Source organism: Haemaphysalis longicornis, unplaced genomic scaffold (genome assembly GCF_048455015.1).
Source record: "Haemaphysalis longicornis isolate Haplotype H1 unplaced genomic scaffold, Haemaphysalis longicornis Haplotype H1 scaffold_26, whole genome shotgun sequence".
NCBI classification, from domain to species: domain Eukaryota; kingdom Metazoa; phylum Arthropoda; class Arachnida; order Ixodida; family Ixodidae; genus Haemaphysalis; species Haemaphysalis longicornis.
This window is the reverse complement of record NW_027526319.1, coordinates 1,619,348-1,731,311: the sequence shown is the minus strand read 5'-3', so window position 1 is coordinate 1,731,311 and position 111,964 is coordinate 1,619,348. Positions and strand designations below refer to the sequence as shown.

The 111,964-nt window shown below is 46.0% G+C and overlaps 2 protein-coding genes, 1 long non-coding RNA gene and 1 pseudogene across 4 annotated transcripts in view; 2 read left to right on the top strand and 2 right to left on the bottom strand.

Moving 5' to 3' along the window:
* The first annotated feature begins 33,224 nt into the window (after positions 1 to 33,224).
* On the top strand, positions 33,225 to 70,739 carry LOC144172786 (uncharacterized). Of its 2 annotated transcripts, none has more exons than XM_077701390.1 (5): positions 33,225 to 33,915; positions 47,203 to 48,112; positions 50,217 to 51,488; positions 67,861 to 68,082; positions 70,148 to 70,739. In XM_077701390.1, the coding sequence occupies exons 2-5, from the start codon at positions 47,501 to 47,503 to the stop codon at positions 70,346 to 70,348; spliced, it is 2,307 nt and encodes a 768-aa protein (XP_077557516.1). In that variant the 5' UTR covers positions 33,225 to 33,915; positions 47,203 to 47,500; the 3' UTR covers positions 70,349 to 70,739. The 2 variants fall into 2 exon arrangements, with proteins under 2 accessions (XP_077557516.1, XP_077557517.1); XM_077701391.1 differs by lacking the exon at positions 33,225 to 33,915 and adding an exon at positions 39,578 to 39,594.
* An 11,376-nt stretch (positions 70,740 to 82,115) lies between these two features.
* On the bottom strand, positions 82,116 to 85,102 carry LOC144172754 (uncharacterized). Its single transcript, XR_013323092.1, has 3 exons — positions 84,992 to 85,102; positions 84,827 to 84,883; positions 82,116 to 82,785 (listed from the first exon to the last, which is right to left on the bottom strand). It is a non-coding gene; the product is annotated as an uncharacterized LOC144172754 (long non-coding RNA).
* Positions 85,103 to 91,882: 6,780 nt separating this feature from the next.
* On the bottom strand, positions 91,883 to 93,391 carry LOC144172826 (uncharacterized; annotated as a pseudogene).
* Positions 93,392 to 111,334: 17,943 nt separating this feature from the next.
* Positions 111,335 to 111,964, top strand: part of LOC144172825 (putative G-protein coupled receptor Mth-like 3) — a 22,425-nt gene continuing 21,795 nt past the window's right edge. Inside the window, exon 1 of the mRNA XM_077701452.1 lies at positions 111,335 to 111,964. This exon is cut by the window's right edge and continues 378 nt beyond it. Within this exon, the coding sequence (XP_077557578.1) occupies positions 111,416 to 111,964 (549 nt within the window). The 5' untranslated portion in view covers positions 111,335 to 111,415.

The following is a 111,964-nucleotide window of genomic DNA, read 5'->3' as shown; positions in this document are numbered from 1 at the left end:
CAGCTAAATCAAAGCTTAACCAAGTGAAATCAAGACTTTACCATGCTACTACAAGCTTTCTCTTTGCGCAAATATATGGTTGGCTGAGCCAGAGACCTTCAATACCGTTCTGGTTCCGCCAATTCTGCGTCACTCTATCGGAGAGCTTGATATGCTGCCAAGAACGGCCGCTACGCGGCGCCGGCTGTCGTTAGGAGGCCAAAAGCCCTAGTATTTAAGGATAGCACAGACGGTGTTAACTTCAGGGCTGTCGAGGCGACGAAAAGGCATTATAATGCTGGTGGACGAAAAGCAGAGATGGGACGAAAAGCAGAGATGGCCTGGGACAGCTGCCCCCTGTAACAGAAAAAATAAGTATTTTGTGCCTCATAAGCATTTTTTGCTTACCCTAAAGCAGCGCTAGTATTCAACGAAGGGGTTAAATCTTGGGTTATTAGTTTCTTCCGGTAAGATGACATATAATCACCCCTGTACAAAGGCATACCTCTAGCAATCATTATCATCATCATCACGCTTTCGCTGCAGGCGGTTCCGCCGCAGCAGCGGCAACGGCGGCAGCACGAAGGCACTGTGTATAGGAGCCTGCGTATGGCTTACACCGCAACAAAGTTTTTATCACCCGTGTCACGCGAACTTCATATATCAGCGCACCGTGTACGAGGTCGACGACATAAAACTTGGGATCAACTCTGCCTAAGGCACGCGGTACGACGGGCTGCAACTCCGGTTACAGAAGCACAATGTTTTCCGCCTAGCGCGGAGCTTCGACAGAAGTGTAAAAGTGTATTCCGCCTCTGGAAGCTGGTAGTTTTAGCTTTGGCTGTAAGGATATGCGTGTTTGTGAAAAGCATTTCTATGCTGCGGACATTACCAAAATTTATGAGCGCATCGTGAACGGTGGGCGTTCTATCCCTACAACGAGAGAGCGAGGCTCAGGACCGGTGACAATATCAGGATTTTTCGAGGCTACCCGGCGTACCTCTTAAAGCCGAAACTGCGCTCCCGGATGGTGATTTAAAGGCAACCTACGAAGAAACGCCGCGAATCCTCGCCTGAGTGCGCAGTACTAGAAGGCCACAATGTGAACACAGGTTTGACAGGAGAAACTAGTGGCAGTCAGCTCTTGCGCCGAATTGGTCACGGCCTTACTTTTTTTTTTCTATAAGTTCAATTTCTTTATTTTCCCAGAGGTTCCTGAGAAGCTTCCTGGGCTAAAAGCTGTTTTACACAGCTTGACAGGGCCCGGGAAGCCATTACAAGACAGCAACGGTGGAGCAGTACGTACAGAAAAAAAATAAAAAAAAGATATACGAACGATGTAAGAATGAATACCAGAGAGAAATATAGGGTGTAAAACTTCATAGCTAACGGAATTAACTTCGATGCAGGATTAAATACACACCTATTGTACGAGAAACACAGTTAACCACATAGTTAATTAAATAAACACTCTTCAAACTGCTACTAAATATCTAAATGACACACAAAATATATCATAACATTAAACATATCAAACAAGCTATACACGTGCGTAGAGCAACATCAATTTACATGCTTACAAAACGTTGTCGCATATCTTTGAATGTTAAGAAAGTGTAACTGTTTAATATAAACGGCAGAATATGATGGAGCATCTGAAATTCGTAATTGGTTCGAAACCGGGGTACAAACCACTCATCTGTGCTTCGTGTAGCAACACATTTGATATTGGGCGTCAAAGAGCCAGTTTCTGCCAGAAAACATTTGTGCGTACTGGATGAAAAACAAAACATGCGCAGTATTCGGAAGTTGTACATGTGTTCAATTTTAACAATATTATACAAGGGAAACAAGGTACGTGTTGAGGACAGATAACCAACGTCAGCAACGTTACTTCAATCGTATGAACCTGTGTTGTGGCGGCTGGCGGCACTAAGGTGCTTCTGAACAGAGTTATTGGACTGCGTACAGATGCAGTAGCCAGCGGTAGCGGACACGCAGACCAGGCTCGTCAAACAGAAGAGGCAGTGTCTTCGGTTTCTGAGCTGGACGCGTTGAGGGCCAGCTTTACAGTACAATGCAACGACTAAACCGGTGTAAAACGCAGCTTGTTAAGATGAGATTGCGAGCAAACATAAATGTAAGACGGGGAAATCCTGAACAAGCTATCCATTCGTGAAGCGATTCATATATATATATATATATATATATATATATATATATATATATATATATATATATATATATATATATATATATATATATATATATATATATAGTATAAGTAAAGAGTCGGATACACAGCAAGAACAATAACAAACAATGTTTACTTACGTAGCGGCAATGGGACTTGCCTTCATCAGAGTAAAGTTACATGATTATGGTAACTATATTGAATATATTTTCCATAGGAGCTCCTACTGCTATTCTTGTTCAAAGAACTGTTATCACTGTATGGTGGGCTAACAAATCATTTTGCCCAGATTTTGCCTCAACACATGCACCTATTGTGATGCTCCCATTTATAGTATGCGCCTGTGAACGAAAGGTATACCACTAGCATGAAAAATTTAGTTGGAGGCGATAATTGGAAACGCCCGAGTGTTCGAGATTTCGGACGCGTTAAACATACCCAGGTGGTGAAAATAAAAAAAAGCACTTCACTACTTCGCGGTAAACCCCACAACAATCAATCAATCAAGCATTGAAAATTTGAAAATCATTGCATGCTTGAAACCTTTAACCTCTTCAACCCCCGCTCCCTCCCGCGAAGAAAAAGGCCTGGTGTGGTATCTCAAAAGCGACGCAGCCGCTTCAATTGGCAGCGGGTGAGTTTCTCTTGTCGTGCGCCCGGTGCAAATCCGCCAGTGCGGTGGCCCGCACTTTGAATTGTCCGTTCGAGAACGTACTTACGTTCGAATTAAGGGACCTTTCAATACATAAACCTCATTAAGCTTGGCCGGACCAAATTTTACAGTTGGAATTCCCCCTAAATTCCGATTATTGAAGCTTGACATTTTGAGCTTTCACGGTACTAAGACAACGAGGCTGTTTTGTATTCTTCTGAGAGGTGATTCGATTAACCGGCGCGATCGGAATTGGAGCGAATTTGCCGGCTGCTGAGTAGTGCAGAGTGCAAATTTTACTACAGTATCTATATATAAATTGGCGTGATTATTGGACATCTCGGGAGCAGGGCCGCTTTGCTAAAAGAGTGTTTCGGTAATAATGTATTATGTAGGTATTACCATGATTTCTCCTCTACTGCAGTATCATACTTCTGGACAGAGTAAACACTCTGGAGCCCCTTACTACAGCGCTCCTCATTGCCCCGGTGTATCTTCGGAGTTAAACATTTGTAGCCAAAAAAAGTCGGGTATTCCTATGCGCAAGTTTTAAGGCACAAAACTGAAGAAACGGTGTTGCAGATTGCAGCATTAACAGAAGGTATTGGGGCTAATGAGCTAATGACCAAAGTAAACTTGATTCTGATACTTGTCCTGAAGTAACTGCTTTCATTCGTTGTGCTGAGGGCACATGAACTTCAAGGCACATGGATACAAGTGCAGAAAGACGACAAAAGTACATTGGTACTTAAAGAGCTTATTTACAGCCCTACAGCTGAATATTATCATCCCAGGCGTTCCGATGCCCTTAGCTGTCAGGTTAAGAAGTGGCTGTCCGTGACTAACGGGGCACTGCACTAGTTCCCTAATTCGCAAGAAACTGGACTCCCATTTTTAACTGTATCAATTCCTTTGAAAGGATGTCCGTGGTGGAGGTCGGAGCCTTACAGCGAGGCTTGCTTAGATAAGCTAATGCCGTCGTACCTTAAGAGTGCTTTTTTGATGGCGGAAAGAATAGGGGAAGCCAATGCTCGCACGAAGTTAGGATTTCCAGAGCAACAAAACGGAGTGAAAGGAAGAGGCGGCAAGAACCGAACACTATCCTTTGGGCACAACGCACTAAAAACACCAAGCTTTGCTGAAGTTCACAAGTACCTAATGCTCGTCGGCGGTGATGGAACAGTTGGAAATTGTAGCATATTCGGTCTCCTTGGAGAGTTTCATCTTTGAGCGTTACCGTACCGTTTTCGTAGTCCCGGGACCTGACTGGGCATATGTGCACTCCTTCCGGTAGGGTGGCGTAGTTTTGGTTGACGGGTGGCTTGCCTCAACGTGACCTCCCGCACATGATCGGTCAGGTCTCGGTAACACGGAAACAGTGCGGCAACGCGCTAAGCTAAAGCTCTCTATTACCGGTGCTTTTGTACTGCACTACACTGCGTGGTAATCTTCACTGCATGCCAAATTTTCGCGCAGAAAGGTGGTTTAATTTTTCGCCGCTGTAATAGAAAAAAGCTCACGCATCTCCACGATGTGAATCATGAATAGTGGGTGAATCGAGGGGGTCATTCTTACCGTAAATCACCCGTGACGTTGGCCATTCGCGCACGTGAATGAGTGACAATGCGTGTGTACAGTATATACAATTCCAATCCAATCCAATACAATACAATTCAATTTAATCCAATCCATTTCAATTCAATGCAATTCATTTAAATCGAATGCAATCCAACCCAACTCCATCCAATGCTCCTCGCGTATGCGTAGCACGGCTCTCCAGGAGCCGCACCAAACGGCTCAACCTCTCTCTCTCTCTCCATCTCTCTCTCTCCATTTCTCTCTCCATCTTTCTCTCTCTCTCTCTCCATCTCTTTCTCTCCATCTCTCTCTCCCTCTCTCTCTCTCTCCAACCTTTTGGGAACCTTTTATTTTGTTCTTGTTAACCTTTTCTGCACGCGAGGCGGATGCTCTACCTCTACGCCATCGCTGCATCTGTGGTTCGAGGTTCGAATCCCATGGTTCGAATTCGAACAAGGACCGTGGTTCGAATCCCGGTGCCGGGCAATTCCCACCGAATAAAAAAAAAATCCGCGTATTTATGGAATTGAACAAAGGGGCTTGGGGTGCGGCCTGACCGCGGCGACCATTGCCGGTAATGCACTCCCTCACCAGAGCAGGATTGGCCACCCTGGTGTAGTAACGACCACAACCTCCCATGAATACGCCAATTAACCCTCGGCCCTCAGTCCCCAGCAGCTGCGAAGCAACTGACCATGGCGGCGGTCAGACCTGCGACGCAGCAGAGGGTGCTAAGAATCCCTGGATCCGGACAGGCCGCCAATAGAATCTGAACCTGGCAACGTTTAACGCGCGAACCTTATCTAGCGAAGCGAGTCTAGAGGTGTTGTTCGAGGAATTAGAGTGCATCAAATGGGATGTAATAGGGCTTAGCGAGGTTAGGATGGCAGGCGAAGCAATTACGGTGCTGAAAAAAGGACACGTCCTATGTTACCGGGGTCTAGAGGACAGAAGAGAACTGGGAGTGGGATTTCTAGTCAATAAAAACATAGCTGGCCACATAGAAGAATACTATAGCATTAACGAAAGGGCAGCAGGTCTTGTAATTAGGCTCAATAAGAGGCACAAGCTCAAGGTGGTGCAGGGCTACGCGCCCACATCCAGCCACGACGACCAAGTAGTGGAACGCTTCTATGAAGATGTGGAATCGGCAATGGCTAAAGTAAAAACACATCATACCGTAGTTATGGGGACTTCAATGCTAAAGTAGGCAAGAATCAGGCTGGAGACAAGGTAGTTGGGAACTATGGTCTGGGCTGTAGAAATAGCAGGGGGACCTACTAGTTGAGTTTGCAGAACGGAATAACCTACGCATAATGAATACCTTATTCTGTAAACGGGAGAGTCGAAAGTGGACCTGGAGGAGCCCGAATGGGGAGCACAAAAATGAAATATACTTCATATTATGCGATAACGCTGGCGTCGTGCATGATGTGGAAGTGCCCGGAAGGGTGAGGTGTAGTGACCACCGTATGGTAAGATGTCGAATTAAGCTAGATTTGAGGAGGGACCGCAACAAGCTAGTACGAAAGAAGCCGATAAACGAGCTAACAGTAAGACGTAAAGTAGGAGAATTCAGGATCGCGCTGCAGAACCGAAATTCCGCCTTTAACGAGGAAGCCGAGCTTACGACACAGGAAGCCAGCGACAACCTTACACGCATTATCACGGAGTGTGCCGTAGAAGTTGGGGGCACTATGGCTAGACAGGATACTGGTAAATTTTCACACGAGACGAAAGATATACTAATCAGGAAACGGCAAACCATGGGAATCTCTACCAAAGCTGACAGAATAGAACCAGCCGAGCTCTCGAAGTTAATCAATAAGTGTAAGACAGCTGACATACGGAAGTATAATATGGAGAGGATCGAATACGCTGTAAAGAACGGAGGTAGCCTGAAAGCAGTGAAGAGACGTCTTGGCCTGGGGAAAAATCAGACGTATGCACTTAAGGATAAGCAAGGCAATGTCATCACAAATAGGGATAAAATAGTCACAGTGGCCGAGGCGTTCTATAGGGATCTTTACAGTAGCCGGGACATACAGGATAATGCCGAACGAGACAGTAGTTCAGAGGAGATTGACATCCCTCCAGTAGTGACCGAAGAAGTAAGGAAGGCTTTGAAAGAAATGAAAGGGGGCAAAGCACCTGGTGAGGATCAGATAACAGCAGACCTCTTAAAGAATGGCGGAGAAATTGTACTTGAAAAACTGGCAAACCTGTATACACAATACCCAATGACCGCAAGTGTACCGGAATATTGGAAGAACGCGAACACCATCCTAATCCATAAGAAAGTCGACATGAAGCACTTGAAAAATTACAGGCCGATCAGCTTACTGTCAGTCGTCTACAAGGTACTTACCAAGGTAATCGCTAACAGAATATCTGCAACCTTAGATTTCAGTCAACCTAAAGAACAAGCAGGGTTCCGTAAAGGTTATTCAACAATGGACCATATTCACACGATCAATCAGGTGAAAGAGAAGTGCGCTGAGTATACTGAACCCCTATATATAGCCTTCATAGACTATGAGAATGCATATGACTTGGTCGAAACCCTAGCAGTCATTCAGGCATTACGGAACCAGGGGGTAGATGAGCATTATGTAAGAATAATAGAGGATATTTACAATGGGTCCACAGCGACCGTCATCCTGCATAAAAAGAGCGGTGAAATACCTATAAGGAAGGGTGTCATACAAGGAGACGCAATCTCTCCAATGTTATTCACAGCATGTTTACAGGAAGTATTCAGAACTTTGTATTGGGAACAGGTGGGAGTAAGGGTTAATGGAGAATACCTCAGTAACCCCAGATTTGCTGATGACGTTGCCTTGCTAAGTAACTCGGGGAACGAATTGCAAAGCATGCTTTCCGCACTGGACGAACAGAGTAGAACCGTGGGCCTGAAAATTAATATGCAGAAAACTAAAGTTATGATCAATAACCTCGGGACAGCACAGCGGTTTGAGATAGGTGGCGAGGCAGTGGAAGTGGTGAGCGAATATATATACTTAGGCAAAGTTGTGACCCCATATCCCAACCATGAGGCAGAGATAATTAGAAGGATAATAATGGGGTGGGGTGAATATGGCAGACATTCTCAGATAATGAATGGCAGCCTACCATTGTCGCTGAAGAAGACAGTGTATGACAGCTGCATCTTACCGGTACTCACCTACGGGGCAGAAACCTGGAAGCTCACTAAGAGGGTTCAACTTAAATTGAGAACGACTCAGCGTACAATGGAACGGAAAATGATAGGTGCAACATTAAGGGACAAGAAGAGAGCGGAGTGGGTCAGGGAATAAACACGTGTTAAGGACATATTAGTAGAGATTAAGAAAAAGAAATGGACATGGGCAGTGCAATGAAATGAGCCGGATCACGTAAACCGAAGGGAACGCTCTTCGGGCGGATGAGTAAAAGACATTATATTTACAGACTTGACAGCACAGAGGGTTTAAGCAATTACAAAAGGGAATTCACGAAGCGTTATGGAGAAACTTAGCTAATACAAAAATTGGGCCCGTCTCCCCGCGAGGGGGACTCGAGTAAATGCGTCGCATATGGGGTGGGTGTATTGCGTTAACGTTTAGTGTTTTGGGAGTTGGTGGTAGTGAATTCGTTGTATCAGCAGCTTCTTGACGTAGTTTGAATGAGTCAAGGATATAAGGCGCGTTCGTAGCCTTCCATTCTGTGTCGTCTTTGTGGCGCAGTGGGTAGAGCACCATGTACATTGCGTTCCGCCCGCAGGGTCGTGGGATCGAAACCAGGCGCCGATAAGTATTATTTTTTTATATAGTGTAGGGGGAGGGGTGCGGACCTGTTGTTGAGAGCGAGGAGGGTAGCGTGATGCGGGAGATGAGGAGTGGGGGAGAGGGCGCACCTGCACGCTGAGCTGTTGCGGACGGACGGCGGACCCTGCATGTGAGTTAAAGAAATGCTCTGCATTTAAAACAGCCCAAGCGTCCCGCTCCAGCGCCCGCAACTACGAAGTAAGCGACCGTCCCCGCGTAAACGTCTCGAGGGCAGGAAACCCTCACAGTCAGTTTTACGGGACGCGGGTGCCGACGTCGCCCTCATAGCGGTGTTCGCGTCGTTGGGGTTGCCACCCCAGGTTCCGAAGCCAGAAGACTCTCAGCCGGGTCCGCTGACGGGCTTGCTCCCGCCTCGCGCCCGGTCACGCGCCGTTCGGAACGCCGGAGCCCGGTCGACGGTGACCCGTGCTGGCGACGATGTTCCGGTGCTTGGCGGCGACGCCCGGAACCGTAGCGGAGACCGGCGACGGCCTTGCCTCACTGTGGCACGTAGGCCGGACGTCTTGCCATGAGGTCGCACAGAGCCGTGCCCCGTTCCGTCCGCCTTGTTCCATGGCTGGGGTCTCGCTCCCTGCGCCCGTGCCTCGTTCACCTCTTCTTCTTCCAACTCATCAGCAGGCGCTTGGCCTTGAGCTTCGGCTTGTTCGCGTAGAATGTGGCGTCATTCCCCTTCGCGGGTATGTTCCATAACAGGCAGGGCATGTAATGCGAAGGCATGATAACCGCTGGTCATTAAGGGTAACAGAGTGGATCCCTAGAGAAGGCAAGCGTTGCAGGGGGCGGCAGAAAGTTAGATGGGCAGATGAGATCAAGAAGCTTGCGGGGATAAATTGGTCACATTTGGCACAGGACCGAGGTAATTGGGGAATAATGGGAGAGGCCTTTGCTCTGCAGTGGGCGTAGATAGTCTGATGATGATGATGATGAACCTTTTTTGAACCTTTTGTACTCAGATGTTTCGATTTACACGGTGCTGTGCCGTGTGCATGGTCACCGGACGCCGGGCGGACAAACCTCAGCCCTAAGGTGCTTCGCCCCTAAATTTTTTCAGAGAACTTCCGTCACTTTGCGTGCTTTATTTTGACGAGATTGTGACTTCTTTGGCGATACTTATGCGGCCGGTGAAGACCTATATCGTGCTTGCGTGCGTTACTCTGGTCGTGTTACAATGGTACCCTCACGTAGATATTATGTATTATCGTTCCGGTCGTTTTGCACTTTTGGATGCGCTGTACGCCGCTTACGCCGCGATATTGCCGGCGTACTTGTGCGCTGGACCGCGTTTAAACGACGAATTAATTGGCACTACACTAGACGTCGAGGAACACCTTCGTTCAGAAGTAATGTCGTCTCAAGACACCGGACAGCTGAGATGAAATTAAGGCAGACTGTCCGATTCCCTTGGTGCACTGTAGAGCCACGAGCGATGCACGCTGATGGGGTCACGAGGGACATTAAACGGACACTAAAAGCTGAATGAAATTTAGTTTTAATTGAAACATCATTCATTTCGTAGTTCTCGACTTTTCTTCGACGAGCTGTGATGCATTATTTTGTGACAAGTAAATAGAGCTGGCATTTTTCTTTCGCTCTCCCTTTGATTTTTTTCGTGACGGAGCTCTCGCGACACAGAGTTATCACCACCACAGAGCGGCACTGCGTGATGTGCTCATCGCACCTGATACGCCTTCCTTTTCTGCTATGTTTTTGTGGCTTTTTCGGAGATGCTATCGAAAAGCAGGGTGTCGAACCGGATATTTTTCGGGTTCGGTTCGGGTTCGGGTTCAAGCCTTTCGGGTTCGGTTCGGGTTCAGTTCCAGAGCACCATTCCGTTCCGGTTCGAACCGGTTCGAACCCGTTCGAACCGGTTCAAACGGGTTCGAAGAAAAAAAAAGCAGGCGTGTTTTTTTCTGTTAATATTTTGTGCTCGTTTGTCGTTTCCTTATCAAATCGGCATAACAACAAATTCATAGTGAAGGTTTCTTTGTCCAAATATTTTGTCTTCGCCAAACTAAAGCGACCCTGTAACACGTTTTTCAACTTTTGTCTAAATCTTGAGTGCTTGCAGAAAGTAGTCAACCAACGCATTATATTATGGGGTCGCAATGTGCCTCAGCCAAAAATTACTGTTCTCTCCTCGTCAGATAACATAGAAACTTGCTCAAAATATTTTTCTCTCCTTCCCGGTCTTCGCGTTCTTCGACCGCTGAATGACGTCATTACAGCGGTGTAGCGGCTGTTTGCCGGCTTTCCTTAAGTTGCAGAATAGAACGCATTTGATACCCATCAAAAAAAGCCACAAAAGCGAAGCAGAAACGGAAGGTGTATCCGCAGCGACGAGCAAATCACGCACTGTTGCTCTGTGCTGGCAATAGCTATAGTTTTCGCAGTGCTTCCAGATGCGAAGAAGATTGAAAGCGTTTTCGGAAGTGTTTATTTATTTATTTACTGCTTTTTATTTGTTTATTTACTTATTTACTTATTTATATTATTTATTTATTTATTTGCTTGTTTATTTATTTATTTATTTACTGTTGGGTTTAATGCGCCGACGCAACGCCGACGACAAGGCGCGCCCTAGTGGAGGGCTCCGGATTAATTTTCACCACCTGGGGATCTTTACGTGCGACGAAATTTCGGACACACGGCCGTTTTCGCTTTTCGCTTCCATCAGAAAAGCGGCCGCCGCGACCGGGAATCTAAACCGGGTCTGTGTGCTCATTAGCGCTACGCCTTAGCCACTGAGCCACCGCGGCGAGTTTATCTAAAGTGTTGAAGAGCTCCTTTAACTGTACCCGCAAAATGTTTTCTATGGTAGTGTGACGAGTATGTGGCGCCGACTGCCAAGCGTGGCAGGTGGCATTTAGAAAAATTTCCTACTGCTCATCTTTTATTTGCTAACAGAGCTGTTAGAAAGAAAGAATGGCTATAAAGACTCATTGGACGGCAGGTATAGGACGACATTGGATAGAGAACCACCGGAGATAGGAACTTGCTAGTGGCTCTTCAGCGACTGTTGACAGCGATTGGGCTCTAGGAAAGATGATAGCCAAGTGAAGTCAGAAGCAGCAGTAATGATCACTTGTAGAGACAGAGAGAGAGAAAATGAAGTTTAATTCAGTCGAGGCAATGTTTAAGAGAGGCGTCCTCATTCGAGGGGGCCGAATCGATAGCCGTTTCCATCAAGAGCAACTGATCTTCCAGGCCGCAGCTGGCCATGGCTGTCTCCCAATTCTCTATGGAAACGTGAAGGTTGGATGGATCTACGGCACACTTGTCGCAGCCGCCTACTATGTGTATGAGGTTCCCAGACTCTCCACAGAAGCAACGCATTGGAGAGAGTTGTGTCCCGTCAAAGAGGTGAAGTCTGGTGTTGTGTGGGAAGGTGTATGCCCACAGGATGCGGAGTAATGTTTCCTGGTTAATCGGTAGCGATTTGTGCGGGCAGGAGTACGTTCTATGGAAGAGGCCAGAGTGCTGAGTAACTTCTTGGTCTGTGACTGCAGGATGCATGCACTCGGGCCGGGCTTCATCAGCGCCGGCTAAGCGAGTCAAATCTCGAACCACGAGGTTGGTGATCTTGTTTGCCGTGGATGCCAGTATGAGCTGGCGCCCATACAATCGCGACTGGTCTCGTTGGTCGTCTCTGATTGATCATCGGAAGTGTTGTAACATGCAATCGACCGTTGGCAAAGTTGGGCCACGCCTGCTAAGGGTATGTTATGAGAGCTTTGACGCCGCTTTGGCTAAGCGCACGTGCTATCGCCGCTTCCTCAGCTTAGAGGGGGCTGTGTGCGGCGGTTGAGATGCTACACCTGTGGGAGGCTGCAGAACGGTAACACAAAGAGAAGGTATTGAAGAATGCTATTGGGTGGCTCTTGCATCAAACCAGTTGATCGTCCCTCCCCTTTTTTCTTGCAGTTTAGTTTCTTTCCAACTGTCTCCCCTCATATATACACACGTTTTGAAACTCGGATGAATGTACAATATGCATTAGGCAATTAGTTATTAACTTTAGTCCGAGATGTCAATTTTAATATAGCAACAACATAATAGCGCAATACGGGCATAAAGAAAGACCTTTTATAGCATTCAGGCGGTCTTCACATAACTTTGCGGCTACTTTGTGCCTGACGAAATTTCCTGATTGGTCGAGAAGGAGAACGCTGCAAAATTTCCAAATGCCAAGGACCCCAAAGATATCACGTTTGGTCCGACCGTCGAATCCGCCTTAACTGACCCGCTAATTCTTTTAATCAAAATTAATCAGCACACCAGTCCCAATAATTCACATTAGCTCATTCACTCACCTAACTAATTTCAACTTCAACTTCATCTTTATTGAGCATTTCGTACATAGAAATGCGAGGACAAACACAAAAGGCTGCAAAACTGCAGCTTGACGAGGTGTTTGCACCTTACGGTTGGCGTGGCAGAGCAGAAACAGGAGTTTAAAGCATACGCACAGGAAATAATAATAAGAAAATAAATCTCGCCTTAACATGTCGATATTACATACAAACATAAAAGAAAGCATTAAAACGCACTATAGCTCACAGTTTGTAAAAGAGATACTTATTAAATGATATACATACACACATATAGGCACTCATATGTACATACATACATATAAAGGTTACAATACAAAACAGGGTACACAGGTACATAAAAAGAGAAACATTGGATATGTACGGAACCTGTGTATACACAAAAAAAGCAAAAGACAAAACTTGAAGAAAAAGTCATGTTATATACAGGTATGCATACACTCATCAAAATCTGCACTACAGAAGTATCCACACAAATAAATACACACAATATTGGCAAAAATCAGTGTACGGTACTTTTTAGATTCTAAAGTTTGCAGGGAATGAAGACAATGCCAATAAAACGCTTGAAAAATAATACAAGTAATTTTGGCTAAACCAAGGTTGCCACGAGAGACAACGCTTAATAGATTGTCAGTTAAAAATGTTCTATGTTCAGCAGTAAACGTCTCCTTAAGTCTCACTTATAAATTGTATTTATAGCTATGCCACTCTCGGCTAGGCTATTTAAAAGGCGGGCAGTTCGGGATTGCAACCTATCATTGCCATAATTCGTTCTTGAAAACGGCGCGAACCATGTACTCCTTCCCCTAATTTCGTACGGTACGTCCAACGGTTTTCTTAAACTACATAGACTTAGATATGCTGCACCGTTGTGTTGCAAGCTATTTTTATACTTTGTTAGAAGATTAAAGTTGTAGATACATTGGACAGGAAGCAAATTATACTGCAGAAATAGTTCGTTGGTGTGAGAGTCATATGGTACAGTTGCGATATGTCGAATGGCCTTTTTCTGAAATAAATGCAGCTTATTATTATTTTTTGCGGAACTGGTTAACCATATGAGGCTGCAGTAATTGATGTGAGCTGTGAATATAGCATGATAAAGAATAAGTTTAATATTTGATGGAACCACAGGCCGTAACCTACAAAGCGCCCCCCACGCTCGAGATAAATTAGTGCAGACGTGATCGACATGGGCATGTCATTTTAAATGGTCAATAAAAACAATGCCTAATGTTTTATTTCACTAACTATACAAATCGTTTCAGATCCGATGTACAAACTGAGGTTTCTGCCAACAGGTCTTTGAGCTGGTGAAAATAACACCGCTTTAGTTTTCGTAGTATTTATTTTTAACGAGTTCACTTTAGTCCATTTGTGAAGCTTTTGGAGGGTTATATTTGCTAAATGCAAAAGCTGAGTAGTATCACACGATTGAAAGAAAATGCTGGTATCATCTGCGTAAATAATAAAATGTGCAATGTCAGTAATTTTTACGATATCATTCTGATAAATATTGATCAGGATTCGCCCTAGAAGACTGCCTTGCGGAACTCCAGCCCTTACTTCCTGTGAAGAAGAGTTGTGTTTCTTTATTGCTACGACCTGTTGCCGGTTACTTAAATAAGATTGCAAAAGAGTAAAGCCCCCGGAACCCATAATGTTGTAATTTTTAAAGCAATGTTAAATGACTAATTCTATCAAATCCTTTGAAAAAGTCTATAAATATACCTAAAGTTACCTTCTTTTCTTCAAATCCCTGGATTATTAATTCTTTTTGCGTTAGTAAAGCTAATTCGTTGACATATGTTTACGAAAACCGAACTGTTTTGATAATATAATAGAGTGTTTGTCACAGAAGGACACAAAGTGTTTCGCGATTACTTTTTCTAGCCCTTTTAAAATAACTGGAAATACAGAAACCGGTCTATAATTGAAAAAAAATATTTTGTCCCTGGATTTAAACAGTAGCGTAGCCTTAGCTTGCGGCATCTTTTTTGGAAAAACGCCAGTAGTAAGGCACAAGTAATATATATGGCTAAGCGGCGATACAAGAAGGTCCAGTACAAACTTAATAGGCCGAATCTGAAGCCCATCGATGTCTAAGGCCTTGCTATTTTTTAGTGACAAGAAAATCTACCATATTTCCTGAGGCGTTACCGGAGAAAAAAAGGCTGTGTGGAGGTTAGAATCCTTTAGGAAGCTCATAGCGCTTCCATTGTGGGAGCATTGCACAAGATTCGTTAAATAGTGATTAAACTTGGTTGCCAGTTCTTGACCCTTGAGTGGTTTATTATCTACTGTCAATTCAAAGTCGTCGTTACGGGGGGTAAGTGGGTGCAAAAGTTTATTCAATTCCCTCCACATGACATCACGCCGGGAGGAAGCCTCAGAAAACACATGTTCGAAGAACATTTTTTTAGTATAGCGCAAGAACTTTGTCACAAAGTTTCGGTACTTTTTAAAGGCTACAAAATCGTCCCGGTTCTTTGTTTTTACAAACTTATGCTACAATAAATCTTTTTTTACGGATCATCTTCAGACATTCGTCTGTAATCCATGGTTTCCTTATATTCTTATTTTTCTTGACCATCTTAAGAGGAAAAGACTTTTTATATGCATCTTTAATGATTCTAGAAAAGTATCGTAGGCATCATCTGCAGTGGTGCACAGAAGTAAAGGGTTCCACCAAATAGAGGGAATTTTCTGACGAAAAGTAGTCAAAGTATTCTCATTAATATCGTGAAAAGCGAAAGATTCGGGGCATTGCTTACATCTTAGTATTTCTGTGTGCATTGAGAACATATATATAGCTAAATGGTCACCTATATGTACACCAATCACACCGGGCATGGTACTGCTACTTGTATCACTGGTTATAAATACATCAATAAGACTTTGGGAAAGACGGCCAATACGAGTCGGTTCTTTGATCACACGTTCATGCAGCCGAAATAACCCAAAAAGAGCTCTAGATCACGCGAATGTGCGCTTGCCTGTAATAGGTTAATGTTAAAGTCTCCAACAATAGTTATTTGTAAACCATAAGACGAAACAAAATTGAGAAGGTCTTCTAAAAATGCGAAACAATTTTCGAGTTGTCCATCAGGGGGCGGTACACAACAACAAAAATAGCATTTTTACGATGCACCGTTAAAGCTTCATAACCTGTCGTAACTGTCGAAAATTCGTTCATTATACTACAATAAAGCTGTGTAGACACGAGCTGTAACACACCCACACCTCGCGGTGGGACCTATTTAGAAAGAACGTGTTGAAGCCCGAAAGGCGCAGCACTTCTGTGTCACTCGTATACCAGGTTTCCGTTATCATGACCACGTCGAACTTGAAACTTTCAAAGCTGCGTTTTCTTTTCTTGTAGTTTCACATTCTTTTTTCATTTCCTCGTAGCTTTTGTTGAAGAATTCGCAGCTTTTTTTGCATTTCTACATTTTCTTTCCTAGTGGTTTCATATTCTTTTTTAATTTCCTCGTAGCTTTTCTGCATTTCCCTTACTTCTTTTCGAAATTCACGCTTAATATCACCGATCTCGCGTCTTGCGAGCAATGTCAGTTTTCATGAGCAAAGCAATGCGGGATCATACACAAGGGCACACAATAGCAATGACACTGGGTGGTTAGCAGCAGAGGCAACAGAAAAGTCACTGAGTAAGCGAACAAAGATTACTGCAGAATATTCAAACCTGTGAAATAGGAAGGCGACTATCAGGCGACCGTTCTGTTCGCTTCCTCCCCTGCCAAGTGATGCTGAGGTGGGCGGAGCGTTTTTTTAAAGGATTCACTTCGTGATGAAAACCACACGTGGTCCAGGAAACGGGGGATGTGGCCAGGCGATGTGGCGAGGGGGTGTGGCGAGTCTACCCGCTAACCCGCACTAATCGACTTCAATCCATTCACCTCATAAGTGTAAGGTTAAGCAGATTCGAGATAATATAAAAATGCTATCAAATATACTTTAAAAGTGGAAATTAGGATTCCCCATTTTTTTAAATCTCATGTTCTCTTAGAGCAGTAACCAAAGGACACAACGGCACTGTATACAAGAAAAAGTTACGTTAATTTTGAGAACTTCGAGTGTTTATGTCTCAGTGCTGTTTGTATATAACTGCCCATTCAAACTATAAGTTGAAAGATATGGATCTATTGTTGATGGTGTACCTGAAGGCCTTCACAAGCGGACAGGGATGCATGCGAATTAACAAGACATTAAAAATTACGCCCACCTCCCCTCGCGGGAACCCTGGTGTGATGCGACGCTGAGGGGGTTCAACCGCAAGCGGAGAGCAACCATCGACCGAAAGGTCGCCGGAGAGCGGCACACCGGTTATATTCTAGGCACTATATATGCGCAGCGCGCCCGAAGGAGAGGAAACCGCGGAGAGAGAGAGTACTGCCCATGCGCAGCACCGCGCGCAGCGCCGCCCACCGGCGGAGTGAGAGCGCGCTGGGCCGCACACGCTCTCACCTGGGCACGCGCCGGTGCCAGTGGGTCTGCCGCGGCTATGACGCAACACAATCCAACACAATCCACTTTAATCCAATCCAATCCAAACCAAGCCAAGCCAAGCCAAGCCATTCTAATCCAATCGAATCCAATCCAATGCCCCTCGCGAGAGAGTGTTCGCTGTCGGAGAGGAGAGCGGGAGAGTGGCAGCGGACAACGGACGCACGCAGGAAGGACAGGGCCGCCGACAAGAGATGCTCTGAGCGTCGCATCTAAAACTTTACGCGATTTCAAAAACCATGTAGAGAAACCATGAAGAATGTTCCATGATATGTTGCCTCGTAATATGCGTTATAACTTAAGTTATTCTAAACGTAAAAGATAATTGGGAGAGATGGGCAGTGCCTAACGCAAACTGATAGTATATACGGACAACTTTACATTAAATTGAGGGAAATAATTAGAAGAGAACATGATGGGCCTTGGGAACTGCAGACTACGCAAAATATTTCATGGTTCTGTCTGGGGAGTGGCAAAATATCTTCAGACGCAAGGTAGGGTACCGAACTGGAAAACTAGAAGTCACATTTTTGAAGCCTCGGAACCGGTTCGGAACGGTTCCTTCGATTCGTTCCGGTTCGGGTTCAGTTCCAAAATGGCGGAAAAAATACGGTTCCGGTTCAGTTCCGGCTCCGGGCAAAAATTCGGGTTCGGTTCCGGTTTTCGGTTCGGTTCCGGTTCCGGTTCGACACCCTGTCGAAAAGCGTTCATTGCTGCAAGTGAAGGAAAACCTCCCAACATCCGCAACATGGCCTTAGTGACGCAAAGACAGAAGCATTTTTTGAGCGAGTTACAAGTTATCTGGTAGGCATAGAGCAGTAATTTCTGGCTGAAGTACATTGTGACCCCGTAATCTAAGTACTGGGAGTGGTGGGTGACTACCTTCTAACAAACATTTAGGATTTCAAGAAAAGTTGAAAAAGGTGTTGCAGGGTCGCTTTACCCACCTGGAGTGCATCTTACTTCTTTTGCATTTTCCTGCGTGGATATAGCTTACAGAAACTCGCGCGTTCATCGACGTATAGTATTTACTTGGCTAATTGCGCACCAATCTTTTTCGAAAATAAAACCGAACATTATGGCTGGCTGAACCGCGAAGGAAGCAGCACGTCCCACAATGTATAAATGGTGCATTCAGTGTATTTCAAATCCAGACAGCTTGCGGAAAGCACTAATTTTATGTGATCAACCACTTCTTCATCACCATCACCTGCCTGCCCAGGTCCACTGCAGGAGAAAAACCAGCATTCGCTTCGGCCCTGCACTGCTCGAGTCCACAGTTAATAACCGAAGTTCCATATTTCACCCATCCATAGCGTTATAGGCCTTCCCCTTCTGCTATACCCATCTCTTGGCATCCACTCTGTTAACCCGATTGTCCACCGGTTGCCCGGTCGACTCACGCCATGGCCAGCCCAAGTCCATTTCTTTTTCGTTACTAGAACTATGGTATCGTTACTTCTAGTTTGTTCTTTGATCCAGGTAGCACGTTTACTGTACCTGAGTGCTGTACCTAACATTAATCGTTCCGTGGACCGTTGACCCGACCTACGTTTGATTTTTAGTTCCCTAGTAAGGCGCTATCTCAGCTCCGGCCGTATGCCAACACCGGCAGCATGCATGCACTGGGTGTAGATGTTTCTTTTGAGTGACAGAGATAGCTTACTTTTCCTTATTTGGGAGTGCTTGCTGAGTTATCCCCAACTCATACCTGTTCTGCGCCGGATTGTTTTCTGGTGGTTAGGGTCAGCACTAACAATGTGTCCGAGGTAGTTGTGCTCTTCCGCTTCTGACCTCCTCGTACGCCCAACACCCACAGGCGATCACCCGCCACTCTGTGTACCACTATCACGCCATGCCGAAAAGCAGCAAACCGTGATCGATGGCTAGGTTCTTGATCCGCTCAACGCAAGAATAATCACGCCCTCTTCCAGCCCTTGGGCTGCTCCCGCCGTTCTCTTGCATAAAGTACGGAACACTGCTACGTTGTGTTGACTACTGGGAGCTTAATAAGCTCACCATAGCGGACTCCTATCCCTTGCCTCAAATCGACGACGCTCTGGACATGGTGCGCAGTTCTAAGTATTTTTCATTACTGGACATACGCGCCGGGTACTCGAAAATTGCCGTTTCAGAAGAAGAGAAATGCAACTTAGAAACAGTCATTTTTGAGGAAAACATTTATGGATGCTTCTCCAAGGAGCTCTTACCGTTCGCAACCTTTGTGACGTCACAAAACGTAGTACCCAAAAGGTACAGCGCGTCGACACCTGTTGTGACGTTTCTGGCATTTTTGCCTTATTAAAGAACTGGTAGTTGGGAGACTTGTTGATTGAAATTCTGAGCCCCGTAATCTGTCCATAAAGGCAAACTTCTTCTACCGTTTTGTGTCCCATTAACGTGGAGAATTGAGGACCACGTGACGCAGAAGAGCCGCCCTTGGCGGAGTTGACAGAAGCTGTAGCAGTTATATAACATTTATTGGGAAAAACTTGGGCGGGTGACAGCGCGTAGGTCCTACGTACTTACCCTCCCAGTTCCCCACACCTCAGTGTTCGCTCTGCCACCACCATGCCACTCTCTGTCACTCCCTTTGTGAATTTCTATTCAGCCACTTCCCCCCTTGACCTTCCTTACATCTCTGAGAGCAGGCCCAGCGCAGCTGAGACAAGAGAGCCCAAGAAACTCTGATTGCATGGGACTTCGCAATGTTCAATGCCGAATGGGCCACAGCCACCCTCCGTGAATACGAGTTACTTTCGTATTCACGACGTTCACACGAATAAACTGGAACTTCTCCCACTCCATCAGCTGTCGCCCAGACAGAACCCCCAAATCACGCTCGCTGTTTAATTCAAGTTTACTCGATCAACAAATCTTCAGGAATTGTGTCGAGAGCCTTACTGTTCAGCAGGACAACAAATATCACGCAGCACATAGAAGCAGAGACATGCACTTCCTATTTCAACCATGGCGCCTTACACCCAAACACATCAATATCAGCGATCGATTTAATTACCTGCGCAGACGCCCAATGTTCTTGAAATACCCCGACTCTGACGCTGGCGCCAGCTACCCATGATAAGAAAAAAACCCATTCTTGAAACCCATTCTTGAAAACGTCTAACAAGTTCTTTGCAGTAGAAACGCGCAACTACCTTAGTATGGGAACCACTAACTGGCACATTCAGATAAGAAAGTATAGGTCAGTCGAGAGTCATTTAATACTATGGGAAACACGAACACTACAACAAGGATTGGCGTTATTTAAAAAACGAAGCAAATAACAACGAAAAAAACGATGCTGCTGCTTCTTCTTGGTCGCCTCCGTAGGATTCGTGTAGGAGCTGTAAAAACGGGCCTCCTATGGAGCGCGATAAACTTAATAGGCTCCATTATCGATGCCAGCAGCCGTAATTGGTCGCCCTCACGCAAAACAGTACTCTTGACTCGTACCGCGGCAGGCAGCGCTGACGTAGCTATGTGTTTAATGAACTGTTGGCCTACGTTGCCCAAGTTGAGCTCAAAGCGTGTGCACAGCTTAGGTGTCTATTAGTGTTCGTTTCGCAGCCCCATCAACTTACGTGGGCCGCGTGCTGCTTTCGAGTACCAGCCCCTAGAAATACTACCCAAAGGGGCACCGACTTGTCCTTCTCGCAGTTTCTCATTGCCTCTTTTTCGGCTGGCAACAAGTTCTTCGAACGTGCGAGGACACAGAAACCCTTTTGACGCGGGAACATCGGCCCACAGAAAAGATATCGACACAATGAGAAAACTGTCCTCACTTTATATATTAGCGGCACTATCGCTAATCAACCTCTCAGCAACGAAATCACCAAATGTCCTTCAGTGCGTCCTGAATGAGTCCTTGTTCCAGCACCCCCTCAGCATCATCGGAAAGGCTGTCCAACTTTACATAGTGGCTTCGAGTGCGTGTCTTCAAGAGAGCCCCGCTCCGATGAAGCGGTTTCTTTCCCACGCATCCATTCCACCGAGGGCCTTCTTCACCCAACTCTCAGCGGTTCGCGGTCACCCTTATACCTGCGATGGGACAGGATGGATGTCACTGAAGTTTTCAGATGAGCCGTGCATCCGGAGTGTTATTCTGGTGGTTTGCGACCGACCGCCTTGGGAAAAACATCTTCGACGCCCGCCGAAGTTCCTCACATATCTTCTACTCGACACAGGAACGGGGAGCATTGCGGCACGCCTGACCAACGACTCAGTTTTCCGGGAATACTCTCATGAGGTAAACTTTTTTGAGGTGGGCTGCGCGGAAAGTAACCCTTTGTTTTCGCTAAATTCGGAACCCCTGTTCGGAACCCCTGTTTGGAAATTTTCGGAACCCCCGTCGTACCTGTCACAGCGCGTGCCTTTGCGTCCGCAGTTACCGGGCTCAGAAGGCCTTGGAGGGGTAGTGCTCACTATTCGCTGTGTCCACTACACCACGTGTCGCCAACCGGGTTTTGAGTTATTTGTCAAACTTCTCCGTTCAAAGAATGCCACAGTACATGTTCATCGCGACCAGTCTTTTGTCCTCTCTTATCACCAGATCAGGAACTTTCAAAGGTCTCTCGGCCCTGGCTCAATAATTTACAATCCAGCCCAAGAAATATCGCAGTCCACGGCCATAGGAATGCTGTACCCGCATCTAACAGTTGTGCGCTTTCTGGAGTCTCAAGAAATGAAGATATTTGTTAAGAAACCTAGGCGCTTCCCCAAATCCGCAGTTCTTGTTCTGCCCCTTCAGTGGCCAGTATGGGTAGTGTTGGCATGTACTTACCTATTCTTCCTGGCACTGTTCCGTGCACAAATTTTCTTTCGGTCGACCAGACGTTCTGAGAGAGGCAACGGCCTTGGATTCGTGCTCGTTTCCTCGATGCTTCAGCAGAGCGCGAGGGTCACGTTCAGGGGAAGAAACCGGTCCGTTCGGAAAGCAGGGTTTGGATTGTGGCTCATCCTCGCCCTCGTCGTATCAAGCGCTTTCAAGGGATCATTGACGAGTCTGCTGAAAAATATTCCTCTCACAGAAACACTACACCGATTTGTGGGCGGTGACAATGGGGCTTACGTGGGCTACAACGCCGCCTCCCTTGAATGCACCCACAACTACCGTCTCGTTCCCAGCCAGTCACCAGTGGCATTCCCCGCTGGCGACAATTATGGAGTGTGCTTTCTTCAACGGTTGACGTTTAGGTCCACCTCGAAAACATACATAATTGCGAATAGTTTTTATAAGGAATTACTCGACATCGCTTCTCAGGAATTAGACAAACTCGGTTATACGTGGGTCGACGGAGACGTCGGAACTGGCCTCGCAGGTCCCGTTGTTCCTTACGCCTCCCCGTATAAGCATGCCCTAGCGGCACTCCTGCAAAAGAGCTTGGAAGCTGGCCTGTTTCAAAGAGCGCGCCACTTGGACCACTTTAAGGCCGTGTACAAGCGCGGTCAAACTCTGCTTGTGAATTTGCCTCCGGACGATAGAAGGCTTATTCTGAGCGACCTTGAGCCATACTTCACCGCTTTGATTGTAGGCTTGATAGCGTCGCTCGTTGCTGTACTTGCGGAGTGTCTGACCTATCATTGTCGCTGCTCTTTGGGGGTTAAGAACGTATGTTGCACCGTTGCGAGAGCTAGGATGCGAACATAGCCGAGCGTTGTTTTTTGTTGACTGAGATTGCTTTACAGCCCATGACCTATGCGCAAGCCATCACGAAATACCGTAGTGTGGCGCTTGAACGTGGAGTTCGTCCTGTCTAGCGTAGCTCCATTAGTTTGGGCGAAGCGGCTACAAAAACCTACTCTGCATAGAGCCTTGTAGAACGTCAGATAATTCAATTTGGCAGGCTTATATATCCATGTGGGAGATAACTGACTCACAAAAAATGAGGAACACTGAACAATGAGTATGGCTACGTGCAACTAGCACAGGTATTGTGCAGTTTGCTGGAATCCTTCGCCATAATTATTAAGCAACTGTTTCGGTGAATTGCACTCTTGCACTTTCTTGTTTTATTACCGTTACCCACCCCATTTACCTGATTATGAGCTTGAAGTGTGTAAGAAATCGCACAAGTGTTGGCGAATAAACGTGTGTGGTTGCTACCCGATCAGCACGTGCGTTTGTGTTTTTCTTCTTGTGTCTTATCCTACGTGCGGTACTTCTAATCCCTAGGAAGTGTGAATTAAAAGACGACATCTTTTCTGCAGCTCAGAGACCCTTCCGAATTCTTCCAGGTATCCAACGCTCACAAATGTGCGCGGTCGTCTTACGTTACAAAATTGATCACGGCCTGATCTACTTCCACATTGCAAAGAGTGCATAAATGTTCGGAATATTTCCCGCACGGGGCACCTTGGGAAATCTTGGTGACGGTGAGTAGAGGAACCGCGGAACCGGAACTTTTAAACCTACGCAGTGTCCAGCCGTGCCGACGTGTTTATTGGTAAAGGGTAGATTCCCTATTTTGGTGGACGTCAGAGATGTGCTAAAGCTTCATTGACGGCCTCCTTCTATGTGTTTACCACGCAACAAACTGCAGGACCTTTCAGAGGACAACTCTAATTTTATAAGACTCTATACCTATCTTCCTTTTCATAAAGCCACGTTGTATGTGTAAAACCGGGCCCCACAGACGCAACCAAACATGTGGATCAAAAGGGCTGCACAGATGATTTCCAACCCTTTGCCGAACACGAACTTCGAAAACTCGTACAGCTTCCCCTACTTCCTGATAATAAATAATTTTAAAAATAGTCACATGCAAGAACAAATCACTATTTATATTGTAAAAGTTTATGGAAGGCGTTTTTGAGAGGGCTGCAATGAAAACGAAGTGACCCCAGAAGAAATGTCGGTTGTGGCTACAACGAATATACAATCAAATACTTGTTTTACATAAACTAAGATTTATAGCCCTCAAATCACACTTTCACCTCTTCGGATCACGCTTGAGACATCTCCCAATCTCAACTGTTAAACGAAACCCAGAACTGCATCCTCAAAGAAATGTGTGGATGAGGTGTCTCAACAGTTCCCCTTTTCCAGAAAAGATTAAAGAGGATCACGGTTTAGTGAGAAGGCTAGGAAGTCGAAACATATTGTGGCGATGAACGCCAGTAAGGAGAGTAAAAGCGTTTATTAACAGGGCTAACCTGTGCCGCGAAACACTGGCGATCCAGAGCTCGAGGAAGTGAGCTTGGGCTTCTTTCTCCTCTGTCCATCAGTGAGCACATACCCATTACAAGAAACAGCCCCGTTAGCCGGTCGGGGATTGTACCCACAATAATAAAGTCGCGGCATTGCTCCCCCTCCTTGTTGGCATCGGGCCGATGCCAGGGAAGCAAAACGAAAAAGACGCACGTAGATGTTTAGTGATGGGCGAGTGTTTGGGCCCGTAAGCTCCCATAGCATCATGCTTCGGGTTAACAAGACCGGGAGTACTACGGCTTGATGCGCACCACATGGACTTCTGGGTCGGAGCTCCGTCGTGAAGAACGGGCTGTTGTGTCCTCGGGTACGACCTGGTTGTTAACGTCTGACAGACGGCGAAGAACACGATAAGCCCCAAAGTATCGCCGAAGCAGCTTCTCCGAAAGTCCTCGGCGGCGAATCGGCGTCCACACCCACACAAGGTCGCCTGGTCGATACTGGACGTTACGGCGTCCCTTGTTGTATATCCCGGCGTCGATTTCTTGTTGATGTATGCGGACGCGTGCTAGCTGGCGTGCTTCCTCCGCCCATTGGGTAAAAGCCTCGGCATCAGTGCTGGTCACGTCGCTTGCATCGACAACATCACTAACGTTTGACTGATTGGGTGCACCAGAATCCTTCACTTAAGATTTCTATGGGTGCTGGGGGTTTCAGTGAGTCCAGTAGTTTCGATTTTTGGAGGAAACAACAATGCGCTGAATCTAAAGCATTATACACATCTATTCTGAAGCTCTGAGAGGACTATGTAGTGCACCAAGAAGGAGCTTTAGCAAATATCGGTACGTGAATATTTCAAACTTTGAGATGTTGAAGAGAACAATATATTTTACTCAGCTTGCTGTCGAGCAGTACTTCCAAAACGTTGGAGATTCTTCAGAGTCTCCCGAAGTTGCCGAAGGAAAATGTAGTTCGAATAATCAAATACGGGGTTCATACGATTTATCCGTGGAGGCGAAAAATGCCATGCTGGAGGCAAATGTAAAGTATTTGCTTTGCAGTTGGTTGCGACAAGCTGCCCTTCGGAGATATCGCACTTTAAGCGTTATGATATACAACAATTCTTCAAAAAATGAACGTAGACTGGGTAGAGATGTCACGAGAGAGGGCGAACTTTAAACAAACTTTGTGAAGAAGAAATCACAGATTTATACCGCCCACTCTCTCTCATACACACTCGTCCAAAAAGCAACGAAGAAACACCTGCTCCCCTTTTCCGTTACTACACTCTTAGGGCACGTGCCACTGCGATTGTGGTTTCACGATGAACCGTTGTCTTGCCCAAGGAAGTGTATCTCCTTTTCCGTAAGTGCGAGGGCGAGAGTGCTTACACAGGAGTCCCCATTTGGGTTTCCACTGTCGGGATTGCAAATGTACCCCCTGTTCGATAATTGTTATAGTATAGCGACGAACAGGAACCAGACGACCCGCGAGATTATTCAGGCCAGTGAAATAGCGCGTGCTGGGGACTGCTGTGTAAGCACTCCCTCCCTCGACCTTACGGGAAAGGAGATACACTTCCTTGGGCAAGACAACGGTTTATCGTGAAACCGCAATCGCAGTGGCACGTGCCCTAAGAGTGTAGTAATGCAATGAAGGGAGGAGGTGTTTCTTGCGTGTTTTTTGGATGAGTGTGAATGACAGAGATGAATCAACATAAAACAAATACCTATACATGCACACTGCATTATTCTTCTGTTTTTTTTTCTTTGTAAAAATACACGCAACGTTACTAGTTGAACGCTAAGGCGTTGCTACAGGCTCAAGGGAGATTTCCCGTTTGGCGCAAGCCGTCCGTTATCGGCCGCGTTCCTAAAGCGTCCACGGAAAGACAACATCGCCGCCAAACGGATACTACGGTGCTGGCATCCAGAAGCTCGCGCTTGCGTGAAGCTGAGATCGGGCGCAGGGACAACAGCAGCGTGGAGTGGAAGGTAAGGATAACACGGCAAAAAACTAAAACAAATTATACTCGATTTGAGCAAGCGCCACGCCGGAAGAGGAAGTGAGGCGTTTTTCTCAATATGAGCCAGATCCTCCTAACCCGAATTTTCGGAACAAGCGAAAGTTTACTACCAGACCTACGTACAGCGCCGTCAAAGCTATTATATGATATATTTTACATGTCAGCTAGGGAAAGTTTATGGCCACAATTAATTAAAAATTATACCTTTAATTTGAGGAATATTGCGGCGATAAGTTTGCATGTGGTTCATATTGAATTGAAACACTCCACTCAAGTTGATGCTGCATTCTTATAAAAACTGTACTTAAATTGACTTTCAAGCATGGTGCGATTGAGTTTTGGTTCGAAACGCATTACCAATATGCAACAGGGCTTCAAGAACAACGAAACTATACATGGAGAGCAGGTGAGTACTCTTGGCACCATTAGCAGCTTTATTTTGAATTCCTCCCGAGGATAATTTCTTTAGGCACGCCTCAAGGCACTCACCAAGTAAGCGAGCTGTCGGGCATTTCGACACACTCACTGTGCGATCTCTGGGAAGAGCAGCGCGGAAATGGAAAGAACGTGTCGCGCGGCGCATTGAACCGCCTCGCATTCCAAGAAAGGCCGCGCCTGCTCGCACCGGATGTCCTAACGGCCACCACATGGGGATGGACCCCGACGAAGGACTCGCTTTTCATCTTCCCCGGCTCTCAGCGGAAAGATGAAGGGAAGATGAAGACTGACCGACGCGGTCCGGGTGCCGGAGCTCCCGGCCCGTCGTCTTGGGGCTTCACCGAGCACGGTTTCTTTGTCGCCTGAATGTAATGTAAATAAACGTACAGTTATGTATCGGAGGTTGAGTTTGCCGGTTGCAGGTACCCGGGGTGAGATTCTCAGCGCTGCTGCGGCTGCGAGGAGAAGCCCCGGGGAAAAGAACATCGCGAAAATAACTCAAGTCCTTCATTGCTTTGCTGGGAATTTCCAAAATGCGTCACTAGAAGACTGCTCATATCTTATTTCTCGCCTTAGTGAAGTGGTTCGTACTCTCAGAGGGGGCGAAGGGGGGATTTTCAAGGGTTTGTAAGCAGCGGCTATTTAGTTAAGCACTAAAATGGTAAATATGGTGGTAAAAATCTAAGTATAACCAGGGATCTTTTGTAGGGACAGGTTAGATGAAATAAAAACAATTGTTTCACATCTCTCAGTGTCATTTCGTTCACTTCTTCCGTTCACTTCGTCGTTGACATATAGAGACAGATCTTTCGCCGACCTCCTAATTGTCGTCTGAATTTATAATACGCCAGCTCAAAAAAAAAAAAAAACTCCCAAAACATACGCGAAACAGTTTAAACACTCAATTCAAAAGAAGGAAGCTTCCCTTGGGCAAATGAATTTGGCTCACTTTGATCCATAAAACAGCAGAATCTGGCTCAATTTTGATTCATACTGCAATCTGCGTACACGTTTTCAAGGTGTCATCTCAGCTATTTTCTAGCCGCTCTTTTTTTAGGGGAAAGTGGCCGAGATGTTCTTGTCACTGCAGTTTTATCCGACTCAGTTTTGGTTTCTGGATCTGACTCATTTCGAAAACAAAAAACGCCTCAACTTCTTTCACCCTACCCGCCAGTGCTTGTACAGTGCTCGGCAGACACTGCCGCCAGCCGTGCTCGTAACTGAAGTCATCACACCGAAGTGCCCCTCCCACCGGAACTTGATACACATTTTGTCACCTAACCACAAAAGTGACCTGCACTTACGCTAGGCTTTCGAAAACCAATGGAATGCAAGAAATATAAGCCAGAAAAAAATTACACCAGGAAATAGAATGCAATTACGCAGATTCCCAGTCGAAAAAGACGACAGGAGAACTTTCTGTGGTTTGTCGTATTTTCGCGCATCGTACTGTCGTCTTGTCGTATTCTTATCGTGTCGTGATTCGGATGTTCTGTCGTGTGTGTTATTGCGGTCCTGATTTCGATGTTCCGTCGTGCCGAATTCCAGTCTTGTCGTGATCCTGATGTTCCGTCAGTAGTTGCACATGGTTTTAATGTTTGCCCATTGTGAAGAGTAGCGTAAATGACAGTTTTGTTTTGACTACATAAATGTTTGTCGTTAAGAAAATTGACTTTGTCGTTACGACAGAAATGTGCGTCGTAACAACAGATAGCTTTGTCGTTACAACAAGACTTCTGTTGTAACAATGAAGTGTTTTGTCGTACGACAGGAATTCTTGTTAGGTTTTTGCGGTATCCCTATTCTCGTTTTAAACTTGAATTCGAAATGACTTTAGGAATCCTCCCCAGCGGCGTCATTGCTGCCAGCTGTATGGGGCAAACGGCGAATGATTTCCACGTGTCCAAGCCCGGCGCTTGGCCGCTTGGTGCTTCTGAACAATAAAACTGGTGCATTCTCGAACCAGCTCACCCACAGCCTGCAGCAGCGAGCTTTCGCAGCCACATCCTAAGCACCAACCACAAGCGAGCACGGTCTTTTTAGGCTAACATTTTTACAATAGGCAATAATAGAGAACGACAAACTGGTCCGACTTCGCTCTGAGGCGCTCAGATGAAGAAATACTTCACAGGAAAACGTTGTCTGCGAGGCACCCATAAAGCTTCGTAATGCGATCAGCATGCGTGGAAAAACCAGGTTGAAGAAGAGGTAAAAGTAAGGTGGGGAGGAAGTGTGGCTTGGTTTACATCTGTCGCAGTAGAGCGCACTCGCAGGGATCTACTGACTACAGGCATTGATGAACGGAATACGACAGTAAAATTGGGTGGCCGTGCGGCGGAGTAGCGTCAAAGCGGCAGAAGAGTTTTAGTTCAGCGTGTCACGTGTTACCGTACCGTTTCCGCTGTTCCGGTACCCGACTGGAAATGTGCGGATTCGTTCCGTTAGGATGGCTCAGTTTCGGTGAGTGGTAGCGACCCTCGCTGTACCCGCGCGCATGCGCAGTCGCGTCCCGGTAGAACGAAAACGGTACGGTAAGACGTGACACATTAAGCTAAAACACCTATTTCAAACACCGACTGCCCGTTACTTCGAAACGAGAAGGGTATACAGTTAAACCTGGATTAACAAACCTCTATGTAACGAATTCCTGGATTTAACAAAGTTTTTCAATTCCCCATCGCCGCCGCCATAGAAGACCATGTGTTTGTGACCTTAATGTAACGAAAGCGTTGCGGCGGTAAAACTGGATGTAACAAACTCACTAAGCTGATTAGCCGTTTTTTGCACTTTTACTGAAAAACCGGCCGGAGACATGCAATAATTCACCGAATACTAGCAGTACTTTAAGGAGCCAGCAGCTATGAAAATGCTTAGAATCCCGCAAAACAAAATTCGTCATGATGATGACGATGAAAGAGCCGCTAGCGTCATCTCATGGCTAACGTAGCACCAACTTCATCTTTTGCTTGTGTAGCGTGACACAAGGTGGCAAGAGCAACTACGTTTCAATGGGGTGCACTTCAATTTTCAAGGGTCAAGGTTTGAGCTGCTAGCCTCGCTTCTCATTCGTGTAGTCGCACGCCTTCACTGCTATCTGCGGCGTCGGCTCGCCGGTGATGAGTTCTGCTGCCAGAAAGTGAAAACTTTCCCTTTCCAAGATAAGCTCGTATTTTTAAATGCCGCCGCTGCCCGGTACAGTATCCCAGCTACTTACCTCTCAATAATTTTTAGTGGGAAAAAGAGCACCAAGTTTGCGAAAATGTGCCCCCTTCGAGCATAAGTCTCGTTCCTGAAACGCGTTTGGAACCAAGACATGTGGAAAACGTAATACTGAAGTTATGTTTTTCGATTCGGGAAGTGACCTCGCTTCTTTCGAGTGCCGTGTAGTGCCTAAGCTCGTGCGAAAGCATCAGACGCAAATGATGCAGTTTTTTGCTGCGAAATAAATCCTTAAAAGGTGAATTCACCTTCAGTGATCTCTACCATTCCGATTTCGATTCAGCTTCATTCACGCAAGCTATAACTTGAAACCTGCATGTAGCGAAAACATGGATGTAACAAAAAAATGCAAACTTTTGTCGTTATAGCCACGTTTAACTGTACTCCGAAGGAGCAGGCAGCTTACGACCACCGATGCCGCACCCAGAGTTCCACAACTGCCCAAGGTGTAGTGAACAAGACTTCAATGAACCTTGAGCAGTAACATACGGGTGAACACCGACCGCACATTTTGCACGGAGTGCATCTGTGTACGGAATGCATCAGCAGACTTTTTCTTTGTAGTTTATTTCATTTCTGAGACGTGAGCCAGGCAGCCACGAGGCGTTCTCTGTTTTCGCTATTCTGTTGCACGACCTTTTCGCTAGATAAGCAGTTTAAGGGACAGCGACAGTTGCTTATTTTTCTGCGCAATTTTTCACTTTCTTCTATGCGGTACAGTGGCGGTATCAGGGCGGCATTTATATAGGAACGTTTATCTCTTTACGCGCGTTTTGATATTGTTTGTATTGAAAAGATGCGTCAACCGGAGTAATATAAAGACCGGACAAAGCTGAATAGCTTGTCTGTAAACACCGGGGAAACACCGAGGAAACAAGAGAGATGGCTTGTCTGTAAATACCGGAGAAGCATGCGTAAAATTAAAAAAAACAACGAGAAATTCTTGTGGAACTCCAGCGTGTGTTTCATCTTATCCTTCTTTGTCTTGTGTCAAAGTTTGCTAGAAGTACGAGCTCCTTACTCTTGTGTAAAGCCTCATGTATCGTACACTGCACCGACGTCGCCGGAGAGAACCATAAATGAACGTAGAAGGTACTCTCAAAAAGAAGTGACAATAGCTGCTGTGCCAGGCTCACATTCCCGCAGTTTTGAGTGCTGCATTATTGCATATTTTCTCGCTTTCTGCAGTGTTTTTAGAGAATACGACGTAGTCAGAGGTCCTAAGAAATCTTTGTTCCTAATTATGTAGGTTACGCCATGCTAATTATCATCTCAATCCCTCCCACCGTTGAGAGAGACAGAGAATCAACTTTTACTGAGCCCTTAAAGAAGGTGTGTGCGCGCAGACACCAGATGGGGTGTTTCCCTAAAGTCACGGGACGCATATGTGTCCAGCAGCCGCTGGCCCCCGGCCACCAGTCCGTACTGAGTGGCGAGGTCGGGGCTGGACAGCAAGGTCTCCCATCGCTCGCGGGGGGGTTGGGAATAAGATTGATTGGGGGAAAGGAAAGGGGGGGTCTTGAGCTTTGTGCACTCCCCTATGACGTTCCCGAGAGTGCCTCTCTTCTCCTCGCAGAACAGGCACGACATCCTGTTCAGGAGTACCGAAACGAGCGATGCAGGCTCCCTGGTCCGCATCCGCAGCTGGACAGACGACAGCAGACGATCGTTCGTCGCAAGCAGACGGGGTCGCTAGCGCATCCCGTGCTCCAATCGTTGAAAACAGGAGCACTGTCAACTAGGGGAATGATGGTGCTTGTCCAAAGCAACGCACTTGTCAAAAAGGGGAGGCGAACAGCCACTTGTCAGCCGTCGTTGATAACGTTTTTCACAAAGGCTTTATATCTGTGTACTTTTACTCTCGGATACTTTTGCCGATTCGTGCGTCCGGTAAGCTTCTATGCGGTTTTATTTGTGTTCGCGATATGATGACTACTTCCTGGTTGGTTGAAATTAGGCGCGTTGCTTTGCTTTTTAAGTCTGATTCATATGTGGTAGCCGGGTTTTGTGATAATAAATTTGGAAGTTCGAGCACTGTGTGTTTCGTTTGTGTACTTGTCCCTCGTCTTGTGCGGCGCTTTCAACCTTCAACACGGAAACACACCCAGACGCTCACTTCTATTTGCACATGACATAGCACCTACACGAAATTCTCTCAGTCGCTCAGAGGAGCGAAGCTACTAAGCTTGTATGCACTATGTCACGGAAACATTTGAAAGCGAAGCTTTCTACGCCTCTGTGAAGGTACCGTTGGTCAAGGAAAACGCACTGCAGAATAGCCGACTTTACATCATCGGCTCCACAAGACGATGATGATGATGATAAGCAAGGCACATGAAAGCGCATAACGAAAAACCGCTCCCAGCGGTCGGAATCTAACCTGCACCCCTGGCGTTATGAATCCGTCGTCTTTTCGATGCTATTCTGACACGGTCAAAACAGTTTGGATTTTGAATTTTGCGTTACGTTTCACGGAAGAAAGCTTCACATTTTAGCCGTCTTTCTCTTAAGAAAGGCGTTGTGATTCTTTTTTCATGAAGGCTCAAGCATTTTCCCAAAATTTTGTATTTTTTAGAGCCTTTCTTTTTGTCTTGTCGTAATGTATAAAACCGGTGACAAACTACGTTTTTTGTTGGTAAAAGTTTAATAAGATGTGTGCAAGAGTATCGAAAGCTGAGTTGCCTTTTCCACAGAACAGCATGTACAGAACCAGCTGGTCCTCACACGTAACTCCGAGCGCTGGGGTTCGAATCAGGGCTGTGAAAATCACGTACCTCAAGCCGCATGAAGCCGGTGATTTACAGAACGAAGTAAATAACCGCGGCAAAGCAGTCAAAGGCGCAGATATCTTGCGGACGTTTCTACATCGTTGGCCTAAACTGCAATACTAAAAACGGGAACAGAGTTTAAAAGGCTACAACGCCTCGTCCGAAGCAATTGTTGCCCTGCACCAGCGCTGAGATTGTTACCCGTTTGTGCCACATGCTTTATCCGTCCCAGCAAAGGCCGTGAACGCGTTCGCAGCCCCGTTTTTTATGTCGACCGACTACGGCTCGGCGCTTTGTTTGCACACCCACCCGCGGCCTAAGCGGGTCACCTAAACAAACTTTTCGGGGCGCAGGAGGTTCCCGGGATCGCTTCTCTGTTCTTTCTTGTTTCTCTTCGCAGCGGTGTTCTTCTGTTGAGTCCGTGACGTCGTCTGCGTGCGTGGGCCCCCTTTCTCGACTCCCTGTTCCCGCCACGATGTGTTCGTTGCGCAAAAGAGCCAGAACGATGACAGACTTCCGAAACCCAGCGAGCGCTGGCGTCGCTCCTATCAACACTGGGCCACGCCCTTACAGAACACACTCGCATGCATGCAGACGAACCTGGAGGCGGATGACAGGTTGACGTCATTCTTGCGGTCTCTCCCTAGCCGTGATAGCCCTTCTGCGATAGTGGTGCCGGTAATGTTCATCGGGCGGAGGAGTTAGCCGCTCTTGCCGCTCTTGTCTGACCAGCCGGGCCTCTCCTTTGAACGTCGTTTTGCGCGCCAGCTCGCGTGTGATAAGTGTGGACGAGAAGCGTTTGCGGCTTGAATGACGAAGAAAGAGGTGCGAAAAAAAGTTTCGATAAAGAAAGAGAAGTAGACGACGCAAAGAGAAGACGGAAATCTCGTAGGAATAGCCCTGCTTCTCGCACCATGTCCTGAGTGTAATGGTAGGAGGAATGCGTTCACGAGCTGGAGGCGACAAGAGCCCACAGTAGGTTATCGCAAACCGGAGACAGAGCGCGACTCCGCGCGTACGGGAGCTGCACTCTTGTACGCTTCTTTATCGCGAGCGTATTGCCGCACGTTCTTGCCATATCGTTCTATCTCGCTCCCCCGCGTTTCTCCTACTGCGAGATAAGCTGGTTCTACAGTCATCCAAACAAGTATCGCTGAGGCAGCACCTCTTCCTGGCTACGTAGCAAGGACGACGACAATACTCTCGTGGAAGGCGCCCCTACAACACAGGTGAGTCATTTCGATTTTACGTGAGCTCATTTTCTTGGGAGTTCTAAATTACCGCTGCCATTTGCTCTGCAACAGTGATAGGTCTCGTTACAAGTTTTGCTGTCCGGTACCAAATCAGTGGGAGTGGTGCAAAGTCAGGAGCGTTACAATTGACATTTTTAGCTCGATGCGCGAGCGAGCCGAGATAATTTTAGGCGGAGTTGTTCTTCCGGCGGCTTTACTTTTGAAAACCAGCCTGCCAAAAGAGAATTCTTTCGGGGGATTTTTTCTATTGTTTTGTAATCGTCACAGAAAGGCTGAAAACTCGCACGTGGGACACAGCACGCGCGAAAGCTTTTCGGGCACTGCAAGAACGCTTGAGAAGCGTTTGAAGGGCACAGTATTGATTGATGTTTTTTCCGCTCTTCTCCATGTTTGGTTTTCAAGCCAAATGTGTCTGTGTATTGGCCGTACAAATAGGTCGCATGTTTTCAACGTGTGAAGTAATTTATTTTATAAAAGAGATAAAATGATTAATACAATCTGAAATCTCTAACAGCCATCTAGAGACTGCAAGGCAACTAGCTCAAACTACCAAGGTTGTGACGTTGAAGCTTTAGAAATAAATCAGCAAGGGTTTTATCGATAACATGGACAAATATTCAATAATGCAGTCCTAAATAGCGGCTATATACCCATAATCCTATGACAAAGGTTCATAAAACAAAATACAGCACTACCACAACGGGACAAAGAAGACACGTAGAGAGGACAGGCTCTCTTCTTTCTCCCTGTTTGGTTTGCACTATAAATTTTTTTGAACGCCACGAATCAACTCTCCCAGCAAACCATTCAAAAGGTTCAGTTGCGTCCCCCGAACACCGTTGGCTCCCCGGGGAAATTGGCGAAAAAATCAAAGCCCCTTTGTTAAGAGAAGGATGGTTAATACGCGAAGCCCGTGCAACCTGAGTCATGGTCAAAGTCTAAAATCCAAACTTCTTTAACTGTGTCGGAATAATAATAATAATAATAATAATAATAATAATAATAATAATAATAATAATATTAATAATCAATCAATCAATCAATCAACCTTTATTTTCGGTGCCCAGGAACAACCCTAGGGTCTTGGTACTGGTACACCATATACAAAACATACATAAAAACAAACTAAAATCAAGACAACACAACACCCAAAACCGTATGCATGAAAGAAACAATAAAGTAAAGATAGTTACAGTAATCTCAGAAAGCAAAACAGCCAAAAAAAAGAGAAAAGAACAGAAACAGGAGACCTAGCGTTGCAAGCCATGACACTCGGACAGCGAAATGTTCAAGGCACGTGAAAAACAGGAAATACTCACTGAACATGACAGAGATAAGTTATACGCATAAAACGAAGGTTTCATAACAAAATGTTCGGAAGGTTCAACTTTGAAAGAAGCTCAGCATTACAAGCACTGGCACTCAAACCTACAGAAATTCAAGCAACGCAAAACCAGGAAATGTGAAAAACAAACAAACAAGAACATGATTTGCCTAAAATAAATACGGCACATTAATTTGCAATGACATAAAGGCACTTAAGCTACAACAGTTTTCAAGTCGTTTGAGAACAAAGAAAAAGAGCTCTGGAATATATCAAGACGATCAGAATATTCATTATATGCACATTGTATTCTGCAGATGGACGAGCGTCTTCTACTTAAAGCATCTGTTCTAAAAGTTCGAAATGTTCGGAAAAGTTTGTTCGGCAAGTTAACATTGATAAGTGTAACCAAGTCGTCACACAAAATATCCCCATGAAGAAGTTTATAAAGAAGTTTATAAAGAATAATAATAATAATAATCAATCAATCAATCAATCAATCAATGTTTATTATAGTGCCCAGGAACAGCGGAGGCCTTCGTGCTGGAGCACTCAGAGGAGAAAATGCAGCACTGTAGTACATCAACAATTTGCTAATAAACACTCAGTGAGCAAAAAAAAAGAAAAGAAAGAAAGACCTACAAAAAACTGCAAAGAAGATTAGAAATAAAATAGTGCAATCCAACCGACTTTACACAATCAAGTCGTGCTGGCGCACAGAAAAGGTATAAGACAGCAATGAAATGCATCAACAGCTGGTAAAAGAACAATAATAATAACAATAATAATAATAATAATAATAATAATAATAATAATAATAATAATAATAATAATAATAATCAATCAATCATTTATTTGCGTGCCCAGGAACAGCCGGGGTCGGCCTTTGTGCTGGCGCACGGAAACAGAAACACACGAAACATAATGTACACATCTTTCAAAAACAAAATAAAATACAAAATACAAAAAAAACGAAAGGATAGCTTATGTTGAAGTTACGGAATGAAAGTCATTTAAGTGCATGAACTCAAGGATAAAAGACAAATGCAGAATAAGAAAAGTTGGCAGTTACGCCAGTACAAACTCACAGACAGTTTGCGAAACAGAGTAGGGCAATCATTAAATATATCAAGGTAATCCGAGTACCGATTGTACGTGCATTGCAGTCGGCACACAGGGCACAAGACACGCAGACAATTGGGGTTGCAAAAGGTATCATGTTTCCTGGTCCACTTTTGCGGCACATAAAGACGAACATGCTGTAGCAGCTCACCACAAGACACTATGCCGTGCATAATTTTGAAGAGGAAGAGAATATCAGCCTTGTTCCGCCTGGAAGTTAAGCATAATAGCGTCAATGAAGAGGGCGATCCAGGGTTATAATTACTACTATCGCCAAAGCGATGGTTGAAGATAGATATGAACTTATTTTGGACCCTTTCTACAAGCTTACGGTTTGTTTTGCTCGTGCTGTTCCAGACAACAGATGCATATTCAAGCTGAGGACGAAATATAGTTGTGTAGAGCTTGAGAAGAGAAATCGGCTCCTTGAACTCCTTGGACACGCGACAGACAACGCCAAGCGATCGAAGAGCTCTACGAGTAATTACCTGAATATGTGGAGAGAAGCTCAGTTTACTGTCGAAAGTGACGCCTAGGTCATTAACCTCTACCAAACGTGGCAGTAATTCACCGTTGATGTTATAGGGAAACAAGATGTTGTCAGTCTTTCTTGTGTATGTCATTACCTTAGTTTTAGATGTATTAATGAGGAGTTTGTTGCATGAGCACCAATGCGAGAAGGACGAGATTGCTCTCTGGAGAGCGGAACAGCTGGCAGAGTTGGAAACAGATTTAAATATTTTTACATCATCGGCATATAAAAGAAAATTACAATCATTAAATATTGTCGCGACATCATTTATAAAGATTGAGAAGAGAAGTGGCCCGAGAACTGAGCCCTGAGGGACACCACTGGTGACCTCATAGGAAAGAGAAGTCTGTCCATTTACATGCACGAAACATGACCTATCACATAGATAATTGCATATAAGAGATATCAGGGATGGTTGTATATCAAGCTCCGATAGTTTTTTGGCTAAGAGCTCGTGGCAGACGACATCAAAAGCCTTGCTTAAATCAAAGTAGACTACATCAAGTTGACCTCTCCCTTGCACAGCTTCCGAAGCATGCAGCATGAAGTTGACGAGATTGGTAGTGGTCGATCGGCCCGCGAAAAAACCATGCTGTTCAGGTATTAATGTGGTATTTATACTGAATGTGAGTAGTTTATGCAGTATTGACTCAAACAATTTAGAAGCAGCACATAGAATAGATATCGGTCGGTAGTTCATGGGGTCCAATTTAGAACCTGTCTTAAATACAGGAACAACCCTTGACTTCTTCCAACGAGCGGGGAACTTGCCAGACTTGAAAGAAGTTTGAAATATACACGTCAATACTGGAACTAGGATATCACCAAACGCTTTCAGTACGGCAGAAGGAATGCCGTCAGGGCCGCATGAAAATGACGACTTCAATTGTTTCAGAGCTTTCAAAACGAGACTTTCCGAAACCAGCACTTCTGAGTTTTTACAGTAACCTAGAGATTGTGGAGGGGGGCAAGCTGCACTGTTGTTGCCATAAGTGGAACGGAATTGTCGCGCAAAGGCATTGGCAATATCCGATATGCTCTCTCCTCGTTCATCGATGAGGTTAATGTTCCCAGGAAAATTTTTACATGTTTGAGAACGGACGTGGCCCCAGAAAGCTTTTGCATTGCGTGTTGCATCAGCCTCAACCGCGGCAATGTAATTCGACCTATCGCGCCTAACCACACATTTACAAAGAGATCTGAGTTGACGAAACTCATTCTGCCACCTTTCCTGCCCCGTTTTCTTAGCTTGCTTGTGCGCTCGATTTTTCCTCCCCAAAGCTCGTTTAAGTTCAGCAGAAAACCAACGCGGAAAATTGCCTTTCTTTTCAAATTTTCGGGGAACAAAGCTCCTCAAGCCATCGTGAACAACTTGAGTAAAAAAATCGGTCTGTTCAAATAATAATAATAATAATAATAATATTAATAATAATAATAATAATTTATTCACTGTACATATGAAAATACAAATGCAAATGGCGCAATAGGCTATGCGTTGGCTTCCTAACGCAAGAGACCCAGGTTCGATTCCGACCACGGGAGTCGTTTTCTTCTTCACACAGCCTTTGTTGAAACCCGTTTTGTGGATGGCTTTCCTGCAGTGCGTTTTTCTAAGAAAGCTTCGCGTTTCACCATGATTAGTATTATCATCATAATCATCATCATTATGTACCCTCCCATTGTATAAAGTTGGCCGTCAGTGAGGTAAAAAAACTTATCTTTAGAAAGTTCCCCTCCTGTAAACGCCAACCGCGCCATTTCTTCAGTTAGAAAATATCTTCCGTGGGAACATACAACGGATAGCTTTAGATATCAAAGGCATTTTCTCCTGTGATAGTACAATGCAGATATAATGGTGATAATGTGTCACCGGCTGCCCCGTTTTTAACCTTTCAGGCTACTTTTTGTGCGTCAAGGTTTTGTAGATGACAAAAAGGAGCATTAGAATTAGGCCGCAAAGAAATAAACAAAATACCAGATATCTCCCCTCAGAGATGGAGAGCTTGCTTTATTGCGAATGTAGAAGAGAAAAATTGTTGTGGGGTTTTAATCAGGTTCTTCAAAGAAGGTTTCGCGACAATTTTCGAGCTCCGAGTAGGGTATTGTGACGGCATGCTGCTCCAAGGGCATTAAACAAAGAAAAACATTCTTTCTGAAAATATGTTTGCTTAGTGGTTACAATGAGAAACTGTTGCGATTTAAAGATACTCGAAAACACAAACTTTGGACCTGGAAAATAGCTTGGGATTGGAGGTAAAATCCGCAACTATAGAATAGCCTTTGTCGACACGCGCGGCGTGTAAACACGGGCATGGGTACGATAATTGGAAGACGTCTTGAGAGGGTAAATTTTGTTACCCAAAGGACGTACCTTCAAGGCTTCGAACTGGTAATGGCGAACGTATACTTTGCGTCATTACGTTGGTATGTATTTTTATACCAACGAAAGCAATAATGCGAGTTGCGTGTGAATCGCCGACGTACAAAATTCTCGTGTTAGCTACTAGCGGAAAGATAATAGAGTTTGTTCAGAAGCAGGTACACAGACGAAGCCCTGAGGCACCTCCTAACCTCAGCGTCTCATCAGCCGCTTCTGTTACACTCTGGTGGTCCGATTTCGTTGCTTGCGCTTCACCGTGCACTGTGAATGGCTCACACTGCGAAAATTCCGCCCAAGGTATCTAAAACAGTGTGTTATACGTATTACACGTATGCATTCAAGAAAAGTACCTTTATTTGTCAGATAGTTACAAAGCGGTTTCAGGAACGTCGTTTCCGATGGCAGCTCTCACTGATTATATTAGGTGCTAGTTTGGTTTCCTGGTTTCTCGCAGCTTGTGACCTGACGAGTGCACTGCCTACAGTAACTGTTCCAGTCGTGTGCAACACATTCTGTTCCTTTGAGCATATTTAGAGAAGCATAGTCGCTTTAATCTCAGTTCTGCACCCGATGCGAACTTAATGGTAGGTTCGTCATTTTCAGGCGAACTGTAGCAGTTTTTGTGTGAGCATGGGCACAGTGTTTGGAGCTGACATTAAGTGGCCACTTACAAAATGTTCTCATAACGATTGTAGATTGCTAGCGGTGGATAACATTTTTTGCGTGGCGATGCAGGCAATTTCGTCGTTGGCTTGTCTTTATTGACTCCAGTTGCTGGAGAGAAAGCTTTACACTGTACGTTATAACGCTTGACCGATAGTAATAACGAAAAATTTTCAAGTATATTTCTTTTTAGAGATTTTAACGGACACGAATATGAGCCAAATTTGGTTGTGCATGTAGACATATATGCATGACTGGCCGTGTTGTAGGGGGTTATGCCCCTGGCAGTTTACAATGTGTGTGCAACTTTACTATCAGCGGGTATATCAGCATTATGATTTGATTACATAAATTCTACAGCCATAATTTTAACAAATAACTGAGAGTGCAAAGCAGAGTTAAACTTGGCCAAAAAAATTGTGTATTGCCCTTGTCCTATTACTCTCAATGTGATGCGATCAGTATTCTTCCGCAATTGTGGTGGACTTTCTTGACAAACTCTATTCTTTTCACATACCATACATTTTCTGTTACCTCTCTGAGTTTTTGTTCCCACGCGTCCACTACCCCCAACATCCCCCCGTTTAAATATTAAATTAGCAGTTGACTTCATACTGCGATGAAACTGTTAGAGAAATGCTGACACACCAATAACAGGCGAAGTAGGCAAGGAATTCTTATCACACTAAAACTTCAAAAACTTTATTTGCTATCTAAACAAACGTATAGGGCTCGGGCAATTCCTAAAGCAACACTTCGGCGGCAGTTCCTAGTTTATTCTCCGTCTAACCATGGGTAATTATGACTCACACGTTCACCATGCCCGTCTTTATTGAAAGCACTAAACCATCTGGCCACACATATATTCAAGCAGATCCCTTAAATGTGATGCGATTACCATTATTTTGTTGCGTGAGATTTTTGCAATGACGATTTCAATTCGCTACACATACATGCTTCCCCCAGTCTCCTTCCCTTCATTCTTTCCCCTCCTTCCTCAATCTTATAACTACTACCATCAATCAATTGCGTTTTTCCACGTCCTTTCGAAGGTTACTTTGCCCCTTCTATATCAGTTTTCTTCACCCTTCCGCCCGCCTTTTATTCAAACTTTCGAGTGGCGTCCTTCTGCGGGAAAATCGTGACACAGCTAAAGGTATATTACATACTTGGAAAGGTATATTACATACGTGTTCCTTAGGGTTTCTTCTTGTTCGAAGATGCTAACAAGCACAAACATTTCGACCAGGGTGAATAGTTCGGAAACATTTGTTTATATAAACGTATTGTTTCAGAAATTCCTTAACTTTTGGCCAGGCCGCTGAATCGAGGGCCACACAGACAGACGGACATACACACAGACGAAAATTTCCGCATTGAGGTAGGTCCCGAAACACTATCGCCTTTAGAAGATGAGTCGCCTGATTCAGTTATAGTGATTGGTTCACAGTAGTTTTCGTTGCATGGCTTACTAGAAGGTAGCTTATGGTCAGCTGTTTTAGGGCTCAGTTGCTAGAAAGTGATTCTGTAAACGGCTACGCACACGTTTTGTAGAATTAACGTGTCCTCAAAACTATCAAGCGAGGTTTCAGTAAAGCTCGGCCGGTCGTTCTTCGAAAAGTTATTTTTGGGCAACTTGAGCCACGATTCCATGTCATCAATTGTAGCACAAAGAATACTTCTACAATTATTGGGCTGGCGCTTAAGCAACTTCCTAACCATTTATTCCTCTATTTAGCAGCGATAATGTCCCCTGTCATATATGAATTATGTTTCTTTTCCTTCACTGGTAGGTTGCTCATAAAGAAGCGCAGTAAAATTTTTTTTGAATGATTGCTATAGAATTTGTGTGTTCGTGGAGGGATGATCTGAAGACTTGCGCACTAAAATCTTTTTGAATGATTGACACATTATTTTTGCGACGGTGGAGGGATTATCTGAAGCATTAGGCGTTAAAGTCTTTTTGAGTGATTGTCATAGTATTCTTGTGTCGGTGAAGGGATGATCTCAAGCGTTTATGAGTGAACCCAACTGGTAGGGAACGTAATCATTTTATGTTTTACTGTCCGCGTTAGCGATATTAATAAATGTGTGGTGTGTAGCGAATCCGCTTTCCGTCTTAGAATGTGGGAGGTGTATAAAATTAGTTTGTGGACGCATAGCCTGGTTTTTAGGTGCGGAGCACCTTAGGACCTCAGAATGTCCGTCCGCGCCCGTGCGCAAAGCATTTACAATCGCGAAAAATCACACAGGCACCGCCAGGATTCGAGCCTGTGTCTTGTAGACGAGACAGAGTTCGGGTTAATTGTCTTACCCAGTGGGCTACGACAGTGAGTTAGTACCCGAGGGTCAAACGGCTTACTTCCTCGTCTGTGACGCTGCGGAGTACATTAGGACCTCCCAATGTCCGCCCGCGTCCATCCGTGCGCACACCACCATCAAGCGAAAATCTGTGCGGAAACTACCCAAAAGGGTACAATAACGCTCCAAAGTACTCGAAAACAGGCACAAATATAACATAGAAACGAGAAAACGCGCGAAAACACCGGTGTAGTCTGGTTGTGATCAAGCTGTAATACACAGTGACTGCATCGAACTACGCTACATGGAGCTACGCGTAAACACGAGATGGCGCCGCGGTGCACCGCATATAAAAGCGGGTTCCGGAAATTACACACTTTCTTCCCGCCATGAACGGAAACGAACGTAAGAAGCGTCAAGCTGCTGCTCAACGCCTACGAAGACAACGAGCTTCCTCGAATACGAAAAGCGGAGGCAAAGCGACTACAATCGAATGACGGTCGGGGTGCAAATCGGTGTCACTCGGAGCGCAACTAGGATGCCGTTTAGAGTTCCCCTACTCCGCACTCTCGCCATCATCCACGGTCTGTAGATGCTGCCATTTTTTTCGGTCATGTCGTTGGAAGTGGTCGCTTGGGAAGATAAAGATGAGGATAAGGGTATTTCAGTATATTCCTTGCCCACATGTCGGTTTCTTCAGCATCTGTCTCATCTGAAAAGACATTGTTATATCAAGTATACTTTAGGAGCATGCGCACTGGAGTTGCCATGTTTCCAAGTTAGCAGCGGGCAGAATGAAATCTCCCCGCAAGATGGCTCGTGCCCCAACCTGGTGGCTAGCATGTAGCCATTAGGTGCTTGCAAGCTGCCTGGCACAGAAGTTGGGCTTTCATGAACATACCAAACCACAGCCGTACATGAGCCGATGAGGCTGCTGCAATATATAAAGTTTCACGCATAATATGCATGTTTAGATACGCTATCTTCTAGATGTAGACGTTGCTGCGCCGAAGCAGGAGTCTTCGATTACCCGCAGCCTTCATTGCAACATCTCCTTGCACCATGAAAATTTTCAAGGCGATAGTCTTCCTTTGGCGACCTACATGCAGAACGTTTTGTTCGTCCGTCCGTCCGTCCGTCCGTCTGTCTGTCTGTCTGTCTGTCTGTCTGTCTGTCTGTCTGTCTGTCTGTCTGTCTGTCTGTCTGTCTGTCTGTCTGTCTGTCACTCATTTCAGTCGCCCGGGCAAAAGTAAAATGAATTTTTGAACGAGAATTTCATATAGGCAGGATATTTCCGAACCACTAAATCTGGAAACATCATACGCTTACCATTGTTCAAAAAAAAGGTGGCATATTTGAGGCACAACATCAACACATAAGTGTTATTTGGACTGTCGTTTTGTTAAAAGCGCAGTAATGCTGCAATTTTGCTATGACAAATGAACAAATACGTGTTAAAACTGTTTTGACCCAAGAAATAAACAAGTGCTCATCTCTAGCAAAAGATTTCGTAGGGGCATTCCGAGAAAAGCAACAGTAAAGAGAAACACCAAGAAACACCAAGCCTAACCCATATGCTGCAAGGCGAAGTGGTACAACAGCATATTCCGGGAATGTTATACGCAGACGACATTGTTCTTTTAGCTGATAACCAAACCGATATGCAGCGGCTAATAAATATTTGCGGCCAGGAAGCCACGGACCTCGGGTTAAATTTCGGTGCAGAAAAATCAGGAATAATGGTTTTCAATGACGCTACCACCGACGTAGTGTCTATCCAGCAAGGCGAATTACCTAGAGTCAAGGAATATAAATATTTGGGAGTGTGGATAAACGAAGGGGATAGCTACTTAAGTACTCACGAGGAGCAACTTAAGGTTAAGGGAAAGCGAAACGCAGCTATAATGAAGCATAGAGCTCTGTGGGGTATAACAAATATGAAGTAGTAAGAGGAATGTGGAAAGGAGTAATGGTTCCGGGTCTCACGTTTGCGAATGCTGTACTCTGCTTAAAATCAGACGTTCTATCACACCTTGAAATAAACCAGAGAACGGTAGGACGTCTGGCCTTAGGCGCGCATGGAAAAACAACTAACGAAGCAGTTCAGGGAGATATGGGCTGGGCGTCGTTTGAAGTTAGAGAAGCTCAGAGTAAAATATGCTTTGAGATGAGGTTGAGGGCAATGGATCCACGAAGGTGGGCAGCTAAGGTTTTTAGGTACCTATACTTGAAAAGCATGGACACGCAGTGGTTAAGAAAGACTAGAAGGCTAACAATGAAATACGGAAAGAACAGTGGGGAATCCAAAACAGCCAAGGTAACCAAAAAAGAGGCAAGGCAGATTGAAACGAATAAATGGAGGGAAAAAATGGAAGCCAAAACGTCGTTAGAGGTGTACAGGGCTGAGAAGATGAACATCAGAAAGGAAAATTTCTACGATAATTCCCAGGGCAGTGCTTTGCTTTTTGAGGCTAGAGCAGGTTGCCTGCGAACTAAGAGTTTTGTGGAGAAGTATTCACAAAATGATGGGGTATGCGTGGTCTGCGGAAAAGAAACAGAAACTATGCGGCACATCGTGCTAGAATGTGAGGGTATCCATCCAAATCTACATGAAGGGAATATTGGGCTGTCAGAAGCCCTAGGATTTAAAGGTATCACAGAGGAAGTTAACTTCAAGGCTGTCGAGGGGACGAAAAGAAGATTAGAATGCTGGTGGACGAAAAGCAGAGAGGGGAATATTGCCTAGGACAGTTACCACTTGTAACAGAAAAAAAAAGTATTTTGTGCCTAATAAGCTTTTTGTGCCTGCCCTAAGCAGCGCTAGTATTGAACCAAAAGTGTAAAACATAGGTATATTAGTCTTTTTTGGTAAGATGACATGTCATCACTCCGATACAAAGGGGAAACCAATAGAAATCATCAATCATCATCATCGGGCTAGTTGATTGAGAGTAATCATTTCGAAAAAACACAAGAAGGAGGGACGCTTTCTTATGTCTTGTCTGCGTCGCTTGTTTTTTGAAATGATCAGTAACGAAAGGTGTAAGTTGACTGCAGGCGAGTATTGTAACCCGGCAAAAATAAATGTAGTTTAGACAACCTCCACCGTGCTCATCTTGGGATGAGTGAGACTGCAGGGGAACAGCGTGAGACAGGGTTGGTATGAGAAGAGAAGACCTTCCGCAGCAGGGGCGGCAAAAGAAGATTGTGTTTCAACGACATGTGCAGCAAAGTGATCTTTTTCTCTCCCTACCACTTAATTCCCATATCTTTTGATGTCGGTGATTATTCGCAGAGATTCTGAAGCAGGACCTTTATTTGGGCGGCGGTTTGCCAGATTTCATACGTCCGTACCCGAATTCGTTCGTCCCTGGCTATAGTAAAACGAATGGGGGAGGCAATGAAGCCAGCATGCGATGTGCGACTGCTGCACTACTACTCTCTTGGGAAATTTCCCGCTTTCTGGCTCGACTGAACGAACGATGAAGTCATTCCGGTGCATTGCGAAATTAAATTGTTGTACTTAATTTTAAAGTTCGAAGTTCGCAATAGAAAAAACCCCAACTACTTTTCTCAACCACCTCAAGACAACTTAAACTACGGTATATGAATTATTATTTCACGCTATAAGATCAGGACGCTATTTCATTCAACGAGAATTCACTAAAGCAATTTAAAATTCGTCCGAGTGTATCGCCTTTACTAATGAAACTGTAAAGCAACGAACTCGACGAACCCAATTCTCCGCACACAAATTCGACCTAGTAACTGACACCACAACTAGATGCTGTTCCGCCGTTAATGTAAAGAAAAACGTAAGTCGTCAGCTAAATGGTTCCCATTAAAATACCCATTCCTGGAACGTCAGATTACTTTATTTCAGGGCTCTTAGCCTAATGGGGGCAGCCAAACTGAAACAAAAAAAAATAAGCAAGAAGCACGCGTATACAATGACAAGGCACCCTAGCATTTGTACTAATTTTTTTGTGCAAGGGGGGACTTTGAGTTACCGGGGGAAAAATAAAAAGTGGTTCAGTATTTCGCAGTTCAATCCCTTCCACAAAAACACATCATTTGGGTAATCAGCACCATATGCCCATTTGTGCATGCGTTAAGGTGATGGAGACGTTCCACCAAGACACAGTTCCGCTATTGTGTTGCAGTTACCGTGGTGGCGCCTCCGCAAAGAGTTGACGCTGCCGCATGCGAGGTTGGGAAATCGATTCTCGGCTTTGAAGCCACGCTTTGTGATGGGGGACGAAATTTAAATAAAGCTCCAGGGTAATTATTCCTGCCGCACGAATTGGGGAGGGGATAGCAGCTTCTGACAAGTGATTGGCACGAGTACGGCACATCGCTGTTTTTTGTAGAAGAACCCATGATTGGTGGAGTTGGTAATGATACAAGCTGACTAATGCGCGCACAGACGAAAGGCAAAGAAGGCGACGGAATGAGCGCTGACTTGCAACTACTTTTTATTGAAAGAAAACACGACATAGTATATAACTGTCCTGAAGCATTCCCGGTGCGGTAGTAACACCAAATAATTCTCGAAATGGCGGTAATGCTTTTTTGCCCATCTGATCCTTTAAACCGTTAAGGGAATTAGAATCTTATATCCCACACAATGGTAGTCAGGGCAACAAGCACTGAGCGCACAAACTGCTTCAGTTTTACGACCCCCCATACTCCGCCGTCTATTTTTACGATCGGACTAGGCGGCGAACGGATTGTGTTATTCATATTCCGCGCTCGCGGTGGTTGGCCCACATTTATCGCAGATGGCGGACGCTTTTCGTGGCGTTCACATTCGTACCGCTCGCTGTGATACAAAACGGGGCACTCCGGGACGCTGTCCCTCTCCTCAAGAAGCAATTAATCTGCATTTCAGCCTTCATCGCTCATACTTGCTCACCCCTCTTCCGCACCCCGACTTCGCAGGGCTCGCCATAAACGGCAGCTTGGAGCAGCCGGAGACTCCAATGAAACCGCCCTCGCAACGCCGGCTGGCCATCTTCATCGACCTCAACGATGGCGCCGGGGCCGCTTACGAGGAACCATATGAACGTGTCAGCCCCCAACGCAATCGTCCAGTGGAAACCGCAGCTCGGCAAGCAGCAAAATAAACACACCAGCGCCGTGGAGCCTGCTGAGCTGGGGGCAGCGGCAAGACACCGTAAAAGCGGCAACCTTCCGCTCCGACTCCGCTTCGAGAGAGCCGGGAGCTGCAACGGCAGCCATGGCGGCGGCCATTTTCGGAAGCAGCTTGACTTTGGCGCCGTCAGCGACAACCTTCACGTGCGGGGTGGTCTTTGTGGTCGCCGTAACGCTGTCTGCTACTCCATCATCTGCAGAAGATGCGCTTGAACTGGCGGCGTCGTCGCTTGCGATGACGCCGGAAGAACTGATCGCCGAGCGGGTCTCAGCTGGTCTCAATCAAAGTGCTTGTAGGGACCAGTGCAGCGAAACCACCATTAAACCCACGATGTGCGCGTGTCGAAATAGTACACAGGAGTGTCGTGATATGGGTGACTGCTGTGCGGACCTCTTCCTCGAAGAAGTCCCGCGTCCACGGCGCGCCTGCGTTCAGGCCTTCGGCCGCGATCTGATGGCTGTTGTGCGGTGCCCTGACTCGTGGGTACCCGCAAGTGACGGGGACGAGAGCAAGTTGCGATGCGAGGAGGAAACGCGAACAAACCTAAGCCTTTCTTATTTAGACGATATGCCGGTACTGAGCCGTGATTCTGGAGTTCTATACAGAAACGCCTACTGTGCGTCGTGCAATGGCGATACAAGAAACCTCCACCCCTGGGAAATCGTGTTGGATTGCACACCCAAGGACGCCGCTGAAGTGAGTGCTCATTTTTGGCATTCCTATTATTAGTGCGCGAGTGACCGGCCTTTTTTACACAAGAAAGCCAACCAGATTATTTCTGGTTTCTGATTTATGATTTCTCTTCTGCTTTCGAATAGCGAGTGACACCTTTCGGAACTTTCCCTAACCACACGGCATACATAAAAGTCCCTGTTATTTATTATGATCTGTCACTGATGGTTATCCAACACATCTACTCAAATAGCAACTCCCATTAGCAACAAAATGTTTCGCACGCTACCTTGGTGCTATTTCTTATGGTTTAGTTTAAATAAAGCACGTCTTCTGCCGTTTCCCATAACCATACGCCGGATAATACAGGCGCATAAAGACATTCATTTTGCAACGCATCGCGCTTAAAGGATGTGTGGAGCCACTCAGGCTTTTGTTCTCGCGGTTCAAAAACACAAGGAACCCTTGCCATATAAGCTTCACCCTAAAGCTAGTTTCTTTAACGTTGGCCTATATGTTTGATATTGTAGAGGTGTCTTTGAACTTTCACGTACATAAGAAAGGCAGGAGCACTGCTTAGCGGAAAAAAATGGTTTTTACAGCAATTATCACCCGCATATCTAAAATTCCGAATTCAGAAAATCAACTTGCAGTACCCTCATTGCCGTATAAATTACCTACGAGGTTAAGCTAGGAACATTGCGCATTAATGACAAAGAAGGCGAATATTTATGTTGGTAAGCCACGCAACACCTTTCGAGTAGAACTAAATGTAATGGCTGCAGCACAAATGCTCCTTCCGAAGAGTTCGAGTAAATATTAGAAGATTGGCACCAATATCAAATCACTTCGCACCAAACCAGAATCGTTATCCGGACCACAATTTTTAATTTATAATTGAACTTTTTAATGAATTCTGCAAGTAGCCGACGAAGCTGTGCATGTTGCGTCCATTGTATTTTGGTACAAAAGAGAGGTATTTCCAAAATTTCCAAAATAGGTTCAGATTTTGCATAGTTAAAGGTTACCTACACGTCAAAGACACCCCCCCCCCCCATTTCCTGCGCTCAATAAATGAAGCGAGTTACATAGTCCAAGAACGGACGATTGCTTGCTTAAAAGTATATTAGCTTTCCCGCCCAACTGCAGTTTACATTCGTGACCGGATTGCGACAGTCGACGTGACAAGACTCACAAAAGAAAACAAAATTTTTAATTTCCATCTGCAATTGCGTGATTTAGATCAACCCCACGTATTGTGCTTCTGCGAATTTATTTCAAGCCGTTACGTAAACCCGCCAGAAATCACTCACGCAATAAAATTTAAAATAATTTACGTATACAACGCTTAAAGAAATTTAGTAACTCAAACCACGCATACTTCGAAGTAAGTTGAGTCTCTCCTAATATTGAAGCGGGCACTTAATGTCACTGAATAACGCATACGGGTATCCACAGTACACCCTGTGACTAATTGGAGTACTTTGCTTTGCAGCCCGTCTATATATGAAGCCTGCGCTAATATTGACACAAACTTCTTTTCATTTTATTTCATTTCGTTTATTTCATGTTTTTTGATACACGAGGAGGCGGAAGAAAAAGCCACCCAACGACAGCCTGACGAGGGCCCCGCGCATTGTAACATGTGTAACATTAGCCACAGCACATTTTGTTGTCAAACGCAGACAAAACAATAGGTTGTATATTTTTCAACATTGCATAAATACATAGCTACGCACAGATATGTCAAATACATACGTATGCGAAGGTAAAGGCAACTTCAGATGCATGCTAGAATTGACAGGTATCCCGATGAACGGAAGAGTCAGAAGTGTATCAAGTATATACAACTTCAAGTTCAAGTATATACAAGTACATAAAAATACAAAACACAAAATACAATTCTTCATGCTTTTACATTGGTATCAACCTTCCAGTAAGCACAATATTTAATTATATCAGGAGTATGACACAAAAAATAGAAAGTTCAAAATAATTGACTGTTAAGGAAAAGCTCACACGCGTGTTTAACTGATAGGGTATCTATGTCCTTCCCAAGTCAGTGAATGTGATCACGCGAATATTTCGAATTTGTGCTCACTGATGTAATTTTTTCTGTTTTCCGCAGGCTCTGAAAAACGGCACGGCCGCTGAAATCAGGTACGTTCCCTCCCTCAAAGCCCTCGTCTTCCAAAGGGGCGGAAACAGAAGTTCCGCCCGATGCCGAATTGGCATCAGGGAAATGCTGAACAATAACTTTAGCGAAACACTGAATGTCACAACATGCAAACGGCGACCCCTCACCATGACGTGCCCAGACGACTACACGAACGCTGAGATCAGGCGCAAGTGCCACAGCTATGCAAGCATGGTGGAATATACTGTCAAGTCACTCGTTTACCGAAACCTGCACTGCGCAATATGCAACGGAGTTTCGACAAAGGCTTTAAGCTGCCACCAGAGACAAGACGCTGGTCCCAACATTCGCATCTCCATGGGTGCATCATATGCCATCGTCTTGGACTTCAGCAGTTGGCAGGCGGAAGCGTTATCAGGCGCGCCAATGAAGCATGTGTGTGGCTTGGATGAGCTCCACGATCCTGTGCTTAAACGCTGCGTTAAATCGGGTTGCCCCGCTGACGTGTGCGTGAAGCGCGACAATTGCCAATGGACCCGTGTACCCAATGACAGGGTGCATGTGAGAGAGGACTCGTTTCTTGTCATGAAGACCGGTTCAGAACTACTAGAACCAGACAGGTGGCACCGAGACGGTCCCAACGCTGTGATTGCCTGTGTGTCTACGACGGACGAAGCCGCAGCCCTAATGCCAGTGGAATTCGAGAATGTGCTATCAACGATACTACTGCTTATTTCTGTTGTGTGTGTAATCATCCACATAATCGCGTACGCACTGTTGCCGAAACTAAGAACTGGGCCTTCTAGGCTTGTGCTTTGCCTTGCTGTTTCAGTCCTGCTGGCCCAGGGTACTTTCGTAGCAGGCGGGCTTCTTTTGACTCCTGGCTCAGCGATCTGCAGCGTGTGCGCGGTGGTGTCTCACGGAACTCACTTGGCGGCTTTCTTTTGGATGAATGTGATGGCGATGGACGTACAGCGAACATTTCGTAAGGGAATAAGTGGGAGTTCGCGAGCAGTGAGCGCTTTCATGGCGTATTCCGCGTACGCGTGGCTGGCACCCACTGTACTCGTGGCAGCGGCGGTGACGCTTCAGTACCTACGACCTGAATCCCCATGGAGTCCATCCTACGGCTCACCGTACTGTTGGATCAACCGGCCGTACAGCCTGATCGCATTTTTCGGAGCACCGGTGCTTCTGTTACTGCTAGCCAACACTGTCCTCTTCCTCCTGACGGCTCGCAGCATACACCAAACTGCAAAACAGGTAAGCATTCACTTATATTCTTTAGAGGCCTAATGTTTTGCTCGAAACAAATGAAATCAGTAAAGCCATCTTGAAACGTGTGTTGATCCCACAAAATGAACTAGCGCAATCGTTAGGTTGGGTGGTCAACGTCATCTGTGCCAAGTATAACTTTTCTACGTGCATCGGAAAGCTCACCCTTTCGTTGCAAACTTTGTTGCCGCCTTCCCACTCTTTCCTGCGTGTTTTTGGGCTCCGCCGTCCTCCCGCACGCGCGTCACCCATTCTACCATGTACGCCACGAAACAGAAATCTTGCAATTGGACAGCTTTTTTTCTCACTTCCGGAGCGTCCACTGCTCAGAATCGAAGAGTCGCGGTGGCACCTATGGTTAATTAGAGCTTCCTGCAGCCCACTTAACGATATCATATTTGTCGCTATTTATCTTTTTTCACTTTATTAGCATGCTCCTTTTTAAGGCATGTTGGCTGGCAGACAAAACGATGACACGACGGCGACGCCGACTTCTGCGTTGGCAGACCGCCTTGGCACACGACGCCGACGGCGACACGAACACTCCGTCTGATCGAAAGTCCGCATGGTGTGACTGGCTCGATGGCCGAAGACATCGACAATGCCTATTGGCCGAACGGTAGTCAGGAATCGATCGCGAAGCGAAGACAGCGCCCGGCAACATTCGTACCGTAATGAATGCGGCTGTGTTCTGTTAGTTCTAGAGTGCAATATAGTAAGGTGCATGAAGTTCATACAGCTCAACACATGTGATCCGTATTTTTGCTAACTGCTTATTCGTGTGCTTTTGCAAGCTGCGTATTCGTGTGCGACCAGCAATATTTGTAGAAAATATAAGCTCAGTCATGAGCAGAAGAGGAGTTACGAAAGGTTCATTAGGTAATAAGGTATCGATATCAAGCAAAGTGTTAAGCGTAAAGCGCAAAACAGAAGCGCGCTGGCAAATCGCAGTCGCAGCCGAAACAGTGCTGTTGGTGGATATAGGATTGGTGGGGGCGCCAGGGAACCCTACTGCGCCACTGTTACTCAAGAAATACGCAGTCGACCAGCCAGGAATCCTTGAAATCTGGTAGAAAACAATAGTGTCACAAAAACTTGTCTCTCAAAGTGGTACACGGATAATTTACGCGCAATTCTGAGTTATGTTTTGTGGAATGGACTAAGGCCTCGCGCGCACTCTATAAAAGTCGCGGGTTCAAGTCCCGGCAGGGTGTTACCCTTTCTTTTTTCTGCTAAGTCGTCTAAGTGGCATGGTTTGCGAATCATATTTGCGAATCCAAAACAATTTTTTTGTTAGAACTGTGTGACTAACATTTAAAACGTGAATTCATCAAACGTCAAGTGGCAGGATTTGTTAAGTTTTAAACTCTGGCTTTGTATATATAAAAAAAGGCAATTCTACTTTCAGAGAAAGAAATAGTAATGTGTGCATATTGCAAAATTTGTATGTATGTCTTTATATAGAGTAAATATAGTTTTATTCCGTCCACTTAAAGAAGACACAAGATAAGCTTGGAGAGGGACAAGAGGGAAGGGGTATACAGTGCCGCGGCCGGCAGCCAAACCCTCCACAAATTGCACTCGGCGACACTGAGCACGTTATTAGAGGAACGAAAAGCTCTTAGAGAGAAAAGGGCCTCTGGGTAATCAGGGAAAAATCGTGGATGGAATAATTGTTTTGTGCAGTCATACGCACAGTGAAACAAATAGGCAGTCGCGCAGGGCCCAAAACTTGCTACTCTTCCGATAGCACTGGTAATATCTGTCACATTTCCCAGAACGTCAGGCGGAGGGGAAAATGGAATGCATGAGGCACTATAAAACCCTTTTCATATTTGCCGCGCTTTCGAGGCGCTTTTTCAAAGTAAGTGCTACGAGTTGTGCCGCGCCTCCGCCAGATGGCGCCACGGGTCCCGCGACTGAGAGAAGACGCAGTGAAACATCCCCCTCGCGAGGGGCACGATCAAATGCAGAGCATTTCCGGGGGCGCACGACGTCAAGTAGTTTGCGTTACGTTAATGTTGTTGCACTTGTGGCAACTGCAGACGAGAGAGCGCTCGTCTGCAGTAATTTGGATGAGTCAACGATATAAGGCGCGTTCGTAGCGTCCCATTCTGTGTCGGCTTTGTGGCGCAGTGGGTAAAGGATCATGTACATTGCGTTCCGCCCGCTGGGTCCAGGGATCGAAACAGGGCGCCGGATAGTATTTTTTTTATATAGTAGGGTGGGGTGCGGTGCGGACTACGGACGTCAACGCGGGTGACATCGTGAGTTACTGAAATGGTCTGCGTTTAAAAGTCCCTGTGCCGTACAGTTGAACATTTCGGCGGCTTTTTTGTTACGGTTCTAAATATTAAGGACCGACCGGAATAACGGAATTGGATACTACTACTGCATGCGTACGCACGTGCATGGCATCACCACAACACGACCAAACTCGATATTGCCGCGAATGAGCAGCCAGTTAAGTATTACATAAACCGACGTCGGTTCGGAACGCATGTACAGGTCCGCGCCGTAGTAAACAGACCACGGGAGCGGTGGCCGAACTGCATCGCCGCGCCGTGTGTGGGCGCCGACGGGAACCATGGAGCGCCGGTCAAAGAGTGTGTTCGCACTGCCCCCGCCGCCATATCTGAAATGTTTAAGCGCCGCTGTGCTGGCGTGTCATGCTCGGCGAGACGGTCTTCAAAAGGCAGCGCGGGGTATATAGGGTCGCTGGTTGCACTGCGCTCGCAGGTGTCAGCGGCGACCGAATCTGCCACTGTTAAGCTGGACGAAACTGCATGCACGGAAGCGTGCCTTGTTGCGCGCTGTAAATGGCGGCATAAAATTGCAGGCCGCTCCGGTTTTCCATAGCAGGTCACGGCGATATAGTTTATTGTAAGCCGATAACAAAATTGCCCTCGACATTATAGAAAGAACATTCACAGAAATTTTGGTTATTCGAAAAAAAAAAAAAGTAGATCTTGCTGCCAACATTGTTTTCTTTTTTATTTAATTTTGGGTTTCTCCCAAGTTACTGCTGCCACTAAGTTCACGTTTGTTCTGAAAAAAAAAGAGGAAAATACAAATCTCATGCAGTGAAAATTTTATAAAGAACGCCGTAAAAACAGAAACAATCGTTGCCATCTATTAAAGCGTGCCTCATAGCCTGCATATTCTTGTTGCCGCTATAAAACCGACGTTGTTATTTTTAACGAGCACCTTATATTGGTTAAGAAAATGTTGCAGCTTTAAATTAAACCTCGCATTGAAATAAAAGATTGCTTCACCGCATGACATCAATGTCTTGCAGAAAAGCGCCGACAGGGCTCCAAAATGACCGAAGGCGAGTGTAGTCGTCATGACCGATGACCATACTCTTCATCGGTCATTTTGGTACAAAATCTTATGACAGCTATACTCGCAACGGGAGCGAAAGGGGTAATGCGACAAAAAAAAATATGCACCCTATAAGGCCCGCTGTAATTGGAGACAACGATTGAATCTATTCTTGCGACGTTCTCTAATACAGAATTCCCATAGCATGGAATTTTTTTGATTTCCGTTTCATCAGAACAGACCAAGACTGAGTGGCAGCGATAACTTGGGACAAACCCAACATTTAAAAAAAAATGTCGGAAGCGAGATCTTTTTTCCGAACAACAAAAAAGTCTGTGAATGTGATTTCTATATTGACCAGGGCAATTTTGTTGCCGGCTTACAATTAATTATACAGCAAGTACACGCATCGGTCCGCTATTGTATGCCACCCTTTACAGCGCGCAACAAGGCACGTTTCCACGCGCGCGTAGCTTCGTCGAGCTCAACAGCGGCGGATTCAGTCGCCACTCATGCCGGCGAGCGGCAACTCAGGCAGCGCCCCTTTATAACCTAGCACTGGCCTTAGAAAACCGTCGGGCCTAGCATGATACACCAGAAGAGCGGGGATTAAGCGTATCCAGTGGCGTAGACTTCTTATTTTTCCGGGGGGGGCAGACCTGGAGTGCGCCTCGAAGCGGCGAAGGTAGGGCGGGAGGAAGTGATGGGGGGGGGGGGGGTCCCTATGAGATGACACGTCATCAACCCGCTACAAAGAGGCTACCACTAATCATCATCATCATCATAAGGGGCACCTACAGTAGTGAGGGCCTTTTACATTGTGTCGGAAAATACTACGAGGTGTCCCCAAATAAGACGTCCCGCAAATCTATGAACCGTGAACTTCAGCAGTTTGACGCATCCAGTAGAAATTTCTTTGAATACGTGTTTTACTGGTCACATTTATTCAAAATTATTGCATGACTGAACCATCAGCCCAAAAAACGAGTCGATTTGTTTTTCTTTTAATGGGCAGTTCGGGGGTAAAAGGAAAGGGACACGAGAAAGGGACACGACAGGGGAGCTACGCGTTGCTATGTTCATTTCCGTTAGGAGCCCCCGAAACGGGTCTGACTTTGACCACTCATTTTTGTATCCGTGTGTGTGTTGTGCCAGAGCGCCCGACACAAATTCGCTGCACTTGGTGACGTGCCGATGGCGGGGTTGATTCGCGCCTAGGCCAAACCGCCCGCGTCAGACGTGCCGCGACTTGGCGGGAAAGGCGCCGCCGAGTCTGCTCTCCCTTTCCCATCGCGACGGCTGGACCAAATCATGCCTGGGACGAACTAATCCCCGCAGACACGCAGCAAGTAGCGCCTCGAGACGCCGCCGCAGAGTCGCCTTCCCTTTCCCGGTCCGGGCGGCTCGGCTGAAGCAATCGCTTCGCCTCCATTCGCCAGATTCATAATGCGGCCAGTGATAGCTCCGACTGGAGGCATCGGAACTGCACGCGGCTGCAACGGAACCCTGGGGGTATAAAACCAGCCCGGAAGCAGCGGTGGTGCGGCGGCATCTCATCGAAGGCCCTGAGTTGAGAAGTGCTATCGCTCTTGTCTTAGCCATGTAACACTCTTGCTACCTTTGTATATATTGTATATAAATGCTGCTTCAAATAACCGTCATCTCGGCTATTTCGTCGCTGTTGTCTGCACCGCGCCGATAGTGGACTGGGCAGGGCAACGTCACAACACTAGTGACTGAGCTGGGATGGCCCAGTCCCAACAGTGTATGTGTGTGTTTTGGAGGCTTGGAGCGGGTATCGCTCGCAGTCGACGGCCGCAGTGCACCCAGTTGCTGCCGGTGCTTGGCAGCCGTTACAGCACTGTCCAACTGCTCTGGCGTGCTTTGTGACCTCGAAAGCAAAGTTTTCAGGCAGGCTTTTCGGAGGCGTGATAGCTTGCACTGACGTCACTGTATTCCCGTGTTGGTGCGTTGGTTGCACAGTGGAAATATCCAGCTCTTGGTTCGAGAAGCGCTGATGAAGCTGAGAGCTATCGATAAAAAAGTGCGGTGGCGTCGTTATGGGCAAGCAACGTGTTTTACGAGACGTTCCAAGACGCGAGCTAAAGGTAAAACCCCAACGTCTGGCGTTGGCGTTCATCATATAAAACGGCCCTTTCACGAGGCCTTCCATAGTGCGAGCTTAAACTCGGCACAAGTTGCTAGCGAGGAGTGGTCGCCCCGCCAGTAAACAGCGGATGAAGGTAGGGGAAGAACAACCACCGAAATTCACCGTCGTCGTCAGCTTCATCATTACACGGTGGCATAAACGAGAAGCAGCGCATCGGGTTGCCATTCGAAAGCAAAGCGCTCCTCCAGCAGCAAGATGCCAGCGCTGTTCGACAAAATATGCGAGGCGAAACAAGGCGTCACACGCGTTCTACTGGGCGTTATGATGTCCAATTAACAACCCACAACTTGCACGGTGGAGCTATATGCTCACTTGTAAATGGACAGCACGAGGACATAGTCCTACCAAACCTGAGCAAAAAGTTTCAAAACGGGAGCCTAATAAAACCATGTGGTTGATACAAACCATGCAGTCAATTTGACGCGAATCACGTAAACTAACTGCGACTGTTTGAATGAGCGGTTCCGCTCACGAAACGGCTCCAGAGCATGACATGCATCTATGGAAACTGCTTAAAGGAGCACTGACACCAATTTTCGGCGTTAATATTATTGCACACGGTTCGCTTCCTTCACTCAACAGAATACCCTGGGTGAAATCTGAGCGGCCTGCGACATGAAGAACATAGTTTAATTGGATCTCATTTATCACGCCCACGGAGCAGCGCGCAGAGCGGCATTCAGCAAATGGACATCAGCGTGACATCATCCAGGGGGAGGCAAAAGAAGTGATGCGGCAGCGCTCGTCAAAAGCTCGTGACGTCACTTTATGCGCGCGGCCCCACGAGTGGCGAGCGGGCGCAACACCCTCTAAAGCGGGCGCCGGTGACATCCGCACAAAGCGGTGAGGTCAGGCAGGGAGTCTGTCATATGCGCCGTTCTGGATGAAAGCGCGGGAATTTGAAACAAACGATTTTCAGGCCGTTCAGTGTAATTAACTATCGCGCCCTGAAGTATTTGAAGTGCTGTTTTAGGTTCACCAGGCAATTAAGCATCGATAAAAGCAATAAAAGTGCAACATAAAATGTTCGTGTCAGGGCTCCTTTAAGACCGGAAAAGAGCGACTTCGGTGCGCGTAGTGCATGCATTGTCAGCAGACCCCACCGCTTCCCCTAAAACAATTTGAATGAAGCAAGCGGAACGAAGCAGCTACGCGTTCCCAGGCCGCGCATTTGTAAACAAAAATAACTGCTCCAATCAACAGGTGCCGTAGAAACAGAGCAACTGTGACCGCGCTTCCCACCGGGACCTAACCCCCTCGTTTTCCCTTTTCACCGCGACCCCTTAGTGAGCGACCGCCGAAAAACGCTAACAGCGCCAAACAAGGACAGGCAAAGGAGGGAGGTGCAGTTTTCGTTGCCTGATTTTACCATCCTTGAGAGTTAAGCAGCACAGCGCCACGGCTAAATGTCTGAAACTCGTACACGTGCGTCCAGACTTGAGTTTGTGATAGAACTTGTTTGCACTGCTGTACTCACGAGTGCATGTACTCACGAGTGCAAGCACTCGAAAATACAGTATTCATGAGTATTGTAATCATGAGTACTGTGTACTCATGAGTACCATACTCACCAGTACTCATACTCATGAGTATTGTACTCATAAGCACTCATACTCATAAGTAGTGTACTCATGAGTTCTGTACTCACGAGTAGTGGACTTACCCCTGTACTCAATCGTCATCATACTCACTTTTTTTATCTGGGTGTGTACTCACTCATCATCGTACTCACTCGTGAGTTTGAGTACAAATGAGTACAAATGAGTGTACTCACGAGTGAGTGCGCCGATCTAAGCTCCCGACATAATGTCGCTTTGCTGGCGTGCTGCTGAAGCCAAGCTATGGTGGCTAGAAGGGCCACCCTTCTAGCCACCCCAGCCAAGCGCAGCGCTACATTGTTGTCATCAATCCTCATACTGAGCACGTCTAACTGACCGTGAAGAAAAGCGACACGGCCCTGCGTTTCCCCCTGCCCGTCGGGAGGACGGAACTGTCTTTCAAGATCCCAACCCCTATTGTAAACAATAGTTGGCAGACAGGACGGCCAACAGTCCGATTTATACGGGCGCAGAGCCGAGCCAAGCCCTTAAAAAATCCTTAGCCGTGGCCCGAGGAGGGCTCTGCCCCCCCGTAAAGCCGTCCAGGGGGGGGGGGGGGGCACGAGCCCCACTGCCCCCCCGTAGTTGGCGCTTCTGAGCGTATCAGTTAGAGTGTCAGGGGCAGTGCGAACCATAGAGTTTCTCACTAACTCTGAGAAACTGTATGGTGCGAACACACTCTTAGACCGGCGCTCCATGGTTCCCGTCGTCGCCCATACGCGGCGCAGTGATGCAGTTCGGCCTAGAGTTCCTGTAAATAGCTCCCCTAGGGGAGCAGAGTTGCGCGTCCATCAGCCATCTTGAGTTCCGGGCCGTGCAGGAAAGCCACCCGTCTGGCATGTAGCAGTGGCCCCCTGGCCGCCGTTCCGGCGGTAGCGGCGAGGATGAGTGGTGACGAGCAGCAAGGGAAAAAAAAATTCCCGCGCCTTCCATCGAGGGGAACACGAGTAAATGCAGAGCATTGGGGCCTCAGTACTGGTTGAAGGCAGTGTCTTCCATCGCTTCTTCCGTGATGCTGGAGTAGCAGACACGAGTAAACATGGGAGCGAGCGTCAAGCAAGGAAAGGAGCAACGCAGTGACTGAAGCACGAGCGACCGGTTGCCGCTGTATAGTTGCAGCGCGCGCAGTAGAGGGAGAGCAGTACGGGGGGGAGAGCGCGCATGCGCAAGCAGCGCGCGCCCTTCAAAGCCCCACCACGCTGGTATCACGCACCTGTTACGCCGAGACCGCGACGGAGCGAACGGGCTGACTACGACGCATGCGCGCGCCAGCTGCTGTTGAGAGAGAGGAGGGAAGGAGGAGAGGCGCACCTGCTGCGGACGCGGAGCTGTTGACGCCGTCCGAAGCAGGAAGAGGCGAGGCTAAGAAATGCTCTGCATTTAAAAAACGGGCGCAGGATAGTCGGCTGGTCGGCGGCTTATCAGTTGCGGCGGCCACCGCTGTAGCCGCTTCAGCACCCACCGATGCTCACTTGAGCATAACTGACTGAATACGGAGTCTTGTGCGCAGCACTGAAAGCGGGCTTTCCTGTCGAACTGGAACTCGCGACATGTGGGAATCAAACGCGCAACTTTTGCGCCACCTTTTGCGCTAACTTTTTGGCCACCGCTCCCATGCTCCGTTTACTTCTGCGCGCTCCTGTACAGGCTCACTGTAACAAATTTTGAGGCGATTCTTTAGTCACTCGCTCACATATTTTAGACTCCCATTGTGCTAAGACATGTCGTAGCCGCGAACGCTTGGCGACAGGGTCCTGCTCTTTTCGCGTGATCTTTCGGCGTGGTGTGGAAGCTTAAAAGTCGCGCACCATTCCTTCCATCACTTTTTCCAGCTGGGAGCGGAGTGCAGGATTCATCGGGAAAATGATAAAAGAACGCCCCAAACGAAACGCTGAATGTGAGACGGCTGTGTCCCAGAGCGATGCTGCGGCGCAGAATATCGCAGTAGCAGACGACGCCCGCCATTAGATGTTCCTGGAGACGTCACCGATGCGCGAGGCACATGGGCAGTCAAGTTTGCCCTGTGCGAGGAGGTGGACGAAACGAGGGGGAATTGCCGCGCCCGCGAAAATGAGATGTTTTGATTTGCAGTAACTCCACTAACACACATCGCTTTAACAAAATTCTTGAAGGATGTGTTTACTAGACCATGGATTTTCCTGAAAATGCTAACAACCATGTATCAGTAAATTTCTTTCAGGGCCCCTATAAAGAGCCTGTCGCAATTATGCTTGACGAATCGGCCTTAAGGAGAGCACTTGCCAGAGCCAGGATTCTTGGTGTCGCGGATTTTTGGCTTGTAAAGCCTAATCGTAGGAAGTCATATACAATTCAGCAATATTGAGCATAATTTCGTGCTACAGCTCTAACGACATAATAAAAAAGTTAAGCTCAAGCTAAAAAGGCTCATAAACTAGAACAGACGGATGGTCTCCAACTGATGTCATGTCTCACGCTTCGTAGAACTGCAATGTTTGGTATGCACGTAACGAATCCACACACAGGCCGAGGTACCCTACTTATTGCGGCAGAGGCCTTCATTGCTGGTAAGTTTAAAATATCGCTGACCCTCGCGCGTGTAGTATCTGCACCTGACATGCAAAGATAACGAATTGCCGGATTTGAGCATTCGTTACTTATTGAAGACAACTTGAAGTAGCTATTTACGCTCTAGGAGATGCTTGTAATGAGCATCGTTTTTGTTGTTATAAATAGTTCTCTGTAGAAGCCCGCCCAGTGCTGCATCTTTTGCGCAGACGTTTAGGTATTCAAGGAACAAAGTGTCTCAGCATTGAAAGGAGTCACAGCGCTGGTTCGTTCTTGGGCTTATTGCTTTTGAGAATGCGTCAGGCATAAGCGTTCCCAGCGTTCCCACTTGACAGCGTGCCTGAAAAACGAACCATTCTCGTGGACATTTGCCGACGTTCCAGCGGGCTTGAGGCTTGCAACGATTCTCTAGGGTTAGCAGTCATGAACGTAAGCTTGAAAGCATACACGGCGGAATCGGGTGAAACAACACACCAGTCCACAACGGAATTCCCAAAGTGAGATGGGGCACTCTCACGAAGGTCATGGGCCCCAACTGTGAAGAAACGAATAACCCATGAAATAAATCACGATATCCAACGGAAAAGTATCCTAGAGGTCTAAACAAAGCTTGGATTGGTTAGCAAAGATGGGGCGACAGCGCATTCTTTCCTTAAAGTGCGTGCGCAGAGACAGACAGACAGACAGACAGAGAGAAAGAGAGAGAGAGAGAGAAAGTGTTTATTAAACAGAAAATATTTCGCTGGCCGAGTTTTGCCTCGCGACAGAAGGCAGAGCTATGGCCGGGCGAGGAAAGAGCATTGAAAAAAGGGCTGTGAAAGGGCGATAGAATACTAGGAATATGATAACAGGCAATTTAAGAGGTATGTTCAACCTCGATTTAACGAAGTCACCGGGCCCCGCGAATGATTTTGATAACTCGGGAACTTCGTAAAATCGAGAAAACGAAAAATTTATTGCCTAGAGAAAAAGCTCGTGATTTTCGCCTGCGCGCCCTTCGTGAGCAGCGGGAGCACACACTTCTCGTAGCTGGCCAGTGAATTAAAAGCGTCGTCGGTACCTTCGTGTGCCGAGCGTGCCTGGTGGAACTACCCCAAGACTTTGAAAGAAATGCGCCGTCTGTCGTTCCGTGCAGTTTCGGTTTGCAGTTTCGAAAGAACCAAAACGAGAATGCCTCCGGTGAGTCGATTGTACCGCTCCTACACTGGTAGCACACTGCCAGGCATTCTAGACGCCATAAATTTGGGAAAACCTGTTTTTCTACGCAACTTTCCCCCCTTAAATGCTGCGTTAAGTTGGGTTTGGCGGCAAAGTTTGTTTCGTTATTTCGAGTTCGTAAAAGCTTTAAGCTTATGAGCAACTGCTAGGAAACCCGAATTTGTTGGTTAAATCGAGAAATTCGTAAAATCGCGTTTCGTAAGATCGAGCTTCAACTGTATATAAATACGCACTCAGGTTATATACCAACGATTTACATGCACACGCACTCGCACACACACGCACAGAAAAGGAATAAAGGAAACAGGGGGTAGATGGTGGGTGGGATTTGCTTTGACAGTTGATGGGCGGGTGTTGAGGCCGGACTCCTCGATGTACGAGATGAGCAGCTTGAAGGCCTCTTGGTTCAGCAAGGGTGGTCCCCGAGGGCGCAGGAAGTCCTCTGCAGTGCTTGAGGGTAACCCCAGCCGCGGTCGTTTCATAGCATTTTGTAGCAAATGCAAGATAGTAAAGACAAGACTTTCGTAAGAATATTTGCAACTTTGGAGACTTTTGTAAATACTGTAAGTAAGTGACGTCTCCGGAATCAAGTGCATAAGAATACATTCTAAATTTCTCACCGTCGTACTCTACTCTATGTATAGGCTGTACATAACTCAGTCACTGAATCAAAGCTCGTAGGGGCAACTAGCGCCGAGTGTAGCTGCTTCCACGACTGTTTGCGCTGCATTTTGCGCAACCGTACGTTTGGTTGTTTGACCACATTCATTACTGCGGCCTTTTAAGCATGGTTGCGCAAAATTTTAAGCATTGAGAGTGAGTTACTTGTACTAAAATTTGTGTTATTCTTTGCACCACAAAGAAAACATAGCTACAGTTCTATTCTGTAAAGGTGGATTATGAGCGGGGCTACGCAGTTCGTGACGTCACCAGCCAAAAGAAAAAATGCATGGGATATTTGAAGTGTATTTGAAGTTTATTTTGTTGTTTGTAAGCGTACTTGGCTATAGCCCCTTGTAATAGGACATACCGGTGATAAGCGAGGACAGGACCCCGCAGCTGTTAAAGGAGACATGCAGAGAAAATAAAAAAAATATTTTATTCCAAAGATTTTGTAATTTGTAGTGCCCTGAGCGCTTTTCCGGAAGCAAACGGTGCTTTGTTCACTGAGGCATAAATCAATTTAAATTAATGTATTCATTCTCCCGCCAAATCGTTTGTTCTCATGACGTTTGCGAAGACGTCACAGGAGCAGGTCTTCAAGCGAAACCTACTGCGCGATTGGACTCTGCAACCGACTACGGAGCCATGTTTACCAGCAGTCCTCCTAGATGGCGCTACCATACTGCGCCGGGCAGTTCTCTGCCTGTGCTTTGTTTGTGACCGTATTTGCACATGGCATGTTTTTGTTAATGTAGAAATCAATGATTTCATGACACATGGTGTTCGCTCGACAAATACCCGCCGCGGTGGCTCAGTGGCTGAGGCGTTGCGCTGCTGAGCACGAGGTCGTGGGTTCGCGGAGGCGAAAAGCAAAAAAGCCCGTGTGTACGAGATTTCGGCGCACGTTTAAGATCCGCACGTGGTCAAAATTTGCCCGGAGCCCTCCACTCCGGCACGCCTCATCGGTTGCGTTGCGTCGGCGCGTTAAACACTACAATCAATCAATCAATCAATCAATCAATCAATCAATCAATCAATCAATCAATCAATCAATCAATCAATCAATCAATCAATCAATCAATCAATTTGCTCGGCAAATATGTTCACGTAAAAAACCGTCGCTTAGGTCAATCGGCAAGTGTCGTCTGAGACTACCCCAAAGTGCCGCACCGCTGTGCAGCTAAAACAAGCATAGTGCGTATAATACCACCAGCAGTACGCATCGGTACTTCTACGTTTGCATGTACTTTCGTAACTTCCACTGTTTACCTCACAATTATTACTGCTATAAAACGAATTCACCCTAAATGTAAAAGCAAATAGCTCATTCGGCAAGCTTATAAGCCCTGCCTGATTTGCGTTTGCTTTTGCTGGCTTGAGCCAATCGCATGGCTGTGTATATGACGTCATATATTCTAATGCGGGAAATGAGCTGGTGGGTCGCAAGGCCATTTGAGCCTATTTGAGCGAAGTTTACGTTAAAAGTGTTGTCAGCATGATTTTTACCAGGCAATATTTCGAATGAAACAAACATTGCCCTCAAGGGCGCCCTGACGACGCGCAGGTTGTGAATAGTCAGGGTACACCGTAGCTATCTTGAACGAAATCGACGCGGAGAGATTTTCTGATGTAGGCAGTTGGTCCACGCACGCATCGATCTGGGACCTGGCGTGTAGACCTTTTTAAAATCTTCATCCTGCTAGCTGCCTTGTTATCAGTGGGATGTACTAGTGGCCCTAAAATTGCCGCAGTCGACAGGAAGATGTAACTGCGCATGCGCAGCGCAGCTCTAAACATGTCATGATCTTATTAAAGATTAACGGATGCAAATGTTTATAACAGCTAGGCTGTACAACGGGGAAGGCGTGCCACTTCGACAGGGTGAAAAGCGCTACTAGACGGGGACACAAGAAGAGACCCTTACACAGGACGAGCGCCAGACATATCAGCTGCGGCTTTGTGGACGAGAAAGGCAACATAATTGATTTGATTGATTGTGGGGTTTAACGCGCCGACGCAACGCAGGCGATGAGGCGCGCCGTAGTGGAGGGCTCCGGATTAATTTTGACCACCTGGGGATCTTTATCGTGCGCCGAAGTCGCGTACGCACGGGCGTTTTTGCTTTTCGCCTCCATCAGAAAAGCGGCCGCCGCAGCCGGGAATCGAACCCGCGACCTTGTGCTCAGCAGCGCAACGCCTTAGCCACTGAGCCACCGCGGCGGGTGAGAAAGGCAACATACATACAGGGTGTCCCAGCTATCATGCACCAAGATTTTAAAAAAGAGTAAAGGCGTAACTCGAAAGAAACCAGGTGCATATTGTTCGCAGTACTGTGAAGAAGCGGACCGTATTTTTTTCTTTAATGAGACTTGATTAACTAATTGTAATTAATTATCTAACTCGAGAAATGCTGTCCTAATCACTAAAGTGTCAATGAGGCACTTGTAGGTAACCACGAGGGGCATCTGACTGCGGTATTTTCAGCGATGAACTAATTGCGTACACATTTATCCTGACTGATAAAGAAACCCGCGAAATATAAAAAATACCACGTGATGGCGCCTCCGTGCGCACCGTAAAGCAACGCCCTCAAACAGGCTGCCTCTGAGTTAGCCAGAATGAAATAGACAAAAGAAAGAAAGAAGAAATCGCGACTGAGTTTGTTCCTTATCTGCACACGCGTCGCGCGAATCTTGCTGCTGCTGCTCCTTCCATGCATGCTATTATCAAAATGATGCGCTGTCTCTTTGGGCGGGTAACACGCGAAGCAGTTGCTTTCAATCTGCTTTGTTTGGGGACGCTGCTTTACAATGCGCGCGTAAGCGTCGTCACGTGGTATTTTTCATATTTCGCGGGTTTCCTTTATCAGTCAGAATAAATGAGTACGCAATTAGTTCGTCGCTGAAAATAGCGCAGTTAGATGCCCCTCATAATTACCTACAAGTGCCTCATTGACACTTTAGTGATTAGGACAGTATTTCTAGAGTTAGATAATTAATTACAATTAATTAATTAAGTCTCATTAACGAAAAAATTATTCTCCGCTTCTTCACAGTACTGCAAACATTATGCACTAGGTTTTCTTCGGGTTACGCAATTTCTCTTTTTTTAAATCTTGGTGCATGATAGCTGGGACAGCCTGTATAAATGCACAGAAATGAGAAAAGAGGCAATTTGCTCACCTCACAAAGAATGTGATTGTAGCTGCAGATAGGCTTTTTTTTTTCCTGTGCAAAGCCAGAGAGGGTGTGCTCACGCATTCATCATTTCCCGTGCTAGTACAAAACGCCCCAAAGATTTCTCTTTGCCGGTGCGTCCCACAGCTGCACAAGAGGAGTGTTCTCTAAATGTCAGGTGCGTAAGAACATCACCGGCAGTGATAAGCCAGTTGTCCTGCACCCGCCAAACAATTTACGGCAGCGCGATGCTCTCTTAGTCGCGTATTAATGCAGCGGCCGGTCTGTCCGACCTAGAATTTTTTTTAATTTAGTGAATCCTGTATACCATACCGACTTTAAATTCAACGAAGCATGTAGCGTCCTTTATTGTGCTGCCTGCCGTTTCAGCTTCTTTGTTAACCATTTGGAACATACGTGCAAGCTTGCCTGGCACCGAAAACAAAACCTGGATGCCTCATTTCCTGCCAATTCTTGGGGCTGTGGGACAGGTTTTGTACGTATGGCGTGAACACAGGCTGCGCCTTATTTCGTTTACTTTTATTCAACCCTGCCTGGGTCCTTTAATTTGCATCTTTAAATGGGCTTCCTGCAATGGAAGCCAGTGTTCCTATAAGACCACGAAATAAACGGGGACATAAGAAGTCTCTTGCGTTTCCGTCTTGTCGCGCTTTTTCCCATGTCAAAGTCGTTTTACCAACTAGCCCAAATTTCTCTCGTGAAAAAGCCTACTAGGCAGAACAAAAATCACTAGTGCTTGGATGCGTTCACATTAACCTAACAGCATAAGCCACAACATACTTGAGACCCACCGCTGTGGTTCAGTGGCTAAGGCGTTGCGCTGCTGGGCACGAGTTCGCGGGTTCGATTCCCTGCCGCGGCGGATGCTTTTCTAATGAAGGCGTAAAGCAAAAACGCCCGAGTGTCCGAGATTTCGGTGCACGTTAAATATCCCCAGGTGGTCAAAATTAATCCGGAGCACTCCACTGCGGCGCGCCTCATTGCCTGCGTTGCGTAGGCGCGTTAAACTTTACAATCAATCAATCAATCAATCAATCAATCAATCAATCAATCAATCAATCAATCAATCAATCAATCAATCAATCAATCACAACATACTTGAGATTATGCGAGGAGCAATGTGGCTTTTCAACGTGAAAGCAATGGCTCATGAAGTGCATTAGGGCGGCATTGTCCCGCGTCAGTAGCCGCGTCTTCAGTTCCCATTGGCTGCGACGCGTTCCATAGAGCCCGCTTCAGAAATACATGAAGAGTCAAAGGCGGTGGTGCGTGCACAGCAGTAAGAAATACAAGGGGGGTGGTGAGGGCAGAGCAGCGTCAACGTGGCAATGGCCTACACCGGTCACATGTTACTTCTAAACGGGAAGGCCTCGCGTCATAAGTACTCCAGAGGAGCAGGCAGCTTACGATCCGCGACGCCGAGAGCAGGATCAGGAATGAAAGGAAATACCCCCAACACAAAAAGTATATTCAGAAAAGCTTTAATGAACCTCATGGAACAACAGCCAGGTAAACGCAGTGTGCACTTTATAGCTTTGCCGCTTGACATTATGTACGGAGTGCATGGGCGCATTTCTTTACTTAGGGTTGCCCGTTACTGCAGTACTGTGAGTAATGCTTCGCAACGCTTGTACGTCTTGCAGACGAAGCTTGCCCGACGCGCGTCCGCGGGACCGGGCAGCGACCAAGGGCGGCTGACCCTCTACGTGAAGCTGGCAGTGGTCTTCGGCCTGACGTGGGTGTTTGGTTTCGCCGCAGCGTTATCGGGGCTGCGCGCCCTCTGGTACCCGTTCATCGTGCTTTGCGGGCTTCAAGGCGCCTTCATATTCCTCGCCTTCACCTTCAAGAGAAGTGTCTTCCGCATGGCAAGTTCCCTTACCTTGTCTATAGCTTTAACGGTGAGGTGGCCCGTTCTGTAGGTGTCAAGGAAAGGTGCCCATTTCGGCATCCAAAAATTGCAGCAATATTTCTGATTGCGGTTGAAAATAAATGCGTCTCAAGTCTGGGTTCAACGCGCAGTTAACACTCACGACATTCCGCAGGCATGCTGTTACATCAATAAAAGTTGTGCACTTGCTGGCCCATGCAACAACAGATTAGTACATATAAAGCTGTGCACATTGCCACGACTTGCAGTCCGTGCTACAACGCCGTTGCTCCATAACCTCTAATTTGTCCCTAACATCTACCTGGACCGGTCGAACATAACAGCTCATTGCCAGTTTTGTGAAGCGGAGGTCCTTAGCGGCCGTGAGTCAAACTGAAGCATAAAAAGTCGTAAAATGACAAGATCGGCCTTTGTTTTTGCAAAACACCGCCAGTGGTGGTACAGAAGTCGTATTTGAGGCGCACCAGCGGTGGGTGAGCCACTTCAGTCTTGGATTGGGCGTCTTTACCGCAGCAAGATCTCTGCACGTGCGTAAAGTGGGACCAAAATATCATACCAAGCTGGTTCCCCAGTCCGCCTCTACCCATGTGGCCCTCGGACTACTCAAGAGTCGACTTTGGAAGTGCACTGGCATTCAATGATGGCTCACTTAAGAAAATGACCGGAACTTGCACACGAAGTGCTTGTCTGCATCAGATCAATCAATAGTGCTTGTCTGCATCAGATGAATTGAAAACTCGCTTCAATTACTGAACCCCTTGCGCCTGGGCATAGTGAAGCCAAGGTTTACAAAAACGATGAATGCATGATAGCCCTGCTGATAAATATACTGACAAAAAACTAAGGTTGTTAAATATGTGCCTCACTGATGGTGCCCACAGCCTATGTTACTGTGGGTTCGCGTCCTTAACTGGTTGTACATCTCCAACAGGTTAACGATATGGCCTCTATCGTGTGGTCAACCATAACGTAGACCCCATCTTGATTTTAAGCCGCACCACCGGACAAAAATTAAAGTAAGCTTAACGTACCACCCAATGTACTATTTTGTCTCTATATTTTGTGCAATGCCACCGTGATGGCGATTCTTTGAACTCTCGTCTCACGTTTAGCCAGCAGGGGTGCTAAAATATGCATTGTGCAGAGCAGGTGGTTGAATCTTCGAGAGATATAAATGCGTTGGTAATCGAGGTCCCATTTGACTCACTACGGGGTAGTGTGACACCGACAAAGTCCCATGCCGAAGCTCTGTTGAACATGTTATGCGTAAGCGTACTTTTCAAAGTGAGCCTATTAAATATCTACTTCCGTATAAGAGCGCCCAGTGTACGGCTCATGCGAACGTCAATAAAAGTATCATCGTTCACGCTAGTTTTAGCGCTTGTGGTTCAAAAAGGAGGCCTGCCAATTTGATCTAGCTATATATGTTTTTATCTTTGCTGGGAATCACGTGAGTGAATTTGATTGTGTCAAAAGTTCGTCCTTCTCCACCACGTCTCCGCAAAGAGCGCCCAGGCATGGGGGTGGTAGTGGGCATAACGCGGGTCAATCCTTTTATTAGCGTCTTTCAAGCACTGCAGGTCGTAATGCAGGGTGCCCATGTCCATGCGTACTAAGAGGGTTTCTAAGCATTTGTGCACTTCACTTTATAAGCATGCTTTATGATTAGTGATGCAAAGTATTAGTGAGACCGAGTATTGTTTATTCTATGACATCGTGCAGCGCCAAAAAAAAAAGGTCAAGGACAGAAGGAGGCGACGAGCAAGAGCTCCATGACATGTAGTCATGGATTTTTTTTGCTTACAACTAGCCCGAACGAACACTCTGCTAATTTATATTGTTTAGTCGCCCCAAATGAAATTGTAAGCTTAGGTGACTGCCCTCCCTCAGAATGGGTTTTGGCACAAGAGGATTTTGGCAAAAATACTGTCACGGTATATTATACAATGCAGCCACCGAATAAGAACAGAGGTCTAGAAACCTAAAGCGAGCTCGCGAACGCCGCCTGAAGAAAGTAGCGTCTAACTTTTGGAATTTCGCAGGTCCGCAAGCAACTATGCGGCCACCGGGATGGTCGACGTCACCGCCGGCGTAGCGCCTCGACTACGCTGACAACCGCTCTGCATTCGACGCTGTCTGCCTCTTCATCGGCTCTGGCCTCTGTGGCGACAGGGAGGGCCATGCCGGCTCAGTCAACTCCCAGCCCCAAAGGAGTTCAGAAGCCACTTCTCCGGCGCACATAGGCACTCTGCTTTGTTGATAGTAACGTTGTGACAGCTTGGGGCATGCGGCCGTCCCTACAGCTGTACATGAGACTGCCGGAGATAAGTAGTTGTGATTCAAAGCGCGCAAAATAAAATCTTATTATAGCCGAGATTTTATCTACTTTCGTGCAATGGATTCTGAAAATAAGAAAGGTTCATACGATTACTTGCTGTTATGCCACCTGAAGCTGAGGTTTAATGCCCCATTTCAAAATTCCTCCTTAACCTGCCGAAACAAGTCCGTATGTCTGGATATCTAATCCTTGCAAGTTCTTTTGTGCATTGTAACTATTCTGATTTCATACTGCTTCATCACTGTACAGAGTGCACTGTTAGCGCACGTGAAAATAAATAACGACGGAGAAACAATGCAGCTGGCTTAAAGATGGACGTGCTTGGCGTGAGTGTCCTCGCCGGAATGATTTAAATAGAAGTAACTGAGTGGCTCTTCCCAATTTTGGGTTAAAACGGCGCTAAAATATTACACCTAGCTACACCAAGTGGGAGATATAGTTAGACAGACGACCTGTGGTTCTCTCGTGTCGGCTAGAACGTAAGCAGCCACTCTCCCAGGAAGGACTGTGCCCTCGCAGCACGAACTTTACGATTCGGGATGAGACGAACGCACCCTGCGGGACAACCATGCCCTTTATGGGTTTGAGAACATGCTCCCTCCTACGCTTGCATGACGCCCGACCTACAGCTGATGGACAAAAAGGCTCGACCTACAACAGATCCGCTGTATAATTGTTGAGTTCATGCAGCGCATGTAAATGGTACCCTGCATAAGCAAATCATAATGCATTCACGTTACTTTTAGTCCTATGCAAGAAAACCCCGTAAAAAGAAAGTCTAATTTCTACTGTTAAAAGAAGCATCATTGCGCAATTTCTGATTTTCAAAGGCACATTGTTTTTGAAAGAAATGGGACAGGAGAACAGAACACGAAGTGCGAGCATGTTGTGGAAAGGCCTGAGTGGGAATGGTCGGATATTGTGTTTTCTTTCCAAGAGCTTATCTTTGGCTACGCATCACTACATGTATTTGCTTTTGAGGACCTAGCTAGGGTTTTGGTTAAATAGTTTCCTCCTACGTAACAGCTGTTATTTACTAAAAGCTCCTAGACACTTTGTGACGTACTAGGTTAAGTCGATGTACTCTAAAAAAAAAAACATTTTTCTGGTTTACGGAACAACCCGGAGCTAACGCATTGCCGAGCACGTTTCGTAATTTCAAAAACAGGCAGTCTGTAACACGGACTCTTTGACCCTATAACAGAACTTCCATGAAAGCTAAAATGTAATATGTCCTTTTCCTGCTAACAGAAAATCTGTAACATGGAATTTTACGGAAAGCACTGTTCTGTCCAAACAACGATTCCGTTACTCAAATGTAAGGTGTCCGTTCTCGGGTAACAATCCCATAAATGGTATGTATAAATCGGCGTGCCCCATCGGCTTGAGTGACCAGTTGTCGAAAGCATACAGGCGTTCCATGCGAGTCCAGTATATTTGATCATGCACGTTCACCATATGTATGCACGTGGGCAAAGATTCTAGCTCTGTCTGCAAAAGTTTCTCACACGTGTTGGGTTAAACACAAATACAAACAATTTATTTTTTACAAACGGAACCCTCTGCCTTTTTCCGGGGCATCACCTAAAAATGAGAGTAAAGAGAAAACACAAGAGCAATGAGCTACTCACACGAATTTAAATATAAAACTAAATTTATTTGTGTTATAAGTATCTCTCCTCCATTAATACAGACATACGAGGGAGTGACGGAAAAAAGCTCTAGAAGAAAGCTTGACAACGCCGCAGCCCCTTTCTACTAAACAGCAGCATCGTGAGAAAGCGAACACAGTTATAACAAAGACAACCAGAAAAAACAATAAAAAGCTTCCACTACTACATTTTCCTGCATCACACATAATTGCCCTTATCTTCAATGGGTGCACAAAAAAAAACACGAAAGCAATTAAAAGACCAAAAAAAGCCTAACCACAGATTTTGCTACACATGGCACGTAGTTGATGCTTCGGACATGTGCACACAATAAAATCAGCACACTCAAACATATTTAAATAAGAAGCCAGAGTATTCAGTAACCCCTCTTTTCCAGTATTCAAACGGGCCGTAGGGGCCACCCAAGGTTCTTTATTCCTGAAAAGGTAGTTTTGTTTGTCGAAACTGAGCCAAATTAAATATCATATACATTAGGTTTTCTACTTTAAATGAGGCGTCAAGGTTAAATGCAAGTTTTTGTTGATTTGAATACCTCGTTAGAAAAACACTGGTTTTTACCACAAACTTCACCCACATAAGCTAAATAAGAAGAAAAAAAAGAAACTGGTTATGTGACCCACTAGCTGATTTCCTACAACCTATGACGTATTATGGGCAGCTGTGCGATCGGCTGAGGCCGCCAAAAGCAAACACAAGTTAGGCAAGGCTTATAAGCTTGCAGAATAAGCTAATTACACTTAAATTAAATGCATAATATTTTTATACCAGTAAGAATGTTGTGGGCTAAACAATGGAAACTGCAAAACTACGATGTCTACACGCTCTGTTTTTGAGTGGATTTGTACCTGGTTTACTTTTATTGCGGTTGACAGAGTCGTTTCGTGAAACATTGGCTATATGTGATAAGTAGGGTCACGTTAGACAATGTCGCTTATGCCATTTGGTGAGTGTAATGCGAGATAACCCAAGAGCGCCGGACTGCGCTCTGCAGCTCTAACAAGCACAATGCACGCAATACGCATTGCTGCTTCTAGTACACATAGACATAAAAGCACCACTCTTTACTGCATGTACTAGGCTTGCTATAGCTGCATAACGAAAAGACATTGTCTTACGTCACCATGTTTGTCGAGCCTACCCAATGTTTCATAAAATGGTTACTGTGAGCTCTAACAAATATAAACCAGGCGCCAATCTGGTCAAAAACCGAGCAAGTGTGGACACTGGTCCTGAGTGGTATTGTGGTGCAACCCACTAGGACTGGCAGTAAACAAGGCTTTCCGCTGTACACTGCAGCCCTAGTTGGCCTACTAATGTTCGCCTAAAGACTTTCCCTGGATACATAATCCGAGACGTCATGAAACACACGATTCAGCAGGAAAATCAGAATTTGGTCTTAAAGGGGCCGTAAAGAGAAAATGCGCTAATTTTTGCCTAATTTTGTTTGCTTGAGCGACCTATTAATAACAAATCCCAAATATTTACACAATTCATTGCTTATAAAATTTAGGTGAGGTGTTTGAAAATCTTGTTTTGAGGCGCATCGCAAGCCACCATGCGCGCATCGTCAGTCGGCAGCGCAACCAGCAGTGACGTACACCCGGCGTGAAAATAAGCCGGGGCACGCGAGCGCTTGGTAAAATGCACCGCCGCGACATCTGACGTTGCACATCTGGTGTCGAGACACCGATGTGCGCGTGCGCGTCCAACCACGCTCGCTAGCCTGTCTTTTCATTCGCTTCAAACGGAAACGCTTCTCACATTCAGCGCTTGGCGCCAGGGGCCACTTTCTTTGGGCAACCGCTCCTGCTCGCACACGCTTCAGCGGCCGAGGGCGTGGGTGAAGATGCGTTGATTGCTCTGCGCTGCTCTGACAAAGGATACATGGAAACGGGGACTGCTATCTTATTTTAAATACTGCATTCTTTTTTACAGGAAAGCTATCTATGGCTAGGATCCAGCAGATCGTCTCCGGTAACAGAGCAATGTAGACAAGAATGTGGACAAGATGTAGACAAGAACTGCGTCTTAGGCTGGGTTCAGAGTGTTGTCGCAATTGTTGTAATATCTTTAAGTAATGACGTCATTTGACGTCTCACCCAACCGAACTGTGTAAAACGCCGTTTTTTTACGTTCACAGCGCACGATACGGCTGTTGCGTATTTCGTCTGAACATAGTATTAACCGAACGCACAGCAATGTCGCGTGAACGCCCCCCTCACGTTTTCTGCAATCGTCGAGCGCCTCGTGCGGGCACAGCATACTGCCCCTTCCCTTTCCCCACCGCACACCTTCCGAGAGCGCTGGCTCGCGCCACCACGGCGAACCTACTCCCCTCGTTATTTCGCGACATTCCCCTCCTTTGTTTTCCTTCACTCGTCAGTCTTCCCATCGTTCGCTCGGTCACGACGACGCCGACGCCGCTGAGCCAGAGAAGGGCGCCAAAGGTCTGTTCCCTAAAATGTCTTCCCAGCAATTCATTTGTGTTAAGAGGTGAAGCAGACATTAAGGGGATCGTTGTAAGCTTGATCTTTGTAAGATGGCTTTCCCACATCGACTGTTGAACAATGAATCAAGTGAATCTTCGGAGGGAATACCATAACAGAAAGTGGCTCTAACGCTTGTTTTATTGAAACTATATCGAAAGAAATTATATGACAATTAGCCGCTAAGGCGAATCTAACACAAAGCCGGGTTTTATATTTTTCAAAATTTCATGGTTCACAGTGAAATTGTAAATATTGTGTAATTCTCGTCCTCTGTCAGTACATATGGGATTCTACGGGAGGGAAACGGACAGCCCCATGTTTGTCCACCGGAAGAAAACTCTAGTCAATCAAAAGTTCATTCAGTCCATTAACCACGAACTATGCTGAATCGCAAATTACAAACAAACGTGTTTTGCTTCGTGCACCCCTTGAACCCAGTCAAAGCTCACGGTGAGGCTCGGCACCGCAGCTTTGATGGTCATCCTTCTTCACAGAGTGGAAGGGAACTAAACTTTTTGTTAATTTTTTGTCAAACCCAGGACCACGCCGAACTCTTCTCCCGTTTCCCCTTCTTTAATTGTTTCAGAACGTGTGCAAGGTGAAGTCTCATCACACCTTCATAAAATAGAATATTTCTCGCTTCAGTTCGTATTCTGTTTGTGCGCTCATTCTTAGTTAAGTTAACAACCAATTGCATGTTTTACAAAAAAAATATTAAAACTCGTTCCACCGATTGTGATTGATATCTACTGAAACAGCGTGGAGCCGCAGTTACGACCGTTTTCTCCAATACATGGCAATCTCTCTCCGTAGATTGCGTTATAATGACGGCAAACTAATTCTCCAACGTTTACAACATCACTACCTAATCACGACAAGTAAACGAAACTCGGCATAGCGGTATAATCGTCCTATCAGCTTAGTTTCATAGAACTTGTTTTTGGATACATTTATTAACACATGACTTAAAGCCGCTTTCTTTCATTCTACTCCCTCCGCAGATTTCCATGCTTCGCTGCGCAACAGGCAGTGTCGGAAGGCGAGCTGACTAAGAGAAAGCTTCCGCCGATCTTCATAAAGTTGGCTTTACCTGTAAACACAAACCTTTGCTGGGAAGTTCGGAGGGAGCGTAAGACGATACAAGGACAGGCTGTAGTCAAGCCCAGCCCACGTACAGCGTCGCTGTTAGAAAAACCGAAGTGGGAGAGCATATGTGGGACACAATTTTGTCATCGCGAGAGGGGCAAGATTAGTTATCTGTCATAACAGGGCAGGGCGAGCAACGCATCTTCACTCTCAACCTCGGCCGCTGAAGCATGTACGAGCAAGACATGTTGAGCAAAGAGAGTGACCCCTGGCGCCAAGCTCTTAATGTGATCAGCGCTACCGTTTGAAGCGAAGTAAAAGACAGGCTAGCGAGCGTGGTTGAACGCGCACGCGCACATCGATGTCTCGACACCAGAAGTGCAACGTCAGATGTGGCGGCAGATGACGTCAGATGATGGAGGCGAAAAGCAAAAATGCCTGCGCGTACGAGATTTCGACGCACGTTAAAGATCCCCAGGTGGTCAAAATTAATCCGGAGCCCTCCACTACGGCGCGCCTCATCGCCTGCGTTGCGTCGGCGCGTTAAACCCTACAATCAATCAATCAATCAGATGTCGCGGCAATGCATTTTGCCACGCGCTCGCGTGCCCCGGCTTATTTTGACGCCGGGTGTACGTCACAGCAAGAAGTTAAACAATTTTTGTATTGCTCTGTACAAGTTCAAACCCCATATTTCGAAAATATTGCATCCTTTATTCGTTGCCATAAACAGTTTTTTATCGACGTGACCGGTGTTGCGACAGCTTCAGTTGTCTGGCACCCATTGTAAGAGAACTAAGATCTACTGGCTGTTGAACGGCCCAAAACCGTTCAAGCAAAAAAAAAAGAAAGTGCCTCGTGTCCGATTCGAACTTGCGGCCACCGGGCCAGCCCAACGTTACTGCCACCATGCATTGACCACACGATTTAACTACTACACCATGATGCGCGAAGTGCGCGCAGCAGAAAACTGCGGCGTAAAAGATGCTTCAAGTTTGTAACCAAGCACTCTGGTGTGTTTTCATAAATTCTGATCAACCCAGAGCTTTAACCGCGAACTTACTGCTGAACGTTTCTACAGTTAGCCAAACGGGAGCATATCCAATCAACGAAACAATGTTGACAGTATTTTGTATTGGAGGAAACCGGAAAGCAATCGAAATTTGTGATGGTGGAACTCGGCGACTCGGCACAACTCAGCACTCGGCGACTCGGATTGTCACTAGTTATTTTTGTGATTGACGAATAAATGACAGGTAAGAGTTAAGTTCAGAATACCCGAACTTCCTTCGATAAGCGTATATATGAAGTAAATACTCTTTTTAAGCTTTCGGTCAATTATCTCGTCCCGTCAGAGGTTTCATGTTCACGCAACTCACATTACAAGCTACGCGAGACAGACATAGACAGTATGGACGAGCGCGAAACAGCTTAAACATTTTACAAATACCCAGTTTACTTTAAACGTGGCTACTACGGCCTGCGCGACTCGCTCCCGTTGTTGACTGAAAGTTCGGCCATGTTGATCAGTCGTATCAGAGATTAGACATCTCCCGTTGAGTTGCAGGGTGCCTATCATCATGGCGCCCATGTTGACTTTTATCTGACCCTTTTCCAGCGCGCTTTATGCCGACATCTTGTGCAGAAGAGGGGAAACTGTGATTGGCTCCTTACCAAGGCGTCACCTCACAAGTTGAGGAGGAAAGCCTCGGTGAAACCCTAACTGAATTTTCCCCTATTTGTTAATATCGGGCAATGAAAAAGGTAAGCAATGTTTGTTTATCATCGTGCCAAAAGCATAAGTACCAATACAATGCAATTATTTAAACCTCTTCCTGAACCCTTCAAATTGTTGAAATGCTCACTGAATAAAGCATTGCTCGCTGTCGGACAAGCGCTTGGGGCACTATAAAACTCCAATCCTAAGAATAAAACAACCTCTTTTTTCTCTTCATGGCCCGTGTAAAATCAAAATATTTAAGTACATAAACTTAATTTAGGGAGGAATACTTTGAAGTACCCAAAAAAGTTGACGATAATATAACTCTTCTAGCCTGAAGTTTCCGTAGGGCACGAAAAAAATACTTTTTTTATCACTTTTGCTAGTCTGTTCATAAGGAAGCCGCAGAACTTTAACACATACCGGAGTTTTCAGAAGAAAGTTACGGCTGTGGCACAAAAACAAAATAACATGTCATAATAAACCAGTACCTCCTAAATTTATTCAGAAACAAAAACATTTACGGCAACCCAGTGTGTCTTTGAACAAAATACCTAATGTGGCGACATTTCTATTGCAATAAAACTACCTCATTAATTTAGCAAATACGGCGGTAAATGGATAGCCACAGAGGAACGGTGATCAATGGCATAAACTAGAGGAATGGCAGCTGTCAGCACTTTACAAAAAGTGAGGTACATGATGAAATTTATTCCATATGTTGCCATCAATATGTAGATTCCATCTGAGCGCGGACGTTGCAACTGCCGATTCTTTCTTCTGATAGCACGGCTTACAACTGGTGTGATGCGAAATCACGACAGCTGGTCTCTAAGAGGTTAAATTGCAATATAAAACAAAATTATACAGTAGCATTTTTACAGGCTTGGGGCATTGTATATTCTTGCAAATACTGTACACGACCATTTCTCCCTGCTCCAAAATATTACAAGAGCTCCAGCTCTAGGATAGCATTATAGTTTATTCACTTGAAAAAGCAAACACTAGAACATACTGCAGCCTCTGGTTCCATAATCAACTGCAGCTTGGTAAATAATCATTCAATTGCAGGATTGAAAGGAAATTTCTGGCAACATTCTTTCAAATGCAGGAATTTCGATATGTGCATATAAAAGGCATCCTGTTTTCCAACTACTCCGGTGATCCTGTCTCATAAGCATACTGTGCCTTTGATGGTGCAACATTTTATCATCATACCGAATACTTCAGCTATGAGGTTGTTTAAAAAAAAACTCATTTTTTATTTATGTAATTGCTCTAACCAGTTGCTTGCAGCCTGCCCGGCTGAGGGGCCAGAGTGAAAAAGTTGTTGGTGCGTCTTATGGTCTGTTAAACAAATGTTCGGTCCAGCTAGAAGACACCTTAAATACACCACCCATGGTCATGGTGTGCATGGTGCTGGAAGTGAGGTCCTGTGATTCTATTTGGACCAACCTCCCCTTCGGCGGCGCCTTACCTTTATGCTCTGTAAATTGTGTGCTATCTGTACTTAGTTCTAAAATCAAAGACTCCTAAACTTTCAATGTTAACTAGGGCCACAAAATTGTTACACTGGTTTTTTATGGCTACCATGTGCACAAGAAAGCTTGTAATCTTACTAAGGCTAAATTATTAACGCTAGACAGCTCAATGCAAAGAGAACAAAACGCATTGAAATAAGCAGATAAGGCAGCCAGTCCTGGTGTGCAGCTGCTGAGGTGGTTGAATCTTCCCAATGCGCGTAAAGCGGACTCTGCACAGTCGGAGTTGGTACCCAACACAGCATTTATTGCGTGCTACAACCTTTAAGCATCACGGGCATGACTAGGATGCGAAATGTAGTTTGATGCATTATGAGAACTGCTAAATGTTTAGTCGTATCAGCAAGATGATGTTTAGGTAATATCCTTCCCCGTTTTGATAAATTCACTTCTTGAGCCTTTTGGTTCATTGCTGCAAAATGATATAACACCAAACACAGCAAAAAGTAAGCAAGATGACAAGCTAGGTAAAGAACAGGGGTGATATGTCATTTTGTAACAACTATGTCAAGCCCTTTTTCCCAATGAAAAATATAATTTATGATTACTCCAAGTTCATATATCTTAGGTATAAATGGTTTGGCCCGATGCTTACCAAAATAGAAGCGCCAATCACTACTTCTCCAACATTGACTTGCTCTCTGCTTTTTTTTTTTTTGGTCTGCAGCTTTCTAAGCGCTGAGCTTTGTGAACACCAACAGGGCAAACAATGCCTTTTCAAAGTCTGAAAGTGGTGATCGCTTCTCGTCTTTCCAGAAAACTGATTTCAGACCTCTGATTTAGGCACAGATAAACACACGCTTATCCTGTCCTCCTAAAATCCTCTTATAGTGCCATCAAAGAATAAGGACAAAAATAAGGACAAAAAATAAGAACAAAAATAAATAAGACCCAGAATTTTTGTCTTCTGTAAGTGCTTCATGGAACCTTTCAAGAGTTTAACACTCAAAATTTATTTAAATTGTAATATTTCCCCTGACAAATGGCTTATAAGGTTTGAAAAAGTACAGATTTAAGAATGGCGGCCAAAAGAAGATTCATCTAAAAGAATTGAAATACCTTCCATCAGACTGATTCACTGGTCCGTAGCCTTTGCACCAACTCCATGAGCTTCGACTGCGCGCTAGTTCGCATCCTTTAGCTGCATGTTTACTAGCTGCCCATGGCGGGTTGACTTTGAACACCTACCTGGAAAAGAGGGCAGGCACGATTGATTTTCGGCATGCTGGTTACACTCATGCTGTACTGTATTCTATATGGTGTACGCACAGGGCACTCAGCCACACAGTGGAGCCGATTTCCATTGTGTGGTTGATGAGGTGCTCTAGAAGTGCCGCCGATAAAATTATTCATTTCGCGTTAGCTCGCTATCATCCCTGAGCATCCGTTTCCTTACTTTCTGCATTGCTCCGAACGACCATGGCTGGAATTACAAAATTTTTTCTACCAAAGTGTGACAATATTGTATGTGGTAGTAGCAGGTGCAACGAGCCGCTATTGTATTATGTCCTCTAGGCATGCTGCACGCTTCTTATGGAGTGTGAGAGACGTTGAGGAGCTCTAGCGACAGCATTATGATGCACTGAACGCGTGACCCTGCTCAACTTGGGCTTCCAACGAAGTTAAGCGATCATGCAAATGGTCCAGACTGAAGTGCTTGCGCGGTGTGTATGCATTATAATTAATTGCGACGGTGGCGATTCGCTCATTTGGGCCGGCGAAGATAACGCGGATGGTTTTTAAGCGTTTTTTTTTTGTTCTGATGAACATGAAGTGGAAATTACAAACAGAACAAGCTCACGGACAGGCGTGGTCATTAAGCTGCAGCTGAAGGTTAATAAATAATTTGAAGTCTACAATTACCAGTTGCCTTGTACAGCACGTTCACTTCAAACATTCAAATTGGCCCAGAGTGATGCTGAGTGTGCGAATGGGTGTCCATATTCTGTAAAGTACACCGCACCGCGTGAATTAAGTATTGAAAGTTTCAAGCACTAATTAAGGTTTCAAGCATGTGATGCGGCGTGAGATGACAGTGTCAACATTGCATCGTCCTCACCTGCAATTAAATGTGCACCGCAAATTTGGTACAGATTTGCTCCATCATCAATACCTTGTTTGTGAGTTCGTTGCATGCGGGCATACAGCTCTGATACAGTCGAAAACCTGGCTGTTTGTTTTCTTCATGCAGCCTGCTTCAGGCCCGTGGTGTGGGGAGCACAGCGCGGTCCGGAATCCCAAAGCGAAGGAAAAACCCGGCTACTCATTACAAGGCTTTTGTAAACCCACGAATCACGCAGAAAAAAATAAGCGTCACCCACACAATTGCCTTTGCCAACACCACGCCGCATACCATGATTTGCGTCGGAAAATGCTCTGTCCCCCTGGCATCATTTATACAGTCAGTGCCCTTGTGATAGTAGCACCACCGTGCGGTTTAGAGGCCAGTGCATACGCCCTTATATGCTACTGGGCCCTCTTTTTTTATAAAATCTGAGTTGTTACGCCTTGAGCCAAGCCTGTGATATTTGCCACACAATGGTATCCAAATTATTTTAGGTTCCATTTTAGGTTGGATATTATGAATACTGCACGTCCGAAGGCAAGATAACCGTCGGTCATTAAGTGTAACACAGTGAATCCCTAGAGCAGGCAAGCGTGGCAGGGGGCAGATGAGATCAAGATGTTCGCACGGATAAATTCGTCGCGGTTATCCCAAAACCGGGCTTACAGGAGATCTACGGGAGAGGCTTTTGCCCTGCAGTGGGCGCAGACAGGCTGCTGCTGATGATGATGAATACGAACACATGAATTACTTATTCAGATACACCCACTGCATCCGAGAACCCCATATGTTTTGCTCAGGAGGACAACCGGTTTCTTATTGAACAACACAGGGTATTCAAGCGCTTTTTTATACAGTTTAGAGTTTCCATAGAAAACCTATCGCAACTACAGAAATTCCTGCTCTACTGATGGACTGAATGGCGTGGCACACAGAATCCCTAAGAAGAAAAGTTCGTTCAAAATAAAAAATTATATCTTGCCGACATGTCCAAGTTTTACCAGGAAAAGGAAGGGGATTATAAAAAATGAACTGAGCACCTAAGTATGCGGCAAACAAGAAAACAATGCTAGGCCCGGTGAAAAAGTAACTAACCTCTGGAGAAATTTAAGTGTGGTAGCTGCTGGCTCAGCATACTCCAGGTTGAGTCCACAGCACACGAGTAGCTGCAGGCAAGATGCCTCCCTGAGGTTGATCAGCTCCGTGTATAGTGCCTCTTCCTCCCAAAAAACATCAGCGCCACGGATAGATACTGCCCGCAAGCAATAAAAAATACTTGTAATAAACTATGCCTTCCAGTGTTTGGGTAGCAGCATTTGATTAAAAATAAATCCCATGCTCAGCGCTCGACAATTTGATATGAGGTATGCTATTGTGCAACTCTCTGGATTAAAGGCCAACTGCACTAAAAATGTGACGTTTTCAAAACCTCATTTCTATTTATTCTACCAAAAAGACAGCAAGATACAAAATTTGACAGCTGAGATACGCATAAGCATGGCACAAAATACCTTCTAAAATCGGCGACTCTGAAACCGAAACTGAGAAGCGTGCGGACATTACAGCCAGGCTGAACTGACGTCGCAGCAGGCAACCTGGAGCAAACTGGCACACAACAGCTTCATATTTGCAGCAGGTCTAGGGGAGTCGCACCCAGCAGAGCTTGACCGGTTCCCCTGGCTCGCTGGAGCACCAGTCACCTGGTCGGCTGCAATGTCACTTCCGCTTCATCGCTGTTTGCACGATCCGCTGGCAGGTCTCACGTTGTCTGCAATTAAGCTTTTTTTAACATTTTCAACTAAATATCAAGGCATTCCACAAGGTTACGAGTAATGTCCCAGTTGGTTTGGTGATACACACTGTACGTCAAAAATAAATTTTGTAGATGCGTAATTTGAGTGCAGTTTGGCCTTCTATTGGCCCACCTTGAGTTTTTTTAACGTGCATATAGCACGTACACAATCCTTTTACTACTTCACCATCTGAAACAGATGTTACAGCGGAATATCAAACCTGTGACCTTGTGCACTGCAGCAGCACGCCTTTGTTTCTGAGCTACTGGCAGGTCCACAAACTATTCTGAGTTGCTTGAAGGTAAACACGCACGCAATTCACTATATAAGCAAGTGTCCAAAACAAATGTTAGAAATGTAAAACAAATATGGGGTTTAACGTGTCAAAGCTACAACTGGGCTATCTGGTGTGCTTTTGTGGAGGGCTTAGAAATAATTTTGACCACCCAAAGACGTTTCACACATTTGTTTTAGAAGTAGTCGTTCACACAGTTCCTTTGAAATAAGATCTGATAATGTACCGTTACGCAGAGCCTAAACTGGAACGACACTACGGGAGCCAAGAGATGCCAAGAGGGCAGGAGGAAAAAAAGGACAAGAACAAAGTAAACACCATCTCGTGCCACCAAACATACCTATGAGTTGCCATTCATTTTGTTCTTCTCAGTATTTTTCCCGTGCAAATATTAAATAAAGTACCTGTGCACAGCCATTACTGCACTTGTTGCTGGCTTTGTAGCTGCAGTGCAACAGTGCAAAATTCTCTGACAAAATGTCGACATCTTTGCACTGGCTAACAACGGGCTCTCCTCGTGAATCAACGTAAATGGGCAGGGGCCCTGTGATAGCTATTGGGCACTTACTGGTTCCATTGCAGTATTGTTGTTCAGGTTGTAAGAGTGCACTGATGTATCCTTTGCTTCTTTGTGGCATCTAAACTCCTGGGTCATAAACGAACCAGCTGAACTCAGCACGCTGACACAGCCTGCGAAATATTGCACAACAGACTGTCCTATTTTTGAAGTGGCCCACAATGTGTCAGACGGGATTCATACGTCTTGACTCGTGGCTCCCACATGACGGCAGAGAATACAAAAAACAACATTGTTTGTTTGTCCATCCTGTTTTTTTTTTTGTGTCTCAAAATATGGGTCTTGAAGGTTTTGTATTTTCTCAAAACCACACTGCGTGAAGTAATGGGACAAAGCATAATCCTAAGTACACTGCTGCGAAACACAAAATGTTCAAATAAGGCGAGACACGCAGGAAAGGTTTCTCTACCCCACATGCAGCTTTTTATCCTGCATTGCTATTTGGAAATGACATTATCATTACAATGTAAAAATCACTGCACCCATAATTCGTCTGTATATGTTCAGTACATCAGCACTTTTCTACATCTGAGAGGCATTTAGATGCGTAGTTACATTTTTGGTGCCTCTGTACCCGTCTGACCTGTACGTTTGTTAACACAGAAATGTGTTGCGCTGATTCCGATAATGAGCTAGGCCTTCGGGGATTGAATGAGATTTGTAATATCGGAAGTGGCAGCTTGACTACCGAAAATATGTGCGAGTAAAACTTATTTAAGAAGCAACAGCAAATATTCGCCGCCGCCTGGTAAGCGTACTTCTCAAAGAGCTTTACACTGTAATCAGAAGTGAACATGTATGCGGGGAGCTCCGCCAGTTTTACTGAACTGCGGAAATGCCCTAGAAAACTACGCTACAGTTATGGCCAGCGTAGGTTTGAAATGGCCGCCAATTACAACCTACGGCCGTTAAGGAGCGCCGACCAAAGTGAGATCGTCTCCCGTGCCAGATGCGCTAAGCGCTATAAGCGTGTTTTACAGTACAGCTTGGCAAGTCATTTCACATTTCATTCGCCCTACTAAGCCCCGCCGCTGATAACTCGTGTGAGCGTGCAAAAATCGTTAATATCGTGCTTGCACCACCACCAGGCTCGAGGGGAAAGACTCAACACTTCAAGGAAAGAAAAAAAAGCGAGCTAGCTTACCTTCTCTTAAAGCACGGCGGATGCCTCACGCCTACGTCTGTCACCGGGTCACACAATCTGCAAAACATGGCTCTGAATTAGTGGACAACAAAGTTTCAACCAAGGCGTTGGTTCAATGCACCCCGTGACGCAATACGTCAAAGCAAGCAATGAAATGACGCTTACGTGCTGTCCCGCTATATGTCGATCGAGCGATAACTGCGAACGTGCGAAAGATATCAGGAAAACACCACAAACGCGGTGCGAACAAAGAATTCTCCCGCGCGCACCCCATGCCAGAGCAAAAGCAACACCTGCCATATGCGATAGATAAATGCGGTGCGTGTGCACAAAGAGTCATAGAGTGCAACCAGCGATTAGGTGCGGTAACCAGCGCACCGCGATTGCAGGCCACGTTTGAATTATGTTTCTGCGACGGGTTGTAGACAAACAATACTGCCGCGAATCATGCATTGAATTTGTTTGTTTAGGTTTTGTTTTTAACGCCAGGCTGCACCATGTTTTGTTATCCGCGTCCCAGAAGAAGCGCGTGTTCCACTGTTTCTTTATTATGCCGCATGGGTTATCCCATTCGATAGGGTGAATGTTTTGCCCCAACGTCAGTAGCCTATAAAAGTCTTCTTTCAGCTACAGTGTTCTCGATGTAATTCGACGGTTCGAGCAACACCCCCCTCCCCCCCAAAAAAAAGATAAACGCCCGCAGAGCAGACGCCCCGGCATTCGATTCTCCGACACTCTCCTGCGTACAGTCGGGATCAGTTTGAAGGTAATCGCTCGGGTGCCAAATAAACAAGCAGCAGCGCTATGTTACGACTTGTGGCAGGGTTGTATCATGCAAGAGCGAATGAGGGTAAGAAGGCACTGCTACCTGTATATCCAAAGTTCTCAATACAGCCGCTGTGTAAGTTGAAAGGCCCGCTAATCGATGCTCCTGTGATCACCTTCAAACTTAGTTGACTGCTGCTTCGCCGCCGGTGTATTCGATTGATTGTACGGTTTAACGCACCTACGCAACGCAGGCGATGAGGTGCGCCGTAGTGGAGGCGCGCGGGCTCCGGATTAATTTTGCCCACCTGGGAATCTTTAACATGCGCCGAAATCTCCTACACACGGGCGTTTTTGCTTTCCCGGCCACCGGTTTCGATTTCCGGTTATATTCCCGGCCAGCGCTGCCGGGAATCCAACCCGCGACATCGTGCTCAGCAGCATAACGCCTTAGCCACTGAGCCACAGCGGCGGATACCTTCAAAGAATAGGTGGTCCAACAAAAGTTGAACTTCCGCAAAGGGAGAGGGAGACAGACAGAACCTTTATAAAAGAGGAAGAGGTCAGCAACATAACCGTATGGCTTTGAGGTAAGGCGCGCCTGAGTTTGATTTATCCGATGTGAACTTCGTTATAAGGAATATAATTGCATGCATTTTTGTAACAGATTTGCTTTTGTTCTATATTTAAGCGTAATTCGCTCTCCGGGTCAGTTAAAATCGTGTTTGACTGTATTCATTGAGTTGTTAGGGGAGCACGAGTTCGCTTCAAGACAACTACGTCGTTTTTGGCTACGTGACAATACATTTAGACGATCCCCATCACGACGGGAGGATACGCAGTTACGTTCTGATAACATCTTATCTCCGCTAATCCAGATTCAATTTTGTTTTCCTCACTCTTTCCGTCGAATTACGGAAACTCCCTTTGTTTTCTAAAATACGGCAGCTGTCTACGTTTTTATATGGGCACTCCCTGCTTTTTCTGAGATACGGAAGCAGTGTATGTTTTTGTACGTAGGCCTTGTCCGTAAAAATGCAGAATTTTTTTACAGTGTATACTCACCCATCGATGCTTAGGAACTAAGCGCCCGACAGACGGATACACTTCTAGGGTAGTCACAAAAATTTACAGGGGCTTCATGAAGACAAAAGCATTACAAACGTAGCTGAGAAGAACTTCTTGCTGGGCTAGTCTGTACGTAGTTGCCATGATTTCAAGCGTAACAAAAAAAAAACACTTACGAAGAACAGAGTCGACGAGACAGGCGCTAAATTCCAACTATTTTATTCGGCTACGCATGTCCTTATATAGAAAAGGTAGGGCGAGAAACAAAAGAGCGTACACATACTCAGATGATAACAAAAATGCATGTTTCAAGCACGTTTTTCAGAAAACCCATTTCGCTACTGTACAGAGGAATCGAGCGAGTGACCTACACAGTCACTCGCTCCGTCCCTCATATAATGCGCTTCTGGTAATTCGCTTGCCGCCCTGTTCCTGTTTTTGTTTAGTATGCTTATAACTTCGAATTTTGGCTCACAACCACGGAGCAAGATCCGTGTTCACAACCGTAGGCACGAGAGTGGGTGGGCAAATGTGCTCCATTATCTTTTGCAAGCGATAATTCATGTTTTCTGGCTATCTCGTTGACGCAACGGCCCGTTGCCAACGTAAGACGTTCGCAAGATGTCGACTGTGATGTCGGTGTTGTAGACGAAATCCCGCTATCTTGGGGAAGGTCTTACATTGGCCAAACGCGCCGTTGCGTCAACGAGAGAGCCAGAGAACATGAATTATCGCTTTGACGCATCAGATAGCTCGGAAGCCTGCTCAAAAGATTCTTCTGCCTTTTCTGCGATTGATTGATTGATTGCGGGGTTTAACGCGCCGACGCAACGCAGGCGATGAGGCGCGCCGTAGTGGAGGGCTCCGGAATAATTTTGACCACCTGGGGATCTTTAACGTGCGCCGAAATCTCGTACACACGGGCGTTTTTGCTTTTCGCCTCCATCAGAAAAGCGGCCGCCGCGGTCGGGAATCGAACCCGCGACCTCGTGCTCAGCAGCGTAACGCCTTAGCCACTGAGCCACCGCGGCGGGTGCCTTTTCTGCGTCTTGACGATATTCAAGCACTCAAATTACGTGACTACAGCAATGTAGGAGCTATTTGCGGCTTTCTTTCAGCTGCAGCATTAAACGCTTTCGATAGCTACTTGAGAAAAAAAACACGAAAGCAAAGCGGAAGGCGGGTCTCCTGCGGCGAGCAATTACCCATTGACGCCCCGTGCTGGCGACAACGAGAGCTTTCACAATGCATGAAGAGAGAAAGAAAGAGTGAAACCGTTCATCGGAACTGTTGCGAAGTCCTTTAAGAGTGGGGTCCTCGGGAAGCCCAACTGATACGGCTTATAAAAGCTCGCGGCGTATACAAAACTTGCAGAGGATCACTATAAAAAAGAACTGATGCCGCCACTGCACCATTTAAGTGCGATGTAATGCAAACAATGTGTACATTGGTATTTGATGACACTCTTGGTATTGCATTGTCTAGATGTTGCTGAAGAAAAGATTCGGTCACCGAAGCTTCAGCACGACCTGGACCACCGGTTAGTGAACTGCTCCTAGAAATGGCCGCCGGGATACGCAGCCAATTCTCGCGCAGCCCTCCGGACCCTGGCAGCGGCGCCCTCCATCATCCCTGCATTCAATCGACCGCTTTTGCTTTAAAATACAAATTGCCCTTGCCACCTTTCAGTTCCTCCCACAACTCCTTCACCCCCGACAACGTGGTCGGTTTGAGCCTTTAATTGCATGCCTCACAGTTCATTGACTGGGTGTTTAGCAGAAGCGGCTACAAATACAGTGAATCAGCGGGGAATTCCTGATGAATGCTTTGCGTTAAAAAGTAAATCCGAAAGAAAATTTACAGCAAATGATAAACGAGAAACATGGTAAGCGAGAGACGTGATAAACGAGATAAACAAGATAAACATGATAAACGAGAAACATGCTAAACACGCTCGGTTTGACAAACCGAGCTTGAAGCAGAGACAGAATCGTGGGAATAGTTGAAAGTATTTCGAAAGCTTATGTGATTAGTCGTTATATTGTGGGCTTTATTTTAGTTGTTTGCTGCTTAAAATCTATGCTGTCCTTGGTTTCTGAGAGACCGGTGTGAATAATTTGCCCCTGTTTTAGTTCGGCAAACCAATGATGGTGCCGGCATAAGTTTCAGCGCCGCGGTGGCTCAGTTGGTAACGAGTTGCGCTACTGTGCCCGAGGACGGACGAGGGTTCGGATCCCGGCAGCGGTAACCGTTTTCCTGATGGATTCAGAAAGCAAGAATGCCTCTGTCGAGATTTCGCCGCTTGGTGGGGGTCCTAAGACGGTCTAAAGTATTCCGTAGACTCCCACTTCAGCGCACCCATTACCGGAAATTGGTATTTTTTTCGTCTTTTGGTGGAAACATTGGGTTCAGGGTAGGGGCTGGAGGAGGCTTGAAGTGCTTCCACGGCGGCCAGGGCTCTGGCTGTGACGGTTTCTTGGGTTGCTAGGTCAGAGCTCCCCAGAGCCTGCTCGCATTGAAAACGGGAGGAGAGGGGGATAAGGGTTTAAAAGGGTGATCAGCACGCCGCATTAGGGGCAATGAGGGTAAGCGAATTTGTGTGGGTGTGCACAATGACACTGCAGTGTGAGGAAGAGTGTCTTTGTAAGAGTCGGCACATGTGCGCAGCCGGCGGACTTAGTGAATGGTGCGGGCTGGAGGTTCCTACCGGAGAGGCGTTAATCATGTCCTATGTCCCTATACGGGAAAAGAGCCGAATACGTCGTTCCGTGGACGGGATATGTGCAGGTATAAAAAAACAGAAACACGGGAGAACAAAGCCCGGGCCTGTTGGTGTGCCATCTCATTAGCACATACATTGGTATGGGTGGAGTTCGCAGCATCCTTACGAGGGGCGGGGGTAGCGGAGTTTTGAACAATTTTGTGGGCAGCAACGTAAGTAACGCCATTCCGGTTATTGCGTGAGGCAGTTTCCCAGTCCATAAAATTATATGGAGGGCAGCTAGTAAGGACAGGGGCAGTAACCGCTTCTACAAGGTTACCGAAGAGGTGGCAACGATTTATTTATTTATTTATTTATTTATTTATTTATTTATTTGCAATAAATTCACGGCCAAGAGACACTACAGAAAGGAGTGTCAACCGACACTGATACCACATAGGTGGGAGTACATAGTATTACTTCACGCTAACAAATGCGGTTTTGTACGGCAGTCTTCAACTGGGAGTGATCCGAGATGGCAGCAGTCGACAGGGGAAGCTGGTTCCAGCCAACACTGGTTCTTGGGATGAAAGGGTCATTATATAGGTTAGTCCGACAAGAAAGAGCACCACCCTTGTTAATATGGTCTGTGCGGAATGAAACATATGCAGGCAGAAGTATTAATTAGTTGTTCCTTCTGGTGAGGGATGTGGAAAAACGTTTTTGGATAGACAAAGATGCTAAAATATGCGGCGTATGGACCAATCAGGCAGAAAGTCGAGAAGAAATTTAATTGATGTGACATTTTTATTTCTACTTTTAGCCTTCTGATCTTTTTTAATGTGTAAAAGATCGTTCCTTTGCTTGCACAAGTTGTTGAGCATCATATTTGCTGCACAGTTTGCAACCAATGTGATGAGGAGCTCATAGGTGTGCCCGTTTTCACACGTATCTATGTCCTCAAGCCTTGGCAGAGAGTCCAGTGGAAGTTGTTGAACGACATTCCTTTGGTTCGGCCCATGGAGAAACTGGGTGGAGGTACTTTTCGTCATTAGCTTTCTAACTACAACCTCCGTGTACATAACTACTGCAATTACAAGAGCAGAGAGAAATTTGAGGCCACCACGATTCAGTTGTGCGATTAAAGAATGAGTGTCCTCTCCGGTTTCGGCCGTATTTCCGATAACGACCAACTGCCTCTGGCAGCTTTCACACTTGAGAACTTTCATTGCAGCGTGTGCACAATACCCACCAACATAGGCAATTACCGCCATTTGTGCTCTGAGCTCATCAAGGTCAGAATCGCTAACATGAACACTAAAAGAGGTGCCCGCATCCCTGACACTGTCCATCTCTTCGATGCCTCTGAGATCATCATTGCTCATCCTTGGAAGGGCATTTTGAAGGCGAATCCTTCTCTCGGTTTCGCAAAGCTGTCGAACAGATATGTGATACTGCCCACCAGCCATCTGCCTGTACTGTCCAAAACGACTCTCGAGGGGATACGTCTGGACTTTCCCTAGCAGGATGTACCTAAAGTGAAGCTCACTAACGCAGTACTTTACCAATACCAAAAGGGATTGAGCAGAGAGCCTCAGGGCACTCAATGTCTCCTGGGTAAGTACTCCGGTGCCGTGCCTATAAAATTCCCACACATCGAGACATGTCATAAAAGCACTTAGAAAGCTTGCCTTTGGGTCAGCAGTGTGGTTTCACATGGGCTCTTCGTAAACATTACGGTGATGAACGCCCTTACTAGGTGTCTTTACATTGACAATGCTCCACCAACGAAGAATTATTTTGATGAACTCAGCGGTTGCTGTCGCATGTTGAAAATCGGTATGACCCTTGCGAGCGGCCAGGGCTTCGGCTACGTGCGGATTAAAAACCTGCAGTACGAGTTTGACGTCCTGTCGTTCAAAGCTGCTTGGATTTAGAGCTTTTGACGTCAAGCCATACCCAGACTTTAGAAGCAGGGGTAACTCCTCTTTATGCAAATCTCTCAAATGCTTAAATGAGGCAGTCATCTTGCATTCGGGATGAACGTCATTGTTCGAAAGCTCGAAGCATGGGGAGAAAAAGCAAGTTCCAGCATTTTTTCGCTTCAGCCAGTTATTTCTTATGCATTTAAATAGATGTACAGCCTCCACCACGTAAAATAACGGCCGATCTGGGTCTGCCGGGAGCGGGTAAACCGGGCTAAGCTTTGGTTCTGGCAGAAACATCTTCATTGCCTTCCTGTTCAGCGCGTTATTGTCACAGACAACGGCTATGACCCTGTATCCAATTTCTTCTAAGCCCAAGATCACCTTCTTCAGCATGGCATGAAGATCTTCACCCTGTAAGGTTTTTACCGGAAGAATGTGCGCCACCTCTTTGAATACGCTCAGCAAACTTTGTATCATGTATCATAAATACGTTCACCGATGTGGCCGCTTCGTTGGAGTTAACTGCTGCACCACATATGTTCCCACCTTTGTAATCTAAACAAGGCTTGATATGAATCTCGTCAAGCGTCAGCGTCACAGTGTGTTCACGTGGCTGCAGATGTTTGAATCTCTGAGACACATACTGAAGGAAAGTGGCGTCAGAAGAATCAACTTGTGGGCACATTTGAATAGACGAGCACACCTTTCTAATAGTGCTTGGATGGGGCAAAGTTAGTGTACCTGTGCTTCTCAGGAACTTGTAGGCATGCGGTGATATTGTACGCAAGCTGTATGCAAACACCATCACCTGTGCGCTATACTGAATGCGCTCTGCAGAAAGCAGCAGTAGCTGCTCCTTCATAAAGTTCACCGTCTCTTTCTTGCCTTCATCAATGCTGCCTTCCAATTTGTCCAGAAGGGAATGTATTGCTTGCGCCAGGTGGTGACAAGTGCTGCGCTCCTCAGACAGCATGTATCGGTTGTTCAAAATTTCCTACAAGGAACTTACTTTTTGAACTGAGTCCGGTACAAAAGCGCTACCAAGGTTCTTGATTGGTGAGCCTTGATAGCAGGGAAAGACTTTAAGGTTTGCAAACACTGTCACTGACGCATTCAAGCAAGGTTCAAGATAGTCGATAATGTTCAAAAACATCGAGCACTCTTCTTTATGAGTCACAGTCCACTTCGGAGACACTGAACCCTTGCAGGCGAGCCCTTAGTTCAAGGGACGAAAACCGGTCTCGTTCTTGCTTCGCTTCATATGACGCCAGCGACTCTTCCACGGCACGGGCGAGTTGGGAGGCTTCTTGTCGGCTCCTCTTGGCGTCAGGGGTTTCTCTGGTGCTCTGGTCTCGTACTGATAGGTAGGACGGACAGCCGGGAAATACCGTTGGGACAGATCCAGGACGCAACCGTGGTACTGGGAGTGCAACTTCAATAACTCTTCCTGTCCTTGGATCCGTATACGATGTCGCCTTCTCGATGCATAAAGCGTCGAAATGATCCGCGCACACCTGCACAAACGTTTCATGAACGTCTGAGACACCACTTCTCAAAAGAAAAAAAAATGCGCTTCGGTTTGCATGACCGTTTTTACAGTCCGTGTAGCTAAAACAAAGTTTACCTACGTTTCGTAAGCATCTAAATGAAAGCGCTGCGCTAAGCGGTACAAGCAACATGAAAGGAAACACGGGAGCGTGGCGTGACCGCGCTCCACGAAGCGCTGCCACAGAGAGCTTGCAAGAATGGACGACACCGCGGCACTGTTTATGAACAAAGCGCGGCTGACCATCCTTGCTGCGAACGTGCCTTTCTGGGCGATTTTCATGGACTGCTGGCGTCAGCACTTCGCGAGGCCCGGCGGCCACACGCTCAAGTATTTCCCATCATAGATGATTTCTACCCGAACAAGGAACGACAAGCTGAGAACAGGAGCATCACAAATAGTGCCTTAGTGCACGAAGTCGGCACGAAGTCCTTCTTAGGAATGGCGCGTAGCCATTGTTTGAGAGCCTCGGCGTCTTTCGGGAAGAAAAACACTTGTATCTTCTCTCCTGTTTTGTAGTTGCCGGTGCATCCCGGTATACAACACTTATTCGGCATTGTCGCATCACTCCAGCATCCCGCACGGAAACGAAATTGCCGCGAAACAACAACGGAAAGCAACAAACGTGAAACACCGTCAACACCGCGCCGCCGAACTGACCCGCGCCGCCCGCGCTGCTCTCGCTGCCGCTGCGGCTTCCCCGAGAGTCGGCCGGGCGGAACTGACTTCAGGTTGCTGGGCGCAGGCCTGAAAAGACTTCCGCGGGTGACGATCATGTACGACCTCGAAGCACACCCACGGTAGTCTTGTAACTTATCGGGCATGAATACGGATGGGTCTAGGAGAACTCGTCAAAAGTGAACTCGTCGCAGCAAACTCGTCATAGGTGAATTCGTCACATAGGGGAAGTCGTCATAGGCCATCTCGCACTAGGGAAACTCGTAACATAGGGCAACTGGACACTCGGCCAACTCGTCAGAATTTACGTTTTTCGTCTATCATGTTCAAATGAAAGAGTGCAGAAGCTTGTATAATTCTCATCTTATGCGTAAACATTCTTACACTCCTCCTTTAATTCACCATCCTTAATGTTTCCTTTGTCGCCTTCGAGGAACGCGCCAGCAAGACCGCGTATCTTATTTTTTTTTCTCTGTGCAGCTAATTACGTATTACGTGAGCCTTTTATATTAGATTTAGTTTGCCCGTTGTGTTTTTTCTAATATACTTTTTTATTCTTGGTAATTAAGTGACGGTGCTGTATTGGGATTGTGATTTCGTTCGGTGTTTTCGCTTTTTAGTATTTTGATCTTTTGTCTTCATGCCTACTGACAAACGATGATTGTCAACCTGGGTAACTTTCGTTTTGTTAGTCTTCATATCACCTATGAAAGGGAGCGAAAGTCAAGGCTGGACTTAAAAGTTGACCCCCCCCCCCCACACACACTCACACAAAAAAGTGTGAAGAATATTTTTTAGAAGAAGAAGAAAAGCAAAAAACGAAACCGGAATTTGTGCTGAAACCGAAAAGCCAATTTCAACCACCACCTTGCAAACAAACAAGAGGCCAACATTTTGCCCATTTTATAGATATACTTATACACAAGCAGGCAAAAAGCTTGAAAAGATAACGCAAAAAGAAAAAAACAAAAGAAAGAAAAAGTCGACCCCCCCTCCCCAGAAAAAGCGTGACGAATATTTTTCGGAAGGAGAAGAAAAAAAAATAAACCTGAAAAGAACCGCTTACCCAGTCAAAAAAATTTGATTTTTTTTTGCAACAAGAAGGGAAACATTAATAGATTGTATGGTTTAACGCGCCGACGCAACGCAGGCGATGAGGCGCACCGTAGTGAAGGGCTCTGGATTAATTTTGACCACCTGGGGATCCTTAACGTGCGCCGAAATCTCGTACACACGAGCGTTTTTGCTTTTCGCCTCCATCAGAAAAGCGGCCGCCGCGGCCGAGAATCGAACCCGCGACCTCGTGCTCAGCAGCGCAACGCCTTAGCCACTGAGCCACCGCGGCGGGTCAAGAAGGGAAATAAGAAGGGGACAGAGGAACATGTGTTAAAATAGAAAAACCATTTCAACCACCGCCTGCAAACTAACAAAAGCCGAGGACCCCCCGAACTCGAAGAGGTCAACCTGGCAGTAATTATAAGATTAGAAGCCACTAACTTCCTCTCGCCATTTCCCCGACATCTGCCAACAATGGAACCGCAAGACGACTTTTCCTAGCACGAGAAGGTCAGTGGTATTACTTTTCCTAGTACGGATCACCTAGAACGGGATGCCCTCTTTGACCAGTTTCCCTATTACCAGTTTTCTTAGGACGAGTTGGCTGCGACGAGTGGGCCGGTTCACTTGACTGCCATCGGAGCGGTGGCGCCATCTGTCAACATCAATGTGCCCTTCACTTGGCGTGACGTCAAACACTTTAAGCGGGCGCGAAAACAAACGCCGGGTATTACGAACCCCTAACTATTTTGTTATCGCGGGAAATTGATCAATTTTGAGGGGTCTAACAAAATATTTTTTATGCTATGCATATTGGTTAGGCACACATTCCAGTGTCCTAAAATGAGGATGATTCCACGTGCTCTCTAACGAAACCAGTTTTAAGATTGTTTTCTTAAATATGGTTGCGAAAAAAATTATCGAATTAGAAATGTTCATCCAGGCGTCGAGGAAAATAAAAAAAATTAAGTTGTGTATAATAAATAACCAGTAGTACAAAAAATTAGCAGTGGCTTAGCTCGGCTTCCAGGGTATACGTAGCGCGAGCTGAGGTTCAGCTCAGCTTATTCTTAGGTTTCTTGGTTGCTTATTATTATTCTTATTCGTAGGATGTGTTCTGCTTTTTTAGGATAACCTGGTTATGCTTGCTGCTGCTAAAATGATTTGCAATCCAATCCAATTCAATCCATTCACGTCTAGTCCAGTCCAGTCCAGTCACTGCTCCTCGCGCATGCGCAGCACGGCTCTCCAGCAGCCACGTGACACGGCTATCAAGCGGCTCCTGCGCAGCGTCAGACTTAGCTACTGCGCAACGGAGGCGCACAGCTAGGCACACGACGGTGCCAGTGCATCTGCGGCTGCTATGTAGTCACTCCTCTGGAATGCGCAGACCGTTGAATGTGCAGACCCACTTCTCTACACGCCCCTACACCAAATGGACTGGATTTCAATCCAACACAACCCAATTTAATCTAATCCACACAATCCAATCCAAGCCAATCCAATCCAAGCCAATCCAATCCAAGATAATCCAATTCGATACGATCCGATCCAAAACAATCCAATTCTCCTCGCGCTTGCGCAGAGCGGCCGTTCATGGCACACGCGAAACTGCTCAACCTCGGCCAGTGTAGCTTACGCTACAAAAATTTAGAATATACATTTTATTCTACTTATTGAAGTACTGATCTACTTCTACTTATCTACTTCTTGAAGTATCTACTTCTTGAAGGCATCTACTTATTGAAGTACTGATTTTTCACAGCTACAGAACAGGACGCCTAGCGCACTTTCAATTGCTAGTAATACTGTTAACCATTGTTTGGCTTTTCGCGTTACATGCGTTCTCTTCTCGCTGCTCTTGCAACTTTGGCAGACCCCGCCCTCCTCCACCTAAAAAAAAAACGAAATGCACAGAAAACTTTTATCCTTGCATTTCTTAACCAATCCTCAAGAATTAAATGCCAAGACAAAGGCGATGTTCAGTTTACAAAATAAAGGAGTTACGGGGAACCCGTTGCGCTGATTCGCAACGAGAAATAAAAAGTAAACGTTTTACTACATCTGCAACAGCGCAACTTCATTTGCCATCTTTAGGGTTCGTAAGAGACTGACTGACTGACTGTAGGGTTTAACGCGCCCACGCAACGCAGGATTCGTAGAGATCTTATACGCAAGAATGCAAACACATCTCGCTGTTCCAGGCAACTGTTAGATTTTAAAAGGAACGAAAATGGTCAACAGAGCAGCCGTAACAGAAACTTTGTGCTCACTGTGAGGTCCCAGAAGCATAGTTTGCCCACTGTAAACCTGTTTCTTACTTTGCAAGTCTAGCTAAATATGAGATGTTTATTGTACTGCGCATGTTAGCAAATAATTTCGCAAGTTCACTTGCGACGAAACACTTAAATAAGTGATCCGACACCGTTATTCATCAAACCTGCCGTCAGAGTCGCTTAAATTTCATTTAACTAAATTTGCGCGCAAAAGACCTATTAGAATGGTTGCATTTACATCTCTGCGCTGGTTAAAATTCATTAATTTTTTGCCTTGCGAACACACAAAAAATATCGTAAGCTCTTATAAAAAATTTCGGGGCAGTGAAGTGGTGTTACCATTTAAGGGCATCCCACAAATGCAAGAATTTATATATGCGCCATGCTAGCAGTGAAAGTGATGAAAACTGCTGGTGCAACTAGATTCAGAGATCGAGACTTCCTGATTTGTTTCTATTTATGATTTTATCAAAGGGTCGAAGTCATAGCAGAGTCCTTTAATGCTTTACAAGCATCGAAGGACTCTGGCCATACTTTGGAAAGATTGAGCTTGCTACGAGCCACGGTGTACAAGTTCATGTCATTATTGTGGCCGTTCTGAGATTCCCGATTAGTCGCCGCTTTTTTGGCGTTCTAATGAAAACTTATTGCCGCTTCCATGCTATGCATTGAAGGTTCAGGAACCGAACTACAGCATACCACTCTTGTCTGCGCCTGTCATGCGCACATACGGTGCGAGAAAGGCAAGAAGCGCGCCCACAGTGTGCAATCTGCCGGGCCGCTGAGCGGACCATCCACACTAGCAGCACGACGCTGCCGCCACCTATATGTCGATCTCGCGGCGAATAGAAGTGCTGCAAAGGAAAGTTTGGCATCCACCTAAATGCTGCATTTAGGTGGATGTCAAACTTTCCTTTACAGAAACTTACTCCACCTTGGGTATTTCCCCTAAATCTGGTTGAATAGAAGTGCTACCAAGTCAGAATTAAGCATATTATACATACCCCCGCAAAACGAAGACAAAAATTAACAACAGCGACAAGACTGACGGAGACACGAATAAAACGCCGTGAAAAGGAACCAACTAATTAAAGCCCTGCATTTGCACAAAAATGTGTATTCGGGGGAGATTAACACATTTAATTGTTATGGTTGCGTAAGTGGAAATATTTGGTTGAATGGAATAAAAAATATAAAAATCCGAAAATGCAAAACAAAATTCAAAGGAAAAGGGGCTAAATGAAAAATACGGTCTTATTCCTTTCCTGCCCAACAAAAATATTTTAGAAAAATGGCCACAAGTAATTATATCTTGCGTATTTACCCCTTCCTAATAATGCTTCGACAAATCAAAATGGAAAGCTCAGAGTATTTCACGCAGAAAACCAATCCACACGTATGTGTGGGCTGGGCTTCTATTCGTATGATCTGCGCATACTAAGAATACCTTAAAAATGGTATCAGGCGCGGAAAAACTGCATTTTCACGTAATATTTGTGAGTTTTGTATTGGTTTCAGGAGTACTTCTATTATAAATGGGATTTTGGGCCAATACACAATAATGAAGTTTTAATTAATACAACTATCAATTAAAATAACATTATTATCACAAGTAATACGGAACTTGTTAAAGTTTAAGGGGCAATAAAACATTACCAACGAGCCAGCACAAAACCGCGAATAAATGAGACACCAAGAAAGCAAGCAAAAATTATTTATCACTAGCGCTGCAATGCACGAGCCCGCCAATGTATAACACTCAGCAAAATTTTCGTCACGACGAAAGCCCAGCCTACAATTGTTTTTGGGTGCATTTTTTAAGCGTGATGAAGGAACGCACACTAAGCGAACGGGTGTATTTTTTATCCGATCGTGTTTTTCCAAGTCGTCCAAGTCGGGTCTTACGCTTGTTATTAAGAAAATACGAGAATAGCAAGAAGAAATATAAGTTTTCATGTTGAAGGTGGCCAGCACGGCTAGCGTGATCGCGCCTGCTGGGACGCAGTTTTTAATGTGCCATTTCTCGCCACCTGGTTGCAAAATGAGTGAACTCGGAACCGTTTTCAGCGGATACCCAGGGCTGTGAAACCGAAACCAAAACAGACACCACTAAGTAAACGAATTTGTTGACCCACGCGTTCGTGTGGGCTGGGCCGTAAAGGGTGATACAGCCCTTTCACAAGACGTAGAAAAATAAAAAACAATCACGAGACATACCGATACAACCACGAATAAAAGTTGCGAGAAATCGCAAACAGTGCATCACTGGTTGCACCTGTTCCACAGTGCATAATTGGCGTCGTTAAGGCCCATGAACGCAATAACAGTGCAGATATGTGCCCATTGTGTGAAAGGAAACAAAGGAAAACTACACACATCCGAAATAACGCGACTTTTTCAGCAACCTATACACATATCTTGAACAAAGAAATTCACAATAGGAACCAGCGACGAAAGAATGGGGCGGAATTCAGGGAAAATATCCGCTTTTCTTTGCAGATGCAGTGTAACTATGAAACCAATCTGAGTGGTAATTAACTTCCTCATAAAAATCATTTATATCCTCTGGCCGTTTCTCGCATTTATCTAAAAAATTATGAGCCCGTCAACTGTGGACATCGGATCAGCCAGAACCAGTATCATCGCGAACACTGTGGTGCTTAGAGCACTTTCTAAGGCGCCTCCCCTAACTTGTGCGGCCAATAAAACGAACAAACATTTCCTTCGTTGCAAAAAGCGGCCTAAGAATAACAAAGATGTTCATACTTCTTATACCGCAACCAGATAAAGTTAAGAAGTGTAAAATTCTGGGCACTGCAGTACATCGTAGTGGTGGTCTCCGCAATAATTTTTATCACATAGGTATTGTTACCAACGAGTAGGCGTCCCCGAACCGGGCTCCGTCACCATCGTCATGCGTTTGGTAGGGCGGTGGTGAGCACCCAGCAAAGGTTTCTGCCTTGGTCACGACGACAAGAATCCGACGAGCAGGGACACTGAAGTGATTTGTAAACATTGCGGGATTACTTGCGCAAACTGTCGTCCGGAGCTCCTAGGCCACGTTTCGACCACTCTAGCTGCGTTTACGCTACTTTATACGCTAGAAAAATCTATTCGAGAATGCTGCCCTCCTCTCTCCATCCTCCCACATTTCCTGGGGCGTTTTCGTGTGACGTCAGGAAAAATGACTTGGCTTGACTGTGTTACTGCACGGCTCGCCGACTTTTCGACAGAGTCAGCCGGCTCAGCGTTTAGTCCGCCGGCCTCCGTGGGGTCGTCGTAATTCGTTCACTCAGTCAAAACAAAGCCACGACACATTTGGGACTGGAAGAATATGCCTTTCTTTAGTTTGTTAGTTTGTACCCTGTATCAAGATCCAAGTACTGGTCCCTCCACACAAGCGCTGCACAAGCACACATACGACGCTTCGCTCCCTGGTACGCTAGTAGGAAAATCTAAGGCCAACTGAAGGCCGCAGAAGAGTGAGGGAAGGTAATATAGATACTAAGCAAATAAAATCAAATGAAACTTCTAAGGTGCAGCGTAACACTAGGGTGCAGGAAGCACTATTTTGCACTAGGGAGCAATCACAGCGGTAACCAGCATGACAACACATTTGCGAACGCTTTTCCATCTAAGAAATGCAATTGCTCGACGTGAGACATTGTGGAAATTTGCGGGACGCTTACTGCGCGAGCGCAAAAGTCCCTTATACAGTGCGGCTATACGGAGCAGAATACCCTTGCTCTATTTGCAAGAAAACAATTCCCATCTGTGGCGCCTGCCACAAGGGTGGACATCGAGCGACAGCCTGCCCTAATCCAGCGACTGTGGTGTGTCAAGTCTGTGACCTCCAAAATCCACAGCCAAAACACGCCTGCAACCATACGTGCATCCTCTACGGCGGCTCCCATCCCTCTGGGTTCCCCGAGTGTACTAAACGCTACGCTGAACCTTTCGTTCTCAAACAGCGAAGACTCCGACAGGCACGGACTGAAGCATCCAGGACACCGCAGGACCTATCACCACATGGCAGTCGCTCACGAGACCGTTCATCTACTCCTTCTGCACCCAAACGCTACCGTTCCAGAAGCATGTTCAGGGGGCCTTATGCACCACGTCACCAGGGGATCAACTGGATCGGCCGACACAATTAAGCTGGGCTCAGACGGTTTCTCCCACAGCTAAACCCCAATCTTTCCCACTCCTTTCTACCAAAGCTACACAAAATCCAACCTCTTGCATGGAGTGCAAAAACCTAACCCGTGTCCTGGAGGAACAAACTGCCTTATTACACATCTTCAGGCCCGTCTTAAGGTCCTCGAAAGCTCTCAAACTAATCTCAATGAGAAACGCGAGAAACCCAATTCTCCTCGCGCTATCTCAACCACCCCTAACTCCGCTGCTCTGCCCAAAGAATCAGAATCAATGGCCCTTCCCCATATTCATGATATGCTCTCCCAGCTCACAAGCCAGCTTCATGGAATAACTCAAGAAATTCAACTCATCCGCCTAGAAAATCAGAGCCTTCAACATGAACTCCAATCTCTACGGGCTGATCAATGTTTCCTCCGAAATAAAATCAGCATTCACAACCCGACCACATCTTCCCCGACCACCCCTATGACCTCAGAACTCCTCGCTACCGAACGCCCCAGTAAAAACGTGACTCGCGCCCATGGAGGAGCTCTCCCTTAGGCCCGAAACTCCGATGCAGCCTCTCCTCCCCCCTCCCGTATGCCAGGTACACGGCGTCAAGCTAGCTTAACCACCATACTTCAATGGAATTGTAAATACTTCAAACAGAAAAGAGCAGCCCTAAATCAATTCATCTGCACCCTCTACAAAAAACCAGTTTTTATAGCCGTTCAAGAGGCCAACACGTGCATAACATTACCTGGATATATATCGTATGTATCAATAGACACCTACCCAAATTTAACCTTTGTCAATAAGGCCTCATCAGCTGTTCATCACATCACAACGCAGCATGGATGTAACTACACCCCCCTGGAGCTACTGTCCCCGTCATCCAAAACCAAGTCCAGCGTATTCATACTCAACATATATTGTCATCCTATCCAAAAATCACCCTACACAAAAGCCACGATAGATGATGCCATCAAAATGGCCAAAAATAGACCTCTTTTTATTTTAGGAGATTTCAATGCCGCTCATTCTAACTGGCGCTACCACTACAAAAACCAGCAGGGCTCCATTCTGGCCAATGTTATCGACGACATTATTCTACTGCTAATCAACCAACCTGATTCCCCAACCCGCACTGGTACAAGCGTCACCAGGGAGACTACCCCGGATCTTTCATTTCTATTGGGCCCCCTAGATGTCTCCTGGTTTCTCCCGCAGAAAAAGCTTGGATATCATCACAAGCTTATACTAATTACAATTAAAAACCACATGTATAATGCTCAGCTGGGGGTGGCACGCCTTACCAATTGGGACGCCTTCAGAAAAGCAAATTCCTCCAAACCTATTAATCCCAGTCAGCCCCTATCAGCATAGATTGATGATTTACTTGTAACTGTTCACTCAACAACCAAAACGGTAGCTATCACCTACCACACCCCCGATGTCGACCCGAAACTCTTAAGGCTTTGGGAGGCACGACGGAGCCTCACCAAACGCTGGAAGCGACAGCGGCACATTCGCAAACTGCGTCTCCGAATAGCCCTTCTAATCCAACAAGCAACAAACTACGCCAACAATCATTCAAAAGAAACTTGGCTACAACTGTGTGACAGCGTCCAAGGTACCTTGACAACCAAAAGAACTTGGCACCTGCTCTGGCATCTCATCGACCCCCAAACCAATAGAAGTGCTTTCCGTCGAGCATTGACCCAAAATCTTAATTCTTTCAATGGCTCGTCTGAAGCCATCATGAGTGCCTTAGAAAATAAATACCTCCATACAGCCAGAAATGTAACTCCGCTCCCTACACAGGCCAGCCAAATCCGGACCTTTATCGAGATTTTCAACTTTACGAACTCCGCACATCTTTTTCTGAATGCAACAAAAACAGCACCCCGGGACCGGATCATGTGACCTAGCGTCTCTTAGGCAACTTTGATGATGACTGACTGAAACAACTTCTGCAGCATATTAACGCCCATAGGAAATCCGGAAAAATTTCCCCACCATAGAAAACAGCAGAGATCCGATTTATCCCGAAGCCTAAAAAGTCTTCCTACTTGAACAACCTTCGCCCCATGTCTTTAACATCTTGTGTGATAAACTGGTGGGGCACATGATACTCCGACATCTACAACCCTACCTACTAGAAGCTAAGGATCGCATCTCAAATACAATGTACGGCTTCAGAAAACATCTGTGCACGCATGACATGCTTCTTCGCATAAAGGAAGAAATTCTCGTACCAGCCTCCCGAAATTCACCTCGTGCAATTCTTGCATTGGACTTAAAGGGAGCCTTTCATAACGTCTCTCATTCTGCCATCCTCTTCCGTCTCAACGAAACAGGCTGCGGCTTGAGTACTTACTCCTACAATGCCAATTTTCTCACCAACAGACAGGGGATCCTAAAAGCAGGTGATGTGAAATCTGATCCAATCACCCAAGGAGATCAAGGCACTCCTCAAGGTTCTGTTCTTTCAACTTTGCTTTTTAATATCGCTCTCCTAGACCTCCCTCGTCAGCTTAAAGCCATTCCCCGTGTTCATCACGCAATGTATCCAGATGATATTACCATTTGGACTGACACGGCTTCTTTAGGTGAAATTCAAGATACCCTTCAAAAAGCCGCTGACGCTGTAAAACAATGAATCATCAATTGGCGTTCGGTGTTCCCCTCAAATGTCTGACCTCATCATTGTACGGAAAAGCCACCCTGCATTCAATAAAGAATCAGTTAAAATTACGCTCTATGGTCAGCTTATACATCCCAGACGTTCACTCAATATACTTGGGGCTATAATCCAGGCGAATACACGGAACGTTCAGACAATATTCAAGCTCACCAGAGTATTTACTCAAGTTACCCACATGCTTCGCCTAATCTCCAAGCGACATCGCAGCATGAAGGAGGAATACCTTCGCTTAGCCGAGCCTTCCTCATATCAAGGGTCATCTACATGGCCTCCTACCTAACTCTCAGCAAAAGTAACATGGAAGCCATTGATCGCCTCATCTGCAAAGCTATGAAGAAAGCTCTCAATATTCCTATGTCCACCGAGACAGTTAAACTGCTCCAATTAGGCATTCACAACTCGGTCACGGAACTCACCGACGGGAATCATTGCAGTCATCGTCTCCGCCTAACTCAAAGACCAACAGGACTGGAACATTTACAGGACCTCAAAATGTCAACTCCTCAGACCACGGAACGAAAACCTCTTCTTCATAATTGCCTTCAATCCATTTGTGTCCACCTTCTTCCCAAATATATGCATCTCACTTTGCACTCCCGTCGTCGACACACCGTAGCCGAGCCCAAAAACAAATCTTCGGAAACAATCCTAATGTTTTGTACACAGATGCCAGCCCTTACTCCAATCCGTCCAATCATTTAGCCATAGCAACCACTAAAGACAAGATCATCACCTGCGCCTTAATCATGACCACATCTATCTGGGCCGCGGAGGAATTTGCTGTGGCTCTCGCCATCACTCAAAAAGCCGCAACGATTCTAATTACGGACTGTCAAGGCGTCTGTCGCAGCTTTTTATCAGGTTGCATGGCCTCAACTACGTGGAACGTATTGGCTCAACACGCCCCCAACAGGAAGATCGACATTGTGTGGTCCCCGGGACACGCCTCACTTAGGGGCAATAATTTTGCCTACAGACAAGCCTGGGAACTCTTCTCTCAGGCCTCTGAGGAAACACCAAGTCTCGCTTTCCTGCTCACATTTCAAGACATCCCCCAAAATTACCGTACATCAAGACAACATTTTCCCCCTTCTCACCCACAGCTTGCTAAAACAGAAGAATTAATACTCCGGATGCTTCAAACAAACACCTTTCCTCACCCAACTTGGCTACATCGGATGTACCCCACAATACCCTGCCACATGTAAATAATGCCCAATCCCATGTACCCTCATACACATGATCTTGGGGTGCGCACACAACACAGCCCTTCCACCTTTTCCCACTTCCCTTCCCCTTCCTGAGCGGTGGGAGAACCTGACGACCAGCGCCAGCTTGGATGCACAGCAACTTCTGGTGTCCAGGGCTGACACAGCAAGGTCGTCCCATGGTCTCCTGGACTGAGGAGCCACTCCCACATCACCAGGCTCACAATAAACGTTTTCCTCCTCTAAGCTGCTTGAAATGCTAAAAATTAAATAAAATTGTAAACTGGATATACATTGTGTATTTCCAACACCGGCTGCGCTGGCCCGTGGCCGAGCAGTCTCGAGCGCTACGTTTGTTATTTTGCAAGTCGCAAGTTCAAATCCCGGAGGGTACATCTTTTGTTATAAGTTGATTTTTTCGGTTTCAGCGGATGTTTCCTCTACTGAATTCAAAATTTATGGGCCGTAACGTTCATTGTTCCACGAGCAAGTTCACACAACCCGCGCATTCTGACACGGACGCGCTAGCGACTTCTCGTTGGCGTACTGTAGCCATAAGCCCCGACTGCTTCCGGCCCGTGGGCTCAGGCCAGAATCACCCGTCCATTCGTCTGGTTCGAACGCGCTTTTTACGATACAGGCCTGAGTTAGGCAAGCTCCAAAAATTGGTGGTAAGTGAATGGCATTTGAGCGTCTGCGTTGAAGCGGAGGGCATTCATTCAATGCGTAAGCCCCGGCTAGTGATTGCTACTATTCCAAGACGTCCTGGAATGGTTACCTTAGGCATTTTACAGCCGAAAACATGACAGAACTGTGGTATGGGAATTACTGAGATATAGAGAATGCCCCTCCAACTATAACGTCCGATGTCAAAGCATGTTGTTTCACAGAACCGAAACCAAAACTTGCTTTAATGCTAATGTTGTACATCATATAATCACGTAGCACCTTTACCTGAAGTCACTGCGGCTAGTTGGTGCAGCCGCCGGAGACCGCGCATGCTTGTTTTTTCTTCTTTCGGGCTTTATATAATAAATGCTGCCTTATAGCCCGGATAAACGATGAAAAGTGGGTTCGTTTGAGCCAGTCTACGCTGTGCAAGCAAAAACGAGAGCTTGACAATTCCCTTCAGTGTCCTTTTAACTAGATTACCTCATGAACAGAGATCAGCCGAAGCAGTAGAGAAAAAATGCCTTTCCGGGCGTGGTTAGAGTACAGGACTCGAGTTGAGCGGCCGCAAGGATTAGCTTAAGCTGACCGAAGGCGAAATATCCACCGAGAGCGCGGTTTTATACACAATAGCCACAGCAGCTCCGCGGCTTCTAAAATATTACTGTACACACGACATACAAATAGTACAGACACACACAAAACTCTTTTCCAGCTCGTGAGGACGGGTTCTAGCAGCGCTCATTGAGTTTGAGAGGGTGGAGAACCAATCTCGGCCGCGGAGTCCACCCCGCCGGGGCAAGTTTCAACTTGTAGATTCGTTGGCTGTCGCTGCAACGGTTTATGTAACCGACAGCGAGACACCCACGCGCCAGACACGTATAGTGGTAGGCTCGGCCACAAAGCACAGGAGCAGTGCACGGAGCTTGCGGCACGCGCGTAAACAATAGCGGCGCGCTGAATCGTAACAGGATATTTCGCTTGCGCTGAAATCTCGATACACGCTTTGCTTCGTAGCGTGAGCTACACTGGCCGTGGTGGAGCAGTTTCGCGTGGCTCCTAGAGAGCCGTGCAGCGCATGCGCGAGGAGCAGTGACGTCACACGGTGCACATAACGTTGCTCGCTGCCCGGCGTCTCTCACATACCCCACGCGCCCAGCGTCTTCGCCGACCTCCGTTCCGCACGTGGCGGCCCGATTTACTTGATGATCATGTGAGGGGTGGCCGGGTGTGAAACCGATGGCTCGCGCGTCGCAGCAACACAGGTGTGTGCCTGTTGAACCAGCTTAGCTCTGGGGCGATTGGTGACGCTGCGCCGGAGCCGCTTGACGAATACACATGTGTCACAGAAAACGTATACCGTGTGTGTATCATCGAAGCAGCAGTGAGCAAGATAAACAAGCTAATCCCACACAACCAGGAAAGCTAAAAATAACCAGCTGAATCTTAGCTCACGCTACTATATCCTTGCATAGCCGAGCTAAGCCACTGCTAATTTCTTTTTGTTTTTGCTTTTCACCTCCACCGGAAAAGCCGTCACCAGGGCTGCGTTCGAAACCGCGTCAAGCATCGCGATGAATAATTCATGATGCGCTGAAAAATTCAAACGGAACGTTTGTAAACGTGGAGTTTTTAAAAGCCGCGCACATTAAGGCGCAGTGGCACTGAAAATCAGTTTGAAGCCGCGTAATCGAGAGGAAATTTGTTCATAATGTAGAAATTTATGAACACAAATGCAACCACTAGGCAGAGCCGTATGTGGCGTATTTTGTAGTTTTTAATGCAACCAAGCAGCGCCAGACGGCAGTGGCTTCGGTAGTGTTTTGCAGGAGGAGCGGCTCAAGGCGAATGCTGCCGATGATTTTTTAAAGGTTAAGACACCTCTTGCTCTCCTTCCGCGACTCGACACATTCCAGCTGTTTCAGTTTGCGGCTCCTGAAAGAACTGTGTGGTCTGGGTGACTCAGTTTTTTATCACAGAGGTTGTGGCTCGCTTATCAAATGGAAACTTTAGTTAAACACCATTTGTTTAAAGCACCAGCTTTCTACCGGCTTCAAGCATCAAACATATTGCAATATTTTAGGTTAATATTTCTTTAAGAATAAATAATTGTACTCTCTGGGTGGAACTCAACACGTGCAACTTGAGCATGCATGCCTTCATGGGGGATACAACCGACATCGTGAATGATATTTTGTGACGCAAACCATTCACTTCAAGTCAGATTAACAGCAAAAATGATAGTAATGTGCCAGTAAAAATATAACAAAAAGTAAGGGGAAAGGGAAAAAATACTAGCCTCGGCTGACGTGACGGGTTTTCTGACAAAATGCGGATGTTTGATTAAATTTCGCATTTTGGACCCCCTGCTTAAGCCCCCCTCTCCTGCGCCCCGTAGCCACCTCCTCTTACAGAACCCCTGCGAGAGCGTTTGCCGGAGCACCAGTCTGAAAGTTAGGTATACAACGTCTACAATTAAAATGTTCTACAAATGCACTTACAAAACCATTTCCTCTATAAATAACAATTTTGAAGTAAAATTGACTTCGAAACCCATTACTGAACGAACGCAAAGCCTTTTAACTTTGAAGAGTTGCTGGAAACACATTTCAAGCGCTAGTATCGTTGTGGGCGCGAATTAAATATTCTATAACAAGATGTTTTATCGCTGCAGTATAACCACACTTCTGTGTCATTGTTCTTGACAATATTTTGTTATTGACCGTTGTTTTATGGGCGAAGCCCGTTATGGGCTCGGGCTGTGAGCGTCCCAGTCGTCGTGTTCATCTCACGTCATCGTACTATCATGTAGTCGGGGTAGTAAATACCACGGCGCTCGTTCTTCGACGCTTTGCGCTAGAACTTAACGTGCACTAAAACCACACACCCGGACACTCGTTTTCCAACTCCTCGCACTGGAACACTTTGTGTTTCAAAGACATGAGCCTTAAAGCAAAACTGTATACTTATAACCCCCCCCCCCCTCCATGGTTTCATCTCCGTGGGCAAAATCGGCAAGGCACCAAGAAAACACTTATACACTGCATGCTTCGCCCCACCGCAGGTTTCACGTTACTCGATATGGCCCGGGATTTCTTTATAAATGCATTACTTCGACCGACGTTGTTCCGACAGCCTTAAAATAAATAAGTTACGATGATGATGGTGCATGTTATTATATGATGATCTTGACGAACTGAATCCGCTACCTCCACTTTCCATTTGCAATCAGCTCCTTTCATCAGCCTTCCGTTCCATTCGGCCTCATCGCTTTGAAGATTAAACTTCCCTTCCCTACCTTTGACGCCATCTCAACAACAACTTCACTCGCTGCAATCGCTTTTGTTTGAACGACAAATTGCGAGCCCCGAAGAAAACCTATTTTGAGCCCGGAGCCAGCGAAATACGAAAACGCGGTGGACTCACGGCGAATACTTCGTATTAAGAAATAAAACAGAGCAGAAGCAGGCAATGATGCAATTAGAGAAATGCACTGAGGACCCGTAAAAAACAAATAGAAGCGTCGATGCTTGCTGCAACTGAAAGGCATGAAACTTGCTTTACCCGCCGTCAAAATAAACTGTCTGCTGGCTGCTGTGAGCCCGGCACATCCACCGCTAGAGCTCCGCGAGCAGCGAATGCTATGCTGGCGGCTTATTCTCATCCCGCCTGTACTACGCAGATGATTACCTTCGCTGCCCTGCGCTGTGAACTTCTGTTTATAGTCCTCACTACGTCAACTGCTTCAGGGTTCTTGACCCAGGGTTCATCCAGAGGGCCTTCTTCGCTGGAACCGACGTCGAAAGAACTCTTTGAAGAACGTGTTTCCGCTGGTCTAAATCAAAGCTGGTGCTTGGTCTGGTGCGATGGTGATTCCCTGGGAAGCGACATGTGCAGGTGTCGAAAAACAAGCCAGGAGTGCAGCGACATAGGTGACTGTTGCGCGAATCGTTCCCTCGGAGAAGTACCTCGTGCACGAGTTGCCTGCGTTCCAGCTTTCACCACAAACCTCTTGGCCGTTGTGCGGTGCCCTCAAAATTGGTCTCCCACCGGCGACAGTGACGAGACGAAGTCAAGATGCGAGAACGATGATCGCAGTGACCTCCAGCTTTCGTATTTCGACGACGTGCCGGTTCTAAGCCGCCACTCAGGCGTGTTTTACAGGAACATCTATTGTGCTTCCTGTAACGGTGATACAAGGGACCTCCATCCTTGGGAGCTTCTGATTAACTGCCCAAAAAGAGAAGCGTCGCATGTGAGTGTGAACCTTAGACCCTTTGGGATTTATAAGAAATGTATTCTCCAGAAAAACTAGGAATCGTACGTCCACGTCTAGTAATATGCAGGCTAAACTCGAAATGTTATTCAGCAGCAGCTTTGCGTACAGCATCTCAACACCTCTAAGCCACAACGAAGTGTCAGTAAACGGAATCTATATTTGCACTTTCTCTAGGCGATTGCGTGTCCATGTGAAATTTTTTGTACAAACAAATTACTTTCCTGCCAAAAAATTCGGTTTGAATTTAGGGCCTGTTTTAACGCAACCAAATAAATCAGGACTAAAAGCACAATAATAAAAGGAAGCAATCGCAGTTAGATAACTATTGATGAAAGGAAAGGGTTCCCAATTCTAAAATATTGTTTACGCAGGGCCCAGAAAGCGTTTGAGGAGCGGGACACCACCTTTTCACCTCGTTCCTCGTTTCTTCCAACAATATAGTAAGGCGCAGGTAACGAGGAAGCGATGATGACGAAGTGTCATTGACGGACGTTTGAACATGTTTCCCTGTACTCAAGGCACCAAATTTTATTCATCTCTCCTGAAATAAGCACCAAAAACGCATAGACAGTGCTGATATATAGCAAATAATATGTGGAGGCTGTTCTTTAGGGCTACGTGTTTGAGTGCCCGGGCTTGTAGCGTGTTATTTGCTGTTGGGTGCAGTAGGAATCGCTCGGCGACGTTTTCATTTTACCTGGAATAATTAGAAACACCGAAAAACAGGACGACGAACTTCACAATAGGCCCACATTGCCTGTTTTAGTCAAGGCATTGGCGGTGCGGAGAAGAAATGTTTGTGGAAGTACCTAAGTAAGTTTTTGCAAATGACAATGATTGTAGAATAAAATATTAACTTTTCGACCTAATACAAAAAGCCACCCTTTGAGGGAGCCAGCAAACGCAGGGCAAAGCGTTGATGCTTATGCATCATCGCTGATATCCTTGCAATAATGGAACAAAAATTCCTTAGTTCACTGAACCAATAAGAAATAAATAGTTGGCTCTCCTGAAGAAAGCTTTCCATACATAGCCCATGGAATTTATCTGTAAATGAAACAAAGCGTTTATAATTCAAGCAGAAATGAGAAATTGATGTATATAAGTGTCTTCTAACTTAAGTAATAAAACGTAGCCTGAGGAAAGGCAGTGTGATTGGAATGCTATGCAGTGCACTGTGCAGTTGACCGTGGTAATGGAACCAGGTTTGCCTGGGTTGTTCTTTGCAGGCACTGAAAAACGGCAAGGCTCGTGAAATCAGATATAATCCCGTCTACAAGAAGCTGATCGTCCACTGGGGAGCACACAGTAACTCGACATACTGTGAAATAGCCATCAAAGAATTGAAAGAAAATTTAGCGAACAAATTGGACTTTGGATTTTGCAAACCGTGGAGCACTGTCAGGACATGCCCTGAAGAGAAGACAAACACTAATGTTTTGGGGAAGTGCCGCAGCTACACAAGCATTATGAGGGACACAGTGGCATGGAACCTTTACCGAAGCCTGCACTGTGCTATATGCAACAGCAGGTCTCCCTATCTTTCGCGCTGTGGGGCCGAAAGCCAGTTCATGGGAAAAGCAACACCGCCCTCAAACTTCGCGGGCGTATCGTACGCAGTCGTCCTGGACTTCAGCAACTGGCATGCATTGCCGCAACAGCATGTCAACAATACATGTGGCCGGGACAAGATCTACGACCCCCTCTCCAAAACCTGTGTTCAAACTAGTTGCCCCGCTGACGTGTGCGTGCAGCGCGACGACTGCCTTTGGACTCGCTTTAGCCGTGACGAGATTACTTTTCGAGAGGATTTGTCCCTCATAATTACCTCGACTTCGGAGCAATTAAATCCGGATCGGTGGCATCGAGACGGTCCCGACATAGTAGTATGCATGTCCACGAAGAGTGGAGCGACAGCGATAGAACCAATCGGATTCGAGGAAGTCTTGTCTAACGTGACACTGTTCATTTCTGCGCTGTGTTTGACGCTACACATAATCACGTATGCTCTCCTCCCACAACTTCGAAACGGCCATTCGAGGATTGTACTTTGCCTAGCCGTGTCACTCCTCGTGGCTCAAGGGACGTTCTTGGGAAGCGGACTATTCCTGAGAGCGGGC

What these genes read in the sequence shown, in the direction of transcription:
- LOC144172786 (XM_077701390.1), top strand. Translation starts at nt 47,501, where the DNA reads ATGGCGGCGGCCATTTTCGGAAGCAGCTTGACTTTGGCGCCGTCAGCG. An exon ending in TACACCAAACTGCAAAACAG is followed by an intron (nt 51,489 to 67,860) that starts GTAAGCATTCAC and finishes TACGTCTTGCAG; the next exon opens with ACGAAGCTTGCCCGACGCGC. An exon ending in AGAGAAGTGTCTTCCGCATG is followed by an intron (nt 68,083 to 70,147) that starts GCAAGTTCCCTT and finishes GGAATTTCGCAG; the next exon opens with GTCCGCAAGCAACTATGCGG.